Source organism: Pseudorasbora parva, chromosome 19 (assembly GCF_024679245.1).
Source record: "Pseudorasbora parva isolate DD20220531a chromosome 19, ASM2467924v1, whole genome shotgun sequence".
In the NCBI taxonomy this organism is placed as follows: Eukaryota; Metazoa; Chordata; class Actinopteri; order Cypriniformes; family Gobionidae; genus Pseudorasbora; species Pseudorasbora parva.
In genome coordinates this window covers 22,720,656-22,864,834 of record NC_090190.1, presented here as the reverse complement: position 1 = coordinate 22,864,834, position 144,179 = coordinate 22,720,656, and the positions used below count along the sequence as shown (strand labels likewise).

The following is a 144,179-nucleotide window of genomic DNA, read 5'->3' as shown; positions in this document are numbered from 1 at the left end:
CACAGTTCCCAGTCCCTGCCCTGAGCAACCAAGATCAACTTTAATTTCCAAATTTTTAGTCGCATAAATGCTATTTATTTTTAAATAGCCTTCAAAATATAATCTGCGCAGGGCTGTATTTTCGTCCCGCTCCCGCTATTCCGCACCGCACCATTCCGCTCGCGCGTAAAATTTACTCCGTGCTCACCCGCTATAAATTAGGCTATTTTATTCCCAACCTGACTGATCCAGCTAAATTTAGATTTTGTTTCCAGAATCTATCTTTTAAATATCCCTTACAGAAAGAGAGGCACTGGGGATAGGAATTGGCCGTGTAATCATTTATTTTTCTTATAGCCTATGTCAAGACCGTATAGCTAAAACAAATATCACAGAAAAATAGGCTAAATCAAATGTGATATCTGTCACTCAAAATTTAAGAAAAAATGCAAATAAACAAAAACTGCTGACTTAGATGCTAAAATAAAGTTTTTTATAGGCTATGAATGAAAGAATAAATGTTCACTGACGACGGTCACCGAAAGATCGATCCTCCAAAGGCTGAATGTATGGCCGACACAGAACAATTTAAATGGCTAGGCTATATTATTAGCTTGTTATTATTTTTTTAATGCAAGTTATTTGTAAATTAAACAAAGAAACTGCTGTCTTGTTCATTTTCGTTAACTTCAAACGTAGGCTAAATTAAAGAGAAGTGGTTGTTCTATAGCCTATTGTTTATTTTTGTAATGCACATTATAATTTGTAGCTACATTAAACACATTTATATATGTTTATAGCCTACATATATTGTCTTGTCATGTAATTTAAAATGTGTAAATGAAAATAAATTGGTCTATATATAGGTCATTGGTTGAACATGATTTAATCGTGGACAGTGGTTCCACGTGATTACACCACATTATCTTAACAACAATGGATGATGTTTAACCACCTTGAAATATTTGTGTTCATTTAACATGAACAGATAAGTTAAATCAGGTTAACATTCTTAATTTTGTCCAAAACTATTACATTTGATTATTCTGAAAATAATATAAAAAAACAAAACAAGTAATCCAGTTTAATTGATTATTTTTATTTAGTGAAATTCTATTTTTTACAAGATTGTATTGGCTATATGGTTTTGTTACATCCATGACATGCCCAAAGTAGTTGTTTTTTATTATTAAAACAACTTTAATTGTTTTTAGCAGATCCTCAGCCCAAGCACACGCTTTATACTTCACCACAATGGTAATAACCAAAAACACTAACATAACACAAACTTTTAAATAACAACAAAACAATAAAACATTAAAAAGTCTCTCCATTTTCTCATCTTGTTAGAAATGCATAAAATAGCACTTTATTTAAACATTTACTCTCAAAATTCAGCCCATTTGGAAAGCATGATGGGAAGTGAAAGTCCTGCTTGATTGGGTTACTTGATTGAAACATGTTATTTCAAAATAAAACCATCAAGTTATGTCAAAGAGTGACGGTTTTAAGTCAGTTTAACATGAATCAATTTCATTTGAACCAGAAACCTGATATAATGGTGTTAAATCAAGATGAATTGCTTTAATAAAGTTAACAGCATCATAAGTTCATTTTTTGGAATGTACATTAGCTTACCTAAAGTAGGCTTTTTACAACATGGCATCATGTCATAAAAAGTAGGCTAGATGCATCTGAGATGATGCGTTGAATAAAAATAAGTAGGCCTACTTAAAAAAAAGACTTGGACGTATATATACATGTTTAAAATATATTGTAACAGTACATTTAACATAAGAAATAAACTGTTAACTAATATTTGCAATTTGACAATATTTAACCGGCTACACATTTACAAGGGGTCCGGTCTCCCATCGTTGCAGGCTTTGAAGAATGTCAAAATCCAATAAAAAGCTCAAAAAGCTCAAAAAAGCTCAAAAAAGCTCAAAAAAAAAAAAAAAAAAAAAAAAAAATATATATATATATATATATATATATATATATATATATATATATATATATATATATATATATATATATATAATTTATTTATTTATTTATTTATTTATTTTAATTTTTTTTATTTTGTGTTATTTTTTTCTTTTTTTTTCTTTTTTAACAAATCAAAAAAAAAAAAAAAAAATCAAAAAAAAAAAAAAAAAATATATATATATATATATATATATATATATATATATATATATATATATATATATATAATTTATTTATTTATTTATTTTAATTTTTTTAATTTTGTGTTATTTTTTTCTTATTTATTTTTTTTAACAAATCAAAAACTGAAAAATTGTGCGTTGCAAAATTATTCGGCCCCGTTAAGTTAACCCTTTGTAGCGCCACCTTTTGCTGCGATTACAGCTGTAAGTTGCTTGGGGTATGTCTCTATCAGTTTTGCACATCGAGAGACTGACATTTTTGCCCATTCCTCGCAGAACAGCTCGAGCTCAGTGAGGTTGGATGGAGAGCATTTGTGAACAGCAGTTTTCAGTTCTTTCCACAGATTCTCGATTGGATTCAGGTCTGGACCTTGACTTGGCCATTATAACACCTGGATATTTTTATTTTTGAACCATTCCATTGTAGATTTTGCTTTATGTTTTGGATCATTGTCTTGTTGGAAGACAAATCTCCGTCCCAGTCTCAGGTCTTTTGCAGACTCCATCGTTTTCTTCCAGAATGGTCCTGTTTTTGGCTCCATCTATCTTCCCATGAATTTGAACCATCTTCTCTGTCCCTGCTGAAGAAAAGCAGACCCAAACCACGATGCTGACACCACCATGTTTGACAGTGGGGATGGTGTGTTCAGGGTGATGAGCTGTGTTGCTTTATGCCAAAAGTATACTGTAAAGTATACGCCAAACATAACATTTTGCATTATTGCCAAAAAGTTCAATTTTGGTTTCATCTGACCAGAGCACCTTCTTTCACATGTTTAGTGTGTCTCCCTGGTGGCTTGTGGCAAACTTTAAACAACATTTTTTTCTTCTTGCCACTCTTCCAGAAAGGCCAGATTTGTGCAGTATAAGACTGATTGTTGTCCTTTGGACAGAGTCTCCCACCTCAGCTGTAGATCTCTGCAGTTCATCCAGAGTGATCATGGGCCTCTTGGCTGCATCTCTGATCAGTCTTCTCCTTGTATGAGCTGAAAGTTTAGAGGGACGGCCAGGTCTTGGAAGATTTGCAGAGGTTTGATACTCCTTCTATTTCAATATTATCACCTGCACAGTGCTCCTTGGGATGTTTAAAGCTTGGGAAATCTTTCTGTATCCAAATCCGGCTTTAAACTTCACAACAGTATCTTGGACCTGCCTGGTGTGTTCCTTGTTCTTCATGATGCTCTCTGCGCTTTAAACGGACCTCTGAGACACAGAGCAGTGCAGGTGCATTTATACGGAGACTTGATTACACACAGGTGGATTCTATTTATCATCATTAGTCATTTAGGTCAACATTGAATCATTCAGAGATCCTCACTGAACTTCTGGAGAGAGTTTTGCACTGAAAGTAAAGGGGCCGAATAATTTTGCACGCCCAATTTTTCAGTTTTTGTTTGTTAAAAAAGTTTGAAATATCCAATACATGTCGTTCCACTTCATGATTGTGTCCCACTTGTTGATTCTTCACAAAAAATTACAGTTTCATATCATTATGTTTGAAGCCTGAAATGTGGCAAAAGGTCGCAAAGTTCAAGGGGGCCGAAAACTTTCGCAAGGCACTGTATGTAATAGTATTGCATTGTTATAGATCGTTTTACTTATGTGTACGTGTCTAAGAGAAACATACCTTTAGCATGCTGGACTCAGACACGTATGGGCTGATGAATCTCATAATATTTCGTTCTTGATCTGTGCTGTGGTCTCTCTCGACCGCTCTCGACTTGACATTTGAAGGGCGGCGCATGCACGCGTGTGTATGTGCACGTGATTCGTGCTTATATTGACCGATCTTGCAGGCTATGTGTAATATAAAAATAATAGTCCAATCATTCGCGGGTGGATGAGAAATAAATCATAGTGTCTGTTTGATAAAGACGTTTACGAGCCCTGTGATCGAGAAAATCATTCAGGTTGCAGCTTCTCCCTCAATCTCTCTTCTCCCTCTGTGATAATAATGGTGTTAAATCAAGATGAATTGCTTTAATAAAGTTAACAGCATTATAAGTTCATTTTTTGGAGTGTACATTAGCCTACCTAAAGTAGGCTTTTTACAACTAGCCTATTTATAGACCATAATATAGCCTTTACACCATTATATGTGAACACCATTATAGCCATTACACCATTATATGTGAACTGACAGGGATTTGCTCATTAAATATGCAAATCTTAACCAATCCTAATCGTGGGCATTTACTTTCAAGTCTCCAGTGCGACACGTCCATCAAATCCCAGCGTTTTGGAGAGAGCCTCAAAACCAGTGTAGAAAATAGCCTATTACTTATTAGTCATGATGCTTTTGAATGTAAAAACCACACAAATGTCATTAGTTGACCTAAGAAAATACCTCAGTAATAAAATATAAAGAAGCCAGTTCATGACACAAACAAGACCCAAACATACTAGAAACACATTAAATCAAGCAACACTTGGCTAAGTTCTAATGTATGCGATTTACAGCACGAAACAGTAAGTTGTTGTAACTCAGACATAGATTTTACTTCTATAGTTACCCACTTGCTGCCCACTATTTGCTGAGGCGGTGGATGAGTCCCGGGTGCAAGGGCCCTTTCGTCACTGCTTGCAGCTTTAATTTGTATTTATATTTTGGTAGTTGTGTAGGCTCTCACTGGAGGGACAGAACGCTCTCAGATTTCATTAAAAATATCTTTGAGAAAATGGCTACAAAAGTAACACATTTAGCCACTAGAAAAGGTGAGCTGTGTGAATGCCACCTCGGTCTGGTTCAGACATGCTAGAGGAGCCATTCAAGGCTTGTCATAATAGAGCAAAGATTCCAAACCATCAAAACTGTTAGTTCTTTTAGTTTCAAAAAACAGCTTTGATACCAAGTCATACAGCATATTATTGATCAATAGATCACACTTTACTCTCTTTGTTCTGGACATATAAACCTTTTCCACTACACATCAAACATACATACATCAATACAGCACACTTCACAGCATTCTGTGGGTTGAATTGTGCAACATCCTTATTGATTTTACAGCACATTTTATATATAGATTTTTTTTCTTATTGAACTTTCTCATTTTATTCCTTGTGAGGATTTAATGGACTTATATATGTGTAATAAAGATGTTTTTTCTAATGGTTCAATAAAACTGTTGCCATTCTATACCATTACCTTTTACTTGGATCATGGTACCACCACAGTATAATCTTGCTAAGTGTTTTTAAATGGTTAGCTGTGCATTAAGAGATAATCTTTGCATTTAGCTGTGCATTAAATAATGATTGGTTTATGTACTACAAACACTTGTGCATTAAGTTGCCAAATATGCCATATATATACGCAGTAAAAAACGTAATACAGTGAAATATTATTCTGATGTAAATCAGCTGTTCTCTATGTGCATATATAGCAAAGTGGAATTTATTCCTGTGATCAAAGCTGAATTAATCATCATTACTCCTGTCTTCAGTGTCACATGACCCTTCACTAATCATTCTCATATGAGGATCTGATTATCAGTGCACAATTATGATTATTATCAGTGTTGAAAACAGTTTTGCTGCTCATGGTGCTGCTTCATTTTTGTGGAAACCACCATACCATTCAAACATTTGTGGTAAAATTAAAAAAGAGAGAAATTAATACTTTTGTGTGTCAGACATGTATTAAATTGATCAGAAGTGATATCATGGTTTCCAAAACATTTTTAAGCAGCACAACTGTTTTCAACACTGATAATAATCATAAATGTTTCTTAATTATAAAATCCTCATATGAGAATGATTAGTGAAGGATCATGTGACACTGAAGACTGGAGTAATGATGATAAATTCAGCTTTGATCGCAGGAATAAATTGCACTACTATATATTCACATAGAAACAAAGCTGTTTTAATTTGTAATGATATTTCATAATATTACCTTTTTTAACTGTATTTTTGATTAAATAAATGCAGCCTTGGTGAGCAGAATATACTAAACATTTAAAAGCTCAATGGAGCTTTTTTCTTTGTGGAAGCTTTGATGAGCTAATAAAGTATTACGGTTTTGTACACGTGGAGTATAAGATATCAAACAGGTATATGATTTTAAAACAGTTTAACCTCAAAACAATCTTATCCCCATAATTATGTATGTGATGAAATATCATGTAACAAGAGTAAGACTTTACCATAGGTCTATCTAGCTCTGGATTATCCTGCTTATACCATGGTAATTTGCCAGCATTGACCACTTAAAGCTGTTATTTATGTTTGATATTTATGTTATTTGACTGGACAGGTAAACTTGCCGTTTTTTTTTTTAGCCAGTTATGAACGGCCGTATAGCCCATAAATTACTGAAAGGCCTTTTACAAACACTAGTAAAATTAACACATTGATCAACCTTTTGATCAACACTCCTAAATAAAAAACATTTTACAAAATGGAAAATATGGATCAACCTTTGTGAAATTCATTACACATCACTAAATATGAGAGTCCGCACTACCGTTTAATTTGACGGATAATAATAGATTTGTTTATAACGCACTTTTCATTCTGAAGAATCTCAAAGTGCAACCATGGAAAAAGGGAAAAATAATCAGTACTGCTCTCAGCTCACTGAGAAGGTGGTCCCAAAGCCGCGGTGCAGCTGAGCAGAAAGGTTGATCTCCCATGGCACGAAGCCTGGTGGTAGGGACTTGGAGAAGCAGCTGGCCTGAAGATCTAAGGCAGGTGGAGGATTTCAGACTGATGAATTCCTGTAGATATGGTGGTGAATGTCTGGTGATGCATTTATGTGTTAGCAAAAGGATTTTGTAGTCGATCCAGGATGAAACATTGAACCAGTGCAATGCGTGTAGGATGGGAGATATGTGATCATATTTACGGACTCTCATAAGGACTCTGGCAGCACTGTTCTGGATGTATTGAAGCATCTGGATATTTCTGTCAGAAATCCCACTGAAGAGTCCATTGCAGTAGTCCAGCCTGGTGGAGACAAAGGCATGGACAAGTTTCTCTGCAACTGGAAAGGTTAAAAGGGGACAGAGTTTGGAGATGTTTCGAAGGTGGTGGAAGTATGTTTTACAAATGTTCTTAATGTGGTCATTTAAGGTCAGCTGTGGGTCAAAGCGAACCCCTAGATTTGTGACTGAGGAGGAGAAAGTGATGACCTGGCCATCAAAGATTAGCTGGGATAAGGAAGAGGAGTGGATCTGATGAGGGGTGCCAACCAGTAGTGCCTCAGTTTTACTGGAGTTCAGCTGGAGGAAGTTAGCTCCCATTCATGCCTTTATCTCCTCAAGGCTCAGGGCAGTTTTGATATAAAGTTGCGTCATCAGCATAACAATGAAAAGATAGTCCATGTCTGCTGACAGGACCGATGCATGTAGAGGATGAATAAGATTTGGCCCTGACCCCTGCGGAACACCACATGAAACAGGGAGCAGCCTGGACTCCCATTCACCCAATATAACCCGCACAGTCCTGTGAGAAAGGTAGGACTGAAACCACTGCAGTGCTGCTCCAAATAGTCCAACTGTATTTAGGAGGCAGTCCAGGAGGATGGTATGGTCCACGGAGTCGAATGCCGCTGATAGGAGGAGAATGAGCAGTGATGGTGATCCTGAATCAGCTGTCATTAGAAGGTAATGTGTCACCCTAAGCAGAACTGTTTCGGTGCTGTGGGCCGTGCGAAAGCCTGATTGAAATATCTGAAATAAGTTGTTGTTTTTTAGATGGTTGTGCAGCGATGGATCATGGGTCTGAATGGTTGAAGGACTATCAATTTGCGTACCTTGTCATTTGAACTATGACCGTTGATTACACCTCTTGTGGTCTGATTGGTTGAAGGACTATCAAATTGCGTACCATGTAATTTGAACTATGCCAATTGACCGGTCTCGAGACCACTTTTTAAAGGTCTCGGTCTCGTCTCGGAATCAACTGCATTTCCGTGGTCCTGGATGAAGATGACTCAGGATTTTATCTTAAGACCGGTCAAGACCACAACTGAGGGCATATAAAGAACAGAGAACTTCACGCGTGCTCTCTCTCTCTTTAAAATAAGCACCTTCTTAGCTCTTTCTCATATTCCACATATTAATCAAAATCAAAAGTTCGGAAGACCTAATCCATGGTGAACGTTGTGGATTCAGACAATTTTTTTCCCTTGAATTATCGCTTTGTGTAAATCACGCTCAAAAAATGTTGATCTTCTCTGACCAGCTAAACAGCTGACATAAATCATACTTTAATAAATGGGAAACAAATTCTATCAAGTTTTGAAATGTTTTCTGTGTGACTAATTTTCTGTGATGTTCTAACAGCTGGGATTCACACACAATGCGTCTGCTAATGTCCGATCCACGACCAAATGACTCCTTTGAACCAAATCATTTTAATAAGAACGAATCTGTCCAACACTGAACTGAATGAATCAGTTTAATCATTTACTCAGAACACCTCAGAAATGAAAACACAAGTGTGCTTACCCAATTTAGAGTGGATAGTAAGAATAAGGTTTAATTATCCACAGTATTTCATCTTATTTGTGTTGACAAATGACAATGTGTAGCAAAAGAAATAGTCTAAAATCATTTAGTTTAGACTGGAGTGAGGTGAAAACAGAACAAAGTTGTTGTTAGCTAATGTCACATTTATGTTCTGTTCTGTCTTCACCTGTGCTCGTTTGTCACTGATTAGTTTATCTCCACCTGTGTCATATTAGTTCCCTCATCCACTCTGTGTATTTATACTCCCCATTCTGTCCTGTCCTTCGCTGGTTATTGTTGGTGTTGCTGTGACTGTTAGTATTGAATGTACACATGTCTGTAGTGAACCTTCTTTGTCCTTTTAAAGTAAAGTCTGTGAACCCTCATCTCCTGTGTTGTGCGCTTACTACTGCCACAAACCCTGACAGCTAGCTCATCATTTTATTAAATTGTATATGAAGAAAATTAGGCTATTTGTTACTTGTTAATGCTATTTCTAATATTGATATGATTATATACCCAAACAATTATTTGTAAATAATGTTAAAATGAGAAACAAAATTAAGATCAAGATACGAGATCATACATACTATGAGATATCAAAATAAGATTATAAACTGTTTGTGTGCATTTTTTGCAAATTTATTGTCAGTTATGCACATGGATAGGGTACTGTGTGTGTGTAGTTAATCAAAATAAAATGCAAGTACAGGGTTTCTTTTCCTCGCTGTCGCACAATAAAACTGCACAATAACATTTCCACAATGTAAATGAAAAATATACATGTAGAAAATAATTAGCCTAAGCAGTATACTAATGCATAGCTGTATGATAAATATTCCACCTCCTGTTATTCACATTTATTTAAGACATAATGGAATGTGTCTGAGATTAATACCTCATCGACATTAGCATTTTTACGGAACTTTGAGTTTTAAAATGGGCGGGAGCCCTCTGTCAGTGTCAGTTTGGTGTTTTTGTCCACCATAGACTGTAAACAATATGGACACGTCATCTTCAATGCCTCCCACTGACGAAAAGTTGTGTTATTTGCTTATAGGATAAAAAGATTAATTCCCATATCTGCAATACATTTTGATTATCAAAACTTCTCTCATGGTACACTTACACACCCACACATACGAGAGAAGTGCCAATCATGTATGTTCCACATTTTATCATAAGTGTGGGGACTTCCACTGGTCTTGGTCTTGTCTTGGTCTCGACCTTTTAAAGTCTTGGTCTTGTCTTGGTCTCGGTTTAGGTGGTCTTGACAACAACACTAGATGAAGGACTATTAAATTGCTTACCGTGTCATTTGAACTATGCCCATTGATCACACCTCTTGTGCAGTAGAAAATATAGAGCAGACTCCCCAGACCAATGTTCAATCTTAAAAGATTGAGATTGGTCTGGTGATAGCCAGAAAAAGGAACAGGCTATTTTTGTGAATGTGCCTTTAAATGCAAATTAGCTGCTGTGTACCGCCCCCCTCTCCACACAGTTCCTGCCTCAATCGGATACTCTGCCAAATACTAACAAGACATCTGCTTGGTTTTGATTATCATCTATATCGAGGTCACTCTCATGTATAGCATAGTTCCTATTTCATCATTAAAGTTGATTATTTTCATGTGTTTTAAACCTATTTAAGTTTAAACTTCTAATGGATCGTTTTTTGAACACACACACACACACACACACACACACAGAGACAATTGGCTGTCAGACGTCAAGTCGTGTAAGTAACTTCTCTTTCACATTTTTTGTTGTGTTTAAACTGTCAAATACACACAAGGGTCTTCAGCATTGTCACTTACACAAAAATAAATAAATAATAGCGTCAACGTGGGTGGAAAAGTGCAGATTAAGGGGCGGTAATATTTTAATATTCAGAAGGGGAGTGAAATCTGAGGGGCTTGTTTTCACGTCCTTGCAAAGAAAGTCTTACCAGAACAAAGTTGGGTTGTCCTTTCTGGGTTGGTAGATGTACCGTGGACCTGATCATAGCACTTATACAAGTGGGGGGGGGGCATTTAAAATGAATGTAAAATGTAAATTTACTCAAAGAGGACTACTGGATGCCACTTCCCTGTGAATCTTACCCCAGTAGTCTAATTTTATCTTTTGAATTCAAAATAAAAACTATAATTTTTATGCCACAAATCTTAAAACTTTAATATGTCTACAAATTCCTCATTAACACATAGACACAGAAATTGATATTCAACATAACACAGTGTCATAGATCACTATTTTCCATTGATTTTCCAATTAATTATCATCCATTTTTCTCTTCTTCTTTTAGAAACTTGCAAATACGCTTGCAAACATATTTAATGTTTGTGATGCATTAATTAGTTGGATCTCTAAGCAGTCTGATGTTTGCAGTCACTGACAGTAATTCTGTGTGGATTACGCCTGATTTACGGAGGTGGTTGAAGCTTGATAGAGGCACTTCTAAAAATGACTATTGGGAATGTATCTAAACACTCCCACCTCATGTCACATATCTGAGGATTACGACAAGAAAACTTGAGCAAGAAAGGGAGATTAATGGAGTATGAAATGATGATTAGGATGACAGTTCTGAGCGCACTCACACAGCATGTTCTGTCGTGAGTGGGCAAGATAAGGCCCATCAAAGACAAGGTGATGATCTGCGCTTCTCTTTTTCCACCCTAGTACCCTGGCATCCCCCCCCCCCTCGTCCTCTCTCGGTTCTGCCATGACGATGTGGTTCTATAAACAAGCGAAGTCCTATCTTCCCACCTGAGTGATGGGGTTCACACCTTTGTCCATCTTTTCCCATTTTTCTCATTCTCTCTTTTCATCCTCCTAAAGCACCAAATGTGAAGTCACACCTGCTGTCAGAGCCCACAGAAAGCGTCCCACAATGGCTGCCAGCACAGCAACCGCATTGATGTGGCTGCCATTGTGACAGCGCATCAACTGTAATGTCATGCTGACTCTGGCTCTGGCTCTGGCTCACATATTTGTGGAGGTCTGATCCAACAGTCTCTTTTCAAGCGTTCATCTCTAGTGTGCCGAAGACCTTCCAGAGACCTTCATAACAAAGGACGCTGTCTCGCTGCTGGCTGACTTCAACGTCTACACTGAGACATATAATGAATTCACTGTTTAAATTGCTGTGAGACTTTCAGCAAGATCAAATTCATGAAGCAATATAGAGAGAAATCTATAACTTGTCAATGAAGAAGCCGAACAACATACCCAGCAGGACTGAGAATTTGCTAAAATATTGAACTGCTATTATATTATATTAGGTGGCCTTATCTACTATGTACTAGCATTGTAATTAATCATTTGATACAATGCACTTATTGTGCACATACATACATGTTTTTACATTATACTTACTTTTTCAAAAATACCTGCATGAAAGGCTGGGCGATATGGCCCAAAAAAATTATCACAATATAATTTTCCATATCAGTCGATATAGATAAATATCACGATAAATGTAAAGTCTTTATTGCTTTAAAGTTTAAAGGCATAGTTTTGCTCCTGAGTGAAATATGTAGAAAACAGACAGTTAACTGTGGTTTTAAACTATCCTTTATTGTCAAAACATGACAAACACTTCCCAAAAAGGTGAACAATTTATTAAAACAGGTAGATTTATTTATTAAAATCTTAATTGTGGTCAGCATTTTTGTACTCTTCACTGTATATCAACAATAACATTACTTATTGTGTAAGTAGTAAAAAACTAAAAACGCAAACGGGCAAAAAAAAGGTCCATTGTGCATCTCTCTCTCTCTCTCTCTCTCTCTCTCTCGCTCTCTCTCTCTCTCTCTCTCTCTCTCTCTCTCTCTCTCTCTCTCTCTCTCTCTCTCTCTCTCTCTCTCTCTCTCTCTCTCTCTCTCTCTCACACACACACACACACACACACACACACACGTGCACCGTGCATCTCACCGACACACACACCTCAGCGACAGTGGGCTGGTCGCGAGAGGAGGGAGAGAGCAAAGTTCAGTATTTGTGGATCTCCAGTAAGGGCTGTCTAGTCTATTTTATTCCTTTTAAACATTGGATGACATTATTTCTTTTTTGATAAAGGAGATGCCGAGTTATTAATAAATCATCAAAGAATTACGATAGTGATCGTGTACAAGTCCGATGTTTTAGTGATTATAGGTTGGTAGCGTTAACGGTAGCTTGTTGTAAGTCACCCACCACAACTAACAAGGTAATAAGCCTGTGTGTGAATGAAGTTAATGTAGATTTACCGCTGTGTTGGGCTCAATGTTATATGGAAAAACTTCGAAGAAGAAGGATAATTGAATAATTAATTTCCGTGTGGTGAACCAATGATATTGATAAACAGTCCACGTAGGTCGCTGTTTTATGTCGAATGAGATCGCCAAAATATCTCCAAACCACTGAAGTTGAGGGAACTAACTTGTCAACTATATCTGTGTCCTCCGAGCTGGTCGGGAGCTCTGAGTTTTCTTCACTATCGCTCATTTTTCTCGCTCCACTTCACTCCGATCCTCCAAGCCTGTAAGTCACTGACTGTAAACAATAGCACATGCAGCACCCAGAAGCCCGGACTGCAATACGCATGCGCAGCAGTACGCATAACGCGTAAGCATTATACCGAGAATTTATCGAACTGTTGTTATCGTTTTATCGAGGAAAATTATATTGTGATAATTATTGTTATCTTTTTATCGCCCATCCCTACATGCATGTAATTACATCAGTAATTAATTTCTGTAGTTACATTTGTAGTTACACATTTGGCACTTCCCTTACACCTAACCCTAGCCTTAAACTGACCCATACCACCACACCTGTCCCTAACTTTACCTGTATCCCACCTCAGCAAAGGTGTTTTGCAATAAGATTTGAACACAGTCAGTACATTGTACTTATTTTTTGATGTAAGTACATAGTACTTAAGGCCACCTAATATAAACTGGGGCCATAAACATAATATAAAATAGTCCACATGACTCCAGTGGTTCAACCTTAATTTTATGAGATGATGAGAGTACTTTTTGCACACAAAAAACAAAAAACAAACTTTTTCCTACAATATCTTCGAATCTGTGTCAGTCTCCTACGCAATTTACATTGGCCAGCTTCTACGTCAGCATCGCACGCATGCATCGTGGTGCTCAAAGGAACAGCTTTGGCCAATGTTAAGCCGCCGTGTTGGCGTAGCTCTGACGGAATTTGGAAGCACTGGACTGCATTTACTATGTCAACAGCATAGGAGACACAGACGTGAATAAATTGTTTACAAAGTTGATATTTTTGTTTGTTTTTTTGCACACAAAAAGTATTGTTGTCGCTTCACAAAATTAAGGTTGAACCACTGGAGTCACATGGATGATTTAACAATGTCTTTCAGACCTTTCTGTACCTTGAAATTGATCATTAAATATTTCTTTCTATGGTTGGGTCTGAGAGCTCTTGGATTTAATCAAAAATATTTTCATCTGTCTTACGGGTTGGAACGACATGAGGGTGAGTAATTAATGACAGAATTTTCATTTTGGCAGCAGCTAGTGATAGATGCTATTTACACCAAGTGTGCTGAACCATTGTCATTCGTGACAGACTGAGCATTTTTTTCTAAATATACGCAATAGGTTAACCATAATGTTTTCTTCCAAACTGCTACTCTCAAACAGTAAGAATATATATTTACTAGATAGCCTAATGTTAATTTTTGTTAATGTTTTTTGTGTTTTGTTTGAATATATCAGACATTTAATATCAAGATTGATTAAATCCAGGAATTTTTCTAAGAAAAAAACAGCACACGTCATCCTTGTCATCACAGAATCTGACCAATGAGAATACATGTTTTGCTCTCGCAGTACTTTGATGGCACATGTGATCATAAAGGGGACTGCAGCGCTGATCAAAGTCAGACAAATTTTCTAACCAGAATGTATTGCTTTTGTCAGGCAGCAGCCGATCTTTGCGGCACCGCATGAACTCGAACAAGCCTGACGACACGTGGCAAGATCACATGAGTGTTCAGGGAATCACTTGACATGGACAGGAGTCACATGACAATGGCTCATTTCAAAATAAAAGTAACATGACATCATGACTTTGCGTAAACATACACGCCACGTTCTAAAGCCAAGTGCCATGTTATCTGTATGCATTTTGAGCTATCCGCGTGTATGTCTATGCCGTGTGATTTCACGTGAATGTCTGCGCCTGAAACGAACCATCATCTCAGCGAGTATATCTACACCGCGTGATTCCGCATGTATGATTCTGCGTGAATGTCTAAGCCAAAACGAAACATTATGTGTGTGTGTCCACAATGTAAATGGATTTATAAACATACTAAATTATGTTTTTTGTTTTGTTTTTTATGTAAAAATGCAGAATGTTTCTTGTAATGGTTAGGTTTAGGGGCAGGGCCAGTGTGTGTATGTGTGTGTGTGTGTGTGTGTGTGTGTGTGTGTGTGTGTGTGTGTGTGTGTGTGTGTGTGTGTGTGTGTGTGTGTGTGTGTGTGTGTGTGTGAGAGAGAGAGAGAGAGAGAGAGAGAGAGAGAGAGAGAGAGAGAGAGAGAGAGAGAGAGAGAGAGAGATGGGTAGGTTTAGGGGTAGGTAGCCTGACAAGCCAGACCCAGATCAAGATGTTTGGTCTGGAAACTCACCATTAACAGAGCTCAATCCGAGGGGGCGGGATAAACGGCTGTCTTTCAAACTCCCTCTGCACGCGATAGGATATCGCTACAACCAACTAGAGCAACGAAGGTGAAACAGAGCTTGTTGATAGATTAAACATTCGCCGTATCCGGTTGGCAAAACTCTGAACACATCTTCCCTTCTTAACAATGACTTCAGTGGCGTTCTTTGTTTCTTTCTCAGAGAAAAGCTTAACTCCAAGTCTTCCAGAGTCCTAGTCAAAGCTGATTCGAAAGACCGCCGTTCGCCAGTTTCTGTGTTTACTAGAAGCACGCAAACGCAACTCGGCCGTCGTCATTATGGCCCTGCCCACCGACTCTATAAACGATGCGATGTGGTTGGCCCGGCAAGAGTTAGGCGATTACAGCTCAGAAGGGTATTGAGAGTTGCTAGATGACACTCGCAGCAGATTAGATTTGCTGCCGCTAGGGTGCGTCTAGATTTCTAGGCTAAGGGGTAGGGGAAGTGTAGGGGAATAGAATGAAACGGCGTTGATAAACACGCTAAAAAGCGATTATGCGTCTTGATAGCGCGCCAAAATGGCATACGAATTGACGTTTCATATATATGCCATTTCATGAGATCAGTCTCATAAAAGACATAAAAAAACATGAATGTGAAACATAACCCCTGGTGCTAGTCTTTAGTGTCACGTGATCCTTAAAAATCATTCTAAAATGCTGATTTGTTATGTAAACCATTATACCTTTGTTCTAGGATTCTTTGATAAATTCAAAGTTCAACAAGCATTTATGTTAAATAGAAATAGTTTGTAACATTAGCCATGGTAAAAAAAAAAAAATAGCAGGATTTGAGCTTAAGTAGCATTGGAGATTTATAGGGGTTTTGACATGTCATCAGCCGCTTTCCCACTGTCAGGCCAGTGCAAGCCGACAGGCTGGGCTAACAGCCTTGGACCTGAAGCACCAAGGCCAAAACCATGCTGCGTTTTCCACCATCAAGCTAGAAGCTCTGCATCGCTTCACTAAAACCTGCCAGTAACACGCCTCTCTGGAACAACGTCACACAAACCCATAATTTTTTTCAAGTTTTGTCAGAAAAATAATCAGAAAGAAATTTCTGGAAACTAGTGAGATAACAAACCTGATAAAAATGGCAGCTTATTTGCATTTATGTTGTTTGTTTACTTTACACAAAATTAAAGTGGTATTTACCATTATTTCCCAAAAAGAAAGAGGACTCAAACTTATTAAATTGTGTATGTTTATTTATATAGTCACATAACAGTATGTTTACATAACATTTAGAAAGAACGATAATTTATACAAATTTTTCACCAAAAATACGACCTGAGGAGTTTAAGCACTCTCTCCGTGACAGTCCCAATACAGATATATATTCAGTCAGAGAAACAGAGGAAGCTCCTGGATAAAGTTGCTTTATTTTTGACATATGCGGAGCTACATGGGGATATCAGATATATTAATGTATCAGTCAGGTATAAAGAGACGAGATCTACAGACAGATGTGATTGTCACAGTTATGTTATGTTTTGTTCCATGGACTTCCTGTTTTCATTTGTCACATGATTCTTTGTTCTGTTTCTCACCACTTATCAGTTTCCATGGTAACCTTTATTATGAGTTAAATCTGTGTCAGCTGTGTCTTGTCAATTAACTCGTTTCTGGCCACTGCCACTTCTCCTACGTCTCCGGCCAAGATGGCTACAGCCATTATTTCAGTGGCCAAGCCTTGGATGTCAGGCTAATCGACTTCTGGATTGAACCAGCTCCTGTCTCTGTCCAGAGCCCAATAACATCAGGTGTGTTCGACATCATCTGTGGCTGGATGTAACTGATAGCTAAGAGTAGCTGCGTGCAGGTGAGGAGGAGCTACAAACGGAGACGTGAAGTCGGACACTTTCTGCTTCCCATAGTACATGAAAAGAGGTTTTACTGTTATAAAAAAACTGATATGTGAGCATTAGTGGAACTGAATGTTTTAGAATAAACACAAGTAATTGCTGTCATGCGGTGAATCCAGCTAATCTTGGAACAGTTGTGTTGTCATCAGAGCTAGTGCAGCCTGGTGCAGCCGCTCGAGTGAAACTGCCCTGGCTGTATTAGCCCGCTGCGCTCTAATTGCTCTCACAGTACTTTGATACCATACGTCACTGTCACGTGGCATCAGCGCTGTCTCAAGTCGGTCAATTTCTAACCGGCATGCATTGCTTCCAGTCAGCCACCGATCGGTCTTTGCATCCCCACATCAAGTTGAACAAGCCTTTCCCCTGTCTCCAGTCCAGAGTGCACTCCCGCCTCCCGTCTCCAGTCCAGAGTGCACTCCCGCCTCCCATCTCCAGTCCAGAGTGCACTCCCGCCTCCCGTCTCCAGTCCAGAGTGGACTCCCATCTCCCGTCTCCAGTCCAGAGTGGACTCCTGCCTCCTGTCTCCAGTTCAGAGTGGACTCCTGCCTCCCATCTCCAGTCCAGAGTGCACTCCCGCCTCCCGTCTCCAGTCCAGAGTGGATGCCCACCTCCCGTCTCCAGTCCAGAGTGGACTCCTGTCTCCAGTCCTGAGTGGACTCCTGCCTCCTGTCTCCAGTCCAGAGTGGACTCCCGCCTCCTGTCTCCAGTTCAGAGTGGACTCCTGCCTCCCATCTCCAGTCCAGAGTGCACTCCCGCCTCCCGTCTCCAGTCCAGAGTGGATGCCCACCTCCCGTCTCCAGTCCAGAGTGGACTCCTGTCTCCAGTCCTGAGTGGACTCCTGCCTCCTGTCTCCAGTCCAGAGTGGACTCCGCCTCCCATCTCCAGTCCAGAGTCCAGGGAAGACTCCAACACTGCCAGGGATCCTGGTCTCTCACCCAGATTCCCTTTCCCACCTTCTTCCATCATCCACACCTTATCCCTATTTCCGCGGCTGCTTGTCAGCCTCTCTGCTCACACTCAGACCACCATGGATCAGCCTTCCAGCTTCACGGTCCAGGGATTCTCGGTCTCTGCCTCCGTGACCTGGACTCTGCTTCTGCCGGTCACTCGGCCTTGGCTCCTGGCTCCCTCATCTCCACCGTTCCTCAGTCCACCAGTTCTGCCAGGCTTCCTCGTCTTGTCGGTTCTGCCTTGGTCGCCAGTCATCATTTTACATGGTAACCTTCATTATGAGTTAATTATGTGTCAGCCTTGTCTTGTCAATTAACTAATTTCTGTGTGCTAATTATTTCTTTTGTTTCCTTCAGTCTGTGTCCAGTCTAGTCAATGTATAGAGTGAGTGGGTGCATCTCAATCAGCTCCCTAGTTCAGTAGTCAGGGCACTGATCAGGACATAAGTAAATGGGCTGACTCCCTGATCAATGCACTGACTACTGAAATAGGGAGCTGATTGAGACGCACGCATTGTGTTGCTATACTGCTTGTATAACTCAACTGACTAACCTTGTTCATTAAACCTTTGTTTGAGAATTGTATTTACCTGTCTTCACCTTCCTTTCTGTCTATATGATTTGTCTGGTTTGTTCAGCTAAAATAATTTTTAAATGATGGAGGGAGTTCGCTTTGTTCAAAACCTGTAAAATTATGCCTTCGGAGGACACACTTAAAGGTAGGAAGGCATCAAGGCATGTCCGACTCTAATGTTAAAGGTGCACTAGAATGAAAAATTGAATTAACCTTGCCATAGTGAAATAATGAGAGTTCAGTACATGGACATCACATACTGTGAGTCTCAAAAACCATTGCCTCCTACTTCTTATGTAAAACTTGTGCATGAAAAAAACCACAGAAAAATAAGAGATTCTCAGCATAACGCCAACCGTGACACAATCGTTGGGGATCATTTATATGCATGCCCCCAACATTTGCATCTGTTCAAACATGTTCATTGTCAGGCGGAACTGACGGAGTCGAATCATCTAGACTGCAGGTAAACAAGCGACACTCGAGGGAAAGCAAAAACGGCAGCTCTTATGGAAAAATATGTCATGTTCCAGGCTGTGCAGAGGACGTGAGGACTTTTCTACCCTTCCCACAGATAAAAAATGTCAACAGTCATGGTTTATGTTTCTAATCGGATACCACAACAATTTAATTCAAGATCGTTCGTTTGTTTGGCCCATTTAAAGCAAGCTTCGCTCAGCGTCTTAAACTGAAGAAAGTGGCAGTTACAACTGTATTCCTGCAAGCAGTAAGTAGCGATTTTATCCACTTATTGAGTGACTGTTTAAACGATTTCTGATTAAATTTAAAGTTTCTTAGAGAGACAGCATTGTCTAGATAACGCAAGATGCTAGTACAGTAACAATAGGAAACTCCAAAAAAAAAAAAAAACTCCAAGTACCATAAAAAAAAATACAATTATTTTATTAGTACTCACCCTCATGTTGTTGGACACCCCTAACACCTTTGCTCATCTTCGGAACACAAATGAAGATATTTTTGTTGAAAGCTGATGGCTGAGAAAGGCTTCAAAAAGGCATTCAAAAATTGCCATTCAGTACATTTCCACTGAGCGACTCACAAGACCCATAAAAGGCACTAAAGACATCGTTACAAAGTCCATCTCACTACAGTGGCTGTACAATAATTTTACGAAGCGACGAGAATAGTTTTTGTGTGCAAAAAAAATCTAAATAATGACTTTATCCGCCAAGTTATTATCTTCCTATAGGTCTCTGACGTGAACTCACCTGGAATTGAATGGTGGAGCTGCGTCATTCTTGCACATGCGTCGAGTTCATGTCAATAACTTAGTGGATAAAGTCGTTATTTAGATTTTTGTTCGCACAATAACTATTTTCGTCGCATTGTAAAATTATTGTACAGCAACTGTAGTGAGATGGACGTTGTAATGTCGTCTTTAGTGGCTTTTGTGGGTCTTGTGAGTGGGTCAGTGGAAATGTACTGAATGCCAATGGAGGCCTTTCTGAAGCCTTTCTCAGCCATCAGCTTTCAACAAAAATATCTTCATTTGAGTTCCGAAGATGAACGAAGGTGTTACGGTTGTCCAACGACATGAGGGTGAGTAATTAATTAAGTAATTTTTTTTTTTTTGGGTGAACTAACCCTTTAATATTATTTTGAATTACAACCGTAGATACGTTGCTTACAGATCATTCACTCGATCCTTCTATCAAACGTCACCTTTTCCACCATATAAGTTAAAACGATAGTCATTTGAAAAGGCTATTCAATTTGTAAAAATATATATATTTATATTTTTGAGAACTTAAGTATGATGTTTTTGCATGCTTGTATTTCAAAGTATTTTCACAGTCACTGCGTAGCCTACATTGTGACTAACGTTATATAAACATGCAATATTGTTGACGAAAAAAGACAAGTCTAAAATCACTGGTTTTGTCTGAGGGAATGAAGAGCGTTCTTGCTTGCGGTTGCCAGATTTCAGTCATTTAAATCCCCCGATCAGAGCTGTTTTGGTCCGGTGTTTTACCTAAACATGTACATTCTGGCAACCATATGCACGCAAGCTCTCTTTTGCACGCGAATGATCTGAAAACACCAATAAACAAGTAGGCTGTATTTTAGCAATCTCCATTTGAGATGTTGTGCTTAAAGTGTCATTCAGGCGGTCTGTGATCGGTCAGGACGGTCAGGACTCACTAGCCGCTTTGCTGAACAACTGAACTGACTGCAGTGTGCTGTGAGCTGCTGCAATAAGACAATCAGAGCAGAGCTTAACATTAATATTAATGACTTCCAAATAAGGCAAAAACAGAGCATTACATCCTAGGGACAATTTATAGGGTTGTAAATGGACCTGTAAAACTATATCTGGACCATTTTTGCCCTTAAATAAGCCACTCTCTTTGTAGATCAGAGAACAATTTAACATATCGTTTCAACTCATTATATATCTCCTGAGATATCTCCTGAGATTTTTTGATATTTTGAAGGTAGCATAAATGTATCCTTTGCTGCTTTTGATATCCCACAATTCTGTGCTTTCCATTCCATGACAGTTGAAGTAGAAAAAAGATGGCATCTGAAAGTTGCATTTGCTGATCAGTTTGTGTGTAAATGTGTTTTTGACCAACATTTGAGAAATTACTAAATTAGTAATTTAAATGTAGTAATTAAATATTTGTTTAGTTCTCACTGTAGTGATTTTTACTTTTGTCCACCCAAGGACACTAAGTAAGGTAGTGATTGGTACTCACGTCACCGGTGACGTTGAGATTTTTGTATCACACATCACTTAAGGTGTGGTTATGAGTACATCAGATGACCACCTTCCCCCCTTTTAATTTGGGACACTAGTCAAGGTATTTTACCTTGTATGAGAACACTCCAAACAGGAGGCTGCCCAGTCATTTATAATGAATGTAAAGGGGGAAGAGTTGGTCAGCTGATTTATCTGAAAGATTGGTGAGATTTCTAACTTGTAGAGTCTTTTCTGTTTTATCAGCATAAGGAAGACACAATTGTAATAAAATAGATTTTATTAACAAAAGATAAACAGAACAATTAACACAACTACTAAATGAATACAATGAATGATAAAGGAATAAAGTGCGTAAAATACATAAAATAAATGTGAGTAAGTTAAGTCTGGCTATAGAAGAGTTACGTTATCTTATGGAAAGATAAACTGTTGTTTCTCTGAAATGAAGGCGAAGAACCTTATTATCTATCAAACAAATAAACTAAATATTTTTTATTAACTAGCATCAGTTATATTACTTGTAATCTAAATTACAAAATCATATACTGATAATATACAACAATGCCAAGGTCCCTAGAAAGAGGTTTGGTTAAGTGATATTTACGTTCCACGTGGTTGAGTAAGCAGTCTGATTGTGATGACTTCTTCCACTGTTTTTGCTGGGAGACAGTGCAGTGAAAAAAGGAGCTGGAATCTGTTTCCACAGATGAGATGCTGATCTCCGAGGGCACCAAAGGGTCCTAAAATCTGGAACACGCAGATGAAGCCCTGAAGTAGGTGAAGAAGGTCCTTAATCTGGAACACGCAGACGAAGGAAGCCCTCAAAGTGAAGGTTTTCTCTTCGGAGCTTAACCTTGTTGCAAATGTCTCTCTGTGTCTTCTGCCTCTTTGGACCAGACACTCAGAAGTTGGTCAATCTGCTTTGTTCTCTTTAGCATGGAGACTCGGGACGTGCTGTAGTCGTCTCGCTGGACTAAAACTCTGAACTCTGTTGGTTAATGTCTCTTTCCTCACAGGCTGGAGGCTCAGAATGTTGTCGTATCTGTTCCTGCCTCACAAGCTGTAGATTCAGATCCTCGGATCTTGTGTTGTCTCTGATTAAACCAGAGGCTCAGAACTTGGTTGCTCTGTCACAGTCTAATCCTTGGCGGATCGACTCAGAACCTGGTGAACTGTTTGTCTCTCGGGTGTGGAGACTCAGAACCTGGTTGCTCTGTCACAGTCTAATCCTCAGCGGACAGACTCAGAACCTGGTGAACTGTTTGTCTCTCGGATGTGGAGACTCAGAACCTGGTTGCTCTGTCACAGTCTAATCCTCAGCGGACAGACTCAGAACTTGATGAACTGTTTGTCACTCGCGTGGAGACTCAGAACCTGGCTCCTCTGTCACAGTCTAATCCTCGGCAGACAGACTCAGAACCTGGGCCACTGTTTGTCTCTCGGATGTGGAGACTCAAAACCTGGTTGCTCAGTCACAGTCTAATCCTCAGCGGACAGACTCAGAACTTGGTGAACTGTTTGTCACTCGCGTGGAGACTCAGAACTTGGCTGCTCTGTCACAGTCTAATCCTCGACGGACAGACTCAGAACAAGGAGTGTCTATTGAAAGGGTACCTTTATCCTTTACCAAATAGGAGGAGATTGCAATTTGGTGCTTCTCCATTCCAGTGTTGCTATTGGCTGCTGGCATCAGAGAGGGCACACAGTGTGGCCCACCCTTCTTTCCCCTGTGGAACTCATTTGCATACTGTACACAGTTAGAATTCTTTAAAGGGTCTTTAAAGTTCATCAATGGATTTCTCACTTTCCAAACCACCATCAGAATACCCTTGGCAATATACTAAACACATAGACACCAAACATGATGTAAAAAGATTGAACTGTCATGTGTTCATTACTTTGTTCATTAACAGCTGATTATGTGTAAGATGTTGCATTACAAATAGCTGTCACTGAGAATACGTATTTCTCTGAATAAGTATGAAATGGATGTGTGTAGTTTACATCAGTCTTAAGGTTTCCAAACATAGTTGTGAATGGATTTGGATGGATCAGTTTTGGTCTTTCTTTGATTCACCAACTACTGCTGAGGTCCTGAGGAATGTTTATGGCCGTCACAAACCAGGACATTAGAGATCAGTCTCTAGGTGGGTGAAGGGCAGAAACTGCATGTGGACAATGAGAAGTCCTGTCCTTCCTGGGCTTGGTACTAGAGGTCTTCTTCTTGCCCTCAAAGCGGTGTCTGGCTGTTGTCCAAGCATCTTTATCTGATGACGTTGGAAATCTTGTTTGTTCTAGTCCAACAAGATCCAATCAAAATGTAGCAAACCTTTGTCCACTGTTACGGGCAAAGAGGGGCCCGGCCATAAACTGGGCCCTGGAATGTGCTGTCCACTACATCACCAAAGCTCGCTCTATTTTGCATTAAACTGTTACGCTTCTTTAGAAGTCTTCTTTCTGTCTGAAATCAGTTTAATGAGGTGCCTTCTTGCACAAATGCTGCCTTACAAGTCATTGCATGATAAGGCAGTGAGGCAACAAGTCAGCTGTCTAGGTTTCGGACGCAGCCAGTAAAAAAAACATGACTGGTCCTGGCATGCACTTGCATGCCTGCTTTGGGCCCGACAGTGAAAACACGGATACTGAAAAGTAAGCATGACAAACAGTGTTTTAATATCCCATTCAAGTAATAAACAGATACAGAGTGAACGAACTTCAAAGAATTTGCAGGATTGCCTAGTTTTCCAATGTCAGCCATTATAAATCATAATTATGAAACATTCTTAGTGTACAATTTATGTACTATCGGTTACAATATAATGCTAAAGTCTGATATTTGGTTTTACTTTCACAGCTGGTTAAGTTTTGCCCATACAACAAATGTCATGCATCACAAGTTGCAGACAGGTTTGAAATGATGTATATGTGGAATGATATGAAGTGACAACAAACTCATAAAATGTACTTCTCATATTCATTTGTTGCTACTGTCCAGATATAATAAACGTCTGGTATTTCACAGATTTAACTCTGAGAATGAATTTGCCCTAAGTGAATTGTTACGCGAGTCTGACCACTTGAGTCAGAAACTCATTTGTCATGAACTTTGGAACTTTGTAAAAAAATACCTTTAACAGCTGTGTCTGAGTAGGCCTATATAATGTAACTGAACTGAACTATAGAAAACAGATCATATAAAAAGGGTAAAAGCTGAATATTCATTGACCACATATTTACTCTTCACCTTTAAAAAAAATCATGGCCACAAGAAATGATACATAGTTTCAGTTGCTTAAATACATATAGTAACTCTGGTAGCCATATATACAAAACATTTTATCACTTACAGCTTTGTGAATAGGTTTTAAGAGAACTTAATTAATAACTTTTATTGCCATTTAGGGGAATTCTTAGTGGTTAGATCAAATGTTTTGTGCCCAGCCAGCAATGACATGTGGGGCCCAGATGAGGGCTTCATTTGCTGCAAATGTGGGCCCCATTATGGGCTTGTATCCGGGATCCACATTGGGGTAAGCCGTGGAAGCCCAGACATACTAAAAGTGGGACGTGTAAGGGTACTGCATGGGTCTTAATTGGGCAATTCACGTCAGACCCAATTTGGCCCCACCTGCTTAAAGGGCGTTTAAAATCCATACGGCTGGCCCCTGTATGGATCCAAACGGGATCCATACGGGGGCCAGCCGTGGATGTGCAGATGCGTTTTAAGTGGGCCCTGTAAAGGTCTTATGTGGGTCTTAACTGGGTAATTCATGTCAGACTCAGATGGGCTTTAAAAGGGATCTATAAGGGTGTTATGTCGGACCTTAACCAGGCAATACATGATAGACCCATTTGGGCCCCACCTGCTTTAAGGGCGTTTAAAATGGGCTTGCACCCGGGATCCAACCATGGCTACCCAGATGGGCTTTAATTTGGGGAGCCTTTTTAAATTGGGCTCTGTAAGAGTCTTATGTGGGTCATGCTAGACCCATTGGGCCCCCACCTACCAAAAGGGGTGGGTTTGCACCCAGGAGCCAGCCGTGGATACCCAGATGGGCTTTAAAAGGGATCTATAAGGGTGTTATGTGGAATCTTAACTGGGCAATTCATGACAGACCCATTTGGGCCCCATCTGCTTAAGGGGCGTTTAAAATGGGCTTGCACCCGGGACCCACACGGGGGCCAGCCGTTGATGATCAGATGGGCTTAAAGTGGTCTCTGTCAGGATCGTATGTGGGTCCTAATTGGGCAATTCATGCAAGGCCTATCTAAGCCCAACCATGCCAAATGGTTTAAGGAAACAATCTAAAACTAAAAACGAAGATGTGAGTCCAAGATATATACAAGACACCTGACGCTTTGAACTACAAGAAATGTATTGTTAAATTGAACAACAATTTTTTTTAAACTATTTAAATGACACAACATACCAGTAAGCAAATCAAAAATATATATATTTTTTAAAAATATTTGAAAATAAACATCTCCTCAAAAAAAAAACATTAATACAAAATAAACTCATGGCGTCTGTGTGGTAGACGCTCCTTTTTCTCTTTGGGCTCTTGCAGCCCTCTCCTCTCCACGGTCATGTACGCTGGTAAAAACAATGCTTAGCAATGCTCTTTTTTGCTCCAACTTGCAACTCTTCAAATCATTCAGTCACGTAAAACACATTTCCACATGTGGTAAGCTAAAATGTTTGCGGAATGTTTTTACGGAACGTGAAAATAGAGACACCAGCCACCATATTCACATGTTTACCGGGAGCCAGAGCACCTGACATCAAAGCAAATTTAAAAGTGCTGGCTAAAGCTAATCGTAAATTCTCTAAGATTATTATTCACATCGGCACTAATGATGTTCGACTTTGCCAGTCGGAGATCACCAAAATTAACATTAAAAAGGTGTGTAAACTCGCAAGTACAATGTCAACGGCAGTCTTTTTCTTTGGTCCCCTCCCTGTTAAAAGGAGTGATGAAATAGTAAGCAGATTATCATCACTCAATGGCTGGTTGTCTAAGTGGTGTTATACCATAGGCTTTATAGACAATTGGAAAAGTTTTGAATTGCTTTTAAAACTAAAGATTGCTTTGTACATAATCTTCCTCATCAGTTCCATCTCCTTAGCATTACAGATAGCCAAGAGGAACTTGATGTTGCAACAGAAACTATTGACTCTCTCTTTACTAGCACTTTAGACATAGTTGCTCCCCTGTGCTTAAAGAAGCTCAAAGAAAATAATCCAACGCCATGGTACAAAGAGCAAACTCAGGCCCTTAAAACAGCAGTCAGAAAAATGGAGCGCAAAATCGTTCTTATTACTTACAAAGCACTAAATGGTTTAGCTCCCCAGTACTTAAGTGAGCTCTTAACTCCATCACGTCTATTGCGGTCTCAAAACTCTGGCCAGTTGATAATAACTAGAATATCTAAATCATCTGAAGGCGGTCGATCCTTTTCCTATTTAGCACCTAAACTCTGGAATTGTCTTCCTAGCATTGTTCGGGAAGCAGACATACTCTGTCAGTTTAAATCTAGACTAAAAACCATAGACAGTAAAAGAAATGGACACAGCGACCCCATTGACGTCAACGGCTAAATAATGAAGTCAACCTAGGGGCACTCACTTCCTGATGGCTGAGCGAACTGCGCAGGCTCAGACTGAGCTTGAGGACGTAGATGTGACGTGAGCCTCCTGTCGGACAGCTGTAGGTCTTCTAGTAGTTGTGGAAAGTGAAAGCTGAATCACGTTGTTTAAATATTTTCTCCCGTTGCTTTTGGCTCACTATGGGCTTCTCCCCATTCTTCCCCCTTGACTTTATCAGACTTTATGTCTCCACGTCCCCCCGACTGTCTCATAGACAGTAAAAGATTGCCTGCGAGCGTCTCCTCAGGTCTATACGGTAATTTCTCAACTGTGCGACAGAGTCGCGTTGGTTATGACGCAATCGTTAGCCTATTTTTACAAAAACAGCTTCTGCGGGTCGATAGTGTAAGATACAAGGTAACGGAGCCTTTTATGCATTGTCGTGTTTCTTTAGAAATAAACAATGGACAAATGGAGTCTTTAAACGTCTCAGATGTAAAGTTATTCACTGTCAAAGTGACTCAAAAATGAATGGGAGTCAATGGGATGCTAACAGCAGGTGATGGCTTGGTTAGCAATGGCAGCCCCTAGAGGTGGAATGCTTTCCGAGCGCTAGATTACCCCCTTGCTAAAAACGCCTCTCTTTACTATGGCATACACATAGAAAATTTTTAACTTTTATTATTCAGATAAATTGACTGATTGTTAGGCTGCATTAACTAGGTCAGCCGGAACCAGAAACACTTTCCATAACACCTGATGTACTCGTTACATCATAAAAAGAGTGGCATCCATATTCCGATCTAATATGATTTCTAACCTGTAAGGTTGCCAGAATAGTAATCATACACTGTTTGATAATAGGCCAGAGGAGAACTGGCACCCCGACTGAGTCTGGTTTCTCCCAAGGTTTATTTTTCTCCATCATGCCCTGATGGAGTTTTGGTTCCTTGCCACTGTCGCCTTTGGCTTGGCTTATTCAGTTGGGGATACTAAAATGATGATCCAAGTTATTCAACTAAATATACAAATAAAAATAATTAATTAGGTCTTATTTAATTCTATAAACCATGATACTGATCTGCCAACATTGTCGCTCTATGATAAATTAAAATAAGCTGATAACATCCCTGTTTTCTCCAGAACGACTGTACAGCCAAATCAAATTTTGTTGCAATATTGTCCTAGCCTGACAAGCCAGACCCACATCAAGGTGTTTGGTCTGGAAACTCACTATTGACAGGGCTCAGTCCGAGGGGTGGGATAAACGGTTGTCTTTCAAACTCCCTCTGCACAGTGTGCACGCAATTGGATAGTGCTACAACCAACCAGAGCAACGAAGGTGAAGCAAAGCTAGATGAAAGATTAAACGACGTATCCGGTCGGCAAAACTCAGGGAACACATCTTCCCTTCTTAAGAACGACTTCAGTGCCATTCTTTGTTCTTTTCTCAGAGAAAAGCTTAACTCCAAGTCTTCCAGAGTCGCGGTCAAAGCTGATTTTGAAAGACCACCGTTCGCCAGTTTCTGTGTTTACTAGTAGCACACAAGTGCAACTCAGCCGTCATTATGTTAAACCCCGCCTACCGACTCTATACTCGATGTGATTGGCCCGACCAGTTTTGGGGTTTTACAGCTCAGAAGTGTATTGAGAGTTACTAGGCCCGACCAGAGTTTGGGTTTTCCAGCTCAGAAGTGTATTGAGAGTTACTAGACGACACTCGCGGCAGATTAGATTTGCTGCCGCTAGGGTGTGTCTAAAATTCTAGGTTAAGATTGTCCTGTTTAACACTGTGAAGCTGCTTTGAATCAATTGTCATTGTAAAAGCATTATATAAATAAAGTTGATTGATTGTTTGAACACATGCCCACTTGGCCCATAAATAAACCATGCAGGACCTATACATGTGTTCCCAGATCAAGCATATGCCTACTCGGCCCATAAATATGTAATGCAAGACCCATATATGTGTTCCCAGATCAAACACATGTCCACTTGGCCCATAAATAATCTGTGCAGGACCCATATATGTGTTCCCAGTTCAAACCCATGCCCAATTGACTCATAAAAATTCTATGCAGGACCCCTATTTGCATTTCCAGATCAAACCCATGCCCACTTGGCCCATAAATATGCTATGCAGAACCCATATATGTGTTCTCAGTTCAAACCCATGCCCAATTGGCCCATGCCTGTCCCTTATGGGGCCCATGTAATCAGCTCATACGGGCTTCCTATGTGTGACTCATACTAAAAAACCTACATGGGACCCGCTGATTTCACCCAGCCAAAGCCCATGCCCACTCAGTAACCATGGAACCCGTACTTAACCCATCTAGGCCCTACATGTCATTGCTGGCTGGGTGAATATGGACAGAAATTGAACTTCAATCAGTTGACAAATAGTTCACTGAAGACAAAGTTCTCCACTCTTCCACAAGCCATAAAAATGATTAAGAGGATCCAATTAACATATGTTACAGAAACACTAATACTTATAGTGACCGAACATTATTATGTTCTTTACACAAATTAGATCATTTAAAGACATTATCCTTGATAGCACATTGTGCTTTATACATAAGAAACTTTCGTAAGGGTCACAGGTAAGTCATACATTCCAGAAGGACTTGTGTTCATACTTAAATTATATTGTGGACTATTAGTTCACCAACTCCCGTCTTGTGTATTTCTCTACTTAATAACTCCTAACAGTGACCACAGACTCTTCACATCTGGGCATAGCATAGTCACATGCCTCTAAAAATAATAAACAAACCCTGCAAGCACAATAAGATTAAACACAGGTTATATATTTTCCCTTCGAGGCTGAGCTTTTGTCAGGACTTCTTTGGAACAGAACAGGAAAGTGCACAGATATAAACATCTACTGATTATTTAGAGCTTCGGAGGTTGACATCACGCAGCCTAAAGTCTGCCATTTTGGCAGGCAATCAGGGGAGTGTTAGAGCAGCTGTAGAATTGGAATCTATACAATAATTTAAAACCAGACTGTTTAAACCTTACTATTTTAACATGATGGATAGTTGATGTGCGCCAGGATGCCAGAGCAGACGGGGAAAACAAATGAGAAATAATTTTATCGTAGTAAGTTGTTGAATGCCATGAATTTCAGTTTATTCTTCATTGTTAACTACTTTTGCCTCACATAACTAATTATAAAAATAAGTTCCCATTAAATATGATACTTAATCATGAACAACATATGTGTTTTTATATATAAATAACATCAAGAAAGGCTAACATCAAGAAATTATATATTTGGGGGGGGGGGGGGGGGTGAAATGCTGTTTCATGCATACTAAGCCTTTTACACTGTTAAAGACTTGGATTCCCATCCTAAACATAGACAAAGTATCTAAAACTAAGTTGGACGTTTGATGGAGTATTTCTGTGTCAAAAATACTCCTTCCGGTTTCTCACAAGTTTCGGAGAGTTTTTTTCGAGTATGGGTCCACTTGACGTCGACAGTCGGCAGAATGTCCTTTTATGGGCCATCTAGAGCGAGAGCGCAAATGCACGCCCATAAACACTGCTCTCAAGCTGCAGATCCACTCGTCCTTGCAAGACTTCTGTCGCGCGGCGCTCAACTTTATTCCTGTCGGTGACATCAAGCGACTTTATGCGGCCGCATAACGTTCCAGGAAGGCAGCACTGCATTTGAAATTAACTCTTTCCCCGCCAGCGTTTTAAAAAAAAGTTGCCAGCCACCGCCAGGGTTTTTGACAATTTTCACCAAAATTTAATAGCCCATAGAATATGTTTTTAAATGAATATCTGAGCATGCAATATATCAAAATAAAGATCTGACCCTCTTCTTTTAAACAAAAAAATCATTTTATTCTAGCTTTATGCATTCCTTTTTTATTAACACTTGAATATGGGTAGGTTTCATAAAAAAAGTAACATTTTGAACAAAAAGCTGAGAAAATCAAATTTTTGTGAAAGACTGTTTCCAGATCAGATTCAGAGCGATGATCAAACACAGATGGAGTAGATCGAGTCCATCAACACCCCTAATGCTTACACAGTCCTGTAGCTCATCCTGGTTCCACATTTCATTAAGTAACATTAGGCCGTTTTGATTCATGTGCTGTTTAATGAGGATGATCACGTTATTTTTAATATGCATATGATTACACGCGATCGCTCGTTTCACTGCGTCTTCCTCACGTGTGTTTTGATCAGGAGATTCAGTACTCATTCAGAAGATGCGCAATAGCGCCCCCTAGCGCCCGACAGTGAAAACACGGAAAGCCGAAAAATTCCGTTATTGGCCTGGAAGCGTTTTCTCACAAATAACGGAAATTTCCGTGTTTGGCGGGGAAAGAGTTAAGGATCAATAAAAATTATTTTAAAAGAAATTACATTTATTGATTTTATTTAACATGCACAACATGGACACACATGCACACAGCAGTGCACTGTTTTGAATAGGTTTGTGTTAACCGCTAACATATAACATTAATCTATTCTCGTTTCCGTCCTTAAAATGTAAACGCTTGCCTGTATGTCAGCATTATCATATACGTGTAAAGAACTGAAGGGTGCGTCTCAATCAACTCTCTGGTTAAGAAGTCAGGGACACTGCAGGACATAAGTTAGTGGGGCTGACTCCCTGATCAGTGTCCTAACTACTGAACTAGGGAGCTGATTAAGTCTGTCATGTAATGTCATGTTAATTTTACTCCTGATCGAGGGCTTCCATAAATATTTAATTTATACATAGATTTAGGCTTCAACTAAGTTTAATGTTGCAACGCAAAAATATTTAGGAGCGCATAAGTTGTCACTTAGTGCCCATTTACGTCAAAACTAGGCTAGTTTAAATTGCGCACAGCTGGTGTAACAGGTGTCCTGAGAGAAAAGCTATCCGTTCCTTTATCGATACAAATGAAAAACACCCAAGGGGCATTAAAGGGATCTGTTATGTTTAATCTATTAAGTTTTACTATGTACAAGTCTATTATCCTGACAAGCCAGACCCACATCAAGATGTTCAGTCTGGGAACTCACCACTGACAGGGCTCAATCCAAGAGGCGGGATAAACGGTTGTCTTTCATACTACATCTGCACGTAATTGGATAGCACTACAACCCACCAGAGCAATGTAAAGCGGAGCTAGTGGATAGATTAAACTTTCGCTGTATCCGGTCGGCAAAACTCAGAGCACATCTTTCCTTTTCAGTGCTGTTTTTTGTTCTTTTTTCAAATAAAAGCTTTACTCTAAGACTTCCGCCGTTCACCAGCTTCTTCGTTCATCTTTCTTTACAAGAACGACAGCACTGTGTAACAGTGGGTTCGATCTTCAGCCTTGATCAATCTATGATCAAGTAACATAATAACCCCCGTTGATCCATCATGTGGTTTTCTCTTTACCACCTCAATCTTTTAGTAGTTGAGTGTATTATAAAAGTACAAAACAGGTACGTTACAATATTGTATATGTTAATGAAATATATTTTTTACTGTAAATGTAACCTGTGCAACTCTTTCCTCATTATGTTAAGCCCGCCCACTCTGACCAGAGTTTTTTTTAGCTCGCAAGTCTATAGAGAGTTGCTAGACAACACTGGCTGCAAATTAGATTTGCTACTGCTAGGGTGCGTCTAGATTTCTAGACTACAAGTCTATGTCTTTTAAATTAAAGTGAGCAGTGAACTTTGTTTGCCTTGAAACTTATGCTGGCACCGGCTGTTCCTGCCTGCCAAAATGGCGTCGTAAACAGAATGGGTCACGTGACCTCCGGAGCTCTATACTAAACCTCTCGATGACCAAAAGCAGGGCATCAAAAAGGAACATGTTCTCCTTCTCCCCAATGCTCAAGAGGTTCAGCCACGAGAGAGTTTGCCGTGGACCGACCGGCCATCTCCTCAGTGGCACGGAGAGATAGGTCTGTGGTTCAACACAGTTGTTTCACAACCCCCTTGCCTTCATCTCCCTCAGTAGATCTGCCTGGTATGATTGCATGATTGCCATTCTGTGCAGGCATACACCAGCCCGACTTACTGAAATAAATGCCTTTCCCATGAAAGCAGTGTCGGGCCTTGTGGAATGATGCAACGAGCCCAAGTGGGTCGGCTTGACAAACGGGAAATTTCTTTCATGATCTCAACACCTCAGCTATGAAGATGGGAAAGAATGGCAGGCCCCAAAGTGTGAAGTGCTCTTGCTTTTCAATTGGCCACTCAGCCACACAAGTCACGACCTCCAATACCTCCTCATAAGCTAAGCCCTCAAAATCCCTGCCTTGATGCTTAAGACATCCACGTCCTCAGAGCCAGAAAGTCCCAGTATCGGGCTCTCGAGTGGGAGCGCTGGAGCTGGCCAATGAGGGTCAAGAAAGGGCCAAAGCCATCTCAAACTTCTATGGCAGGACCATCTGCGATCTGAGATGCCTCCAACCACAAGGGGCACAAGCCTGGCTTGTCTCCTTGAAGGGCCAGGTGGGAGTGGAAAAGGCACAACTCCTAGGCAATCCAGCCAAATCTTGTGTGTGTCCTAACCTGTAATGTATCTTGGACAGGAGGACACACATTGCTTAAACTGCCTTTCTCTGGCAATTTTTCTTCTTCTTTTTTTTCAGGGAAAAAACAACAAATAATTTGGACAATTTCACACACAGGGCCCTTGATGACCAGAAGCTAACACTTTTGTGTTCCGATTTCCCTTTGTAGCTTCCATGGTACACCATCACATGCTACGTCACAAAGCAGCGGCAATTAGAACTGGACTAGGTTCACACATGCTTCAGACGCTATCATGCAAAAGCGTTCCCTAGTCATCTTTCGATGCAGCGTGAGTTATAATATATAACTCTTATAACTCTATATAACTATATAACTCTCTCTGTATAAATCTACAAATCAGAAAAACACAATTGCCTTCCTCAGAAGAAATAAGGTATTGCAGGGTTTGCAAATTCGTCTTCTTTTTTTTATGAATCTTGATAGGACCATAGTCTGTTTCTGAAGTGCCGATGGTGATAATTATCTCAATTACAGGTGGACGCTGTTACAGAGATATTACTTAAATAAAAATACTTTCGTTGTGGCTCTGATTGGCTACTCAGTCAAATTTAAAGTCACTGTGAAATCAAAATTGATATTAGTCTTTAAGGAAGATTGCAGTATTTATTATAAATAGTTGATCCATGTGACTGGATAACTTCACTTACATGAGATTGCAAGGATAGCAAACCACAATGATCCAACGATCAAATTATTAATGGACAAAATCATGTCTTGCCTACATTCTTGCTCTGCATTTTTTCATGTTCTAGAAGCTGTTTCACACAGACATGCATCACAATAAGGAACGAAAGATTATGACAACTTCCGCTTCATGCCGACTTTTTTAACGGAAGAGGCTCATTGTTCAAAGTGAATGGTGGGATTTGAGGGATCTAGTCTTGAGTCTGGGTCTTAGGGGGGCTAATGGACTCCCCCTCTGGCAGACATATACCTGTCTGTTGGCTACATAGGAAGAATCTTAAAAACATATTTATAAACCTTTAATTCACATTGGGCAAGTTCACTTAACAGTTGCCACGTCAGTGCACATTTAAGTTGTTCTTCTCAAAGCAAACATGCCTCCTTTCGATGTGAATGGGGCTCATTAGGGACTGTTAATGCTGTATTCAGAAAACTCAGCGTAATTATGCAAAGATACCTGCTGGAAAGAATTACAGAATCATTCAGCTCATGTGAAGAAAACGGAAAAAGTCTCAGGTGTTGTTCTGGTGAAAGCCATATAATGCTACCATGTCCAGTCTTTAGAAACATACGGCCAAAGGGCACATCCTTATATTCAGAAAACATGCTGTTTACTCGTCATTTACAATAGTGCCTGGTTTGGTTGCCATGACTACACAAAATATAAAATGTGTTGCAATTACCATGTCATGCAAGTATCGTAGCCTTGAAGTCCTCCTGCAGTTTCATACTTCTGGCCAGTTTTATATTTCTTTCTCTCTTTTTCATTTTCCAACAAAAGACGGAAAGCCTTTTAGCACAACTACAAACATGAAGAGCAAAAGACGTGCGTGTAGATGAGTAATCAGAGCTTTTTATCACTTGTTTGGCGAAAGAAAAATGTTGGCTCCTGAACTTCCCGCCAGTAATTATGAATTTTTGGTGCCGTTCATGCGCACTCATTTTGTAACCATCAATCTGACCTGGCTTAGCTTAATCACTTCACAAAGAACTGAGATTTACAAGGGAAAGCTTTCACCTAGAAGAGAGACGTTCATGCCTTAAAGTCCTGAGCATCCTCAGAGTGCAACTTCAGCTGTCTCAGGGCGTTTAGATCTTGCGGCAGTGATGACGAGTGGCTCAAACAGGCCATCAGCACCAGAAACAGCAGCCGCCCATCAGAGATAGAAGAGCTGACAGCCCTGATTTAGCAGCCGCCGTATCACTGTGAGAGAGACGGGGACATGCCGATTACAGCAGTCTACTCAACTTATTTCTGCTCTTCATTAAAGCAGATGCACCCACACATAGTTTAGATTTTCATAATCACACTCACAGAAAGATGATACCCACGAAGAGGATTACTACATATTTAGTGAATTCCTCTCTCAACTGTCCCAGTGGCGCTCAAGTGCCCCCTAGTGACTATTATTTGAGTGAAGACATCATGATATTAATATTGGTATTGGCTTTGTCCCTGTCTGTTAGCATTGAGTCAATCAATATCAGTTTTTTTTTTTCAACCCTGGTCCTTCATCAGCTCATTGGAAGAAACTCCAGCATCTGAAATACATTTGTCAGATAAGCAAGTCATCTAAAATACATTGTTGGACCTGGATCTACGTATGGCGCTCAATTAATGTTTTTTTTTTTTTTCAGAATTAGCCAATTTTACATTTTGAATGGTACTGTATCATGGTTTCCAAAACTATTGTTTTCAAAATCAACTGCATATTAGAATGATTTCTGAGATCATGAGACATTGAAAATTCAGCTTTGCCAAAAGAGGAATAAATTAAAATTAAAAATAGAAAATAGTTCTAAAATATAGTGTGTGTGTGTGTGTGTGTGTGTGTGTGTGTGTGTGTGTGTGTGTGTGTGTGTGTGTGTGTGTGTGTGTGTGTGTGTGTGTGTGTGTGTGTGTGTGTGTGTGTAATAAAGGCTAGAAATACAGATAATACATAACAGAGGAGAAAATGGCATGCTTTGTCTTAGTAGGTATAATTACATTATGACAGTATGCTTGTGTAAGGCTGGAAAAACCTAGTAGATGCCGAAATGTCTAATCGCTCTGAGAAAACAAAGGAAATTAGCATCTGAACTCATTCATACAGTTAGCGTCTCTGTCCGAGACGACATCACACTGAGTGAACCATCTATGATTGACACTAATTTACATGCCTTTCCTTTCACATGAATTCCCCCAAACTCCTGCTCCCCCAAACTAGAGATCACCTGAAATGCACCAGAAATCTCTTTGTTACAATGTCAATCCTCACAATACAGTATTATATGTGCTTGATATCATTTGAAATGTCTCAGTGCGACTGGTGGGTGTGGCTTTCAGCCATTTGGCCTCTCTTCCATTCAAGTCTATAGGACTTGATTAATTCAAATTCCTATTGTGAATTCGTGTTTCCATTTGAAAGAGTTTCAAATGGTTCTGGGTATGCATCTGGTTCTGGGTATTTAAGGAAATGTTGCAAAGAGCTCAGGGCTCGATACTGTACTCAGGTCAGCCCGTAATGCTGGACGTTTTAACCCATTCAGCATAATGTAACCTTGATAAGTCAGGTATACATTTCATTCTTTACTTCAGAGTATTTGATGGATTACCTTTGAATTGATTATGTAATTGGCATTATACATTTACCTGACTGTTAATAAATTGTTACACTTTGATTGATTCTGACTTGGTCTGGAATTATTACGAACGGACATAATTTCAACAAAGGGTTAAACGGAATAATTAAATTTGTACGTAAACTATTAAATATAAATGACCAAATAACCAATTGGCATTCTAAGCTATATTCTAAATTATGATTAAATGGAGTCAGATTAAGAAGAATTGGAACAAAATCCTTTATGCACAACTGAAAAGACGAACGCGCAGCGACCTTCACCCGCCGATCTTAAGCCTCCATTGGGACGATTTGGGCGGCCTTACACTTGACAATAATACAAATATTTTTTCAGCAACAAATAACACACTAAATGCAAGTCATAACTATTTAACATTTTGGCAAAATCAAATTAATTTGAAATTTGTAAAAAAATAAATAAAATAAAAATATATATATAAAAAAAGCAAATTCATATGAAAGTCAGGTCGAATACTTAGTTGTTGCTGGTTTTTATGTATGTATAAGGTGTCAGAGTATCACACTACTAGTCTATTAACTTCATCTGTGTATCCATCAGAGAAGATCTGTTGAATTAGCCCTGTGATTGGCAAGATGACTTGTCAATCACACTCACAGAAATGTCAATCAACCAGAAAGGGCTGGACTGATTTCTATGATAAAGTCTCTGACTGATAAATGACATCAGTGTGTGAGAATGTCAAAACAAGCACCATAAAAGTATCATGAATGGGCCATTATCTCTTCTGAAGTTATATGATTAGGCGTGAGAAACATAACCAAATGTAAATTATTCACTAAAAATCTTACCCTCCTTGACCACAGCACTCAAATATGCCACTTGAACACGTTTCGTGGAAGGTTTGGTGTTGAATGCTCGACACGTGTCGTAACCATGGAGTTTTGAAAGCTGCAGCGTGCAATTTGTTAAATTATACAACTAGTGTTGACTGTTCTGGCAAAACATTTTACTTGGCAATGATTCGCAGAGAAGCAAATACTGAATCAACAGAACTGCAGCAGTGCATCTAGATGCAAAGCCTCAGCTTGAGCCCTCCTACAGCCTTTCTGGGCCCCACCTGGATGCACCATGGAGATTTTGGAGGCGTCTCTGCTCAAAAACAGAAGAATTACAAATGATCATCATTTTAACTGCAAGCACATGCTATAGTAGAAACCTGTGAATAGCACTTACTGTTAACAATAAGGTTATTTTACCTCGAATGGGACATTTAATATCATTTTACAGTAAATATTAATACATTTACAGTTCTTGGAATAAAAAAACAAACAAACTGATGTTTCATTCTCTGTGTGATACTTTATATTTGATGGATTTTTCATAGAAATAACAATTTTCTTCTTAGTTTTGTAGGGTTTTATGTTGCATTGTATGTTGTTAAATTAATGTTGATTGCATTATTTTAGTGTCATGTTTGTTATCCTGATGGTGTTTTGTGTTTGTGTCCATGATACTGGGTCCACCTTTTTTTGTTTTTACCTTAGGAAAAGCTACTTGTGATGAGCTTTGATCCATCATGTGGTTTTCTCTTTACCACATCAATCTTTTAGTAGTTGAGTGTATTATAAAAGTACAAAACAGGTATATATTGTATCAGTTAATGAAATATACTTTTTACTGCAAATGTAAGTTCTAGCAACTACTGTGTTAACACTGTAAAAAAATATTTAAAAAATAAGTTACCTGGTTGCCTAAAATTTTTGAGTTCATTGAAAAATGAAACGAACATTGGACATTGGATCTGTATAGTTCCAAGCATGCTTTGCAAGGGACTGCATTAGGAGAGTAAATTTAGGGATTAAAGTGTTATTTTATGTGTTTTCCAGTAAAGGGAAAGATGTTGTTAGTTTATGTTAGTGTTTAATCAGTTATGTTGGATATTTAGAGGAGTTAATGTAATTTTGTGGTTACCATTATGCAGAAGAGTGGTGCTTGTGTGTACGCTGTGGGCACTCATATACACATAATTGGATGGTATTCCTGTCCTCAATAAAACTGTGTGTCTAAAATTTAGTGTCTAAAAATATGCTTATTTATTAGTTGTCCACTTACACTTGTAGAGCAAAAAGTGAATTGAATAAGGTAAATTAAATTGATAAATGTATTCTATAATAAACTTTTATACATTAAAATAACATTATTAAGTAAACTGCACATAACTATTATGTAACAGTCACAAAATTCAAATGGGTTGTATTTATTTAAATACATTGTGTCAGCTTTACTTCAATTCCTTTTGTTTATGTGACTAAATTGTTATTTGTAAAAAATAAAAAATAAATACTCACTAGTTGTGTGGAACCACTTAAAGGTGCACTATGTAGTGTTTTTGCAGTAAAATATATTGTAATAAAGTTCGTAATGTGAGGAAGGAAGAGGACACGGGGGGTCGGCTGGACGGTTGATGCTTCTTTATTTATTCTCTCAATATTCAAGGCACACTCAGTAGTGTGGAGATTCTTTCAAACTCAAAACAATAGCGATCACTTCCGGGTCGGCACTTCCGGCTTCCGGTTTCTCAGTCTCTGTTCGGGCATCAACCGTCCGTCTCTCTCTCTCTCTGGTCTCTAGTTCCACTGGCGTTTTATCCCCTCTCCGCGCCCATTACTGGAACAAGATACAGGTGTTATTAATCTGCGTCCAACCCACTCACTTACCGCTCGTCCCGCGGCTCTCTCTCCCGCTGCAGACCTCGCTGAACCACGCCGCCCTTGCCACATATATAAAAAAAAAAACTAGGTCAGTGTTAAATATTTTGTTCAGTTGAGTACTTACAATATCCCAAATGTTTTTAACTATTTGTAAATTGTGAGAAAATTGCTATTTTTACCAAGGACCTGGGACGTGTCAGCATAGCGTCTGAGGGAGTCACCTGTCAATTGCATCATATCTGCGTTACCCTCGATTTTATTTGGCAGAAGCGCTTTACTCTTAGCAGTGTGAACAAGTGTCACAGCAGCACCAAGCGAACGCACAGAGTAACATCATAACCTCATTTTAAATACAATTAAATGTATCTAATATGATAAACAGAGCTGCTTTACCTTATACTCATGAGCGGAAAAGCCAAAATAGTGTGCGCGCCTGGCGACTGTGTCCCGTCCCGTCCCGTCATAATAAAAAGTCCCGGTGTTCGCAAGGTGGGTGTTTGTATAACAATCGCTCTAATGGCCATGCTCAGCTCCACAACACTCGGTCTTGCTCTGCTTCATACTACAGTAACGTTAATAATCACATCCATGAACATGATTTCTGCCCGAGTCCTATTTTCCACCGGCTGTGAGGTGAAGACCACATTTCCCAAGATGCTGCACTCAAACGTTGCGTCATCAAACTACACCTTTGTTTTGAATAGGCGCCCTCAAGTGGACGGAAAGTTGCATACTGCACCTTTAATGCTTTTTTTTGCTAAATTTGAGTCATTTTTTGAGTGCTCTTAATCTGAAATTTAACTTTACCATGTGCAAAACTTTTTTTACACATGGCAAAAGTTACACATGCCAAAACTAACTTAAATTATTTGATAAAAAATACAGTGAGTTTGTGTGTGTGTGTGTGTGTGTGTGTGTGTGTGTGTGTGTGTGTGTGTGTGTGTGTGTGTGTGTGTGTGTGTGTGTGTGTGTGTGTGTGTGTGTGTGTGTGTTTTTTTAATACAGGCCATTAAGTTTTGCTGACTGACTACTGATATTTTTCTCCGTAATGAAAGATTTCCTGTCTAACCAAAAACAAACATAACAAATATATGTTTTGAGAATTTTCCCAGAGCATTCTGTATTGTAAAAAAATATTTTCATGCTTTAATGCTTTATGTTATCGCAGCTTTTTATCTTCCATCAATTCAACTTAATAATTAATGGTCTTAGATTTTGAGTTTCGATTCATTAAAACAATTTCCTTCATTGTATTCAATCAAATGAATTATTTCAATGAACTCAAAAATGTAAGGCAACCAGGTAACTAACTCAACTTAAAACAGTTATTTGTGATCATGGGACAGACGAGAAAAAGATGTTGTTCTCGCAGCCCAAAAGCTGAGAATGATTGTGATCTAGTGTGAAACTTTGATCGAAGTCTTACATCCAGCACTAATTTAGTGGTGAACCACTGTCAGCCTGTTGGAGTTGGTGAGGGAAACGAGAGGAAGGAGAGAAAAAGGAGGACACGGAAGAGAAGACAATGCTGAATAAATTCAAAGTTTTTGATATTTTTGGACCAAAATGTATTTTCGATGCTTCAAGAGATTATAATCAACCAACTCATGTCACACATGGACTACTTTGATGATGTTTTTATTCCCTTTCTGGACGTGGACAGTAAAGTGGGCAAAGACTGCATTTGCTCTGGGACTTAAAAATAAAATATCTTAAACTGTATTCCAATGACAAACAGAGGTCTTACGGATATATGGAACGACATTAGGGTGAGTCATTAATGACATCGATTATATTTTTGGGTGAACTAACCCTTTAAGCTGCCATTTGGTCATGTTACAATGCACCCACCACATGTCACAATGTACTCCAACTATGGGGCATGTTGTCACATTTCAGTTTCATTCTTTCGGGGTAAATCAAGAAAAAAGTATACACTGTATTAATGAAACAAAACCACATAAGTGTACTAGACGTATGAAATTAATGTGGAAAAAAATAAATACTCTAAACCCCAAGTGGATTTACACAAACTGAGAGAGTCAAAGTGCTAGGTTGTGCCCCGCTATTACCCGATTCCAAATTATCAATCAAAATACAAGTTCAATAATGACAACAAATGTTGTTAATAATGTTAAATCCAGTTAATTATCTTATAGGTGACATTTTGAGCCGCTATGAAATCGGCAGTAAGCTTGGTGAGGGAGGATTTGGCGCCATGGCCTTAAGGGTTCATTTTTTTTTTACTTACAGTATCTAGTTTGCTAATTGTTTTGTTTTATTGTATCCATTTAAGTCCATTCTTAATGCATATTGTGTCCACAATTTAAGTGATATGACCTGAGTTTTTTTGTTGTTGTTGTTGATCAGGTGGCACTGAAATTATATCAACATTGTAAGTAGGCTGCGGTCTCCCTGTTTCCACATTTTTCAGTTTGAAAACATCTTATATTAATAATAATCAGACTAAAATGCTTTCTCAAACTGCCAATGACAACAAATTGTTCCATTCTGGGAAAGCTCACCCAACAATCATAAAAATAATCTTTCTTCTAGCCTGGTCATCCTACGTCTATTCCCTTGCTGGAGCGGCAGGATCAGTTCAGCTTCTAAATCATGGTCTTGGAGTGCCCCTCATCCTGCGGGGATCTGTTTGATTTCCTGCAGCACCGCGGAGGATTCCGGAGTGAGCACTTGACGCGACTTATCATGTGACAGGTAGTGCAGGCCGCCTACATGTGCTGTCACCCTGGACTGCTCCACCGTGATATCAAACTAGAGAACGTTGTTCAACAAGGAAATGCTTGAAGACTTCGGGTGCGTAGACCTCCTAAATACTTCTGCTTAAGACATTTTGGGGTATGAGTTATGCCTCAAACTTGTAGTTTGAGACTTCTTTTGACCACTTACACCTCATCCTAAACACATTTTCTTCTAACCATTCAATAATGTCTTCCCTTAGGCACACAAGCGTACTGCCCTCCTGAGTTTGACACGAGTGGCAAGTACCATGGGAAACCTACAACTGTATGGTCGCTGGGAGAGCTCATGTTCGAGTTGGTGTGCAGAGACACTCCAGACTGCAATGACTTGGACAGGATTGACGCAGGCATCTGATTTAAACCTGGATTGTCGAAAGGTAAGCTGCAATTTACCACAGCACAGAATTCTGCCATTTTAACCAGCCTTGCCTGCAGCAGAAGCCAAGGAGGCAGCTTGGTTTAAGGGAAATCATTCTCCATTACTGGATTAAACGGATAGTTAACCCAAAAATGAAAATGTTTAGCTGCTTACCCCCAGTGCATTCAAAATGTAGGTGTCTTTGTTTCTTCAGTAGACCATAAATGAAGATGCATGTGAATGGGTAACAACTCTATGAGAGTAAAAAAAAAAAAAAAGTGCTTAAACAACATGTACAAAAACCCTGCTACTCGTGACACATTGATGTCTTAAGACATGAACCGATCGGTTTCTGTGAGAAACCAAATAGTATTTATATCATTTTTGTACCTCATATCCAGACGAATCTCATCTGGTGTTCCCATCCATCATTCCTTCTGTCTGGTAAGGTCAAACTGGCGCGATCATAGATATACACTCACCTAAAGGATTATTAGGAAAACCTGTTTAATTTCTATTAATGCAATTATCTAATCAACCAATCACATGGCAGTTGCTTCGATGCATTTAGGGGTGTGGTCCTGGTCAAGACAATCTCCTGAACTCCAAACTGAATGTCAGAATGGGAAGGAAAGGTGATTTAAGCAATTCTGAGCATGGCATTGTTGTTGGTGCCAGACGAGCCGGTCTGAGTATTTCACAATCTGCTCAGTTACTGGGATTTTTTCATGCACAACCATTTCTAAGGTTTACAAAGAATTGTGTGAAGTCAAATCTCTTCTAAGTGTAATGCATTTAGAAAATAAACCTGATTTGTTTTTTTGTATGTTTCAGACTACTAAATAAGTCAGCTTTTCAGTCAGCTTAGCATCTGGCAGGCTGACATGAGTGAACTCTCCATCCCTAGCATCTTGCGTGAACCTGAGCATGGTTCCCAAAGCCTCCTAAGCTCCAGTGCTCTGTGTCAGCTCTATCCTCGTCTAAAAAATCCCTTTCAAGTTCCAAACCTAAAGTTCCTGTTATGCCAGTCAGAGCTCTTCATCTAGGCAATCATGACTTCAGGTGCACCTCCAAAAAACTTCTGCCTATAAGACATTTATTATGCCTCAAACCTGTAGTTGGGACTTCTAGTGACCAGTTACGCCATATCCTAATATACATTCTTCTTGTAGCAATCAAAAATCTATTTTCTTCAGGCACAGAACTCTACTGCCCTCCTGAGGTTGAAACCAGTAGCAAGTACAGTGGAAAACCACAAATGTATGGTCGCTGAGAGTGCTCATGTTCGAATTGGTGTGCAGAGAAGACAGGAACGATGTAGAGGAACCTGTATGTGATGGGTCTCTGGGACTGGATTCAAAAACAGAATTTTGATTTTTGGGTGAACTATCCCTTTAAGACTGTTCTTAAGACAAATATTTAAGAAGCATTCCTATTCTTGAAGAGAATGTTTTTAAAAATCATTATAAATTACTTTAAAATTAAGATAACTGCTAACTTGTTAATTAGCTCTTTTTTCTCAAGTAAAAAAACAACAACCACAACACCAATAAAAAAAATAAAAAACTTTAAATGTTTAACGGTAAGTTTGCATTCTATATAGTGAAAAAACTGTAAAATGTACAGTTTTTGGAAGTGAAAAGAAAATCATCTTATAATTTACAATGAAAAAATGTAAACTGACATTCCCAGAATGCTCTGTGATAGCTCAAATTTTCAATCTAAATTACTTTCGTCTTATTTTTTTATGTAAATTAACTAAATTTTTAAATAACTAAAAAAAAAGATAACTGCCAACTTGTCATATATCCCAAAAGGGTACGCATTTTAATTAATGTATTGGGTTTTATCAAATTTTAAACATTACAAAATTATAAAACTTGTAATTTAAACACTATATAGTATACTACAATATTTAACTAATATAAACTTGAATATTTGTCTTATTGGATGTTCCAGATGGAAATACAACAAGGAGAGAGAGCCAGAAAGGCCTCTAGAGACAGCTTTAGTGACAGAGATCGCCCATCTTGACCATGTTCTGCTTAGGCAGGCCTATAGGCTTCCCAGAAACTTCATAATTTATTTGACACATATTTTGAGAGAAAGTTTGCAGCGAATAACAAAAAGGTCCTCCCCCTTCCTGTGATACTGCAAATAATGTTTGATCTCTACGTTTCAATGCTTCTGGATAATTTCAAGATGTGTTAAGTAATACTGTGAGGATTAGTCAATCTAGTGTCATCCGAATTTTCTTGGAAAGATATTTTTTGCAATGTTTCGTCAGCTGATCAATCCAAAACACATTAAATAATAGTACAACCCACTGAAGAGTCCATGTCTATCCCTCACGTTTTTATTTCAAAGATGGCACTGCTGTGAATAATCAAATTTTCAATCAAACATCTCCAAAGTCTTTCATTTACTTCTTAAGAAGAAAAAAAAAATCTTTAAAAATATATATCTTACTGACATTATATCCTTTTTTTAATCTCATCTCACAAAAAACATTCACTCTCCCCATCTATTCCAATGTTAAGCATGCCAGGAACCAGAAATCCCCTGACAAGACTCAGTAAATGGTATAAATTAGACAAATCAATTATATAAACTTCTGTTTTACAAAGATTACGAGTAATTAATTAAAGTTGAGGGGGGAAATATTCAAGAATTATGATATCTCATTTAAATTACTTCAAACAAGCAACTAAATAATTTGCTGAGTATAGAGTGTACTGCATAAGGGTGAACATTCTGCTAAACATCTCCATTTGTGGTTTACAGAAAGTCTGAATTTAGAACGACACGAGGGTGAGGAAATAATTAGAATTTTTGCATGAACTATTTCTTTAATAAATTAACTTGCTTTGCCAAATTAACTGCAGTGCACCTCCAAATCAAGCATTTTTGCTTCTACTTTTGTTCAAAACAACTCTGAAACTGTAACAGACTTTAAAATGCACAATCCCCCATTCTACAATCACTTACAATGTAGCTCGCAGGTAAAGGAATATCCATTTTATTTTCAGTGAAGGACACATGATCCATTCACAAACATTCTTAACACCGTTCATTATACGTGCTAACACTGCGGTTCTCAACTCTGGGCCTGGGGACCCAAAGCACTGCTCTTTTGTCTCCCTTATTTACACACATGATTCAGATCATTAGCAGAGAGCTGCATGAACTGTACACAGTCTGTCAGATAAGGGAGTGCTGTGGGTCCCCAGGACCAGAGTTGAGAACCACTGTGCTAAAATATCACTAAAATTACAAAATAGATCGTCAACCCTGCTCCTGGGGACCCACTGTCCTGCAGAGTTTAGCTTCAACCCGAATCAAACACACCAGAACCAGCAAATCAAGCTCTTCAGGATCGCATGAAAATCACAAGACGGTTGTATATAAACTTTGCAGGGCAGTGGTTCTCCAGGAGCAGGGTTGAAGACCTCTGCATTAGTGCCATTTACCCTGATTTCAGAAAACACAGAGACACCGACAGTGTAAATTCTCTTTATGGGAGTGTCTTAAATATCAGAGTCTCCACCTTCAGATCGGAGAGTCATGAACTTGAAATCCGGACATGGCTACTACGTGACATTTTGGCACCAAAACAAAAGGAAAATCAAAAATAAGTGCCTAAACTTCCACACTCAAAAACAGAAAGCAAATACTGAATGTATTCCAACAAAACATCAAAACCTGTTGCTTTTCACATGTAAAAAAAGGAATACTGAATTTGCTTTTACAAATACGTGACACGGCAGGCTTGAAGAGCTGAGCTTGGCTGTGCAGGAAATGAGTAATGAAAAAACGAGACAGCTGGAAGGGCGAACACACACTCCACCTGGGACGACACAATCCCCGTCCCTGTCTGATTCGGTCTGTCAGTCTCTGAGGGCGGTTTGTGTGAGTGTGTCGATGTCTCATTTGGCTTTGCCGATGTCCTGTGTCTCTTCCTCCACCACAACAACGGGCAAATTGTGGAACTGACCATTGGCATCCAGCTGTATCTCCCCGGTCTCCTCCGTTTCGCCTTGCACCACCTCCTCGCCTCCTTCCACTACGGTTGCTCCGCCCCCAGCTTCGTCTCCCTCGAGCTGCAGTTCCATGACACTCACACTGTGGTCAGCGGCTGCCGGGTCTATTTCAATCAAGGTGGTGTTGTCCTGGTTCTCGTCCTCCTGCATGACACTGACGACGCCGTCTTGCATCACAACCGTTCCAGCGACCACCTGTCCGTCTTGGGATAGACCAGCAGTAGTCACCTTCTGCGTCAACTGGACTAGCTCGACAGGGCTCATGACTGTCCCGAGCTGCGTATGGTCCTGCATGGCAGTAGCGCCCAGCAACGTGAGCCCAGATGCAGGGTGGAGGGCAATAGCTTCGGTTTTTCCATCAGAACCTCCAGCGATTCGCGTGAAGAGCTGCGACCCTGCGGGTAGAGCATGCAGGGTGACCGTATTAGATGGCTGACCGAGGCCGGCCACTGTAAACGACTGGCCGATGGATGAAAGGGTGATGGGGGAAATGACTGTGAATTGCTGTGGCTGGAGGGTGAGAGGCTGGGCTATAGACGTGCTGAGCACGGTGGTGGAGGCGGGCCGCTGGAGGCGAGGCCGCTTGGGAGCGCGTTTGGCTGGAGGAGTGGAGGGGAGAACCAGGCTGCTGAGGACCTGTGATTGAGACGACCAGCTGAGGGACTGCTGCCTCTTCTGCTCTTCTACCTGCTGTTCCAATGCTAAGCAAACACAAGAGACGCTGTTATGTTTTAAAGAATTAAAGCAATAATCTATGTGTTACAATGATTTTATCATGGGTAACGAATGCTCTTATTGGCATCGTAAAAAGTCAGATTTGTGAAGTCAGCATGGAATGGAAATTGTGCCAACAACTTGCATTTATCCATTTTCACACAAATTATAAGATTTTTTTATTTAATAAAGATTTTCAAAGGATTCTTTGTTCAATGGTGTATGAGGCTATGCATAGACATCACTCAATACAGTGTTCCTTACAACCAGTGATCCATGGATATTGACATGCAGCAAGGAAACATGTTTTACTGATATTAATATGAGCCGGATTTCGATACATGAATATTTACCACAGTCAGTCATCACAATTTCGAGAATGAATACTGCATGTATATGTGGATGGGCCTATGTATTGAAGTGTGTATGTCCTGCTTGTCAAGAATAAAATAAAATAAAACGTTTTATTCAAACTCTGAATATATCATAGGCCTATTAATTATTTAATTATATCTCAGACAGCACGCAAAGAGCACTTATTATTCACTAAAAGCTGTCACTCATTCAATACACGTGATCTTAAAGAGTTCTGTTATATTAATTAGTGAAACTGACAACATAATAAATCTCTTATTTGCATAATGTCTACACTTTGTTAGAGAGGATTTGTACGTGTGCAGAACTCAGCACTGGACAAAAACTCGAGCGGTGAGTGGATTCTAATTTAAACACCTGTGGTTGACCATTGTGTTCGAGAAAGCAACAAATACAGATACACACTGGATCTTTTGTCAACTCTTTACTTCTAATAATATGCTATTACTACAAAGAAAAAAAACCTGATCCTAGATCAGCAGTTATGGTCAGCTTTTCCCTCTGTAAGCAATCAGTAGCAGAAGCAGCAGACGGCAGTGATTTGAGTCAGAAAATGACACGCTATTATCAAGTCCGTCTCCCTCGTTCTGGAGGAGAGCACAGGGACATGGGGTCAATGGCCAAACCTCCAAAATACATTTATTAAATCACTTAAGTAACGATGTGTTCAAAACATGATTTGCTCTATTTTGATTGTTTCCGTGGACGTCAGTGTTTTTATCCAAACAATAAAATTTTAGATAAAAGTAATCCACATGGCTCTAGGAGGGTAATAAAGACCTTCTGAAGTGAATTGGTGGGTTTTTGTTAAAAAATATATTGGTAACACTTTACAATACTAATTCAAAATTAATTAAAAACCCATAACCACAATTACATATTACTTAAAGGTGGGGTAAGTCTGATTTCAAAACCGTTTTAGAAAATGGACATGGGCCGAGTGGAATAACAAACTTGTAGCCAATCAGCAGGTAAGGGGCGTGTCTACTACTGATGGTGAGAACAGTGCTCACTCTCACTCTGTGCACGTCATTATTCAAAACACACGAGTCTCACATGACGGACATTAGCCGAGAACTAGCCTAATATATGCTGCTTGACTATGCTCGTGTGTCATGTTCGCTTGTTAGTCCATTTGTGATCGTATTGTGTCACTTCAGCGATGATAAAGACCCGTTCATTTCCACACCGTATGGAGCAACTAAATTTCCTCCCTGTGTGCTTCAAGCATCAGCTCACAAAATGTTTTCGACAAGTAAGATACTATACTCCTAATATATGTTTGCTTACTCTTTTCATGATCTATATAACCCTTATCCAGTCATAATTGTAATATGTCGTTAGCTGGACTGTCGTGCTTATAGAGTTGTTCATGAGAACAGTTTGTGTTTTTGTGATCGCTATAACTCTAATCTTGTCATAATTGTAATATGTCGTTAGTTGGACTGTCGGCTCGTGCTATAGAGTTGTTCATGAGAACAGTTTGTGATTTTGTGATCGCTATGACTCTAATCTGGTCATAATTGTAATATGTTCGTTAGCTGGACTGTCTTGCCCCTGTACTATCGAGTTGTTCACAAGAACGGTTTGTGTTTTTGTGATAGAAGGGATGACTTTTTCATTAAATATTCGACCTGGATTAGATACACAGAGATTCTGCCATAGCCGTTGATGCCTCCGGGTTTACGTATGTGTGGAGAAGCGCTATCAAAATAGGGGCGAGACCCTTTTGGGGGTAGGGGCGTGTTTGTTTTGGTGATTTGAAATACCAACAACAGTTACCAGATAGCACTTACCCCACCTTTAATCAATTAGTTAATAGTCATGTGCCTCAAACAAGTAAAGTCATAACATAATGATACCTTTAAAAATCATTAGCTAATGATGAATTAAAGCAGACAACTGGAAGTTGAAATGCATGGCTTTGACCCGTTGTGGTAATTAACACGTTAATTTAAATTATTAGTTAATATAATATTATTAAGGAATTAATACATTATGACGTATTTGTAACTAATAACAATTTAATGATTACTGAATCTTCATTAGTTGCTGATGCAGTAATCATTAATGAATGGGTTAGTTCACCATTAGTAATACATTAACTCATGATTATCTGTGCATTAGTTAAGCACGAATTAGTGCACCCGTATTGTAAAGTGTTACCAAATTATCCATATTTAACACGTTATAAAGTAAAATATCTAGCTTCCAGCTTCCAGATTCAACTTCAAAAGCGTAACTGGTGCAACGATTGATGTCAGGCGTAGTGTAAACATTTTGAAATGCGAGAGGCGTTACAAATTTATAAGTTGAATACGGAAGGCGGCCCACTGAAAGCTAGATATTTTACTTTATATGTTTTAAATATGGATTATTTTTCTTACACAAAATTGATTCATTTTGGAAGGTCTTTATGAATCCCCCAGAGCTGTATGGATTACTTTTTATAATGGATGTATGCACTTTTTTGGGCTTGAAATATTGGGCTGCCATTTACTGCCATTATAATGCTTGGATTAGCCAGGACATTTTTTAACATATAACTCAGATTGTATTCGTCTAAAAGAAGACACCTATTATGACTTGAGGGTGAGTCAACTATGGATTTTTTTTTCCTTTTGTGTGAACTATCACTTTAATTTGACTAACACAAAACACATAAACACAGAAATAATGATAATTTGCAGTTAAAAAGACTGAAGCTGTATGTGCACTCATAAAATGATTCAATTCCCAATGTGTCTTTGCTTTGGTGAGGAATATAGCCAATCACAGATATGTTTGTTGATTTCTTGAACACAATGGCCAATCACAGGTGTTGAAGTTAGAATCCACTCACCGCAAGTTTTTGTCCAGTGCTGAGTTCCGCACATGCAAATCCCTCTAACAAATTGTAGACATTATGGAAATAAGAAATTCATTGTGTGGTCAGCTTTACTGATTAATATAACGAAACTGTGAGATCGCGTTCACTTAATGAGTGACAGCTTTTAGTGATTATAAAGGGAGTGCTCTTTGTGCGCTGTCTAGCCAATAGAAAAAAAGTATTATTAGGCCTATAATATATTCAGAATTTGAATAAAACTTTTGTTTTACTTGCGTGTTCTCCTATTAACTCGTCATACAGCAGCTCTTCTGGAGGCGTGTTCCGGCAGGAAAGGGACAATAATGCGTACCAAATGTGCATACATGGCTCATCCAATTAGAATTTATAGCAGTAACTACATTAGGGTGTTTCACAAACTGCATTAAATGTTTTAAATACACTGATGGGAATGATGGAAATTTTTAAAATAAACTAAAGGTTGTTACTTGCTGGGTTTAGGAAAGTGTAACACCATACAAAAATGTAACTCACACAGGGAGACAGTTGTGTTTGTCAATAGACAAAGTATACTTCAATTATAGGAAATCACTTCAGCAAATAATTTCAATGAATAGGAACACCGTTTCAGCATGTCCAACAGACTGCACCAAAAGTCCCAGTGTGAAAATGTCCCTACTTCCCTTCGGTCTCTTCACTCACTTGTCAGTGTTCGGAGGAACTGTGTCTGCTCTGGGTCCGTCATTTGCCGTCGAACATTCACAATTTGTTTGATGGAGTCTAGCAGGTTAAAGACTTGTGCCAGGTTGCTTAGAACCGCAATCTCTGCAAGACAGGCCATGTGATGACAAGTGATCACTCATGCACACATACAAAAAAATCACAACATGTTACATTCCACTTTCACTACTGCATTTGAATAATAATAAAAACACAATCAAATAAATTGACATACTTATTGATCTCTATTTAAATGGCAGGCTACAAGTCTTTGTGGACCTAAAATAAATTCACTGCTGAATAAACTGCTTTTGTGAATAAACAAATTAATTACTTGAAAGCTTGGGCATTTTCAACACGTTTGCCATTAAACAATAATTATGGATTGATTTATTTTTGGCGTTAGAATAGTTTTATAAGAAAAGTCAGAGACAATTTTGTGACCAGTAGGATTCAGTGTACCATGTCAGTGGTATCTTTGTGGTATCTGCAAACAGCAATTGACAGTTAAACAACTCTTACAGAAAACCGATAACATCAAGGCTATAATGTGAACTTATCAAGGAACAAGTGATCTAAGTTGACCGATACACTTCCTCCAATAGAGTCCCAGAGGCGTCGAAGTTCAATTCCAGTACTCAAGAAGGCAAGAACAGAGAACGCATGAAAGTACCCGGATGTGTTCTTAATATTGAGGATGCAGTGAATGCAGAATTGAGAGAATCGAACTGTCAGAAGATGCTGCGGGCAATCTACGTACGGAATTCTGTAACTTTTAAAGGGTTAGTTCAGCCCAAAAAATTAAAATTCTGTCATTAATTACTTACCCTCATGTCGTTCGACACCCGCAAGACATCCGTTCATCTTCGGAACACAAATAAAGATATTTTTGTTGAATACCGATGGCTCAGAAAGGCCTACATTGGCCATAACGTCATTTCCTCTCTCAAGACCCATAAAGGCACTAAAGACGTTGTTACAAAGCCCATCTCACTATGGTGGCTCTACAATAATTTTATGAAGCCAAGAATAGACAAGAATAGTTTTTATGCGTAACAAATTATATAGTGATGGGCCGATTTCAAAACAAAGCTTTGAACGGTTATGAATCATGATTCAGATCGTGTCAAACTACCAAACTGCTGAAATCACATGACTTTGACGATTCTTAACGGTTTAAAGCTTTGTTTTGAAATCGGCCCATCAATGTATATGTCGTCATTTAGGTTTTTTTGCGCAACTATTCTCGTCGTTTCATAAAATTATTGTAGAGAGACACTGTAGTGAGATAGACTTTTTAACAATGTCTTAAGTGCCTTTATGGGTCTTGAGAGAGGAAATGACTTGGTGTCAATGGAGGCCTTTCTCAGCCATTGGATTTCAACAAAAATATCTTCATTTGTGTTCCGAAGATGAACGGAGGTCTTAGGGGTGTCGAACGACATGAGGGAAAGTAATTACTGACAGAATTTTTATTTTTGTGTGAACTAACCCTTTATACTTCTCATTCTCAAATATGACATTCCAGATTTAAGCTGGCAAATAAGTGACGGCTCGTAAAAAGGAACATTTGCTTGTTTGCTTTGCTTAATTTGAATTAAGTGATACCCTGAAGAAAGCCTGCAGTATTTTTATTGGCATGTTAAAAAGAATCTTCACATTGACAAATCATAGGTAAGATAATAGGCTACTCATCTTCTAAAAAAATAAATATATCAAATTATATGAAAATAATGTCTATAATAATATAAAATAGCTGTTTCAATAGGTTATGACATTTTTTTGTGATGTGATGGTCAATTTATTGTGCACTGTTTTGTACTGAAGATTTTAATGAGCTTGTTCAGGTGTGTTTGATTAGGGTTGGAGTTGAGCTGAATCCAAGAACAGGATTGGACAATCCTGGAAGAGGTCACATTCTGACATACTGACCTGCATCCTGTAGAGAGCTCTGATCAGTGCGTAGCTGAACTCCTCTTAGCAGACCCAACAGCTCTGAGCGGATATTAGGCACAACCTCCCCCATCATCCCCACCTCAGCGATACCCCTCCAGAAACTCAGCGTCTCATCTAGGGGTCACACACACATTACAATGTATTAATGTAATTAATGTATGGCACTCATGTATGGATGTGTCGTTCATGAACGATTCGTTTATTTTGAAAGAATCTTTAATATGACTCGAGAATAGGGATGTCAACGATTAATCGATGATCGATTAATTGTCGATAAGACATTTGATCGATAAGACTTATCGATCATCGATTAAGCAGGGTCATGCGCGTGCGTGAGGAAACGGGAGGAAAAATGATGCGAGCGTGCCCGAGTTCTACTTGGAACCATTTTACAGCTGGAGTTAAACCTTCATCATGACTGCAAGTCTGCATGTGCATTCGCAGCCTTTTGTTTTGTGCAAATGTAAGTTGTAATATTGTGTTTATTTTGTGCAGGCCTATCTTTAGCTGATATATCTCATAAGGATGCATTTGGTTAATAATTAATGTTAAAGGTGAGCGGTAGTAAAAGCGTGGCGGTGATCAGCTTCAGCGTGCAGCTCCAACAGCACTAATAATGACTATGATTGGGACTGTCATATTACACAACATTAATAAGAACACTATTGTAATAAAACATTGTGATTGTTAATTATTTGGGTTTATTTGCCGTGTGTTTTATTGTGTTGATCCAGGAAGAGCGCATGCACAACATGAGTCACGCATTCTGACTCGCGCAAGTAACTTAGTTCAAGTTCACTTGTGCATTCGCATCAGATTGTGCTGAAGTAATTTGTAATATTACATTTATTTTGTGACGTTATATATGTGATCAATCATATAGGATGCGTTTCTTTCAGCGAAATAAAACGCAGTAACAAATGGCTTCAGTCAGTGATGGCTACCGGTTTTCATTCAGTGCTTCGGCTTTGGCGCAAACAGAGCAATGCATAATAACGATGATTGGGACAGTCATATTATGAGAACACTATTTTAATAAATGGTTGTAAAGTCATTGGGTTTAGGTGCCGTGTTCAGAGCCTTGTTCCAGGAAGAGCGCGTCTCCCATTCTGAATATGAATATCAGCATCTCAATTCAAGTTCACTTGTCCATTCGCATTATTTTGGGAAGATATATAATTTGTAATATTTTGTTAACTTTATATAAATCTGATTAATCTCATATAGGAAGCTTTTTGTTGAGTTAAATAACGCGCTAGCAAAGTTTCAGTGTAACTTACCGGTGTTGATTCAGCGCATCGGCTTCAGCTCGCGCTGTTCAAACAGCAACGCACGACTAATAATAACTATGATTGGGACTGTCACATTACATAACATTAATGAAAACAATATATTAATAAAACGTTTTGAATTAACTGGGTTTAGGTGACGTTTCAGCACGTTGCTCTTGCAGGTGCGTCCACAAATTCTGAATAACATCTGAGGCGGCGTTCGTGTTGTATTACATGTTATATTTGGTTATTAAATAAGTAATTAAATTAAATTATAAATAACATCGACTAATTTTACAATCCCATAGCCCTTTGTTTAGATAAAAAAATCCTTCTCATTCATTTGGCGAAGAACATGGCGTTTTGAGCAGCATTGCACATAGGCCTACTGTCATGCTGTCTGCTATAAGCCACTGCTTTAGACGCATATTTCAGTATTATGGTTATCGATTAATTGATCGTTAATTTAAATGACGATCGATCATGGGAATTTGTGAAAATTGACATCCCTACTCGAGAACGACGGGTTTTCTCAGAGAGCGATTCGTTCATTGTGTTGACCGAGCATGCGCAACATCCCATATCTGTACTATGAACAGAATTAATTAGTTCATCTTTCGAGTCCGGGTTTGAGTCATTCGTTCATCAAGTCCCAGCCCCATAGACAAGGCTATCCAGTCTGTACCGGAAACAGAAATGATTAGTTCTCTTGAGTTTTCGGTCCGAGTCTCGTTCTTTTGTGATGTGACAGCCGTGTTGAATACAGAAATAGTTAATTCGCAACCTTCCTCACAAACAACTATGTAGGTTTTTTTTTTTTTAGCTACTAGGCCAATAATAATTTATTTTCCTATGAATCCTGGACACACTGGGTTGATCAGAATGGATAGGCATAATAACATTTCATTGCCCATATCTTCTGATGATTTTATAATAATACATATATTACAACATGCAGTCAATAATACGACTGTAATGTTGTATATATTGTGACTTATGAGACACTGAACCGGGAAGCGTTCATGTGACAAAAGAACGAGACTCAGAGTCAGACCCGAAGAATGACTTGAACGAGAAGACTCGAGAGAAGAACTGCTTCTGCATTCAGCCTATGGGCACTTGAACGAATGAATAGAACAAGAAGACTCAAGAGAACTATAATCTCTTCTGTTTCCGGTGACTGCATAGCCTTGCCTATATGGGGTTGGGACTTGATGAACGAATGACTCGAAGACTCAAGAGAACTAATCTTTTCTGTTTCCGGATGCATGTATTACATATGAGGGTGTCACGGCCCAGATTAGACATGATGACAAAACTAACGGCTCGAACCAGAAGTCACAAGAGGTGTACTAATCTTTCTAGGAAACAGAAGTGATTAAATGTGAAGTGATTAAAGAAAGAACGATTTGGATCGGGAGGTGAGGCAAGCTAAGCAATTAATTAATCATTTTTATTCTCAAAGTTTGGCTATGACTGCATTAGCTTATAGTTTGTTTGTTTTTTATTCCAAAAGTACTAAATGTGTTGAAAAATGTAACACGTAACATTTTAATTAGATTCTGCTTAAATGAACGAAATTAACAAAATGACTTGAAAAAAGTTTTGTTCATTTTGCTGAACGAGATTCAAAGATCCGAGTCGGTAAAATGATCCAAACTTCCCACTACTACACTCATGATGAGTGATGTTTGATGGGCAGCACTGACCACATGTCTTTCTTGAATGTTTTATTTGCTGTGTTTACCTGAGATGTCGGCTGTGTCCCTTTTCTCAGAGGCTTCTATGGTGGCTGGGCTCCACTCCACAGTACCAATCATGTCTTCTTTCTTCTCCTCTACTGTTGCCGTCTGACCTCCGTTACCCAAAGAAACATGCCCTGCAGGACACACACAATATAAATTTTAATTAAAGTTTATTTTACTGAAAATAGTGTGTGAAACATGCATTGATTATTTTTGACTAAAGCTGTGTTCAAAACCATTTCCTACCCATATTGTGCACTATATCTGGGGTCGGCCATTTTGTAGTAGTGTCCAAATTCTAAGTGAAGGACTTCATTCCCTACATTTGTTCAATTATTTATACCCACTATCCTCTCAAATCCAATGTGGAGAGGACTGAGAGAGTGCACAAAAGAGTGGGAACGAGCGAGTTTAAACTAGAGAATACTTTTCATGCCAGTTTTAGTTTTTTACCCTTTTTTATTACAATACACATACTCAAGGGGACTCGTGTCACTATAGGAACCTAAATTGAGATCCCATGAGGAAAAAAGCTTATAAATCACACAGAATGAGTTTTTTTTTTTTTATGTAAAAATGCAGAAGGTTTTGTGATGGCTAGATTTAAGTTTGGGACATACTCTGCAAAAACAAAGAAATTAGTTTGTTTTCTCGAGGTGGCAAGAACAAGAACAAAGTTCCTTCTGGCCAGGATATTTCATACTTCACGAGAAAAGCGGGTGCCAAACAACTCCGTTTCAACGCATTAACCCCGCCCATTTTAACTTTCCCATTTTTAAAAGTTCTGCTCAGGCAATGTGTTGAGAACAAGCTGTGAGAACTCCCAAACCAGGGCTGCGAGAACAAAAGTACGTCATTTTGTTCTCGGGGCCCTGGGAGAGAGAACTTTTTTCTCTGTTCTTGTGGAGTATGTAATGGCCTTTAGGAGTAGTGTTAGTAGAAAATATACAGTTTGTACAGTATAAAAACCATGTGTGTGTGTGTGTGTGTGTGTGTGTGTGTGTGTGTGTGTGTGTGTGTGTGTGTGTGTGTGTGTGTGTGTGTGTGTGTGTGTTCTAACCCTGAGCTGTGGTGGGTGTGATGAGCCCACTGCCGTCCGGTGGGAAGCGTGTGTTGTTGATCAGCAGGTCAAACTTGGTGCTGCGGCAGGTGTTTGTGCAAAGAGTGCTGTGCTGATAGAAATCCAGCTGACCCGAGTCCATCATCTTCCTACATGATATATACACAGAACTTTCAGGGGTTATGACTAATACTTAGCTGAAGAATATTTGTTGTTTATTGAAAAATCTAAAGGGGTCAAAGTGGCTGAAGTTCAATCCGTTTGAGTCGCACATTTTGGTGGAAATTATTTTATGAGGTTGTTATTGAAGAAAATGGCTGCTTATTTGACTCAACTGAGATTTCTACTGACACACTAGAGCAAATATATAAATAACTGGCTTAAAGGTGCACTGTGTAAATTTTAGCGGCATCTAGTGGTGAAGTTGTGAATTGCAACAGCCCACCGCTCACCCCTCCCTATTGAAATACACACAGGACAAAGATGTAAGTCGACTGAGACAGAAGAGAGTAGCTAGCGCCTTGCGCTCTGTAGAGCAGTTTGTCCATCAGGCTTGTGCACAATTAAGAATTGAATTGAGAATGATAAATTCAGTTCTTGAATTTGAATTGAAATTGAACTGATGTCAAAAACAGGATGTAGTAGAATTACAATTCGAATTTGAATTAAAGGAAGGAGAATTGAAATTCAAGAAAAAAATCAAAGAAATTCATATACATGTCCATCTTGCCATAGCAGCTTCATCTGCACTTGTTAAGAAAATCTTTAGTGTTGCAGGAAAGATCTTCAGAGCAGAATGCTGCAGACTCAATGATAAAACATTTGAAGAGCTATTGAGAATTAGATGCATCAGTGTTGCTCAGTGAGTTTTGCACTGGAATTAATGATATCTGCATTTTAACAACTTTGTGTTATTTTATTACTTTGAAATAAAAATAACATTGGAACAAAACTAATTAAACAACATCAATTTATTTAAATGTATCATTATTTGTATTTTAGAAGAAAATGTATGCAGGGTTGAGGAGTGACACTGTAAAAAATGATTCATGGGTCTTGTAATTTTCACAAAAACTTAAGGTGATAATCAAAAATAGTGTGTATTTTTTCTTAAGAAAATTGTGGTTGTGTTGTAAAGAAATAAAACTAAAGCCCCGTTCATACCGCCAGCGACACGCAGCGACAAAGTGACATGATCCCATTCATTTCAATGGAGCACTGGCGAAATCCAGCGACACAAGCGACAGTGACCGTTGGCGACAGAATGTGGACGTGTCAAGCGACGCGAGACATGCAACAAAAGTTCAGAAATTTCAACTTTATGCAAACGAGAAGCGATTTTCGCGAGCGACAACCAATAGGAGTGAAGTCAGTGGAGTGCATGTGATCCGTCTGCTGTACTGCTATTGCGGTGTCCGGAGGAGTTGTTGATATTAGCTTTTAGCAAGTCCCCTGTTCTTTAAGATATGTCTCTGTGTAGCCTACATACAGAGACACATTTAAAAAAATGATGCATGGAAAAATGTGTCTGGGATTGTGGGGATATAAAGTAAGTTTTGACTAAACTGCATGCAATATGGTCTACCTATTACAGTACAGTGTGTATGTATTCAAATAACTTGCTCTGTTCTGCAAAACACTAGTAATAAAAACGGTACTATTTAATGACGTTTATATGCAACTCGTAGTGGAACGCCCACTAGCGACATGAATCTCTGGCGCTGGCGACATGCAGTAACAAAATTGCTGGTGGTGTGAACGGGGCTTAAGAGATACACTTTCCTAATTTTTTTTAAGGAAATGTAATCAATTTTTAAGGCTTGAATTGAGGAACCGATTAAGCTGATAAAATTAAGGAAAATAAGATTAATTTTAAGAGAATTGGCTCAATTATGCAGTTTTATTTAGAGACACCATTGTTAGTTCCCAGCATGCTGTGCATATGGCTGGAAATGGAGATTAATATTGAAAAGAAGTGTTGTTTAATGTGTTTTTGAGTGAAGGGAAACATCTGTTAATGTATAATGTTCATTTATGTTTGACATTTGAAAGAAGTTTTGACCGTTACCATTGTGCATAAGAGTAAAGCTTGTGGTTAGGTTGTGATGTGAATAACTGCGAGTATTATGATGATGATGATGATGATGATGATGATGATGATGATGATGATGAATGTTGCTTTGTTCAATAAGCGATAACTTTGCTAAAGCTAGTGCAATAACAAGTTTGTTTCTACTTGTGCCAGCATCAAACAGACTATTAATTGAATAACGTAACTGAAAGTCAAATTTCCATTTCCATTTAATCTAATATATATATATATATAATTTTTTTTTTTTTTTTTTCAAAATCAACTTAAATTGAAAAGCACATTCCACTAATTCGAAATTAATTAATCATAAAAACTACTGAAATGTTATGTAATATTGTTACCATCATTTTTTGAAGTAGATACTATGTAATATTTTTACAGTGTAGATGCGTGTTATTTAAATTACCAAATGAATGTAATTGTTGTATTACTAAGGGAAAATGTGTAATTCAATTAGTTACTAATCATATTAAAAGGAAATTGCTTTGCATTGATAAAGTAACCCAAAACCACATTTATAATTGGTAACTTACTGTATAACAGTAAGCGATTACATTTCCAAAGTTACCTTCCTAACACTGAATGAATTTGAGATTCAACGCATTCTTTCTGTTGTGTGACTGTGGAATTTCTTTGAATTGTCATAAATTTAATTCTACTTCCTGTCATTCAAATTCAAATTCAACTTCCTGTGGGGCGAAGTCAATTCAATTCAAATTCCAATTCATGAATTGAATGGAGGCCAATTCTGAAATTCAGAATTTTGCACAAGCCTGTTGTCCAATAAGGGCTACTGTAGAAACATGACAGCACATAATGGCGACTCGCGGTGTATGTAGATAGAAACGGCTAATTCTAAGGTAATAAAAACATAATGGTTCATTATGTAAGGTCTTTATACACAACTGAAAACATAGTTATGTATATCATATTACATTAATGTCAAAAGATCCTCATAAATTTTACACACTGCACCTTTAAAACCATTTGTGGGTGTGTAAAAACTATCGTGCCCAAGACTTTTGCACAGGACTGTAAATTATATGCCATGAAAGGCTACCAATACCATAATGGGACACATAAAAACTACTAACATTGATAGTTGGGGCAGAGCTGAGATCTGACCTGAAGAGACCCAAAATGCTTATTACCTGAGCATAACCCCACCCATCCGGATCGCTCGCTTCCAGTCCTTCAAGGTGGCTTTTCCTGACATGTGCACAAACTGCTTTGGACTAATCAACTGATCCTCATACTGCAGAGAAACACAGAAAGCCAGATTAAACACATTAGCAACTGTTATGTGCAGCATTAAGGTCTACACGGCACCAACCTTCACACATTTGACATTGATTCCCGGGCAGACAAACTTCTTGAATAGAAGGATGGCTTTACTCTCGCCGCATGTAATGGGATAACCAAGCTCCAAATCCTCTCCTTCAGCAGATGCCTCATCTGAACATAACACACAAACAGTTGATTGTGGGAAAACTGTATAAGGTGTATTTAGTGACAGAAAGCGAAGCGTAATCCGCCGCTTGGAGAGGGCTGATAAATTTGAGCAGACAGACCTTAGAACAGCTAAGACGCGTTTGCAGGAAACTACAGTGAGATTACTGTCTAATAATTATGATGCGAATTAATGAATGTTTAAACTACATGACTACATTTTATGAAGAACATGTAAATAGTATTTGGCTGTGCAAAACCCACTGTCATAATGCAAAGAAAAGGCTAGTTTTGGTGCATGGTTACCTTGTGCCTCCACTGCCACAACTGCAGCATCTGTCTCACTGCTTTCATCTCCAAGCCTACACACACAAAACATCCATCTATAAAATCAAGCTGCACATGTTTACTCCCAAGAATTAAGCTGCTTTGGTCCTTTTAAAGAGACATTTGTTTCATATGACAGATATTAGGTATTATTATATGTTCGCCTCTTGCAAGCTTGTTTTTTGATATACCTAGCTACTTTATGATCCTCACACCTACCCAGCTGTGATGGGCTGCAGCTGTAGGATCATTTGAGTCTTGCTTTGGTTGTCAGGCTCCACATCCTCTTCCTCTGTGCTCTTCATCACCACCATGTCTTCCACAGACACAGTGACTTCTGTCTCCGCCATAGCCCGCGCTCTCCTTCAACACTGAGGAGTATGCAATTCCTGGTGATTAATTTTATCAGCACCGGTCAAAGGTTTGGAATAATTAAAATTTGTATTATAATAATTGAGCACCAAATCAGCATATTAGAATGATTTCTGAAGGATCATGTGACACTGAAGACTGGAGTAATGACTGCTGAAAATTCTAATTTGCCATAACAGGAATAAATTACATCTTAAAATATATTAAAATAGAAAATAGTTAATTTAAAGCAATATTTCACAATATAACAGTTTTTGCTGTATTTTAAATCAAATAAATGCAGCCATTGTGAGCGTAAGAGGTTTTCAGAGGTGGACAAAGTACACAACTCTATTACTTGAGTAAAAGTAAAAGTACTACTGGTCAAATATTACTCTGTTACAAGTGAAAGTTGTAAAAACAGATTTTTACTCAAGTAACAGTACAGAAGTATTTGTTTTCAAAAGTACTTAAGTATCAAAAGTAATTTTCCTTTTTTATGCCAATTCATTATTTTATTATTGTTGTAAAAATGCACACTGTCATCATGGTTTAAGCCAGTCAGTGATGCTCCATCTGACATACTAGCATACGACTAACTTAAACTCATTTAAATACCTGTATAAAAGTTACAAAGCTCTTTACCCAGCTGCTGTCACTTTAAGGCCGAATGCACGGATTCAATACACTGATACACCTCTGATATTCTCCCAACTTTACTCTTCTCTCTCCCGGATGTTTATATTTTTTGTATTATGTATTGTATTATAATATTTTTAATGTTTTATAAGACATGCACCAAATGTATGCCAACTAAAGTAATCTTGTTTTTTTTGTTTTTTAACTGAAACATACCTTCAAAGTATGGCTATGGGTGCACACACGTGTGCCTAAGAACAGTCTTCTTCCATTTTGCTATGAACTGATCGGTGTTCAAAAAAAGTTGGGAAAATGTATATTACCCTATAAGAGTGATTTCTGATTGTTGTCTACAACAACATTAACAAAAAACTTTTTAAATAAGGAAAAAATCATCCACCGACTTTCAGAGCTGCTACAGAAATGACTTTCAAGCTAGATAGAAATGTAGTGGAGTAAAAAGTACAATATTTGTCTTTCAAATGTAGTAAAGTAAAAGTCATAAGTTTCCAGAAAAAAATAATACTCCAGTAAAGTACAGATACTCAAAAAGTGTACTTAAGTACAGTACTCAAGTAAATGTACTTACTGTCCACCTCAGGAGATTTTCAAAATCGTGATTATTCCAAACTTTTGACCGGTAGTGTATTTTGTAATTATGTAAATAATAATAATAATAATAATAATACACATGCTATTCCATTAAACTATGTATTATGTTTCAGCAGATGTTTTGCATGATATGTCAATAATAGACATTTAAACTCAACATTGACCATATCATTTTCGTAATACATGCATGGTCTTGTTCATATTGCGCATAATACATAATTTCTTCATGTTATTCCAAAAAAGTAGTCAATCTTATACATGTTATAACATATTCCACCTCTTAAGCAACATAATAAAACGTTACACGTAAACAATAGTGACAATGAAAAATGTCAACTTATTAACACCGTTGTGGGCTTTAATGTTTAATAACATTAAACTTTTCTTTTCTTTACAGTAAAAAATCAAGGCGCCAAGAATATTGATCACTGGCAGCCTAAGGTTATAAAAATTGTGCATCCGAAATCTCTTGATAGCGATTCCGTAACTGTGTCAGAGAATCCCTTCCACAGCTATGCCAGTCACAGCAGATGCCCTTTTTACTCTTTCTCAGTCCCTAAATGGAACACCCATTAAAGGTATTGGGGTATCTCAGTGAGGGTAACTCACCTCAGACAGTAATAAACACATTAGTGCGTCATATGTAGCATTAATTCAGTATGAACAAGTGAAAGTGAACTGTGTGAAGGCCAGTCTACAATGTCTAAGTATGACCAAATAAGGAAAATGTGCTTACAAATACTTTACTCCAAGACAAAGACAGTTTAGTTAACCAAACCTAAACCAACCATTCATGATTAAAATGGCTCGAGACGAAAATGTACTTCAAGACCCCACATTTCCAAGTATTTCTCTAAGACGAACAAATATAAATCTATAAAATATATCATTTAAAACAAGTAGTTTATATTAACTAGATATACAATATCGACTTTTTATATCAACAATTTCCAATTAAAATAAGTTCGACTGTTGTCAGGATAAAGTGTGCCTTTAAATGAAAATGATTTAAAGTATTGGTTATTGATCATGTTTAATGAAAAACATTAAACGAAACGACTGCCATGCTAGTGCTATCCTATACAAGTAATACGTCCATAATACCATGATATTCGTTGAAGTACGCTGGAGAAAAATAATACCATGATATGGTATTTACTATTTTACAGCCTGAAATCGTCACTGTCCAATGGTGACACGACTAACGTTTACCATGGTAACAACAGATTCCGTCAAAATACCATTGTTAGTGACTGGTATTAAGAACCACCTGTGGTCAAACATGAATTTATCTAAACAAAAAAGTATTAGATTGTGTGTTTGTACGAGACTTCTCGTGCATTTATTATGATTTAACAGTAGCAGCAATAACAGGTAACTAACGTTATCGTATTGAGGGGAAACTGCGTTGGTTGCCATGGTGAATGTTTCTAAGCGACTGCACTTTTATAAGTGTTGTGCTCTTCGGTGGCTAAATCAGTTAGCATATTAGCTCTTCATGTTGCGCCATTTCATTCTCACTCATCTGCTGTTCGCGATGCTAACGTGCTATGCTAACACACACCTTCATTTCACAGTTTGTTTGCTTGTTTGTGGGAGAATGTGTGTTTACAAACAAACATCCCACTATCAAACACCTCAAGCGCAGCTAATTCATGAAGCGTTCGCTGGCCGTACGGGCGGACTGTATCTAAATGACGCGCTGGCGTCGCGCCGCGGTGTTCTGTTCTCATGACGTCTCCCGTGCGGCGGGACGCACACACACAAACGACAAGACGCTCCTCCGCCATTCGTGGGGGCTGCCACCCGAGCCGCGAACACTTCTAGTCGACGTCCTGTCGAAGTTCTGCGCTGCGCAGTCATGTTTAACCGTTACATTTGAGAGGTTGAAATGCGATGGACTGGCCTTACCGTTTAGATCGCGGTCGGTGTCATCCTTACATAGCGAGAGGCTTTGAGTGAACATGCGCAGTTTGTTGAACTACACTTCCTGCTCAAGCTCGTCCCTGTTCCAGCTCAAGCCATGAGAGACTTTACAGTACACACAGGAATGTTTATACTAAAACAATGGTTCATGAGATTATCAGTATCATTTAAAGTAGTTGAGTGATGTTATGGTAGTCAGTTTAAAACTAAAAAGTCACTGTATCTGTAATAGTTCTCCTGAAAAGCATTTGACCCGCTAAATACTGCTCTGCGTTTGCTTGTGTGAAGTAGCGTTAACACGACTTCAAGGAATCTACTACTGAGATAGTTAAATATTGACAATGATATTAATATAACTGTTTAAACGTTTTAATTCCATAGCCTGGAATCTACAAGCACTTGAAAGTCCATTAAATAATAATAATGTGCTCAGGTGGGCACTTATGGTAGCTACAACTTGAAAATACACCCCAATCTCCATCAAATAATCAAAAATAAGTAGCTGGAGTACCAAATGAGTATTGTGCCTTGTACACGAATAAGGTTGTAATCCCTCATAATATCATTTGATACAATAACAGTTTTTTTATTTATTTATTTTATTCCCTGCTGGAAAAAATCCACATATGACCAGGCTGGGAGATCAGCTGTCATATTAAGCTGGTTTATTTACCAGGGTTAACACTCTCCCAAATAAAACATTGTTAATAATCCAAAACAAATGTATATTAGCAAACGCTCCACACATTACGCTAACACAATTGTATATCAGTTTATCTGTTTTACTGGAAAAAAGGCAATTATTACATTGCAACGTTAGATGCTTTATCTTAACGTAAAATAAGAGATTCCTCATACTTCAATACTATTCTTATACAAGTAGAGAGTGGAGCGCCAAGAACATCGGTCATTAGCAGCTCCGAGATATAAAAATTGTGCATCCGAAATCTCTTGATAGCGATTCCGTAACTGTGTTAGAGAAACCCTTTCACAGCTATGCCAGTCACGGCAGATGCCCTTTTTGATCTGATCTGTTTTTTCCTGGACCTCACATGCTGGGAGTCATGGCGTCTCGACGAGGGTAACAATTAGCTGGCCAGTCAAAACAACGATGTTCTTTTGCTTCACAATGCCCCTTTAATTGTATAATGTATAAAAAATTGTACAAGATTATATCTATTTGTTGGTTAATACGCTAAAAATTAGCTCGAAATGTGTAGAAATGTATTCTAAAGTGAAGCATCATGGGATGGGGGCGGTAACGGTGATGATTGACAAACACTCTGGCCAATAGCATAACCTTAGATTCTTCGTCGGTGTTGTCTGATTGGCTAGTGATTAAAAACTATGTTTAAACGAGTAAAACATAATATAACTACACACAAGAAATACACTAGCTAATATTAATAGCTACAACAATATCTTCGAGGTAAAATACTGTTTATTATTATTAATTAGTTCTACTGTAAATGCGTTTCATGTGATTGAGTGGGAGAGAGTTAGCCTAGGAGAGAGTAATAAAGCTCATCTATTTCTGACCCAGGTATAAAATGCTCGAAGACTTTCTTGGTATAGAATTCAGCTGCATTATTACGTTATCCTAAAATACTGCTGGGGTTCTTCATCACTCTTTCCCATATTTCACATTCATCAAGTTTTCAGGGAGAGAACAATTCAACGGCCATCGGGCTAGGTTCCCACTTCTGAAGTCGTGATTGCAATACGCGCATGTTGTTGACTCACATGCTCACATTCGCGTGCTATCAGAAATTTGATAATTCCCATGAGGATCCTATAAACTTTTAAACAACTTGCCGAGCTCGCATTTACATTACATAACCCCATTTTAAATAAACGAAAAGTGAAATGTCCAGATCTATTGTATACCCCAGATATTTATTTTCTTGTAGCTATCAAAATTATCGTACATTTTCTCTTGGTAAAAATTTGGACATGACATGAATCTCAAGCCGTATTTACCACTGGTAAGTTTGGATATAATTTTGATACCCTGATTTCCGAGTTGCATGGGCAGACTACGAATTTCATGGCAGACACAGTGACTATTTAGCCTAGATTTTCTTTTTTTCCCTCGTTTTTTCCACAATAACCTACATGTTTTGTCTTGTCATATGATTTAATTTGACCTCTATTTGACTGAAATTTCAGATTTGTCAACAAACTTATAGCACATTGAATGTCTGTGGTTGTCGAATGGGGCACGAAATGGCTTTAATAAGATTTTCCCAATAGGCAATAATAACCTGGTGTCCTCCACTATTCCTGTTCTTTCCAACAAAGCACTTTAACACGACAATTGCTTGTAATCACGACTTTAAGAATTGGGAAGTATGGAATGATATGAAGGCAGCATTGACTTGAAAGCACATGACGAAAGTTGCAGCGACGCTTATTGTACACATTATTGCAATTTATTTTGTTACCAACAATAGTTCCACATGAAGTCAATGTTAAATCAACCATTGCACATCTCGAGCAACACAGCCACGCTCCATTCCTGAATGATTCATTGAATGTAATGATGGGGAGTTCATGAAAAAAAATTACTGCTTGTTCAAATTGCTCAGTTAAAATGAGCTAAAGCAACACAATTGTTTATACATTTTGTCCAAACTTAATTTGATTGTGTTCAATCCACTTAGTCAAATTGAAGTCAAACTTAATCTGTTTGTGTTGTCTTACATTAATGATTTGTGTAACTGAAACTGGGTGGGGCCTGTTAGTTCCTAGCATGCTTTGCATATGGCTAAATCAAGAGCGAGTAAATGTGTTTAATATAGTTTAATATTCAATTATGTTGGAATTATTAGAACAATTTAAATTATTGTGGGTTACCATTGAGGAGAAGAGTATTTGCTTAGGGCTAATCCAACCAAAGTCAAAATGGCTTTGCTGTAGGAGGTTTAATGCTTTGCTAATGAATGATGTTAATAGTTAAATTTATGTCGAGTAGCTAGTACAATATTATAATTAGTTGTGTGGCATTAAAGTATAAGACATTGAAGTGGATGAATCAAGACAGGAAGTCATATAAAATTCACTTTGAAACTACTTAACTGAGTCACTTAAAATGTTTATTCCATCACGTTGAAGTTACATAAACAAATTATGTTTGTTTAATGAAATTGATTCATGTGGGACAGATGTACACAATTAAATAATGTAAATCCAACACAATTTTTTTTCAGTGTTCCCCCAGTCTCGTTGACTTGGGTGTATTGCCTACATTGCACAAGTGCCCACTACTGGCAGAACCCTTGCAATGGGATGAATTGGAACTCCCTAGCCTAGAAATCTAGACGTACCCTAGCAACAGCAAATCCAATCTGCCCGTGAGTGTTGTCTAGCAACTCTAAATACACTTCTGAGCTATATTCGCCTAACTCTTGCCGGGCCAATCACATCGTGTATAGAGTCGGTAGGCGGGGCCATAATGACGACGGCGGAGTTACGATTGCGTGCTTCTAGTAAACACAGAAACTGGCGAACGGCGGTCTTTCGAATCAGCTTTGACCGCGACTCTGGAAGACTTGGAGTTTGGCTTTTCTCTGAGAAAAGAACAAAGAACGACACTTTAAAATAGCTTTTAACTTTGAACGTTGTAACTTGGCAGATGTTGTTTATGCTCAAACAGCAACATTGCAAACTAGCTAAAGTGAGAAAAGTGAAATGATGTTTTACCACCCCTTCAAATGACTGCGGGTTACCATTGTGGAGAAGAGTGCAGCATTAGCTTTTATTTTCAGGAATATCAGGGAATCTGAACTAAATTTGACAGAATTGTGGTGGTGTCACAATCATGGTGCTTTTTCGTATATGGATATATGTAAGTAGAGTAAGCTATTCATACATTTTACATTACATATCATGAAATCTCTTAGCCTAGAAATCTAGACGCACCCTAGCGGCAGCAAATCTAATCTGCCTGCGAGTGTCGTCTAGCAACTCTCAATACCCTTCTGAGCTGAAAATGCCAAACTCTGGTCAGGCCAATTACATCGTGTATAGAGTTGGTGGGCGGGGCTTAACATAATGACTGCAGAGTTGCGCTTGCGTGCTTCTAGTAAACACAGAATCTGGCAGATGGCGGTCTTTCGAATCAGCTTTGACCGCGACTCTGGAAGACTTGGAGTTAAGCTTTTCTCTGAGAAAAGAACAAAGAACGGCACTGAAGTCATTCTTAAGAAGGGAAGATGTGTTCGGAGTTTTGCCGACCGGATACGGCGAGAGTTTAATCTTTTAACTGGCTCTGCTTCATCTTCGTTGCTCTGGTTGGTTGTAGCGCTATCCTATCGCGTGCAGAGGGAGTTTGAAAGACAACCGTTTATCCCGCCCCTCGGATTGAGCTCTGTCAATGGTGAGTTTCCAGACCAAACACCTTGATGTGGTTCTGGCTTGTCAGGCTAGAATTCTCTAATTTTTATTTTTTGTTTTTTTTACGTTTATTACAAACTGTCGTGGAGACAATTCTCTAATTTTTAAGTAGTAGAAACTTAGATTTAACAAACTAATTCCATGCCATGTATTATTCCTGCCCTTGTTTTGATGTAAAGTAAGTAGAGGAATTTAAGCCGACTTCCAAAAACCTTGAACACCCCTAATTTAATGAATCTTTTAAACAGATGGACGTGTCTGTTATCATCCCCATTATCTTATATAGTTCACTATTTGAGGAGGCAGACATTTGTAGAGTCCGAAACCAGTGTACATTATCGAGTGCACTCATTCAATTGCTCACTCAATTTAATTAATTTATTCAGAGTACAATAGTGTCGGGAATAGTGAATAAGGCTATACCAGGGAGTGATTAGATATAGCCTATAAAAAAGTATATGTGAATTGGGATGCACCTAGGCTAATTCATGTTCCGCCATTGGTATAAAAAAGTAACCTGCAGAAAGAAAAACTGAAAAGTCCAAATTTCACAATTGTGAAATCATGTCATTATTGCATTGCTTGTCTTTTATACAAAACAACAACCTACTGCAAGAGATTATGAGAACACAGATCTTAACGCAAATTTTATTTAAACATAATGGATCTTATATATTTACCAAATCACAATGCATATTGACAGTTTACAATGCCCAGAGCTTGATGTACATTATTACTATTGGCTTTAGCATTCATTACAGTTGATTTAACATTTAAAATGTGCAATACATTTTACTCTGCTCATCCACATGACTGATAAACTACACCCTTAAAAATAAAGGTGCCAGGAAGAACCAAAAATAGGTTTTCACCGTGATGCCATAGAAGAACCATTTTGGTTCCCCAAAGAACTGTTTTGTGAAAGGTTCTTAAAAGAAAAAAAAAAAGTCTAACCATTGTATAGTCTAAATAACCTTTTTGCACAACAAAGCACCCTTTGTGCAATGGAAATGTTCTTTGTATATTAAAGGTTCTTCATTGAACCACGCTCCCTGCCCAAGAACCATTTAAAAACCTTTATTTTTAAGAGTGTAGGCATGTTCAAACGTGTTTATATGATCAGAATCAGATTATATGAGGTGAGTCAGTGAGTGGCTGGAAGTGTTAATAGTGGGTGACTATTGGAAGTCCTGATTTTATGCTTAAAATGTCCTATTGTCTATCTATAATACACAATTTTCTTTCATTTACACAAGCTATTTAACACGTTGTGATTTATTTCAATGCAACCTGTTTTCTTAAAATGAGCTGTTCTCTATTGACCACAAGGGGGCGTGTTAAAAGTATTTGGCACCACCATTTTTAAAAGATTCATGGGAAATATAAATGTCTTTTAATACAATTTATTTATCTGTGAAATAGTATGTGAAGAGCAATGTGCAGTTAAATATGCATGTGTACATATTTAATGAATGCAGTTACCATAGAAACTAGTCGTCAAATTGTGCAAAACCTTTCAGTGGCCAGAACACTGTGGCCACACATTTTGTCAATATTTGTCTATGTATACTACACACTTCTTTAAATATTATTAATGTAACAACCTCAAAACTTACTCAACTCACCAGAATTTGAAATATCATGTTCGGAAAGTGATTCATCAGGGCTTTTTACACGGCATTTGGCTATTTTCAGGTGTGAATTGTTTCGCTCTCAGCATATTAACTTCATTCTCTCATCGCCATCATTTCCCATCCAAAGTTCCCAACTTGTTTAAAATTGTTCACATTTAGCAGATTGGATAGTAGTTTTTCTTTGTGTTCTTACAATCCAATTAAACATACAATCAGTCATTGCCATGTCTCAACAAAAGCAATTTTTACAGCATGTAATATTACCACTACCAAAAAAAAAAAAAAAAAAAAAAAAAAACCTGTACAAAACCTAGTGTTTTAAATTATAATGTTGAATGATAAGAGAAATCCTTGCAAGTGTCCAGCGTTAAATGGATTGAGTTACTCATTTCACTGTAAATAAAAGTAATTCGCTCACATTTGATGTTTTTTTTCTTTCATCTGCGTAATAAAGTAGTGAAATAGAGAACAGAAACATGATTTTATTACAGCACGTGGTTCAAAAGGAACTGAATACGCCAATTTTCTTCCTAGTTTTCTCTGCATATTGTCTGCAGAAGATATAAGATTAAATAGAAGACCTTTTGGTGGCTTGGGGAAAAAATGTCATCCCTGATCTGTAAACTCAAAAGATGTGTTCAGGGTAATTGTACAATGGTGATGTTCTGCTGGCACAATTAAACCCTTCCCATACCCCACTACTAGCTCAGAATTACAAGCTGCATATAGACTGTGCGGTGTGAAAGGAGACGTTATGTTGACCTGCGGTTAAGCCACACAACCCTTTTTAGCTTCCACCTGGCCTCAGCTGACATTAAGACCATTGCACCCTGCTGCTATTTACAATAATGTGTACCATACAGAAATGTACATATGCCTTTTTTACAGTCTATGATACAAACAAACCCTGTAAAGCCATCGGCACATGATGGAGCTAGGACGCTGAGCTATACGCTGCATGGCAAATCTCTTTACAGCAGCCATAACTGAAGTCTTGCTGACATGCTGGTAAAATGAGGAGTGTCCTGTTACTGTTATGGGGGTCTTATCCATACCTCTGTCCTGATCTGAAGTAGCACATCGTTGTTGTTACTCAGAAACTATCGGCGTCAAATACAATCAATGCATGAGACATGATCCTAGTGAGAACCTCTATAGAGACAAAACTAGATTTTGAGGCCAGGGCATTGCTATACAGTTGTTTTAGAGTATGCCCACCTGCAAGTCTCTGTGATATTCTGGTCTGAAAATATGTTTTGGCTTCCTTCTAGAGTGTAAAGGTATATTCACATCAAGAACGATTACTATAATAATGTTCCCCAACTCTATCCATCGGTTTCACAAAAAAGCTTAAGCTAGACCCAGACTACAATGCATGTTTGAGCTGTTTTAACAACTTTCACTGACATATTTTAATTTAAAATGTCACTGCCATTGTTTTGGGTCAAGATGCACAGTTTTTTCTTTCTTTCTATGGCATATTTATAAAAGCTACTTACTAATGTACTTGAAACTAGGCCTTTATGTTGTTGTACACATCGGATATTTTCCCTACAGAATAACAACAAAATGAAGAACATCAGATATATTTAAAACAGGACACACAAAAGGACACATACATTTTTTTTTTTTAAATTCTCCCTATTCCAAGTCTCTGGCCTGGTTTCTGGTTTCACATACACGCTTTAGATTAAGCTATTAGGCCTTAGTTCAATTAGGACATGTAAGTAGCTTTTTTAAACATGCCTTAGAAAACATTACTAATGTGCATCTAAACTCCGTCATTCTCTCTTCGCTCTGCTAACTCTCTCTCTCACTTCACCAGCCTTCATGTAAGCTTAAGACCATGGGGGAAAGAGCCTTTTCATATAAAGCCAACAAAGCTAAGGAATGTGCTTCCTCTGGCCATCAGAAAAGCACCAACGTTGGGTCATTTTAAAAAAGTTGATTAAAACACATTTGTTTAAGACTGTTTTTTTTCTAATCATTTGTTGTACTGCTATAATTATTTTATCGTTTTTGTATTTTATTTATTGTTGTATTATTACTATTTTACTGTAGCGCTTTGGGTTTAAAGCTACACTGTGTAACTTTTTTTAGTTTATTCTTAGCTAAAAACACTTAGTTCTTTCAAAAATATATGTGTTCATTAATGTAGATTTACTTCTTTCAAGTAATAAAGTGTTCTTGTATGTTTATAATATGCCATTGAAAACACATACGGGTGAGGGGTTCGAATGCCGGTCGCCAGGTTGCCCCTCCATCTTGAAAGTACATTAGCCAAAGAGGGACATACCCGTAAATTCAAGCTTCGCCTTTCGCGTTTTAACACTCGATGGCACCGTGTCGAATGTGAAAAGGAGGATTGCCATGTTAATCTTGGACTAAATCGGCCACCATAGGAGTTAAAATGAAATCAGAATTTGGTCATATACCTTTTTACCGCTAGATGGGGGAAAATATCACAGTGTAGCTTTAAGAAAAGCACATTATAAATAAAATGTATTATTATTATTATCTTGAGACAAATTGGCACTTACATATTTTAAGACATGCCAATGTAAGTTTTGTTCAGTTAAAACAGCTCAAGCATGCATTTCAGTCTGGGAGCTTAAGCCTCGTGACAATGGTACCAAATAATCGTTTTAAATGACTTTAATTTCTTGTGAGAGATGTATAGTGTTTGTCATATTAAGTAAATATAGAGATGGGGAAAATAGAACCCCGTAAACAAAAGCGTCTGCTTCATATGAGTATTCAAATGTACTTTAAATCTTCTCCTTCAGTTTGATGAACATCATTCTGGGATCATTGAACATCAATGTGACTACCTCCTAGTGATAATAAGTCATATTTGGTCAAATAATCTGATTTATGTCATTTGTTAAATTAGTATCTAATAATATTTTTTATTCTTCCTTTTTGGATTATGAATGTGGCACACGGCCCTCCACACACAACAAGTATGGTGTGTAGTGTTATTTATTAATAGGCTTTCAACAGACTGCCACAACTGGCTTGACCCCGTTAGCCACCAGATCTGTTTGTCCACCCTCTCATCGCTGGGCATCACAGGAACTGCACTCTCTTACAATCTTACCTCACATAGGGCTTTCAAGGTTGCATGGGGGAAGGGAGGAATACAAAATACATCGACCAGTCACAGAGGTACCTGAAGGGTAGGACCTCTCCTCTTTTCTATGGAGAGGTCCAAATTTCCAAATTTCATATTACTGGGACCTATACGTCTCAGCATGGATGAAAGATCGTCACCTGCAACTCAATCTAACAAAGACAGAACTGCTCGTCTTCTCAGCCACTCCGACGATTCAGCATAATTTTACCATCCAGCTAGGCTCATCAACAAAAGCCCCGTTTCCACCGAAATTACCCGGAACAATTTGTCCCAGGAACTTTTCCCCCCAGACCTGCTGTCTGCTTTTCCATCGCGGTCTACACGAGCACAAACATTAAGATGCTAATGTTAGCATCTTAATAATCTTAAATAACTAACATTAATTAGTTTAAGTCCACAGTGACGTAGGACTGCACGTGACTTTCCAGTTCCCACTGGATTTCGTCCTCTGCATAGCCTGACGTTTCATACTCAATTCTAGTCAGAATATGAGTCTGAATGACCCTGTCCAAAATGGCACCCTAAACCCTCATGTACCCCTTTTCCACCAGAATAAACCAAGTGCTAGTTCAGAGCCCGTGCTAGTGTCAGTTCTAAGTTGGTTCGACTTGAGAGCCTTTATGAACCGGTTTGGCTTTCCACATGTAAGAGAGCCACCGCAGAGCTAGGTCTTACGTCACTGTATACGTCTCATCTTTCTCGCTAGCGTTTGAGCAATGCTAGCGAGGCAGCGGGAAATACAAACACACCAGGCTTGTTCGAGATGCATCGGCGCTGCGCAGACCGATCCGTGTATGATATCAAAATACCGCGTGAGCGATTCAAAAGCATAAGGAGTCGTTGGCGCTCGCTCTACTTTGATGTCATACGCAATCAGTCTGCACAGCGCGCGCCGATGCATCTCGAACAAGCCTTCCCTCAGTGGCTCATGGCTTTATGATCCTACATCAGCATTAAAACGCCGCAAATCCAACGCATTCGTGCAGCTCTCCATGATTTGTATAAACGGAGATTACAATCCAGCAGCTGTTAGCTTGATTAGCTGCTATTGAAAAAATGGCGGTCACAGGTTTGTGTTCATCTTGTTGATCACGGTAACGCCGCCCCCAGCCGGTGACGCAAGCGGTTCTTACTTCTAGCCCAGCAATGTTTTGGTGTTACTTAAGAACCACTTTTCCTGGCTCGGAGCTGGTGCTTTGGCTGTGGAAACACAAAGAACCGATTTAAAACTAGGCTCTGGCTCCGATTTAGCACCAGCACTGCCTTGGTGGAAAAGGGGTAATGGTGGACATCCAAACACCACATTGAAAATTCAGCATGTGTAAACCATGAGATTTGCACTGCACCACACAAATAAGATCAGGCCCTTACTAATGGAACATGCAACATAACGTCTCGCCTCGGCCCTTGTCATTTCTAGACTGAACTATCGCATTATAGGCTACTCTTCTGGCTGGACTTCCAACATGAGCAATCTTCCTAACGCTATCTGAGCAGCCAAATCCCTGACAATATTCAAGACATGGCTGAAAACTCATCTCTTCAATGAGCACGTAATGGCATCTTGCTGACTCTTAAAAATCCGGCTTTCTCTTTTAAATCCCTCTCTTTTCTTATTCAGAACAATGTTTAAATCTTTGTATTTTCAGCACTTCTTGTGTTCACCTCCTTAAGATTGATCGCTTGTCGTATTCCGTATAGTTGCTGTGGATAAAAATGTCTGCTAAATGAAAGTGTAAAATTTCAAAGTTGAGAATACAATAACTCACTAACAAACAGGAGATGTTTATATATATTGAATGTTTTGACAGATATTGGATATGTTCCTTTTTTTTTTGAACATTTTAGGTTGTTTTACAATAAGTAACTTTTTAATAAAAACACCCCAACCAAGTTTTGTCTATTGTCTCTCCATATGGGGGAACATGATTGTAAGCATTTCTGCCTACTAATTTATTTTTAAATTCAATGTTTTAGTTTGAGTTGGACACGCATAAAAATCACTTCATAAATATAACCAGCATTTGCCATATTTGATAAAATTAAGTTAAACCAACTTAATTACATTTAACCGCATGAAACTGGGGGAGAGATACCCACAGGTTGAGTACAAAGTACAAATTTGAGTACAAATACATTTTTATCGCTCATAACTGAAAAATAGTGCAGACGCCGAACAAGGATGAAATGTTACAGTTTCGAGTGCCTGTATTCGTGCTATCACACTACAAATGGAGTATACATTAAATGGCTGTGCGTTTCTGCATATGCTATTCGTGTCATAAAGTTAAGCTTAAGGCGACAAGCTAACTAATGGAGTCTCCTAAGTGACTGTTTCGAATGTTTTACTATACATAAGTAGCAATTTGTTGTACACTTGTTAGCATGTTGCTGAGCTAATGATATTGGATAGTAATAACATACATAGCACACACAAACTTTGGGTAAAATAGTCAATTTAATTAGTTTGATATTTTGTAGTATTGAATGAGATATTTATAATCAACATTTCTTTTGACTTAATCTTGGATGATACACATGATGCTGCAAAACAGTGTCTTAGAAGCAGCATAATATTGCTGTCTGTTTTTTGGAACAGTCTTTGTGTGAGGAATTAATATATGACGCACTACAATGCTGTTTAGATGGACAGGTCACTAGGTTTTAGAACAGAGCATATAAGATTATGTTGTATGCTTTTGGAGAATGAATGATACGTCAATTGATTTGAAACAATATCTATCTATCCATGAACATGAGAAAATTTAAAATATGTTGCATTGGCGATTATTTCCTGAATAATTAAAGTATTTTGGCTTTTTGCACAAAATAATGTTGAGGTTGAGCTGTAACAAAGTGGTATAAAAACAGATCAGAATTTTAATTAATCAGACGAAATTGTGTAAATTTATATTTGCAAACCCAGCGATCAGTTAGAAAGGAGGTTTAGTCTTGCCTTTTCACCCAGAAAGGATGTTTACCAGCCAACAACTGTCCTCACTGTCTCAAATTATTCTCACCTAAAGAATATAGAAAATCAAAATGGAAGTTTTGTGGCTTTCAATCCAAGTCTCTTTGCTTTGACGACATCCATACGATATGTGCACTCCTAAAGATTTTTTACTGTTACTGGGGAAATTGACTAAAAATATCGATTACATATTTGTCCAGTCAAACGCTCTCAAATGTTGTCCTCCTAATACCACCTATGAACTGACTAGCATTAGGAAATTATGGTTCACAGCACTAACATAAGCTAAAAGTCATTTGTGTCCAGCTCCATCTACCTGCTATGTCAACTATATGCCAACACAGGAAAGAAAATCATGTTGTCAAGCCATTTCAAGGTGTCTTTAAATCTGTAAGTGAACAGACAGTGTTGATTGTAATCACTAGATTTTTCTAAATTATACAACATTAATAATGTTTAAAGGGTACGGAAGAAGCCAAATTAACCATATGGCTCCAGAGGATGGAAGTACAATTATACAAACAGCTGGAAAAAAAACTAGAATGTAAAAATGTTTATCCACACGTTATCCACAAGATTGCTGCAAACGTCCGAACATGGGGTGAATTCCAACAATATGAAGCAGGGCCTGTCCATGCAAGCCTAAATATACTACACCTTTGAATGGCTTGTGCCATCAACCCCAGACAGCAACAACAAGGTAAGTGCAGCGGTCCAGGCCCTGAGGCACAGACCACGATGCGACACATTAGTGAAAGCCGAGGTGAGCGACGACCGACTGATACACAGGTGAGCAATTACAGGTGGATTGTGGAAGTCAGCAGTTGCAGCTCTTTTCTCGCTCCGCCTCCTCCTCGGCTGGATAAAGGACTTTGGCGGTGAGGCCACTCTTGACCCCATCCCAGCCGTCACGCGTGGAGATCTCGCCCATCTTCATCAGCTCATAGATGTCCCGTGTGAGCAGCTCGAAAGCACGTTCCACGTTGCTGTTGCACTTGGCTGAAGTTTCCACGTAGCGGATGCCGAGTTCGGCCGCCAGCTGCTCCGCTTCGTCCCGTGTCACCTTGCGGTCGCGGCTCAGGTCGCTCTTGTGGCCGATCAGGATGTAGACCATGTGATGAGGCAGGATGTGCTCGCTGACTTCTCGGTGCCATTCCCGAACGTGATCAAAGGTCTTCCTGTTCGTCAGGTCAAAGACTAAGAGTCCGCCGACAGAGTTGCGATAGTAGGAAGTGGTGATAGACCTGAAGGGATGAAGAAGATGATATTTACAAGGGTCCTATGATTAGATGGATGCACCAAATAATTTCCAGAGATTATTAGATCCATTTCAAGTTAAGCTCAATTGAAAAAGTAAGCATGAAACGTCACCCGTAAATCTAACTACAACCCCACTTCCACCCAAATTACCCAGAACAATTTGTCCCAGGAACTTTTTTTCCCCCAGACCTGTTGCTCTCTGTGTTTCCATTGTGGTCTTAAAGGGTTAGTTCACCCAAAAATGAAATTTATGTCATTAATGACTCACCCTAATGTTGTTCCAAACCCATAAGACCTCTGTTCATCATTGGAACACAGTTTAAGATATTTCATATTTAGTCCGACAGCGTATCTAAGTGTAGGTACACTATACTGTCCATGTCCAGAAAGCTAATAAAAACATCATCAAAATAGTCCGTATGTGACATCAGTTAGTTTATTAGAATCTCTTGAAGCATCGAAAATACATTTTGGTCCAACAATAACGAAAACTAGGACTTTATTCAGCATTGTCTTCTCTTCCGCGTTTGTTTTCAAACTTCAAATAAAGATTCAAACGGTCATGAATCGGCGTATTGATTCATGATTTTCTTGAGTCAAACTGCCAAACTGCTGAAATCACGTGACATTGGCGATCCGAATCATGAATCAATACGCTGATTCATGACCGTTTGAATCTTTGACATCCAGGTGTAGGCTACGCAATACCTGCCCTTGATAAATGCAGCGGTTGAAAACGATCGTCATTAGAATAACACGCCCCTATATATTCAAGTCTCCGCCTCTCCCACGCCCTCATTTTACGCCATGGACACACAGAAGACGGCAAAGAAACGAAACTTCTCTGACGTGAAGATCGGGCGCGTCTCAATTTTACTAGTCCACTAGTCAGGGCACTGATTAGGACATAAGTCAATGGACTGACTCCCTGAACAGTGCCCTGACTACTGAACTAGTGAGATGATTGAGACGCGCCCATCGAGCCGATCACCAGGGAAGTGGAAAAAAGCGAAATTGTTTTATTTGGGAGTTTAAAGAGTGGAATTAAAGGCACACACAAATACGAAAAACAAAATATGGACCGTAATTACGAGTAACAGTGTGGGGGTGGAGAAGTGCACTCCAGCAGTTTAAATAGCAGTTTGGATGAGAAATTATCACAATGCATTATTTTACAGAACAATGATTTTGAAATTAGCATTTAATGTCGTATCACGGCACATGTAGGTATAGGCTATTGGGGTGTACGATAGTGATGATAATGTGATGTGGAGTACCATTCACATTAATAATTGCATGACAATTTGTAAGATTCTTATTATTATTATGATTTTTATTATTAATGACGCTTATTGTTATTTAGAAGAAGAATGTCGTTATTAGTCTGAATTATTTTCAGTCCCAGTCCGTGCGCAGCTGCCGGGCCTAACCCCGAACCGTCAGGTAAAGCGCACAGGCTCGCAACTGGAGGAATACATGCCTACAAATCAAATGCTTGGTATCACACAAATTAAACATTAAAATAAGAAATAACATAAAATTAATGTTGCACAAAAATAAACACTGAAGTTTATAATTACTATGTTCTTGTTTTTTTCAGTGGATTATAATATAGGCCTAGCATATCTTTGTCAGTGCTTTTTGTGGTGTTATTGTTTTCCTGCGCATTTTCACACTAACTCAAACGTGCGTCCACCACCTCCTGAGCTGGCGTAGGATTTGAGCGTGCCGTACGCCAACGTCCATATTGGTAAATCTCAAAGTCACCGTGGGTTTGGGTGTACGCAAGGTGTACGCTGGAAATTTGGTGTACGCACTTTTGATAAATGAGGGCCAATGTGACTGGCCCGACCAGAGTTTGCCGTTTACAGCTCAGAAGTGTTAAAACGCAAAAAGCGAAGCTTGAATTTATGGGTATGTACCTCTTTGGCTAATGTACTTTCAAGATGGAGGGGCAACATGGCGACCAGCATTCAAACCCTCACCCGAATGTATTTTCAATGGCATATTATAAACTTATGAAAATACTTTCTTACTTGAAAGAAGTAAATCTACATTAATGAGCACATCTATTTTTGAAAGAACTAAGTGTTTTTAGCTAAGAATAAACTAAAAAAAAGTTACACAGTGTAGCTTTATGAGAGAGAAATTTATGAGAGCAAAAACACTATTGGAATAATTCATTACATAAGACACAAAATCATACCAGGGCTAGTATACAGCAATAAAACCGCAAAAGGGTGTACAGTGGGGCACTGAGGTTAGAAATAAATGCAATCCTTATTTATTTGTCCTTATATCATTTCACTGTGTGGCAACAGCACTGGCACACATTCAAGCAGTGCTTTTCTAGTCAATATAAATGTTGCATTTGTATTTGCTTGTTTCTAAGTGTCTGTCATATGGGCTCTGAGCCATAATCATACTAAAATTATTGCAATTATACATTTAATGCTAACAGAAAGAACGTAGAGTAGAGAACCTGATTTTTTGTGCATTCAGTGTTCCACCATTGGCCTAATACATGTGGAAATCAAATGGGAGTCTGATCATTCTGAATAGCCTACATTTAAAACAACAACAACAAAAACAAAAAAACAACAAAGAAACAACAAAAAAGGCTTTTGTGGTGGTTGATTTTTACATTTCATGAATGGTCCTTTAAAGCATTGAGGGTGGATGTTTGTGCTTCCCTGAAGGCAAGTGGTGCTTCAAAAATAGGGCGAAATGATCAGAGACATCAGGATCTGAGCCCAGTGACAGTACTAAACCAAACACTCTCATTACTGAATCCAAACAGGTGAGGCATAATATGACACTGGAACAAATCAATGAGATAAGCCTCATTCATAAACAGTCTGGTAGGCCTGTGAATGTGAACCCAGCAGGTAAATTACACAATGGCATACACATAAAGGTGAATTCATATTACAGTAAAACAAAAAATACTGATAATGGGCTTACCTAAAACATAACCCTGCAATATTGCACAACCAATGACATCGCAAAAGCATGCATGGATACTTGCCGTGATAAAATCCTAGTGATGCAGTAGGCTACGCATTCAATCCATGTAACTGTAACGTTACGTGATGGAGACATAGCCAGCAGACCGAACATAATATTAATACTAATGATTTTTGCTATTATAAATAGGGCACAAACCTGAATCTTTCTTGTCCGGCTGTATCCCACAGCTGTAGTTTGATTTTAACCCCAGGTTCGATGTCTAGTGAACGGGCGTAGAAATCCACCCCGACAGTAGGGTCTGCTACATCGGTGTATATGCCATCCGTGAACCTCTTGAGCAAAGATGATTTGCCCACCGTCGAGTCCCCCAGCAAAATGATCCTGAACTGGTATTGCCACAAAATATCCATGGCATAGTGAGTCGAGAGCTCCAGCCACAGGCTCAAAGACAAAGCAAGGAGCGCTAACGGTGTTTACATTGAGTGTATGGAACGGAGTGGAGCGGCGGGGGCGGTGAGGTGGATGTGCTGCAGTCATGTGATGCGCTCATTCTCACATCTCAAGTCGAACTAATGTGTAACTACAGCAAATGACCCGAATTACTTTCATTTGAGGACTGGAGGAAGCGGAACCTGTTTTGCGACATAAGCGTATTTCTACATATTATATCGCCTTATGCTGCTGCTCTTAGGGCGTAGGCCTAGCCAAACGCTTGCATTTATACGTTTATATAATATTCATACATATTTATGTAGCCTACTTATAAACCAATAAGCCAAGAAAAACAAGTGCGATATAATGATTTTATCACGAGTAAACAGGACGTGAAGTGGAAGGGGGTAAAGTCCCTGCAACTCAATACCTCGTGCTTGAATAAGATAGCAATATGATAAAAGCACCACTATTTAATATATGGGTGATGTGATATATATATATATATATATATATATATATATATATATATATATATATATATATATATATATATATATATATATATATATATATATATATATATATATATATATATATATATATTGCAGCCTACAACTGCATCATTTTCATATCAAATAATTTGATAGATTCATGACATGGATCACTTTATTCCTTATTCTATAAAACCTATTTAGTTTGATTTCATTTTTAGTACCTATTCATTTAAATACATCTTATGTTTTACCCCCCCCCCCCCCAAATTTCAGGTAGTGAAACTGCAAAAATGGCTAATTTATTATTTTATTATGAATTGACAAGGCAACAGTAAACATATACATCATCCCCAACTGATTCTGTGAAAAGGTTTGTAATCATGTCTCAAAGGCTGGTTAAAAAAAAAAAAAAAAACCCTGCTTATTTCAAGTAGCCTATGGGTTGGTTCAGATTCTATGCCGTACAATTATAGTGTATATATATATATATATATATATATATATATATATATATATATATATATATATATATATATATATATATATATATATATATATATATATATATATATGAGAGAGAGAGAGAGAGAGAGAGAGAGAGAGAGAGAGAGAGAGAGAGAGAGGGGGAGAGAGAGAGAGAGAGAGAGAGAGAGAGAGAGAGAGAGAGAGAGAGAGAGAGAGAGAGAGAGAGAGAGAGAGAGAGAGAGAGAGAGAGAGAGAGAGAGAGAGAGAGAGAGATTGTTCATGACTCAAACATTTGGAAAAAGATAAAATAAAAAACTTTTTTTTTCTCATCGGCCCAGATATTTCTGTGCAAATAATTCATCCCAAACAAGATAAATAATTTGCATTAAAAAAAGAAAAGAGAAGAAGAAGAAGAAGAAGAAGAAGAAGAAGAAGAAGAAGAAGAAGAAGAAGAAGAAGAAGAAGAAGAAGGAAAATCAACCGTACGCTAAATAGCCACTTGCATAAAACTGTATGCATTTTTTATGGTTAGTGATCATTATTGGCCTGGTGATCTTTTCTCGGTTCAAGCGGAGACAGCTCTGTCCATGGTGCTGAAAATAGATGTGACACTGCATGGGCAGCCGGGGGATTCATCAAGCCCAGGAACCAAACTATGCTTTATAGCTAAATAGCCTGCATTTTTTTTTAAGGAGATAAAGCGCTTTAATGGGGTTATCTTAATCATCTGACCGGTGGTATAGGCTATCCCACTAATCCGGTTCACAGAATTCTCCCGCTATGAATTCATGACATAATCTATAAACAGATGGAATGAGTATTTTATATCTACATGTCTACAAATCTACATTTTTTTTACTGCATAATTTATTTGAGCTAATTTCATGATATTCAGTCGTTGTGTAAAAGCGAGTCATTGTTAGAACACGATTTTAACCATAACAACATGCGATTAACTTGATTGCTTAGTTTTATATGCATATGTTTTTCAGTATAAATATATTTTACAATATAAACATTACGTTGGTTAAATAAAAGACACCAGTTATTAAATAGGGCAGGGCTAATAGTCGACAAAATATACAGGTACTCATTTTTATGTCACAAGCGGAAATACATATCCCATCAAGCTTTGCGACCAACCCACCTCATTCATCCAATCAGCGATAAGCCCATTCACCAATCAGCGTTCAGTTGCGCTGTATAAAAGTACGGGTCACAGTCTTCACTTCCTCTTTCGAACAGCTATCCTTTCTCTAAAGAATGGGGGTGAGTGTACTTCAATCATGACTCGTCGAAAAGTGTGTTGTAGGTTTTAATAGCTGGTTTTGTTGTTACACTGCTATTTTCTATGAGTTATTGGAGTTTGTTGTAGAGTATTTCAACGTTTAGAAGAAATCGGGATGTAACGTTATAGTGCGCAACAGCGCGGTCAGGGTTGCGCTCGAATTAACGTGGTTTTATTATTTATAATGTGTGTAAAAGTAAAATTTTGGTTTTGTGGCTGAGTCCAACGTTGCAGAGTAACGTTAGCTTACAAATCGGCGCCATTTAAGGCTATTTACCGCTAATCTTTAATAAGTAATACAACGTTACTGTTGTTATATATCTGCATATATATTGTAGTTTTGTGTCGGTCATACTGATTTTTTTCCTTTTTTGTACGTTTGCGCTCTTCCAGGTGTTCGTTAAAAGTGGAGTTTCGGTCCGCCACGAGGTTCCACCGCCATCACTACTGCAGAGGTAACATTCAACTTTAACATGGTATTATGTAACAGTTGAAGTAACTTGTACTACACGTCGGAACTTATTAAGCGGTTAAGAATGCCTATTAAGCTAAACTTGGAGTTGACTCGTGCATATGTTATGGCTATTAAATCGAGGTTCACGGCCCTGATCGAAGCCGTTCCTGTTCATCTAATAGCAGGCGCGGTCAAACAGGAGCCGATAGCAACACTTTTACCGACGGTCGCTGAACAGTTAGCCTGTAGCTGTCCCAGCAACATTAAGGAAAAGGACAACCGAAACATGGTTTTTAGTTGTCGTAAATTACGTAGCCCCACCTAACCGTTACTTTCATGCAGGTTGGAAGGTGCATAAGATGACCGTGCTCTTAGCTGGATGAAGTGTCCTGGGCTGAGGGTCTCTGTAAAAGGTTGGTTTTCTTTTTACGCTTTCGGTTTACATATTGGCTATGATGACAAACTTGCCCTCTCTGAGAGAGCAGCTCTATTATGAGAATCAAATAAACGTTCTGAGCCAGCTTTAACCGCTCAAATTGCTCCTAGTGTTTAGTCGTTTAGCTTTAATGGTTTGATTTCTTCATCAGAAGGTGCAGTGCTTCCGGTGAGAAGATGCCTATTGTGGGCCCAAGTGCTGGTAAGTTGATGGTCATTTAACCTATTTGCACGTTTTCTGATTTAATCTGTGCACTCCGTGTGCACCAGATTGTCCAATTACGTGCTATATTAATGGGGAGACTTTGACCACCTGTCTGCTGGTGTCTGTGTGGGTCACTCTACTGTCCAACATTCAGCGCTAGCTGCTTAAGTGTTCTTGCATGGTAAATTTGCTTTGTGTCTTAACTTATTTTTCTCTTAAGGTGCTGATGACCTGTGGTCATGGTGGTACAAGTGCAGGTATGTTACAACAATCACTTTAAAGTTAAATTCCTGATCGATGATGACTTGTTTTGATGGTGACTGCTGGATGAAACTTGCGGATATGGGGCTGAGATCAGTGCTTGTGAAAAACTGTCTGTGTGTTTGGTTTTGTTATAGCTCACTGTGTTTCCTTCTCTTTAAAGGCTCTGAATCGTGTTGACATGGGTCATGCAGGTATGTTGCACTCCCCTTCTGATGGTTTAATTTTAGGGCTGCACGATAAATTGAACTGCAGTGCGATTTTAATTTAACCTTTTTACTCCCTTCGGCATCAGTTAAGTGTTTGAGCTGATGTGGCTTATCACAGAATGAGGCAGACAATGCATTTTATTTTTTAGTATTTCATACAGTAAAGTATGTCAATCAGCACTGCATTTGAATATACTTTGATTGTAAAATGGCATTGCTTGAACCTGAATAATCATACCTTACTGCAGTTGTATGTATTGGCTTCATGTTTAATCAAAGCCTTTTAGCATTTAACATTAGGGATTTCCTGGAAACTATTACTTCCTGAGGCAAATGTGGAGTTTCTGCTCAAAGGAGCTCTCTGGCTTCCAGTATGAATTAAACTTCTGGATAACATGTCCCTTAAATTTGACCGTCCATGTGTTCAATGTACAGGACGTTCCTCACAGTATATGCACAAGAGGCTAATGTTTCAAATTAAAGACATGGATTTTAAGAAATTGATATTGCAAATAAAAAGCACTTATTTTTTATATATATTATAGATTTAGACCTTTGCTAATGACTTTTGTAGCCTGTCTGCATATTAAAAGGTTAAAAAAACTGCAATATTTATATATACATGCTCTAACATTGTAGCTATTACAAATTAAATAATGTAATAGTTCTGTTCAATGTCTTATCAATCAAATAGTTGTCCTAATAAAAAACAGCTATATGCTTTCATTTGTAAAGAATTTTCATTTTGAATCGCAAATGCAATTGGATCTCTTCCTGAAATCGTGCAGCCCTAGTTTATTGCTGATCAATGATGATAACATTTTTGATTGCGACTGCTGGATGAAACATTTCGGATATGGGGCTGAGATCAGTGAATTTGAACATTTTGTCTCCTGGTTTGTATGTGTTCATAGCTCACTTTTTATTTTATTTTTCCTGTTTCTCTTTTAGAGGCTCTGAGGCTTTTGTTGACATGGGTCCTGCAGGTATGTTGCTACCAGCTTTTGATGATGTACTTTAACTTCTGATCAATGATGAACACGTGTTTGTTTGCGACTGCTGGATGAAACATTTCGGATATGGGGCTGAGATCAGTGTATTTTGAACACTCTTTTGGTTTGTAGGTGTTTAAAGCTCACTGACTTTTTTTCCCCCCGGTTTCTTTCTTTAGGTGCAGAGATACTTTTGTTGAGCAGTTGGATTTTCAAGTGGCTTCATGGATGGTATAACCCTAATGGGGCGGCAGTGGCTCAGTGGTTCATGTAGATTGTCTACAAACCGAAAGGTGAACAAGTGTTGGTGTCCATGAGCAAGACACCTAACCCCAGCTGCTCCCGACGAGCTGGATGGCGCCTTACATGGCAGACACCGCTGTCGGTGTCTGAATGAGAGCCAAGATGTAAAGCGCTTTGGATGGCCATAGGGTCTGTTAAAAGCGCTATATAAATGCAGTCCATTTACCATTTAATCCTGAAGTGTAACTAGTTTAATATTTTGGCAACTGGCTTGCCTTGTTTGTTTTTGAATAAAAGCACTGTGCAGTATAATTCCTTGCTCTTGTAATCTGTTTCTCAATGAGTGGTGTGAGAATTACTCCATGGACTTCCATAACTTACTAATCCATTTATAGACACTCAAAACTCTGGTTTTTATTTTACATAAGTGATGTAATTTAGCACTACAGTGACAAGCTCTTTAAATTCCATTTATTTAATGTGAACAAGAGAAAGGGAAAGTATATAAGGGACCTTTCAAAACACTGAACCATAACACTTTAAAAAAGGCCTTGAAGCAATGGCCAAGACAAAGTATAAGCTTGTCTAGCAGTCATGCAACACCATTAACATTCATTCCTGAGCAATTGAACAGTTTAAAATCTGCAATCTCTGAATCTGGAGAACTACTGCCACTCCGGTCACTGTACGTCTCTCTGTGAACAGAAAACAACTTTCATTTGGTACAGGGTATCTGCAGGTTTTACCAAGTCAAATTTAAGACCATTATGAATAAAATTTAAGACCTATATTGCACACTTTGCATAGGAAATGCAGAATCACTAAATTACTTAACCTTCGCCGAGAAATAAATTAAAAAAAAATGACATACCCCAAATAAAAATGTCTGCAGCTTTTAAACCCTATGGTCTATATCCATAAATGTGGTCTTATTTTAAACTAGACACTTCAAATTATGTTACCCAAAAGTCATAACTCATAGTAGTATAGGGACAAATTAAAACAAGGGGAAATATGCATGTAAGTGACTCACGTTTTATTTTTTTATTATTCCCTTATGGAAAAAATATGAGATTTTAATTTTAATGCCCTGAAAATAACCTAAATATAAAACTGAATGTCTGATCATGCTTTGATTAAAATTTGAGAACGATTCTCTCAAAAATGTAGCTTCTGTAAGCTTTTATGTCAAAAAAGACTGGGCGTCCTTTCAATAAAGTCCAATTATATTAGAACATTTGTGTAATAGTAAAGAGTAGTTTTTATTCAAATAAATCTGCAATAAACTGCTAATTATAATGCATTTGCAGGCCCTGATAACTAAAACAACTATTTACAGAATTTACAAGTGTTAAAAAACTAATTTAGTTGATAAAAACAGTCTCTAATTTAGTCTGCGCGTTGTGTATGGTAAGTGTGTGTGGCAGGCAGGCACTTACACTGGCAGGCGCTGGATACTAATGAATACCTTGAAGACGACGCTAAGTAAGCATGAGGTATTCACCAATGCTTCTTACGACATCTCTTACAGAAACTACGCAAAATATTGTCTTTTGATTCGTTACTACATCCATCAATCAAATCTATGCTGGCTATGCATTGACTGGCTTATCCAACTAAGGACCGGCGAGTTTGACTGACAGATGTATCACCCAGTGACGAGCTCCCTTTCTATTTATGTGTCCTAGTCAGCTTTTGATTGAAGGAGAGAGACCTGGGAGGGTTTAATATGACCGGAACAGTCCACAGTACAGGGGAGATTGTCAAAATAATGATTATAATCGCTATTTCATTGAAAATGGACATGATTGATTACTCTTAACGCAAAGCGCTTATGCAAACAACGGAGGATTTTTAGTTTTTTCCCCTTATTTTTCGTTGTTTTGGATTAAAAGTGGGATGCATTTTGAAGAGTGGACTCTTACACAGACATGTATGCTGTTGTTTCGTGGATTCGTCCGATCTGATCTGAACGTCAGGAGATGAAAGATGAGTACCGCGTTCATTATGCTAATGTTTAAATAGCCACTGCTTTAGCATTTAATTTAACCCTTTCCTCTCTGGTGTATTTATTGCTAAAACGAGTTCAGAACATGAATCTTGAGTGTTTTAGCTTTCAAATGATGCATAGTTTGTGATAGTTGATTGAACAGCTTGTATAAAACAAAAGTAATTATAAGTAGAGACACGCCCACTTGCGTCAGACGCCCCGCCCACGAACCGGTGCGGATTAAGAAGTTAAACTTATATTATTTCATTTATTTAAATAGAACAAAGTATTAGTGAATTTATTATTCATAGCTCAATCCCACCAGGATTAGGTATGTATACATGCCATAAGCAACTGCTTAATAGAAGTAAAACGTTTTCAAGTAATTACGTAATAAAATATATACTTATAAACAAATGACAATAGGAAAAATAAATACAACAACGATTCATATCTACAAAGAGGAGCACTCCACCGTTTTTAGAAATAGGGCTTATTCAACTTCTTTAGACATTTAGATATGTGGGCAAATGCATTTGTCTCAGTGCTTGCATTGTTTTAGTTTGGCAGGGTCGCCACTAGCTTAGCTTAGCTTAAAATGCATTTCTCCACATATCTAAATGTAGCAAAGCAGCAAAGTTGAATAAGCCCCATTTCTAAAAAAGTTGGTGTTCCTTTAAGTGTAAGGGCTGTTTTCCCCGTTTGTGTTAAGCTAACGTTATATTCGTTCGCTTTCAGTTTGAGAACTTACTAATGCGCAGATCCAGAACTTACTGACACGTCCCAAACTGTTTAACTCAAATCAGGATATAGACATATGCATAATGTGTGTGTTTGATCGTTCAAGAGTAACGTTAGGCTAATGAGCATAGAAATAACACATTCAATACACTCGCGCGAGCGCTGACAGGCAGCTAACACACGCAGCCTGACATCGGAGTTCACATCACTGTTATTAACTCGTTTAGTGCAGTCGGGTATATTATACTTTTATTTGGTCATTATGCAAGATGGTAAGAAAGATTCACTATTGCGGAACTGCAAGAGCCGTCAGACCCAGCTGAAGAATAAAATCCGTTTTATGCGTCTGTGGGGGTACGATCACAAAGAGGCTTGTGCCAATAACACGAAAGCTGATTGGCTGCGATATAAGATGCGTGCTTGCCTAATTTGTAGTTGTAACAGAGCGAACAATAGTTGGTCTAGCGAAAGAAAGAACTACAAACACCACGGAACAAACACACCCGTGCACGTGCTGTGGGAGGCGAGAGCATTTCAATGAAGGTAGCGTTACATGGACGTAGGAAAATTAAGACCTGTTTAACATTATTTAAGACCTAGAACGCAATGCTTCCGCGAATTTAAGACTTTTTAAGGTCCCGCGGGGACCCTGTGTTATCATGCAAAGCTTGAAAAATAGCCACTGCTCAGGTTCCAACAGCTGTTAAAAAAATTCTGCTGCTTCAAGATGTTTTTTTTGTTTTTTTATACCAGAGATGGCACCCAGTTTTTTTTATTGATGCATCTTGGGATGACATTGGGATAAAATTGTTTAGGGAACATCATACCGTGGTGACAGCCGACAGCCTTTCTGGAGGTAACTCGGCAGCCTCCCGGCAGCTGCCAACAGCAGGCCCAAGTATGGTGGAGATGGTTTTATGGGTCTTGATGTGAATTCTGGGTGATACTGGACACCAACAAAATATGGGTGATCTGAAAAAAAAAAAAGCCAAACTGATCAACTCATCTCATGCACTTTTGTTTACAACCAAACATCTAAAAATCCTCTAAAACAATTTTTCTGTGCTGCATGCTAAACGGCTTTCAAAACGCAACAAGTTCACACATCAAAACAGTTACGATGATTTACAGAACTCCAAATTGTTCACTTGTAATGTGACCAAACCAACTGCAAAATACAAGCCAGTTCAGAGTGCCAACATTTACTTTTATCAGAGAAGAAAATTAATTCTAATCATTATGCATGCGTTTTCTGTTTCCTATGCCTGTTAAAATCAATAGAGGGAGGCACCCAGTGACCAGCTCTCAGGACCTTAAAGGGATACCTCACCGCTTTTTCCAATTAAACTATGTTATTCCCTTAACTAAGACGAGTTGGTACATACCTCTCATCTCAGTGCGTGCACTTAATCTCTCTGACGCGTAGTGACATTCTGATAGCATTTAGCTTAAAAAGGAGAACTATAATGTATGGCGGAATTGCACTTCTGAGGCCCCGTCCACATGGATCCGGGGTTTTGAAGCATGAATCCGATATTTTTCTAAACCGGGTCCCAAACCGGATAAATCTGAAAACGGTCCTCTTCCGTCTTCGTGTGTACAGCGCACAACAATATTGTTGGGCATGCGCACAACAATATTGCGTCATTTAATTATCGTATCTGCATTATTGTAAGGGTATGTTTTGGGTTGGGGTAGGTGTAGGCATTAATAAAACACATCTGTTAAGTAGCAAATTTATTTATTGTTATTTAATTGTGAGATTTTGGCTCACCTCCGACCAGTGCTATACCCCTAGCCACAACTCTTTTTCTCCGTTTTTAGTGTATTTCTGTGGCAGAATTACAGTGCCACACACTGGCCTGGCATGCAAACTACATCGTTTTTAGTCCGTTTTCTTAATCCCGTGTGGATGCAGATATTTCTTGAAACGAGGAAAAAAATGATCGGATTAGGAAAGCGCTGGTTTACCGTGGACGAGGCCTGAGAGTACTTCGACTCAGCGCAGTAAAAAGTCCCGGCTGAAACATCCTCCCTCACAGTTCTGTCAATAGGGGGGAGGGGGAGATGTGAGGGAGGATGTTTCAGCTGGGACTTTTTACTGCACAGAGTCGAAGTACTCTCAGAAGTGCTATTCCGCCATACATTATAATTCTCCTTTTTAATCCACTTAGAAAAGCAGCACGTTTTATTTTATGTCACCATACTTGATCGTTCAACTATTCGTGTAACTGTATTTAAATACGGAAAACGTGGAGGTGTTTGGTCGCTTCTAACTTGATCTCTGTTTGGTACCGGCTTAGTGGGCTAAGCTAAAAGCTATCAGAATGTCACCTCGCGTCAGAGTGATTAAGTGCACGCACTCAGACGAGAGGTATGTATCAACTCGTTTTAGTTAAGGGAATAACAGTTTAAAATGAAAGAGCGGTGAAGTTTCATGAACCCAGATGTCAGGGTTTTGAGGGTCCAAGCATCAGAATGAGACATATTGGGGTAATTTGAGTATGTGTGGAAATTTACAGGAGTGCAGAGATGCTGACCTTGGAAAGGGTTTAAAAGGCAACTCAAATGTTTAGTCTGCAGTTATCACTGCAGACATTCAGGATGGCTGTATTACTCTGACTCTTCTCTTGCAAGAAAATAAATCTTAAAGATAATGGGCCTCAATCATGAAACACAAGCAGAACAAATTTATGTGTAAATCGTTTGTGAAGCCGCTCTGACGTAAGTTTTTGGATTCACGAAAATGTTCGTATTTTCAAAATGTTAGTTGGTCAGAAAGAAATGTACACCTGCTCCCTACCACATGTAAATGGTGCGTAAAACATTTGAACGGTCTGTGTTCTAATTTAGGCAAACTGATGACATTGCATTTGACGTGGTCATACTCAATTCTAGTCAGAATATGAGTCTGAAACTGCTCTATTGGGCTGTGATTATGGGGCGTGTTTCAACCAGTGGCGGCTACTGGTCTGTCAGAGAGGGGAAGCTCATTTTTGGCCAATTGTCTTATTTATTTAAAAGTAAATTCTGCCCTACGTTCCTTTTCAAGAAAATGGTCTGTTACCCTGTGAATGAATGAACGATCTAAAAAAATATTAAACTCTGTAAAACTGAAACAAGGAATGTGGTGTATAATTGTGTGAAATGCATGATGAAAATCAAGCAATTTCGCCAAGCAAATATCAAAGAAATAGGTTGCAGCAGTTTTTATTTCGACTGAACTTGAGAAATCCGCGATGGGACTGAGCGCGAATAGCTTCAGTGATTCCTTATAGTACAGAATCGCTGTCAGTCAAAAGGAGATGCAGACCCTCCAATCATCACGCAGAAGCTCAGCGTCCGGGCCAGCCCACTCCCCATTCACTCCCAGAGACGCTGAGCGTCCGTGGGCGGGACATAATCGCAGCGTTTATCCAATGACCGTCTAGTTTCGAAGCGCTGAAAAAGCACGTTCAAAGCAGCCCCACTGAAGTCAATGGACGCTGGGCTTCAATAGGGAAATGCACTGTGACGCTGCGGGAATGTATGAGAAGGAAATCGAGTCAGCCGACCTGCTATATGTAACTGATTCTGAACGAACTCGTCTTTGAGATGAACGTTTTCTAACGCATTTTTAGTCAATACAATGTTAATATAATAGTACATATTTGAACATTCATTTTGTGACATTATAAGGGAAGCCGAGCTTCCCTTGCAGTCTTAAAGAAATCGCCACTGGTTTCAAATGAACCAGGATAGACATCAATTGGATAGACCTACAACCAATAAGAGCAACGAAGTGACGCATTGTCAAATGTCAACAGAGTTCAACTGCACTGTGTTGCAAAGTCGGCGTTTTTTTTCCGGGGGTTGTTTTCTATGTCCGCGGGTTGAAGCGACTTATTGTGATATATAGACCCATGAGTATGAATTTTAGCAGGCAACCTTGCCAAAATAACACACATTTTACCCCCCCAAACACCATTTTTGCGTCTGTATGCGTGATGTACTTTATCTGAATTAAATACAAACTCATCTCTCGATTTTGCTCACATTCCAGACCTGCAGCGGTTACTCCTCTGTGTACTGTTATAAATTTTACTGTATAAAATTTGTTTTAAAGCAACCTACTTCAGTGTATCCAATATGTGATGGATATTGGATACATCACGCTTACACTGAGGATTTGAAGTTGTGACCAACGGGTGCGGGTGGATGGTTTGTTTTTAACAGCTGATTCGCTGACTCTCTACTCTTGTTCTTATTTCAAGTTACCGTTACCTTCCAGTCCAATATTTTTTGCTTCTTAAAAAAGCCACACAGCATTCAGAAGACAGTAAAAGCTTATGTCATGCCTGAGCTGAAGCTGAAACATGAAAGTTAAGTTGCACAACATAAATACAATGTTTAGGCATTATTGTTATTTTTATTACTATTACTTTGGTTTATTGGTTGTAGGTTTAATTTTAGACTGAACTATGGTTACCTTTTTAAAGTAATTTTAAATAGATTTTTATAATATAGCAATTGAATGCATTAAAATTGGTTATTTTCACAGTTATTAATGCATGTCATTTCAGCAATAAAGCTTTTCTAAAAAGAAAACAAATTAGATGTTAATTTTAAGATACCTGTCGTATTTTTCTTATATATTTAGTATATATTTTGCTCTTTAATAAAGAAAAAAGTAATTATCTGATTACTCAATTAATCGATGGAATAATCGGTAGAATACTCGATTACTAAAAGAATCAATATCTACAGCCCTAAAATGATGACAGAATTGTCATTTTTGGGTTAATAACCCTTTAACGTTCACGCCGCCATTTTTTTTTTAAAACACTAAATCTAAAAATTCTAACCAAAACATTTCAAATCCTCTTGGCATATTGAAGCGGTTGTCTTGCGTTCTTTAACATACCATCCAGCTCTATGACCTCCATTCTCTCTCCCTCCACATCCTGACCCACAAAATGGAAGCCCTTGTCCTCAAAATGCTGCTTTAGCTCTGGGTTCACCTGCTCAGACAGAAGGAATCATACTGGGTTAATGTATGCTACTAAACCTAAGGACAATACAAATTGACCTTTATTAGTTTTAATTAAAGGGTTGTTTACATTAAAGGGTTATTTCACCCCAAAATTACAATTCAGTCATTAAATACTTACCCTCATGTCATTCGACACCCGTAAGACCTTTGTTCATCTTCGGAACACAAATGTAGTTATTTTTGTTGAAATCCGATGGCTCAGAAAGGCCTCCATTGGCAGCAGTGACATTTCTTCTCTCAAGACCCATAAAAAGCACTAAAGACGTCGTTATACAGTCCATCTCACTACATTGGTTCTGCAATCATTTTATAAAGCGACGAGAATACTTTTTATGCAAAAAAAACAAAACAAAAAACAAACTAAACTAAATAACTTAATTTTAACAAGTTCTTGTCTTCCTTCTGGACCTCTGATGTAAACTCAGGAAGCACCAAGATGCATGCGTGAGAAAATAGAGCCACTCACTGTAGTGAGATACTTTAGTGCCTTTTATGGGTCTTGAGAGAGGAAATGACATTGCTGCCAATGGAGGCCTTTCTGAGCCATCGGATTTCAACAAAAATATCTTCATTTGTGTTACAAAGATGACCAAAGGTCTTACAGGTGTCGAACAACATGAGGGTGAGTAATTACTGACAGATTGTTAATTTGTGGGTGAACTAACCTTTAAGTTTCCTCAATCAGAATCAGGGTTTCATTCACTGAGCGGTTTGTAAGACCGGAGACATAAATAAACCCATGTTTAAATTATGTAAAATGTTAATATTCACATCACGGCACTGCTTCTGGTATTTTTCAATCCGATTGAGAAAATAGTCAAATTCAAGTGTATTGTAAAAAAAAAAAAAAAAAAAAAAACATTGCATAGAGCATCTAACGTACTAAAGAAAAGGAAGGACTGAAATTATAAAAAAAATGGTCAGATAAATATTGAAATGTTCAATTCCAGATTAATTCATACCACCAGCAAAATCATGACAGATTTTTGAGCATACTCCCACAGTCCTATAGTCACTGTTATATTGTACATGTACAACCATCCTTTTTTAAAGTACAGATTATGTACCTCAAAGCGATGCCTGTGTCTTTCCTCTACATAATCTACGTCTCCATAAAGTTTTCCTGTGAGACAGATATCAACAACATCATGCATTTAAACAAGTTATCTTTTAAATCATCAGTATGGTATTACAGTTATTGAAATGCACTTACTAAGTATGCCGTTTTTGTTTTTGAAAATAGTTCGCCTTTTCCCTAACCGCATAGTTCCCCCCATTTGCCCTGGATTGTGCTCTGGCATGTCAATAACCTGTGAGATGACAAAAACATTATTATACAGTTATATCTGCTCTATTGCTTTTGATCCAGAATGAATCAGAAATTCCCATTTAAACTCACCACAGGATGTTTTGTTTCTGGGTCAAATTCTGTGGAGTTAGCATCTAGGTAAAACAAAAGAGTCACATTATTTAACATGGCTTGGTTAATTGAGTCACGTGTACAACATTGTTTCACGAAGGAAGAACTTGCCTGTCCAATCCAACATGTTCCTAGCAAATTCACACACAGCTAGCTGCATCCCCAAACACACACCTGAATGATGAATAGTACAGACGTGTTACATTCACAGCCACTTCCACCACATTGGAGTTTAAACTCATTTTAAAGAGGTCCTACCCAGGAAAGGCTTCTTCTGTTTCCTAGCCCAGTTGATGGCTTGAATCTTGCCCTCCGTCCCTCGTACTCCAAAACCTCCCGGTACTAAAATACCACTGATGATGAGAGATATGAGAGATAGCAGCAATAATATTAACAAAACAACATCAGGATAACTGGCAAAAATCAAGATCTTGACATGTTTTCTGAATTTTCCTCAATAAAAGAACATTATTAAGGGGTTTACGTTATCTTACTAAGCAATGGATGTTATTAAAGTAAATGGAGTCATTGTATTTGGAAGCATTACTTACTCCGCGCTGCAGAGTTTCTGCCAGGCCTCATGGTACTTCACAGGCTCGTCCTGTAATGTACTGGCCTCCAAATCTGCAGAGTCAACATACTAGAGACCGAAGCAAAAAGAAGAGAAAGATTCATTGAAACAACTTTATATTTAGAATTTAAAGTGAACTAATCTTTAAAAGGTAAAAGTAGACGATTACCCATCCGTTTCATCTGCTAAACCAATTGCAATAGGCCATGTTAAAGGTTTTACCCACCTTAACCTCTAGTTTGTGGCTGATGGCGAGGGCGGAGTGCTCCAAGGCTTTGATCACAGAGGCATATGAGTCTGAGAACTTGGTGTATTTCCCCACCAGAGCAATGGAGCATTGCTCTAATAGCCTGTCCGATCTACCATACAAACACATACAACATTGAAGGCCTACATGATCCATTATAGCTCAATATAATTTATAAACAGAGTTTTAAATGCAATCTAACCTGTCTGACATCTCTTTCCACTTTGCAAGCATCTTTCTGGGTCTGGTTTCAATGGGAAGGTCCAGTCTGCGACAAAAGTAATCCACAACACCCTGGTTTTCTAAGAGCAGTGGCACTCTGTAGATGGACGATACATCGTGTACGCAGATCACCTATGAAAAAAAACCAAATGAGATTATTGGGTTTCATTCACCAAGCGTACATGCGCACAACTTTATGCACGAAATGTGTGTGCAAATGTTTTCACAAACAAATCATGAATCATCAATAGCTTTCCTACTAAAATAAATACTGAATTTATTGAAAAACATGGGAACCACAAACCGTGCATAAACTCACACACTCAAAATATTTAGGTTTTTTCCCTAGATGAGAGCATAAAATGTTGCGGAAAGTGATAAAAGGAAAGATTGTGCAGAAAGCCCATATATGGACATGGTTTGGGTAAGTTATCCAAATTACTAACTTCAAGTACTTAGGAGTTTCCTCTGTATGTTCTACTGCACAAGAGGCGTGTTCAATGGGCATAGTTCAAATGATACAGTACACAATTGGATAGTCCTTCAACCAATCAGAGCACAAGAGGCGTGATACATGGGCAATGACCCATCGCTTCTCTATCCATCATCATGTTAAACCCAGCCAATAGTGCGCCAGGTTGATAAGCTAGTCTGTGATTGGTTCCCGCAAAAGTGTAACAAGCATTAGAAATTAATGTACAGGTTTCCAGGCTGAGATGCCGGGCGAAATCAAATCGCCAGCAGATCAGGCTGGGTTTACCCAGTAATGCATATGCACGTTGCTGATAAGGCAGAAATGTTCTGTGCTTATAAACTCAAATAATCCACACAATTATTAGTGAATGAGACGCATTGTCCTTGAGACATATTTTAAATAAGTTTCAACCAAAAGAAGCGTTTTACACTTTTTTCCAACATGGATTTAACAACTGTTATGATATTATACCAACAGCTAGTGTCGGTATAATGTTAGCTGTTGGTAACGTAAAAGAAGCTCAATGGTGGTTTTCAGTTCTGTGTGTTCCAGACTAACCTGTAGGGGTGGGCGATATCTCGATATTTAAAATATATTGAGATATTTTTTCAACTCGATATGGATTTGGACATATCGTATATAGGGTTAGGTTAGGGGTTAGGGTGAGGGTTATTGTTTATTGGTTAGGGTTGAAACCGATATATTGTTTATATTTAATTCTGATTCCGCCACTTTGCTTGTTTGCCTTCCCTGTGCTGTGCTCGGCCCCGCTCGCGCACCTCCCGCCTCTTGCTTTTGTTCCCCCTCCCCTCGCGTGTTGTCTCATTGAACACGGCTGCTTCCGCAACCAGGTGAGGATTAGTTATCATGTTGACAAGCGCGCACGTTGTTCAGGACTCAGTTTAGAGACCATGTTTTCCTTCTAACACAACTGCTTGCTAAAATTCATAAAGAAATAGTAATGTTCATAGTTCAAATTCACCCACAGTCAGGTGATTGACACTATTGGTACAAGACGCACTCTCAGTCGCAATCATGCCAGTTTATGATTTGTGTCTAACTGATCGCATGGTTTTCGGTTAAAATGTCAAAATGATCGCATATCATTTGAAAACATTTAAAAAGTATTGCAATATCATTACTATTATTATTTTGTCAGCTTCATCACGGGATTATGATGAATAGGTCTATTCATGTTTTAACCAAGAGGGAAAAACGCGACATCCCGGGTGTCCTGAGACACGCGGTGCTCTTCTGTAAGTTGTACTGTATCATATCATATAGCCTACCTTCTGACATTCATATTTCGTTCTGTAACTGGAAAAGAAGTGAAATTCAGCTCATGTGTAGCATACATGATCCGCATGATGAGTTTGAATTTTGATACAAATTTAACAGGAAATGGTGTTATGACAAAATCAGTTTATTTATATCTCAGTCATGCCCCCATCTTTCTGCAAAATGCTTACTGTTTACTTTAAGTGTAAAAAAAGGGAGTCTTTGATTCATCTTTTGAAAGCATGAAATAAATGAAAAGAAGGCAATATTATTTATTTTCTTTTACAGTTAAATTATTATTATTTATGTAATCTGGGAGTTTTTTTTTTTATGTCGCAAAAGCACTGTTCCTACATGAACTGACTACCTCTTTGCACTTCAATAAAAAAAAAAAAAAAAAAAATGTAGTATTATAGTATTTGGCATATTTGTTTTTGCTGTAGTTTTTAGGGGGTTATTTTTCCTGTAAAGATATCGATATATATATCGTATATCGAGATATAGCAAAATATATCGAGATATATTTTTTGCTCCATATCGCCCAGCCCTACTAACCTGTTCAGGTTCCACATGACAGAACATGGATATCTTCTCTTTAACGGAGGTTTCAAGAGGAGTGGTACATCGGCACATTATCTGCAACAGCAAGAATACAAGAACACTCAAAAATCTCATAAAAGTTCTAAATTCATTCATTGCAGGTAAAGAAATAAATAAATCATCAAGCTAGTCACAATTTTGAACATACTACACGTGCTCTATGACACTTGACTCACCAGGTCAGGTGACAGTCCAAGGCCTCTGAGTTCTCTCACACTGTTCTGAGTGGGTTTTGTCTTCTGCTCTCCTGTAGCGCTGGGCTGGACATCATGATCGAGACTCACATTACCAGGGCATGCGTACATGTACTGTGATACAGTCTATAATGAACTGTTCTATGCGTGCTGACGTCAGTGCACACAACTCCTTACCTGTGGTATCAGACTGACGTGAATGTTACAGAAATTCTCTCTCTTTACTTTAAACTGGAACTGTCTGAAGGCCTCGACGAAAGGCATGCTCTCTATGTCTCCGACCGTACCTCCCAACTGCAAAAAAGACGTACAAAACTTCAGACATCAGAAACCTGTTAAACTTTAAAGGTACCGTTCTTCGCGATTCCATCTTTCAAACTTTAGTTTGTGTGTAATGTTGCTGTTAGAGCATAAATAATACGTGTAAAATTATAAAGCTCAAAGTTCAATGCCAAGCGAGATATTTTATTTAACAGAAGTTCCCTTTCAAAGCCTACAGTGAACGGCCGGTTTGGACTACAGCAGAAGTGCAGGGATGTAATGACGTCACTAGAACCGTTTGTTGACTAACCCTCCGCCCACAAGAACACACAAAAAAGGGGGCGTGGTCTTGTTGCTCTCCCACGTGGAGAAGAGCGCGCATTCAGCGCTTGCATCTCCCCGTTATGTTAAGAGGCGGGACCTTTCCGGGCAAAGTGCGCTAAGCTGCTGTCCAATCACAACACGGGAAGCGCTGGCCCAATCAGAACTCGTTACATATTTCTGAAGGAGGGACTTCATAGAACAAGGAAATCATCAGGACGTTTTTAGGACAGAGGAAACAGCGCTGTACAGATAAGTAAATTGTGTGAAAAATACTGTTTTTTTTACACGCGAAACATGAACTCATGTTATTGCACACTGTAAACATAATCAAAGCTTCGAAAACACCCAAAGAATGGGACCTTTAAATATTTACTTTCTCTTTACTCACCTCAATGACGCAAACCTGGGGCTCAACATCATCCTCATCTACAGGAACTTTAGCTTGACGCATCACCCACTCCTGAATAGCATCAGTTATGTGTGGCACCACTGGAACAAATTTATATATATAATGAAACATATGGAGACATACACAGTATGTTTAAAGCCAATTTAGACGACTGCTCTAGAAACGTTAAGATCTATAGACAGCATGCGACCTGCTGTTGATTGCCACAGAAAATAGTTTTGACTTAAAACTGCACTTACAATGAAAGTCTATGGGTCAAAGCATGCCCAAGTAGTCACAAGACTTAAAGAGTTACTTCAGTGATTTCGCATTAAGCTTTGCATTAATAGAAACCCAGTAGTATATGCAAATTATCGCACTCCCTCCCCCTCATATCCCCGAGACCAGAGAATTACACCTTTTATTTCTTTCGCTCGTCTTCTCTTCCGTGTTTGTTTTCAATCTGCGTTCGCGACTGCGCAGTGACGCTGCTGACGTGTTATCTGGTGTGCGTAAGCTTTGTTTATAGTCTGAGGGAGACTGCGCAGTCGCGAAGGCGGATTTAAAACAAACCCGGAAGAGAAGACAATGCTTAATAAAGTCATAGTTTTTGTTATTTTTGGACCAAAATGTATTTTTGACACTTCAAAGAATTCCAACTAACCAACATTAATATAACACCTCCGACTCACCCTGCACAGTTTTGCCCAGGTAATCTCCTCTGCGCTCTTTGTTGATGACAGACTGGTAGATTTTTCCTGTGGTCAGGTTGTTGTCTTTGGTAAGCCTGATGTCCAGAAAACGTTCATAGTTGCCCAGATCCAAATCAACCTCTCCCCCATCATCCAAAACAAACACCTCACCTACAAAAAACCCCCAAAAAACATCATATTTATATACAGACCAAGGAGCTCTGATCAGCATTCATATAAATACACATACTTTATAATGTTTAAAGCTCAAGATGCATTTTTCAATTTTCTGAAGAAGGTTTATGAGGCCAATTACTGTGTGGCTCCTAAGATTTTAAGCAATTTCTTAGCATGCTGTTGCCAGGAATGTTCCAAGTGTTTGGTTACTGTCCACCCCAAAGTCCCAAAGACAGATCAGGTCCCACAATAATTATGTAATACGCAGCATGTACTCATTTCTGTCAATCCACATGAATTCGATCCGATTTCAGACTCTGTATTGTTTCTATGTTCCCTAAACACAATGGCCCTCATTTATCAAAAGTGCGTACACCAAATTTCCAGCGTACACCTTGCATACACCCAAACCCACGGTGACTTTGAGATTTACCAATATGGACGTTGGCGTACGGCACGCTCAAACCCTACGCCAGCTCAGGAGGTGGTGTACTCACGTTTTGAGTTAGTGCGAAAACGCACAGAAAAAGTATTCCTAACACCACAAAACGCACTGACAAAGATGTGCTATATTATGACCCACTGTAAAAAACAACAACAACAACATAGTAATTATAAACTTCTGTGTTTATTTTTGTGCAACATAGACTTCAATGTTTAATTTGTGTGACTATATCAAAGCATTTGATTTGTAGGCATATGTATTCCTCCAGTTGCGAGCCTGTGCGCTTTATCTGACGGTTCAGGGTTAGGACCGGCAGCTGCGCAGGGACTGGGACTGAAAATAATTCAGACTGACAAAATAATAAAAAAATACCTTCTTCTTTTATTAAATAATAAAACAAATAATAACGGCATTCTTCTTCTAAATAACAATAAGCGTCATTAATATTAAAATCTCAATAATAGTAAAAAGAATACAAATTGTCATGCAATTATTAATATGAATGAATGGTAGGCTACTCCACATCACATCATCATCATATCGTACACCCCAATACATGTGCCGTGATATGAAATTAAATGCTAATTGTTTCAAAACATGTTCTGTAAAATAATGCATTGTGATAATTTCTCATCCAAACAGCTATTTAAACTGCTGGAGTGCGCTTCTCAACCCCCACACTATTAACAGTACTTTTTTGGGTCCATATTTTGTTTTTGTGGGTGCCTTTAATTCCACTCTTTAAACTCCCAAATAAAACAATTTCGTGTTTTTCCACTTCCCTGGTGATGGTCTCGATCAGGCGCATCTCAATCATCTCACTAGTTCAGTAGTCAGGGCCAGGGAGTCAGCCCGTTGACTTATATCCTAATCAGTGCCCTGACTAGTGGACTAGTAAGATGATTGAGACGCGCCCGATCTCCACGTCGGAGAAGTTTCGCTTCTTTGCCGTCTTCTGTGTGTCCATGGCGTAAAATGAGGGCGTGGGGGATGCGGAAACTTGAATATATAGGGGCGTGTTATTCTAATGACGATCATTTTCAGCTGCGGCATTTATCAAGGGCAAGTATTGCGTACACCTGGATGTCAGAGGTGCGCACAACTTCATAAATCTGGCGGTAAGAGGAGTGTAAGCATAATCTTACACCAACATATACACCCGTTTCTACGCAAGATTGATAAATGAGGGCCAATGTGACTCACATACTATCTCCAAGAGCATTTCATCTATTCCCGCACAAAAATTAAGAGTGTGCAGAAAAAAAAGAATGTAACCCAAGTTACCACAACCAAAACTGACAAATCTATTAGATATCAAAAAGTATTTTATTTAAGTAAATATTCACTTCTGTACTGCCTAGTTTGTAAATGTAAAACATTAATAAATGTACATAAACATTAGTAAGACATATAAGCATATGCGTAACGACAGTGCTTATATTTGCCAGGTATTTTTTAATCCAACTGAGAAAGCAGATTAGTTTAGGCTAGAAATTTCCTGTTAAACTGATTTTAAGATCTACACCATCCCTTTCAATCAGTGCCAACTCATTCGGACAGATTTAGGTGTTTAAATTAAGGTTTTCAGGTCAATTGAGTCATCAATCCAAGCTGATTATTTAGTTCTATGTTATAATTGCTTATGCATAGGGTCAATTTCTTGTGCAAAATATCTAATCACTACTCAAAACAAAACAAAACACTTAACAAGCTGCACGCTTAGAAAAAATTATGTCTGTGGTAAGAAAAACTTAAGATGCTTGCATGCCTTTATGGAAAGTTTAAATTATGTATTGTCAGGATTTGTATATCAACTGACATGACTTGTATGTACTGTATCATTTAACTTTAAAATGGTTTTAAAGGTGGAAGTAGCTTCTATGATGAGTTGTGCAAGATTACCGTGCTCATACGGCGAGAAGGTTCCTGCGTCTATGTTGATATACGGGTCGATCTTGATGGCTGTGACATGCAGGCCGCAGGACTTTAGAATCGTGCCGACACTGCTGGCTATAATGCCTTTCCCAATGCCTGAGATCACACCGCCCGTCACCAGAATGTACTTCATACTGGCAATCATACGCTGGATAAATGAAAAGAAATTATATGATTAATCTGACAAGAGATAATATTTGCATTCATAAAACCAGTCTGCACAAGTTAAAGAATTGATTTTGTTTCTCGTTCAACAAAAAAATCTCAATTGTTTAATGAAGATCAATTTCTAAGTGTAATCTTATCTTACATATCCAAACTCCAACTCATGAGCAAGCACTTCCTAGTGATGAGACAAACAATATCAATTCTCAAAAGAAACAAACAGGCCTTAGTTTGAAACTCTCTGACTAGATAGTAAATCAGTGATCTATGAGTCAAGACATTTACAACATTGCATGTACACTAATAAATCTACTTCTAAAGGTTTCAAATGTATCATGTGTTACCATGGCATGATTCATTGCAACAAATACATTTACAGCTGGCCATTTACTGGTACACGAGGAAGATTTGGATCCCATTCCTGACAAAATGTTAATAATATTGTATTATGGCACCATGACAACCATATGTTTCCGCCAACAATCCAGAGTTACTTACTATAGTCACTGCTACTGAAATAGAACAGAGGACCAATATACCAAAAGCTTTCTGGATCTTTCGATTTTGTTGTTTTGTTAATTCATTATGTGATGTTTGTCATACCAAGTTAAGAAACAACAGTAACTGGTAGTAACTTAGTAAAATTATGGATCTCTAAAATGTATAAAAGGTAAGTTAGGCAATTTAGATTCGACTATAAATCACAAATCATATTTCATACATGCTAATGTTGTCAAAAGTACCGACCACGATACCAAATCGGTACTGAAATTTAAAACATCTGACACTGAGCGCTGTTGAGTGGAATCATAAACACCTCTGACTGGCCATTGTGCTCACGTGCTCATCAAATATGCCTGTGCTGTGACTGGCTACTACGATCAACGCTTCACAAACATGCTGTAAAAATACATAAACGGTCATGTCCCAAATGGCACCCTAAACCCTCACAGTCTTCCTCTGAGTCCGCACTTTCCCAACGTAATGCTGCTTGGTAGAAGTCCTCTGCGTACTTGCGTAGCTCGCAAACTTATGGGCTCAGCTGAAGTGTTCATCGAGCCACATAGCAGCCGCAAAGTGGTGCTCATGAGCACCCTTCTTTAAGCTTAAAGTGTTATTTTACCCATAAATTAAATTTATGAAATTTAAAATGAAAAATGAAACCTGGTTCGGTTGAAACACGCCCCATAATTACAGCCCAATGGAGCAGTTTCAGACTCATATTCTGACTAGAATTGAGTATGACCACATCAGGCTAGCAACGCTAGTAAATTGCTTGGAATTCAGACAGTTAACATGATCATTGAGGGACTGATTAACTAATTGAGGAGATAGCAATACATGAAATGCCTAACTCTGGTCTAGTAGATGTACCTAGTAGTAGTAGTAGATGGTCTACTACCATATATCTATTTGGGTTTTTTTTTAACCAATTTTTAAATGAGCCTCAGCCTACCATTGAGTAGTTATTTTAGGCTATATTAGGTTATGGAAGATGGTCTATTTCCCTGTTATCTAACTAAAAAGGCTATGATCGTTTTCTGCTGCTCGGAATCGGATAGCACAGATGTGAGCTTTTGACGGTCAAAAGAATATTGCACTGTAGAATTGCGCTACTCAGCTAGGCATTCACTCAAACTAATTCACTTAAACTTTTAATCTAATGCCCATCCCTATTCCTAACCGTTTGAATCTTTGTCGGTTTAAGGATTATCCAGTTGCGTACAGTTATTCAAATAATGTCAGTTGATTACACCCCGTGTGCAGTACAAAATACAGAGCAGACTCCCCAGACCAATGTTCAATTTTGGTGATGAAAGAAACCAGTGTACACACAAATCATCCATCAGCAGTACCCTACAACTAAATGTAGCTTTTCCTATTTTTTTCCATTTACATTCGATCAGTAGCCTATGTGACATAAGTTCTGTCTTGGCAGCCTGGTACAAATTGTGGTTTTGGTCTATACAGCTAATATTGCTCTTCATGACAACTGTGAGGGGGGTGGGGGGAGGTTTACAACTAATTAATTTACCTTATATAACCTTAAAGTTCTGCATTAATGGCATGGCCACTTTGATTGACAGGTGGATACCCATTTATCCTGTCTGTTAGTCATTGCGTCACCTCAGCTCCGCCCACATCCTGCCCATTTTCCGTTATCCGGGCGGGATGCGCGATCCCAAGATGGCAGCGGCCACCTCGTCTCTACTTTGCGCTTCAAAACTGCTCTTCAGACTCCTATGGGTGACGTCAGTGGCACTATGTTCTTTTTTGTTTTTCTTTTTTATTTACAGTCTATGCTAAATGTACACAGGTGATGATATTTATTTTAGTACACTTCACCAAAAACCACACTACAAAATTATCATGTAAAACTCAGTAAACCTTGATATTACCTTGATATAAGGCTACTTGTGGCATGAGAAAAAAATGCACACATACACAACTAAATGAACAATCTCTTAAAGGGGGGGTGAAATGCTGTTTCATGCATACTGATCTTTTTACACTGTTAAAGACTTGGATTCCCATACTAAACATGGACAAAGTTTCAAAAGTTAAGGTGGACGTTTGATGGGAGTATTTCTTTGTCAAAAATACTACTTCCGGTTAGTCATAAGTTTCGGCAAGTTTTTTGCGATCATGCGTCCCCTTGACGTTAATGGGGGCGGAATTTCCTTGTATGGGCCTTACGGACAATTCTACCGGAAGAGCGTGAGAGAGAGAGAGGGAGAGAGCGAAAGCAACAGGCTACGCCCATCAAAGCGCTGGCTTGTAGGATGTGCTGCATAGGTGATGTGCACAATTACAATGTCACCAAAAAAGTGCGTTTTTGGTTGCCAGACCAAGACAGTCCTCCACAGATTCCCCAAAAACCCCGCGGTAAGGCAACAGTGGATGGAATTTGCTTTTCCGGATCAGCAACTGAGTTGCGCGAATATTTATATCTGTTCGCTGCATTTCGGTGCCGACTGTTTCATAAACAAGGCCCAGCTCGACGCCGGATTTTCCTATCGCCTAATGCTGAAGGATGGAGCAGTCCCAACGATAAAGGTCCCAACTTTAGAACCGCAGGCTGTGAGTAAGACTGCTTCAAATGTCTGTGTTTTTGCCTATGCTCATCAAGTAGCCCAAACATGATCACGTATAGTTAATTGATCAATGGAGCATGCGATGTGTAGTGCGTGTACATTTGTTTATCTGGCCACTATATGTGTAACTTTATGTTTGTGTATTGTAAAAGCACTCCAAACAACAATACACAAAGAGGGGGGAAATATGTTGAACTAAATAAGCGCGCTTCTTCATTCAAATGCGCTACTATTCCGTGTCTTTCTATGTAAACACTAACTCAGCCTGCCGCTTAATAACGTTACAATTGTCTACACAAACCACGCGTAAACACACACACACACGTGCACAACTGCACTTCCCACATGTACACCTTCAAAGACAAAAATACAACGATATAATTCAAGTATAAATATGTAAATAACACAAGCCACTAAGCATATTATATAGTTAGTGTATAACTTGTACCACATAGAGACGTCCTGCTCTAGTCGTTTTTGCTGCTGCTCCTGTTCAACTTCAGCCTCTGGGTCTGATTCCGGGTCATAGATGTAGGGCTGTATCTGATTAAAAGCCATATTTTTATTTTGAATAAAGTTTTTTTTCCCGCTGTTAGGGATGACACAGCTTTACGACGCACTCGACTCAACACAATAGCAGCAGCGCGCACACGTCATTATTTAGCTCCGCTCACACGACACGCCCCCACCCGCTCGGCTTTTTTCGGAAAGACTCGGAACAGCGCATCTTTCTTATATAATTATAAAAAAAATAAAGACTTTTCGGAGATATGCAGGATGCAATGCTACTCTATAGGTACTCAAGATTGACATGACACTGACTGAAACAGTGTTTCACCCCCCCTTTAAATATTTCCTAATTTCACTAAACCTTAGTTTCATGAATTATTATTATTAAACATGGATATTTATTTAAAAGGGTTTATTTCTGCTTTTGTAGACTCATTTTGTAAATATAACCACCTAATTTGCATTTGCAAACACCTCGTGCTCGGCTAGATTCGCCTACAACAAAAAATGCGCTGGCCAGGCGAAATGGAATTTTGCGCAACCAACGCGCACGACCGCCCACTCCGTGTTGACGTCATTTTTTGCCGCGCGAATCCTCGCTCTTGTGCGAACCGTCTGCGGGCGCGTCGAATATAAACAAGGCTTAAACAGGCTTCAGGCTACAACCCAAATTATTATCACTAGGTAAAACAAGTTGGGATAAATAACAAGTTCGTATCATTGTATTATGTAGTTTGTATACTGTGTTGTGTTGTCTGTCAGGTATGATCCATAAACTTCGCTTTCCAAAATAAAGCTAAGAAACGAACAACTTACCAGATGATTTGAAGATGCGATGTTTGAATACTTGGTGTAAAATAACTCGACTGGCCTGACGCGACAGATCTAAAATGATCTCTACACGTTGTTGTAAAGCGATAATAAACGTGTTCACAACATGCACGCGCAGTTGTGCTCATCAACATGTGCTTTGCTGCTTTTTTGTCCCCCTGTTCTTCTTCTTGTATGTTTTAATGGCGGTTGAAAATCCAACTCATGGTGTATTACCGCCACCATCTGGACTGGAGTGTGAAGCATCAACTGGGATTTAAAAAGAATGTTAGGCCTTTATCATTTAAATTATGCTATCCAATCCTGTTTTTTTTTTTTTTTTTTTTTAAGATAACCAAGTATTTTTCTCTCTATTCTTCATTCTCCTGATGCACAACTTAATTGATTTGATAAATTGACTAAACCTATATCTTTCAATTTATTAATAAACTCTTCTTTCCCTGATAAATGCTACACAATGCAAAAGTACATGTTCAATAGTCTCTGCCTCACTAGGCTACATGATGTACGCAATTCAGTTTGGTGTTTCCCTAACAATGATTGATTTAAACCAGAATATCTGATTCGGAGTTGTGAAATAATGATATCTTGTATCAAAACACTTATTCCCCAACTCATTTTTGAATATTGTAAAGATGTCTGCCCTTTATTTCCCTGTCCTCACACTTCTTGACACTTTTTATTCATGTTCTTTAATTCTTTCTTTTAATTTAATTTCTACTTTTTTTTGCACTTCAATGCCTGTTTTGCCAACTATTTAATTCCTCCCACATGCACTCATATGAACCTCAGGAGTATACCCATTTTCTGTATTCTTAACATATTTATTAGTATTTCATATATTAATTCTGTTCTAGTTGTTGACTAACCAGTTAGTAAACTATTTAATGCTGACAGAAATTCTAAACAAATACCTTGGCTTAACATCCTCCACCCAATGAATCGCCAATAAAATTGCTATCAACTCAGTTGTAAAAACAGATGCAAAAGTAGTTATTCTTTTCTGAATGTTGACCTGGAATCTCTGAATATATGCTGCCGCTGTCTATCCTGTCGTAGGATCCTTTGACCCATCTGTATATGGAGCATTGAGGAGTTTCCCAATACTATTTTACAACAACCTCCTTAGGCATGGATTTTTCATTCTTAATCTTATATTGAAGAAAATAATTAACTTGAGGGTTAGGTATAGCAAACAAGGAGGAATATTTGGTATTACAATAGAAGGACTAACTGGAATTTCATTAATACCCAAAGTCAAAGCATCTTTGTTTGCTGTCCAACCAAAACTAGTAATACTATCATTTCCATATTCCCAGCACTCTTTTGATATTTTTTGACTGGATTTGTCTCTAAATGCCCTTTAATATTAATCCAATAATTAATTAATAATTTAAATGTATATGTATGGGCATTTATCCTGTCTCAACCTGTAACACTTCTATAGGATATGTTCTAAAAGCCCCACAACATATTCTTAATGATTGTGCCTGAATAGTTTCAACTTTCTTAATCAAGGATTTCGATGCCGATCCATAAATAATACATTCATAATCGATTACTGACCTGATCAATGCACAATATATTCTTTGTATGACTTTCGAATATAGCTCCCCATTCCATTCCTGACAAATATATTAATACTTTTTTTTGTGGCATTTTTCTAACAATTTCTGTATATGTATTACAATTCTAGAAATCTAGAATCCATCCATCCATCCCCCTAAATACCTAATAACTTTAACTTGTTCCAGAACCTGAACTTTTATTTCAGGGATTTTACTTCTCTTCCCAAAACAGATTAGTTGGGTTTTGATAGTCTAAAACTCCATTTGTTGGCCCATTTCTCCTGTTTGAATGACTTGTGTTATATGATATATTTCTTCCCCTCTTCCATATCGCTCCATCATCAGCATAAAGAGATCTTCTTATATCTATTTTGACATTTTGAAATGCATCATTTTTCATGATATTAAACATTATTGGACTGCACATACTTCCTTGTGGAGTACCATTATCTATTTAATAAACATGATGATCCAACCCTTACCTGAACTGTTCTATTAAGCAAAAAATCTTTTACCAAGTTAAACATTCTTCATTCTATCCCTAATTGTTCTAACATTATAGCCCTTCCAAAGCATTTCATAAGCTTTTTCAATGTCGAAAAATATGCCTATTACCACCTTAATGACTTGAGCATTTATAATATATCTGTCTCTAATGCAGCATTTGCTTTGTAATTAATGTCCAATAATTTGTTGAATTTACTTTAAAAACAAATATAATCTGAACTATTTGCATGCTAATGCATTTGTTACTCAGAAAACCCAAGTAAACATTACTTGACTGATTTGAGTAACATTTTGCCCAACAACAACAACAACAACAACAACAACAAAAAAACGGTGGCCGGGCAAAAGTTTGAGGCGGGGCAATTCTTAATAGACTTTTCACTAATTTCCTCCACTTCTACAGTCATCGTTCTTCTTAGTTGCATTCACTCATTTTCCAGTCATCTTGATTGTTATTGACAATACAACTAAATACTTTGGGAGAGTGTCACATAAGCTGACTTCATAAATGTATGTTGATTTCCTAAAATTTCTCACCATTATGGTGATCAGTGTTCCCTATGGCTGGGAACTTTTAACTTAATTTATATTACTGTAAGTCTCTTCCTATTGATGATGCGCTGCATCACAAAATCAAAGTTATCTGATTTGTATATATATATATATATATATATATATATATATATATATATATATATATATATATACACACACACGTATATACTTATACGCATATATTTAAAAAAATGAATGCCAATTAAAGATCAAGTAACATTTTATTGCTAACACTTATGACAAGCTTTTAATTTTGTTGATTTAATGCCTCTATATTTGTGACAATATCTAACAATTCACCATGCTTGAGTCACACATCGACTTTAACATTCAGCATGGAAAACCCAACAATAGCCTGGATGCCAGTCGAACTTAGCCCCGCCCACAACATTTTTAGGTCGGGCAGTTCGGTCTGGCCTCGAACCATAGAGGAGTAATTATCTCCGAACAGAAACTGTTCGGACCAATGAAATCATCAGGGTGGGCTTTAGACGATGACGGACAGATGATAAACAGTAACGTAATCATGCACGTCATCAAAGGGGCTTGGATTATATTTGTTCGAATCCTAAACGGAGAGATGGTTTGTATATGCATTCACCTTCACAATTTCTCTCAGAAATGATGATCATGTTGGGTAAGTACTCTGTGTATCATTAAATTGTGAGAGCGACCACATTTTAAGGCAACCAGGTAACTTTTTTTCTAAATAATTTTTTACTGTGTGGATATTCTGACACCGTGTTCAATACATTGCTTATATTACCTTACCCATTGTGATCAGCATTACCACTTCCCTATAAAGTATTATAGGTGTAGCCCATATGGAATTTTATTAATACACATATAGAAATACAGGCTGCTAGAATGTGTGCTCATACACACTAACTTGCATACCTGCTCATCTTTTGACTATTTTATGATTGGGTATTGAAAGGGGGATTCTGAAATCCACTGCCGTTTCAATATAATTATATTCTATCTTCCTATATTATTATAATGATTATTTCCAGTTATGATTTTGCTTTATGTTTCTTGTTTTCTAAAGTGTCTTTCATTTAATTTATCATATTTTATTCCTTTTATATTTTCTTTTACTGAAACACTAAAGAGTCAAGATGAATATTGCCTGTACTATTGTCTGTACCTCTCATTGAAAGAAAGTATGTTTTGGTTAGAACTGGAGCCTAATCAGCTCCAACCTTGGACAGACTGCGTATCTGTGTCATGGGCGTCGGAAGCAAATAAAAAGTGGGTGGGTCAGTAGCGGCTAAGGCAAAAAATTGTAGGTGGGGAAATTGTTTTTGTGGGGGGTCTGGGGGTTCTCCCCCATAAAAAAAAAAAAAAAAATTCATAGATGTGATTTCCTGCATTATGGTGCGTTTGAGGCCATATCCCTTTCCTATACCAAAAAAGACCTCAAACCAGTCAATACCAATAGTCTAATAAAAAGACTATTCATTTAACTGCCATAGAAATCAACAGTTTCACAGATAATGATAATGAACAAGTTGCATGTTTTTTATGCTCCGTGTCCAGATAGAAAAAGGGCCGTTTACTAAACGATTGATTGAAGTCTCAATTGAGGCACACCCATCAAAACCCAGCATTCAGAAGACAGCCTCAAAACCGGTGTAGAAAATAGCCTATTACTTGATGATGTTTTTGAATGTAAAAACCACATAAACCACATTAGTTGACCTCAGACAACAGTATAAAAAAATAAAAAAGCCAGTTCATGACACCTTTAATAATTTGTACTCGTTGTGAATACCCAGACTACAAGAGGTAATTAGGTGGGTGATTTTTTTTGGGATCACTTTTACTCAGGACATTCTAGCTGGCAACATAGGATTCCATTTATTATGCTAAGCTAAGCTAGCGGCCACCTGAAATATGATGTTCAAACTTTTGTACAAAAAGGAGGAAACATCTGAGACAAAGTTGATACTTCACTGGAGTTCAAAACAAAGGCATAGTTTGATGACGCCAAGTTTGAGCGCAGCATCTTGGGACATGTGGTCTTCACCTCATAGCTGGTGGAAAATAGGATTCAGGCAGAAATCATGTTCATGGATGCGGTTATTAATGTTACTGTAGTATGAAGCATAGCAGGACCGAGTGTTGTGGAGCTGAGTAAGGCTGCTGGAGCGATTGTTACACAAACACGCCTCGCAAGCAAATGGACTTTTATTATGAAGGGACGGGACAGCCGCGGGGCACCCGCCCCTTTCCCGCTTTTCTGGTCACAAGTATGAGGTAATGCAAGCGTTTCTGCAAAATAAAATCGGAAAACAAGGGTAAAGCAGACATGATGCAATTGACCGGCGACGCTATGCTCAGATGTCCCGGCTCCTTGGTTAAAATAGCAATTTTCTCACAATTTACAAATACTTGGAAACATTAGGGATATTGTAAGAACTCAACTGAACAAAATATTTAACACTGACCTAGTGGTTTTTTTATATTTTACTGCTAAAATACTACATAATGCACCTTTAAGCTTTCGGCATGGGACCAAGGAGCCTGCCGGTTCTGAGTATGTGCAAATGATGTTTTAATGTGAAGTTTTGGAGTAGATAAAGAGACTTGTATATCTGTCTGCCTGCTATGTCCTGCGGTGCAGCTCCTCACGGTGGTACACAAGTCAGGGTGGCGGCCAGTCGTTTCGAGCGCTCACCCCGACCTGTGACACAACACAACAAAAACAAACCATACATGTGACAATTATAGTAAGAGAGAAATTCTTGATAAGTAAATAGATAATTGATTAAATAATTGGCTAACCTGATTGATCCCATTCTTAAACCGGTTTTCAAAAAATAAGGATGTTTATAGTAAATATTATTATTATCCCAAAGGAAGTAGGCTAATTGGTTGGAGAAAATTTGTTTGAAAATCATAGAGCATGCTAATAGTGCTAATAGAATTACCAGTATCAGTATTCTAGCTTGATAGTGAGTACTAAAATACATCTTATTTGTTTATATTCATACTAATAAAGATAATAAAGATTTTTTTTTTTACATGTGATTCTGACATGTTACTACATGCATTCTGCTCCTCTCAGGTAAATAATGCGTCTTCCAGCTGAGTGGTTGGTGAGGCGCGTTCATGTATTTTGGGGGCGTGGCTTTGGAAAGAGCCCAGAAGGGAGAAGGTGGAGTGAATGGAAATAATGAGCTGTCTTTAAAGGTGGGGTAAGTGCTATCTGGTAACCATTGTTGATATTCCAAATCACCAAAAAAAACACGCCACTACCCCCAAAAAAGTGTCTTGGGCCTATGTTGATAGCTCTGCCCCAGTAACCCAGGCAACAACTACGGCAGAATCTGTGTGTAACTAATCCAGGTCGATTATTCAATGAAAAAGTCACCCCTTTCATCACAAATACACAAACCGTTCTCATGAACAACTCGATAGAACACGAGCCGACAATCAAGCTAGCGACATATTACAATTATGACAAGATTAACGTTATAGCGATCACAAAACACAAACAGTTCTCATGAACAACTCGACAGTAACCTTACACAAGCTCGATAGTCCAGCTAACGACATATTACAATTATGACAAGATTAGAGTTATAGCGATCACAAAAACAGAAAACAGTTCTCATGAACAACTCGATAGAATACGAGCCGACAGTCCAACTAACGAACATATTACAATTATGACAAGATTAGAGTTATAGCGATCACAAAACACGAACAGTTCTCATGAACAACTCGATAACGTTAGTTTACAAGCTCGATAGTCCAGCTAACGACATTTTACAATTATGACCGGATGGGTTATATAGATGAAAAGAGGAAACAAACATATATTAGGAGTATATTATCTTACCTGTTGGACACATTTTGTGAGCTGACACTTGAAACCTTGAAACACTGAGGGGTTTTTGATGCTCCATACGTTGCAAATGGACAAACAAGCAAACATGACACACGCAAGCAAAAGCCAGCATATAGTTCTTTCTTGGCTAATGTTCGTCCTTTGTGACTCGTGTGTTTTGAATAATGACGCGCACTGAGCCTCTCTTCTCACCATCATTAGTAGACACGCCCCTTGCCTGCGTATTGGCTACAAGTTTGTTATTCCACTAGGCCAGAGTCCTAGCCTAGAAATCTAGACGCACCCTAGCGGCAGCAAATCTAATCTGCCGCGAGTGTCGTCTAGCAACTCTCAATACCCTTCTGAGCTGTAAAGGCCAAACTGGACAACTGTGGCAGCTGGGCCAATCACATTGGCCCTCATTTATCAATCTTGCGTAGAAACTGGTGTATATGTTGGCGTAAGATTATGCTTACACTCCTCTCACCGCCTGATTTATGAAACTGTGCGCACCTCTGCAATCCAGGTGTACGCAATACTTTCCCTTGATAAATGCGGCGGCTGAAAACGATCGTCATTAGAATAACACGCCCCTATATATTCAAGTCTCCGCCTCTCCGACGCCCTCATTTTACGCCATGGATACACAGAAGACGGCAAAGAAGCGAAACTTCTCCGACGTGGAGATCGGGCGCGCTCAATCATCTCACTAGTCCACTAGTCAGGGCACTAATTAGGACATAAGTCAATGGGCTGACTCCCTGATCAGTGCTCTGACTACTGAATTAGAGAGATGATTGAGACGCGTCCATCGAGACCATCACCAGGGAAGTGAAAAAAAACAAAAACGAAATTGTTTTATTTGGGAGTTTAAAGAGTGGGAATAAAGGCACAGACAAAAACAAAATATGGACCCAAATTACGAGTACTCTTAATAATGTGGAGGTTGAGAAGCGCACTCCAGCAGTTTAAAGCTGTTTGGATGATAAATTACAATGCATTATTTTACAGCACGTTTTGAAAAAATTAGCAATTTCGTATCACGGCACATGTATTGGGGTGTACAATAGTGATGATGATGTGATGTGGAGTACTACCATTCATTCACAATAATATTTACATGACAATTTGTAAGATTATTATTATTATTATTATTTTTATGATTATTATTCTTAATGACGCTTGTTATTCAGAAGAAGAATGTCGTTTTTATTGATTTTATTCTTATTTAAAAGAAGGTGGTCATTTTTATTATTTTGTCAGTCTGAATTATTTTAGTCCCAGTCCGTGCGCAGCTGCCGGGCCAGGCGGGCCTGAAACGTCAGATAAAGCGCACAGGCTCGCGACTGGAGGAATACACATGCCTACGAATCAAATGCTTTGGTAAAGTCACACAAATTAAACATTGATGTTCATGTTACACAAAAATAAACACTGAATGTTGTTGTTGTGGTTTTTAACAGTGGGTCATAATATAGCATATCTTGTCAGTGCGTTTTGTGATGTTATGACTTGTTTTTCTGCGCATTTTCACACTAACTCAAACGTGCGTACACCACCTCCTGAGCTGGCGTAGGATTTGAGCGTGCCGTACGACAACGTCCATATTGATAAATCTCAAAGTCACCGTGGGTTTGGGTGTACGCAAGGTGTACGCTGGAAATTTGGTGTACGCACTTTTGATAAATGAGGGCCATTGTGTATAGAGTCGGTGGGCGGGGCCATAATGACGACAGCCAAGTTGCATTTGCGTGCTTCTAGTAACACAGAAACTGGCAAACGGTGGTCTTTCGAAACAGCTTTGACCACGACTCTGGAAGACTTGGAGTTAAGCTTTTCTCTGAGAAAAGAACAAAAAAACGGTACTTAAAGGGTTACTTCAGCGATTAGCATATGGCTTTGTATCAGTAAAAACCCTGGAGTATATTCAAATGATCGTGCTCCCCCCTCTTATATCCCCCTGAGACAAGAGATTTATGCATTTTATTTCTGGAAATTTTACTTTCGTGACGCAAATTGACGATATTTGCATCATCTTTGGAATGTTTGTCCAGAGGCTAAAGACTACAGCCAGCAGAGGGAGCCATTTCCACATGTTTTCAACTCACGCATGGGGAATGGGAGATCACACTTACAGCACAGCTCAACTACAGGCATTAATTTAAATGGATGCTGAGCAATGTAAGTGTTTTAATTTCTCAAATTAATTTCTATGAAAGTAAGATTCCAAAGGCATGAACTGAAAACGCGTTGTGAATGTATGCCGCGAGTGTGATCGCGATTACCTCAGCTCTCATCACGAGAGCTCATCAGCTCATTTATAACGTTAAATGTAATCTGACTCCTAATCTGAGTTAGTGCTGTGAGACTCACGCGGCAAATCGATCGTTATATTGAACAGACACGTTCAGTATTTAATTGTACTTTCTGAACTCAGTCACTGTAATCCAGTAGCGGTGGCTTTGGGAATGGCCTCACAGGGCAGCGAAGCATTCTGGGAATTGTAGTCTTTCATCCCCATGAGACCAAAATACATTTTCTGTCTTTTCTCAGTCTAGAAAGCACCAAATTCAAAAATAATTTCACATTTCTACTACATTAATGACCCAGTTTAAATACAGATTCATCTTCCCAGCGCTGAAGTACCCCTTTCAGTCATTCTTAAGAAGGGAAGATGTGTTCAGAGTTTTGCAGACCGGATACGGCGAATCTATCAACAAGCTCTGTTTCACCTTCGTTGCTCTGGTTGGTTGTAGCGCTATCCTATCGCGTGCAGAGGGAGTTTGAAAGACAACCGTTTATCCCGCCCCTCGGATTGAGCCCTGTCAATGGTGAGTTTCCAGACCAAACATCTTGATGTATTATTTTGAGGTTAACTAATTTCCAATCCAAATTCAGTTTTAATTATAGTTTGAATGTGACTAAATATTGTCAAATTAAAAGTACAAAAATGATTTGCTGCAAATTTGTAGTTTGTGTTTTTTTACAGTCAATGGTTTTGCTGGACACCGATTTGTCCTCACTGCAGAACAAGAGATCAAGTGGGGCGAGGATATATTTGTGTAAAGCATTGATGTAAATTTCAGTTATATCAAACAGGATAAGTAGTGAGACCACGAGCAGACAAGATAATATAACACAGCAACTATGACAAAAACAACTAATGAAACCCTAAACATTCGCAGTATTCCTACGAGTCTGCACTTTCGTGACATAACACTGTGTAACCTTTGATTGTGGAGCTCGCTTCAGTGCAGGCTCAGCAAAAGTGTGCATTAAGGACGCATATCAGCCGCAAAAGGAGGGCGCACACGAGCACTCTTCTTTGACACCCTATGGTCTTGTGGACTTTACAGGCTGCATCCAAAATCTTAAAGGGGTGAGGAATTGAGGAATCAACTTTCCCTTGAACTTTTGATATATAAAAGTTCATGGCAATATAAGAATATCCTCTAAGGCCCCATTTACACTGCATGGTTCAAGTGACCCAATTCCGATTTTTTTCTCTCATGTGGCACAGATTGGATATGACGTGAACATGTAAGCAGCTAAAAAACGCATGAATTCTGATATCCTCAGATCAGATTCAGGCCTCACTCATATGTGGGAATATAATCTGGTATGATTCAGATGCGTGCATTAGCGTCTGCCATCTAAGCGGTCAAATCGGATCGTCCCCAGTAAATGCGAGTCTTACGTCATTTAAAAAAGGACGGAGGCGAATGATTTCAACTCAGGTGGACACAAACTGCCAGTGTTGCCAAGTCCGCGGTTTTAATGCGGATTTGGGCTATTTAACAGTTTTGAGTTGCAATTGGGCGGGTTTTGTTGTGAAAACCTGGCAGTTCCGTCAAGGGCACTCCTCTTTTTCTCGACCTTAAGAGAGAAATGTTTTGCTGACCTTTAAAGATGTGTGGACTGTGGAACTGTGCAGACAGCAAAACATTGTGCAATCATTTTGTCTGCGTTTTACTTCCTTTCACAGGTTAGGAACGTCTTTTTTTGCCAGTGTACAGTGTAAATGCAAATATCAGATACGGGTCGCTTTTGAAAAGATGATGTAAGCGGGTCGTCAAAAAAATCGGATGTAGTCACCAAATCGGAATTGTGCATCATGACCTGCAGTGTAAATTCAGCCTAAGTTTCAGAGCTGAAAACGTCCTTGTTAGTCAAAGAAAAGCATTTATAGACACCAGGCTCAGCAAAGGTCCTGTGCTTCTACTGACGTCAGTGCGCGACGAAACACCGCCTCTTCCACACTTCTAATCTATTAGCCCCGCCCACCGACTCATGGAGGGCTTGTGCTAGCTAGTCAACAACAATAAACATAGCAATATATTCATCCTTCTGATCCTAATATTAGGATTGAATGGTTGAACTTTATTTTTAATGAAGTTCCAGCTCATGTGGGGAAGACATATTCACTTCCGTTCCCTGCGGGATCGTTTGTAAACAAATCTCCGCTCGATGCTGGATTTGGATCCGACAGGAATGGTGCAACACGTGAGTAAAACGTGTTTTTATATGTAATAGTATTGCATTGTTATAGATTGTTTTGCTTATGTGTATGTGCAGAAACATACATTTCACACGCTGGACACGTATGGGCAAGGGCTATGAAGGTATGTTTGGTGTGAAACAACTGAACACGTGTGAGGGTCAAATTTGTATCTGTAGAGCATATCCACACATGTGTATCAATAAATTTGAAGTCACAGAAAAAAAATATTTTAGGAGTTGTAAACTTGTAGAATTTTTTTCTCTCTTACAAACACAACACAACAGTTACACCTTTACACATTCTTCACTGCAGGTGCACAAATCCTCTTCTACGAATCACACATGAACAAACTCATACGCTCACATTTTTGCTACAGTTGCTGCCGTGCATATGGTGCAAAACGCAGTCACACACCCATATCAGAAATGTGAAGTCACGGACAAATTTTGCAAATACACCGAGAAATGTGGAGCAAAAGTGAGTTGTGCATCTGAGAGGCAGCGGCAGGCAGTGTGCAGAGAGCAGAGACTCTCGGCCAATCAGAAGAGCTTGTTTGCACGGAGCCCCGCTCCCATCGGTACGTGGTGGTGGTGATAGATAGACAGACAGACAGACAGACAGACAGACAGACAGACAGACAGACAGACAGACAGACAGACAGATAGATAGATAGATAGATAGATAGATAGATAGATAGATAGATAGATAGATAGATAGATAGATAGATAGATAGATAGATAGATAGATAGATAGATAGATAGATAGATAGACGTTTCAAACAGCTCAGTATGTTAAAGGGTTACTTCAGCGATTAGCATATGGCTTTGTATTAGAAACCCTGGAGTATATTCAAATAAATTAGCTTTCCCCCCTCATGGATATTATTCCCTGAGACAAGAGATTTATGCATTTTATTTCTGGAAAAAAATCCTCCTATGATGCAAATTGACGATATTTGCATCAAAGGAGGAATTTTTGGCCAAAGGCTAAAGACTACAGCCAGCAGAGGGCGCCATTTCCGCGCATGGGGGATCGGAGATTACACTCAGAGCTCAGCTCGCAGCTACAGGCACTCATTTAAACAGAGAAATGGTGAGCAACTTTTAAAGTCTTTTAACTTCGCAAATTAATTTCTATCAAAGTTAAGCTTGCAAAGGCATGAACTGAAACACGCCAGACTGAACTCGCGTTGTGAATGTATGCCGCGAGTGTAGTCGCGATTACCTCCGCTCTCATCACGAGAGCTCATCTCACTCCTGCAGTTAGTGCTCAGTGCTGTGATACTCGCACGGTGAGTCACTCATTATATTAAACAGACACGTTCAGTTTTTAATTGTAGTGTCTTCTCCAACTCAGTCACAGTTTTATTTTGAACTTGGACATAACTAGGACAGAAAGTGGCCTACAGTCAGTGCTTAGTTCAACGAGTTCGGTAAAATTGCAACAACAGATTCAGATTCTCCTGGCAGATATCTCCACCTATACCCTTGATTATTTGAGGGAACAGCCATTTGTAGTGGTGTCCGAAACCATAGTGAACGTTATCGAGTGCACTCATTCAATCCCAAAATGCACTGCTATAACGTTTTTGCAACCGTCGTACGCTCGCTCGACTCCTAAAAAATACCCACAATGCACAGTGAGATCGCGCCACACGTCAAATGAATTTCCCGTGTCTCGCCAGCAGGTAGCATCCACAGCAGAATCATCAGAACTTTTACTGTCTCTAATAATAAGTGTTAGGACGTGGTGAATTAAACACGTTAGACATACACTTTATTTCCATTTATATAATATTGTCTTCATTTTTATTGAAAATAAATACCTTTCCAATCTGATATGTGATGGGAAAAGCGAGTTCAGTAAAAGGCAAATTTGAACCCCGGAGAGATAGCCTACCTCAAATCTTTCTACCATGCGTTTTACCCCTACACTAGCCAACTGTTTATAATTTTGGGTTTTCCGTAAATTTGTCTGCTTCATCTAGACGTTTGGTAAACAAGGCAATATATTTGTACTTAATGTAAATGGAATCCAAGTTACTCCAGTAAAAAATTGTCTGTGACATGCATCACCCACATTTTTGCTTATGATGCCCATGCAATACTAAATAGTATTCGAAAATAGAATAAGTATGTCTCAAATCATAGTATGTTGAAAACAATATTCCAAAGATACCCGGATGGTTTACTATTTCCGGTCCAAATTCGCAGTATGGATCGATGTACACTATAACGGCTGATATTGCCCACAACCCATTGCGAATTGGACGGTGATTCGATTAGAACTACAAACGCGGATAAAAAGCATTAAAAACTACAAACATGACGGAGTCCGACGGTTAAGTAGAGAAGTTAAGATAAAGGGGTTTGAGTGACTAACTATCAATATTTAACCTGACAAAAATATATTTATTCAGTGTTGTCCACATTATATTTCACCTGCAGCAGCATTGTGAACTTTTGTAACGTTTGGCCATTAACTATTAAATGCATCATTATATTTAAACTGCAAACACATGAGGAGAGTCTCTGCATTAAAGACCCACAAATGGCAGATCAACGTATGGCTATTTCTCACCGATACGGTAAGAGATTAAACTGAATGTGGAGGATTTGAACTGTGATGAATCTGACGATGATTGACAGGGCAGTTAAACGGTGACGGGATGCACGTAACTAAGCGACAGAGTCTGTTAAAGATGGTGAAGTAGTATGTCCCGAAACTTGCATACTTTTCTGCTACACACTCAAAAGTATATAATTTTTTTCACAAAAAGAGTACATACTTTTAGGACGTAGTATAAGTAGGCGAATTGGGATGCAGCATGAGAGCGATTCAAAAGCATAAGGAGTCGTTTGCTCTCGAAACGCTCTCGCTGTATTTAGGAGCCGATTTGTCCGCGCAGCGCTGGTGCATCGAACAAGCCTCTTCCTCCATTGCTTGTACTACATCGGCTGTACATTCATTATTGCGGTGCATTGTGGGATTGAATTAGTGCACTCAAAAACGTCCACTATGGTTTCGGACACCACTAAAAATGGCTGTCCCCTCAAATAGTGCCCTATTTAAGGGTATAGGGGGCGATTTCGAACACAGCCATAGACAACAAACTACAGCCCAATTTTCCCTAAAAACGAGCCGAGAGACAAATAAGGGACCATCAGCAAAGTGCAAAACCCAAAAAGCGGGTTCCCTTATCGAGGGAACTTCCCACTGCGTCGAAACGCTTTGGGGATGCTCCCTAAGCATCAGCGAATCTGAAGCCTGAATAAACACTAGTCCAATCCGATTGGTCGTGCGTGATGACGTCATTGTGACGGCGTACCCGGAAGTATAAAAGGGGAGCCGGCGCATAATGGCGGCAGTTATTGCTCTTCAGCATAGCGCTCTCTGTTTGGTCTGTCTATTTACTGTTGTCTGTCCAGTTGCGAGTGTGTGTGTGAGTGAATACTTTTATAGTAAAGTATGGAAGGAAAGAGCGGATTTAGACAGTGTGTGCATCCGTGTCCCCGCTTCATCTCGGGATCGGATACACACCTGTTATGTGTGCAGTGTCTGGGTGTGCAGCACGCTCGGGCGGCTCTCGAGGGAGCCGCCTGTGAGCACTGTGAGCGGCTGACACTCAGGCTGCTCCGCTCTAGGCTGGCCGTGTTCGATGAGACCGGCCAGCCTCGTGAGCCCCATGGTTCTGGACCCGCGGTCGCTGAGGCGTCACGGCGTCGCAGATCATGGGGCTCACAGCGGGATCTGTCCGAGGGCTTTGGGACTGCTGCGGCACTTTCCCAATCCTCCTCGGACAGTTCCGATGATCTTCCTCCCCGTGTGGAAGCCCGCTTTGCGGCTTCTTCCCCCGGGGCGGAGGGTCCGATGCTCGTTCTCTCCGGTTCCGAGGAGCCGGAGGGCGCGGGCATCGGGGCGGGGGATGAGGTTTTTCCATCGCCTCATCCGCCCGCCCAGGAGGAATTGGTCGAGGTGTTGACCCGGGCTGTGGCTAAACTCAACATTGAGTGGCCACAGGAGGAACAGGAAGTTCGGCCACCCAGTAGGCTGGATGACCGGTTCCTCGCACACCGGGTCCAAACACCGCGCCGGGGTTTGCCTTTTTTCCCCGATCTGCACACCGAGGTGTGTAGATCGTGGAGGAGGCCCTATTCCTCGCGTGTCTCTAATCCCCCACTGTTGGACTATTCCAACGTTCTGGGGGCACGCGAGGCGGGCTATGGGGCGATGCCGCGGGTGGAGGATGCTCTCGCGAGCTATCTTTCGCCCGAATCGGCATCGTCCCTTAAAACCCCGGTGCTGCCCACCAAACCCTGTCGGGACACCTCAGGGCTGGTGGGCAAGGCTTATATGGCGGCTGGGCGGGCTGGTAGTGCGCTGCACACTCTGTCGATCTTGCAGGCCTACCAGGCTGACCTTCTAAAAGAGCTGGATGAGGGCGAGGGTCCCTCTCCGGAGGATGTACTGGAACTCAGGAAGGTCGCAGATTTGTCTCTCCGTGTTACCAAGGAGACGGCCCGTGCCATCGGCCGCTCCATGGCAGCTATGGTGACAACGGAGAGACATCTCTGGCTGAATCTGTCGGGGATAAAGGAGAAGGACAGATCCTTCCTCCTGGACTCCCCGATCTCGCCTTCTGGCCTGTTTGGGGACGCGGTTAACTCCGTCGTCTCCAGACACCAGGAGGCGAAGAGACAGTCAGCGGCCTTCCAGCAGTACCTCCCTCGCCGCTCTAAGCCCGGGAAGGCTGGCCCTAGCGGGCAGCCTCAGCCGCCGACCAGCTCCTCCTCGCATCGTCAGATGCAAAAAGAGAGCGTCGCCTCTAGAGCCCCTCCTCCGGGAGCTTGGCAACAGAGGCGGCGCGCTCAACAGCAGCCTTCCGCTCCGAAGGGCGATCTGAGGAACGTCCTTCAGGCGCGAAAGGCTGCCGCAAAGAAGTCCTAGCCTCGGCAGGACTTCTCAGGGTGGTCCCTCCCGCGAGGGGGCAACCGAGGTTGCTTCCTTCGCGGCGCCCTGGGGAAATCGATGGGGTAATCCCGCCGTCTACGACGCTTCGGGCCACATCGATTTCCCGCGAACGCACGCTGCTCCAGCCGCCTCTGGAAAGACCTGCGGCTGGGCAGCTGGCGCGTCCGCACACAGAGACTCGTTCCCAACCACTTCCTGCCGGGCAACCGCTTCAGGGGGTCGGGGACGAGGCTCGTGTAACACCCGACGCCAGCCTCGAGAGGCTGGTTCCCTTAGTAGATTATCTCGGCGCATGGAAATGCCTTCCGAGTGTATCCACATGGGTCCTGCGCATTGTAGAAAATGGGTACAGACTGCAGTTCGGTCGGCCTCCCCCTGGGTTCAGGGGGGTGACCTGGACTACAGTGGTACCAGAGCGGGGTCGGGTAATGGAACTAGAAGTAAAGACCTTACTGGCAAAGGGGGCCATAGAACATGTTCCTCCGCCAGAGAGGGAGTCCGGCTTCTACAGCCGGTACTTTATAGTTCCCAAAAAGGATGGAGGGTTGCGTCCGATTATAGATCTAAGGGATTTGAATCGGTCTCTAAGGAGGTCAGATTCAAAATGCTCACTATCCCCATGATCGTGAGTCAGATCCAGTCCCAGGACTGGTTCGTCACGATAGATCTGAAGGACGCATACTTTCATATCTCCATCCTTCCATGTCACAGGAAGTTCCTGAGGTTCGCTTTCGGGGGCGAAGCGTACCAATATCGAGTTCTTCCCTTCGGCCTAGCCCTCTCCCCACGCACATTCACAAAGTGCATGGATGCAGCCCTGGCTCCTATGAGGCTTCAGGGCATCCGTGTACTGAATTATATCGACGACTGGCTCATACTGGCCCAGTCGTACGAGATGGCGGTTCGGCATCGAGATGTCGTTCTAGCCCACATAAAGTGCTTGGGGCTGAGACTCAACACGAACAAGAGTGTGTTGACGCCGTCCCAGAGGACTACGTTCCTAGGGGTGGTATGGGATTCGACGACGATGCGGGCACAATTGTCTCCCGCGCGCGTCGAGACCATACTGGCGATGGTCTCAGGAATAAGGCTAGGCCACACCATCACTGTGAAGCACTTTCAGAGAGTGCTGGGGCACATGGCAGCAGCGTCCAACGTGATACCGTTCGGCCTGCTACACATGAGACCCCTCCAGTGGTGGTTGAAAACCAAGGGGTTTTCCCCCAGAGGGAATCCTTTTCGTATGATCAGGGTAACGCGCAGATGCCTTCGTTCCCTAGTCATATGGAAGAAACCTTGGTTTCTGTCCCAGGGACCAGTGTTGGGAGCGTCCTGTTGCCGGAAATCCGTTTCAACAGACGCCTCCCTCACTGGTTGGGGCGCGGTCATGGACGGCCGCTTTGCGAGGGGCCCATGGGAGGGCCGTCATTCCTCCTGGCACATAAATTGCCTGGAGATGATGGCGGTCTACAAAGCTCTCAGGAGCTTTTTCCCGGACCTCCGCGGCCAACATGTCCTGGTGCGGACAGACAATACGGCTGTCGTAGCGTACCTCAATCGCCAGGGAGGGGTAAGATCGCGCCCTCTGTGCAGATTGGCGCATCTAATCCTCCTGTGGTCCCAGGGGAAACTGTTGTCCATCAGGGCAATGTATGTCCCGGGGGTTCAAAATCAGGGAGCAGACATCCTGTCGAGGCAGGGGCTGAGGCCCGGGGAGTGGCGGCTCCACCCCGAAGTGGTGGAGGCCATATGCGAGAGGTTCGGCCCAGTGGAAGTGGATCTGTTTGCGTCTCGAGAGACGTCCCACTGTCCACTGTGGTTCTCCCTCACGCATCCAGCCCCGTTGGGGTTGGATGCCATGGTGCAGACGTGGCCGAGGCTGCGTCTGTACGCATTTCCCCCGATTGCTCTGCTCCCGGGAGTCCTGGAGAGGGTCCGTCGGCAGGGGGTCAGTCTACTTCTGGTAGCACCCCGTTGGCCGACGCGAGTTTGGTTCTCGGATATCATAGCCCTGCTGGCAGGTCATCCATGGCAGATTCCTCTGAGGAGGGATCTCCTGTCTCAGGCGGCGGGGACGATTTTCCACCCCCGGCCGGAGATATGGAACCTTTGGGTTTGGCCCCTGAGGGGGCCAGGTACCTAGGGGCTGGCCTGTCGGCAGAGGTGGTAGAGACCTTACTCAGCTCCAGGGCTCCGTCCACAAGGAGACTGTACAGCCTCAAGTGGAATGTATTTTCTACTTGGTGCAGGAGGCGTGAGGAGGACCCAGTTAACTGCCCAGTGGCTTCAGTGCTGGAGTTCCTCCAAGATCGCTTCTCTGCGGGCCTAACCCCGTCCACACTCAAGGTGTACGTGGCTGCCATTGCGGCTTTCCACACTCCTCTGGGTGATGGGCCTTTGGGTAGGCACCAGCTGGTTGTACAGTTCCTCCGTGGGGCTCGGAGGATGAGGCCTGTGGCTCGGTCCAGAGTTCCAACCTGGGACCTGGCAGTGGTTCTCGAGGGATTGGCTGAGGCCCCCTTCGAGCCACTAGAGTCAGCAGAACCTAAGAATCTGACCCTTAAGGTGGCCTTTCTACTCGCCATTACCTCTCTAAGGAGAGTAGGGGATCTCCAGGCCTTGGCAGTAACGCCGACTTGCCTGGAGTTTGCCCCGGGTGGAGTAAAGGCCTTCTTGCACCCTAGGCCGGGCTATGTGCCCAAGGTCCCATCAAGGGTGGTCAGGTCTTTGGTTCTGCAGGCATTTCATCCTCCGCCTCACGTGACGGCGGAAGAGGGGAGGCTTCACCTACTCTGCCCGGTCAGGGCACTCAGGGTGTATCTGGCGAAGTCCGCACAGTGGAGGAGATCGCAACAATTGTTGGTGTGTTTTGGCTCACCCAAGAAGGGGTTGCCTGCGTCTACCCAGACTATCAGTAACTGGATAGTCCAGGCAATAACCATGGCTTACCAGGTGCGCAGTTTGCCTTCACCTGTAGCCGTGAGGGCACATTCCACCAGAGGCATGGCCTCTTCGGTGGCCCTCCTTTCTGGGGTCCCCCTGCAGGATATCTGCGAGGCGGCGGGGTGGGCTACTCCACACACTTTTATCAGGTTTTATAGCCTGGATCTCCCTGCGACGCCTGGCGCGAGGGTGCTCCAACCCTAGTTGTGCCCGGTTTCCGGCTTCACACTAGGACAGGCGCTACCCTCGGTGTGGCCTAGTGGGTACTCGTTCCCCAAAGCGTTTCGACGCAGTGGGAAGTTCCCTCGATAAGGGAACGGCTCGGGTTATGTATATAACCCTTGTTCCCTGAGAGGGAACGAGCACTGCGTCGTACCGCCACACCTCGGCACGCCTGGAGCGCATGCTTCAGAGCAAGAACTGCCGCCATTATGCGCCGGCTCCCCTTTTATACTTCCGGGTACGCCGTCACAATGACGTCATCACGCACGACCAATCGGATTGGACTAGTGTTTATTCAGGCTTCAGATTCGCTGATGCTTAGGGAGCATCCCCAAAGCGTTTCGACGCAGTGCTCGTTCCCTCTCAGGGAACAAGGGTTATATACATAACCCGAGCCGTTTTCATACCATCAAACATTACCGCCACCTGCTGAATTAGATTGTGGTGCATTAAATAGGTAGGAACAAATATTCTAAATTCTTTATTAAACCATGTATTCTTTTGATAAATAATTAAATGCATGTAAATTCTACATGTTTTAAATAATAATAATAGCCTACATTTTTTTTTATTTAAAACTGATAGACTAAATTTATGGTAGGAGTTCTTTGTTAATCCACAAACTCATTTGCGGACTCGTCGTATCCTTTGAGGATAATGAATCTGCTCACCTTTCACAGAAATGGACCCAATTGATTTGGATTTGCTTTCACATGTTGAATAATGGGACAGATAGATTGATCGTAAGCCTCACCAGTGGAGAAATAAGCTGACCAAACATCAGCATTGATTCAATGTTTGTCTTTTCAACACTAAAAAGCATGGAATTAGCCTATCAACATTGATCCATTATTATTTAGCATTGAATTTTCGACATTGGTCCAATATGTTTTTACCATCGAATGTTCCATCTATTTTTGTGCTTAACGCTTTTTGGGTTTTGCACTTGCACTATCTGTCTATCTGTCTATCTACATTTACATTACATTAACATTTATGCATTTAGCAGACGCTTTTATCCAAAGCGACGTACAACTCAGGAGTACAGGAAGTGCTCCGTCAAGAAGAGGCAAAGAAATGCAAAAAGTGCCCTATAATACCAAGATTTGTATACTACTCAGAGTAGCAAAAAAACAGAAAAAGGGAAGAAGAAAAGAGAAATGGAGGAGGAAGAATTTTTTTTTTTTTTTTTTTTAATGTTAAGATTAAGTGCTCATGGAAGAGTTTTTACCTGTCTTTTGAATGAAGCGAATGATTCTGTCATGCGTATGGAGGACGGAGGATCGTTCCACCAACCAGGACCAATGAATGAAAATGTTCTGGAGAGGGATTTCATGCCTCTCTGTGATGGTACCACAAGCCTTTGCTCGTTAGCTGAGCGAAGGCTTCTGGTGGGGGTGTAGACTCGTTAGCTGAGCGAAGGCTTCTGGTGGGGGTGTAGACTCGTTAGCTGAGCGAAGGCTTCTGGTGGGGGTGTAGACTTGTTAGCTGAGCGAAGGATTCTGGTGGTGGTGTAGACTCGTTAGCTGAGCGAAGGCTTCTGGTGGGGGTGTGGACTCGTTAGCTGAGCGAAGGATTCTGGTGGTGGTGTAGACTCGTTAGCTGAGCGAAGGATTCTGGTGGGGGTGTAGACTCGTTAGCTGAGCGAAGGCTTCTGGTGGTGGTGTAGACTCGTTAGCTGAGCGAAGGCTTCTGGTGGTGGTGTAGACTCGTTAGCTAAGCGAAGGGTTCTGGTGGGGGTATAGACTCGTTAGCCGAGCGAAGGCTTCTGGTGGGGGTGTAGACTCGTTAGCTGAGCGAAGGCTTCTGGTGGGGGTGTAGACTCGTTAGCTGAGCGAAGGCTTCTGGTGGGGGTGTAGACTCGTTAGCTGAGCGAAGGCTTCTGGTGGTGGTGTGGACTCGTTAGCTGAGCGAAGGCTTCTGGTGGGGGTGTGGACTCGTTAGCTGAGCGAAGGATTCTGGTGGTGGTGTAGACTCGTTAGCTGAGCGAAGGCTTCTGGTGGGGGTGTGGACTCGTTAGCTGAGCGAAGGCTTCTGGTGGTGGTTGGGACTCGTTAGCTGAGCGAAGGCTTCTGGTGGGGGTGTAGACTCGTTAGCTGAGCGAAGGCTTCTGGTGGGGGTGTAGACTCGTTAGCTGAGCGAAGGATTCTGGTGTTGGTGTAGACTCGTTAGCTGAGCGAAGCCTTCTGGTGGTGGTGTAGACTCGTTAGCTAAGCGAAGGCTTCTGGTGGGGGTGTAGACTCGTAGAAGTGGGTCGAAGTATGCGGGTGCTGAGCTTGTGGAAGATCCATAAGCAAGAGTTAGAGCTTTAAATTTGATGCGGGCAGTGAGTGGTAGCCAATGCAGAGAGATGAAAAGAGGTGTTCCATGAGCCATTTTGGGCTCATTGAATACAAGACGTGCCGCAGCATTCTGGATCATTTGCAGCAGTTTGATTGCACAAGATGGAAGTCCAGCCAGAAGCGCATTGCAATAGTCAAGTCTAGAAATTACCAGGGCTTGGACAAGAAGCTGTGTTGCATGCTCTGTAAGGAACGGTCTGATTTTCCTGATGTTGTGCAACGCAAACCTGCATGACCGAGCTGTCTTTGAGATGTGGTCTTTGAAGGACAGCTGGTGATCAAAGATTACTCCAAGATTTCTGACCGACCCTGAAAGGGGTAATCAAAAGCCCTGTTTCCACCACAGGAACTTTACCCAGGAACCAGGAACTTTGGGTGGTACTCGGTGTGTTTAGACCGCAGGAACCAGGGTCTAAATGAAGTTCCGGGTAAATATTTCCCCCTCCAAACGGCCTTGCTCGCGAGGTAGTACTTTTTCAAAGTTCAGGAACTTTCGAGGGCGGGACTTGGGCGCTGAACATGCTGATTGGTTGAGCTCAGGCAGCATTTTATTTCAACTCGACATTTTTAAAAGTCTTTTGCGAGGTTCGGTCTACGTTCAGTAATAATCAGTCTTACACGCTGCACTCATGTTGACAAGAGAGGAAAGTTAATTTTTCTGAGGGGTTAACTTTTTATTTCGTAAGTTATGAAGATGTTGGAGTAATGACACAGCGTATATTGCCCCAGGCAGTTTTTACTTTAACTGCGCCTGACAGAAGAATTGTTTTTTTCTCAGATGATTATTTAAACAAATAAATAGCTTATAATATAATACTGTATTAGTCCTGGTGGCCGTTAAGAGTTGCTATGGCTTCAGTTAACACAGCTGCTGGAGAAAACAGCTGACATTTTTGATGTGGCAGACAAACTGCTTATGTGACAAAATGATTGCGATTGAAAGTCATCACATGCAAACACCAGATCGGTTTAGATAACGTCTCATGTAAACAGTCCACTAAATCTTTCAATCAGTACACACAAAAATGATTACTGTCCGTTAGGGCTGTCATTTTTGAAAAAATCTAATTCGAACGGAATTAAAATATCAAGCAATGCATTCGAATATATTCAATTATCTACAACGCCGTCATCTCCAGCAGCTGGAATGTGTTTACGGATGCCATAGCAAATCTCAATGGCCACCAGGACTTATACGGTTTTATAAAAGCTATTCATTTGTTGTAAAGTGTAATAATCATCTCAGAAAAAATAAATTCTAATGTCAGGCGCAGTTGAAGTAGTTAATGATTGTTTGCTTAAATAGGCGTAGGGACAGTGTCATTATGCCAACATTATCTTCATAACTTCTTATGAAATAAAAAGTTTATCCCTCAGAAAAATGTGTTTTCCTCTCTTGTCATGCTTGGTGCATGAGCGCGACATGTGCTCTTCAGTGGTGAAGGCGTGGGCTGTGTACATCACATAAGGACGCACACAAAAGTAATCCGGTCAGGTCATTTATATGGTGAAATGTTTCGTTTGATCGATTCATGAAAAGGTTTATCCACCCATCTCAAAACGATTACAATTTCATTCAGTTTGGGCATTTTTATTACGATTGAGGTGTTTATATGGAGCATTTTCCTTCAGATTGGACTTTTAAACTGATTACAGTGCTCCATGTAAACGCACCGACAGTAAAAAAATTGCGCTACATGGCACTTTAAAAACCGGATAGTTAGTTCGATTACGGATATTTCACGTCATCTTCGAATGCATATTCGAATATCGAATAGGGCTTGGGCGCCGCGTTGCATTCTGGGACGTCGCGGCCATGTTGATGGCCTCGCGAATGTAAACATACAGCAAGTCGAATGACGAGAAGCAGAGCTGGGAGAAAGAAAAAACATGTTAAAATCCTGAAAGGGATGTGGAATTTACCGGGATACGTTAAATAGGGAAGGCAGGGACCGCTATAGAGACAAAATCGTAACTATTAAAGTTTTGGATCCACATGAATTTCCAAAGAAAGAGCGGAGCACCGACGACGACGAAAACTTTATTTTGTTGGTCCCCAACAGACATTCTACTGACTATAAGTAACTTTGCAACTACAATTCAACTTATTCTACTAACCTGAACCCCACATATAACCATAACCTACCAGTCTACTAACAGTACAGTTAATACTCTAATTAGTGTTAGTGGACATGCTGTTGAAAACGTACATAGTTAGTAGAATGTTTAAAGTGGACTATCGAAATAAAGTCTAACCGAAACGTATATATTAATTTTATTATTTTTATAATATAAGAAATTGCTCTGCCTCCGTTTTTATTTGTTATTGCAATGTTATTGTTTACTTTATTTATAATTTGCACTTCCTCCATTTTCTGTCTTTTGTTGTTATTTTATAGATACCTATTTATTTGCTTATATAGTATTGAAAGAATTTTTTTTTTTTAAAGTGTATTTATTATTGTTATATAAAGTGCACTCCGTTATAAAAAGTGCAACAACTTGCACTCAGTTTTCTGTGTTCATTTTTTATTTGTAACCTTTTACCTTGAAGCATTCCACATTTCTGTGTTCTCAGGTTGCACTACTTGCAAATAAACACTAAAAAACATCTGATTGTGTGACAATTCTTGCTTTTTGCACATCGTACTGTTATTACTTCTTGTCCGTGGTTGCGCCTCAAAGCATGAAAGCGGTGGAAAGTTAATCCATTTTCGACATTTCCCATATGGTGATTATGTGTTGCGCTGTTACACCCCAAAATGCAGCAACGGTTTACCATTGTTGAAATAACACCAAAATAATCAAATTAAGACACACGACTGAGAGGGAGTACGTCTGTAAACAGTGCCATGACGCCCAAGCCCTATAAAAAGCGACAGCCCTTGTCCGTCACTGGCTTGGAGGAGCAGTCGCGCGCAGTCCTACATCACCAGACTAATTTGCCTAATCTTCTCGGAACTTTATCGCGGTCGAAACGCAGACAGCTGCAGGTCTGGGGGGGGGGAGAAAAGTTCCTGTAAAAAAGTTCCTGGTACAAATTGTTCCGGGTAATTTTGGTGGAAACGGGGCTAAAGATGAACCTAGCTGGATGGTAAAATCGTGTTGTATGGTTGGATTAGCAGGGAAAACGAGCAGCTCAGTCTTTGCTAAATTGAGTTGCAGGTGATGTTTTTTCATCCATTCCAAGATGTCCACCAGACAGCTTGAGATTCGTGCCGCTACTGTCGGATCATCTGGTTGAAATGAGAGGTAGAGCTGTGTGTCATCAGTATAGCAATGATATGAGGGGCCATGTGCCTGAATGATGGGTCCCAGTGATGCAGTGTAAATGGAGAAGAGGAGAGGTCCAAGCACTGAGCCCTGAGGAACCCTCGTGGTCAGTCGATGTGTTTTGGTTACCTCTCCTCTCCAGGCAACCTTAAAAGACCTACCTGTGAGAATGGACTCAAACCAGTTGAGTGGAGTCCCTGTGATGCTCAGTGATGAGAGGGTGGACAGAAGAATCTGATGATTCACAGTGTCAAAGGCAGCAGATAGATCAAGGAGGACGAGGACTGATGATTTGGATGCAGCTTTTGCCATCCGCAGGGCTTCAGTAACTGACAATAATGCCATCTCAGTTCAGTGGCCCTTTTTGAAACCTGTTGATTAGACTGTGAGAGGAAAGATGAGACCTGATTCAAAACAACTCTTTCAAGGGTTTTCGCTATGAATGGTAGGAGAGAAACAGGTCTGTAAATAAAATTATGAATAGGAAAAATAAGTGCAAAATCGAATTGTATCTTCCTTCTAGTAATTAATACACTAAGCAGTACAGCAAATACAGTGTATTTCAAAAACACTTACTTGCAATTCGAGCTCCTTCACTGACCGACGCGCTTCTCCTAATGACCAACTAACCTGCTCTAAATATACAGTCCGCCCTTATAATTATCCCAAAGTTTAATCAGCGCAACAGGCTGCCAATGACTCAAATTGAAACCAAACTATGACTCACTACCTGTGCTAAAAGCCACCAATTATTATTTGATAACAGCTGACAATTGCGTACAGTGCAATGCCGGCACTTCAAACTGCCATGGTTAAAATGCAATTGCAAATAGCTCACGTAATAAAATTATGAATAGGAAAAAATAAGTGCAAATTCGAAATGTATCTTCCTTCTAGTAATAATGCACTAAGCAGTACAGCAAATATTTCAAAAACACTTACTTGCGATTTGAGCTACTTCACTGACTGACGCGTTTCTCTATCTATCTATCTATCTATCTATCTATCTATCTATCTATCTATCTATCTATCTATCTATCTATCTATCTATCTATCTATCTATCTATCTATCTATCTATCTATCTATCTATCTATCTATCTATCTATCTATCTATCTATCTATCTATCTATCTATCTATCTGTCTGTCTGTCTGTCTGTCTGTCTGTCTGTCTGTCTGTCTGTCTGTCTGTCTGTCTGTCTGTCTATCACCACCACCACGTACCGTACCGCTCCGTGCAAACAAGCTCTTCTGATTGGCAGAAGATCGAATTAATTTCACTTATACATATGATGGGAAAACTGGCCAAATAAGTTCCTGAACATGACAAATGATAGGGATACTCTGAGCCTCAAAAACAGCTCTGATGGTATATGCTGTGTCCAAAAACTGCCTTATCAGGCAATGACTTTATAGGCAGCAATTTGTGCATTAAGACACCTCACAAAACTGATTTCGGACAGACTTTTGAGGCAGCATAAGACTTTAATTACGACAGGAAAGTAGACCGAGCTTTTGTGAAAACTAAGCAAATACTGAATTTCTAAAATAGTAATTTCTTGCAAGAAATTACATCCTAAGTGGAAAACGGTGGCCAAAAATGTACATTTACACACAAATTGACCACCAACTGCCACAATCTTTATTTTATTTTTTAGCTCTACTGTCACAGAATGTAAAACGCAGGATTGTAGGATATCAAAGGCAGCGAAGGACATCTATGCTGCCTTAAAAAAAATCGATCAGATGAAGGTATCTCAGGATACAGGAAGTGAAGCTAACATTGGATTCGGACATGCCTTGATGCCTTCCTACCTTGGAATGCATCCTGCGAAGGCAGTATTTTACAAGTTTTAGACACATCCATAGTGTGGATTTAGTGTGCATTAAATATAGCTACTGTCCTTTGGTTTCAGACCTGGGACAGTCTTATCCCCTTAGTCAAGTCAAGTCAAGTGCCATTTAAAGATTAAGTCAGGATTAGACCTTAGTTCAATTAGGATATTTAATCTTTTATAATTGTGTGCCTTCAGAAAAACATTACTAGTGCATTGTGAGACATAACAATGGCACTGACATATTATAAGATATGTCAGTGCAAGTTGCTTTCAGTTAAAACAGCTCAAGCATGCATTTTAGTCTGGGACTAGCTGAAGCCTTGTCTGCAAAACTGGGGGTTAAAATAACCTACACCCTTAAAAATAAAGGTGCCAGGAAGAACCAAAAATGAGTCATCACAGTGATGCTATAGAATAACCATTTTTGGTTCCCCAAATAACTGTTTTGTGAAAGGTTCTTTAAAGAACCATTTGTTTCTAACCATTTTATAGTCTAAAGAACCTTTGTGCACTACAAAAACATTTTGTGCAATGGAAAGGTTCTTTGGATATTAAAGGTTCTCCATTGAACTTTACACCCTGCCAAAGAACAATAGGAACCTTTATTTTTAAGAGTGTAACTGCATAACTGTGCTCACAATTTCATAAATGGATATGTGGCTGTGTTCATCATCAAGCTTAATAGTACACATCTGGGCTGCGTGTCCCAAATGCATTGTAAGCCTAAGTTGATCGTATACTGGTGGCAATAGTTATACAATCAATTTAGGCTTATGATGCTTTGGGGAAAACACAGCCCTGGCTAAAGCATGCGATTTTCAAACTATCTCCATCACTAACTCCATCTGTCTCTCTGGGCTATGGGACAGGATAGCAAGACTCACCCCCATGTTGAAAAATGTCTGATGCGTGGATTGAGAAAAGCAAGCAATAAAACACCATACTAAGGTGAAGTGTCATGCTTTGGATGTTTTTCTTCAGACTTGGGCTTTGGTAAAAGTAGAGGGAATCATGAATACCAGTCAAGTAGAGTAGTCTGGAGTACTGCAGATTTTGGCACAGAAACTACTGGCATATAGGGATGAAAACCACACATCAAAAAACAAAACAAAAAAACTAATCAAAAATTCCTTCAGCAAAGATATATTAATGTTTTGCAATAGCCCAGTCATTGTCCTGAAGAGTCCAAACCTGAATCCTATAGGAAATCTGTGGGAGGACCAGAAGAGATTCCCTCACAATGTAACGGATGTGTAACGCTCTATGGTTCCAAGTTTATTGTTTTTTACTAAAATGTTTTACTTTGGTTGTCAGTGGCATTACACAAGCTTCTTTTTCTTTCTTTCTTTCTTTCTTTCTTTCTTTCTTTCTTTCTTTCTTTCTTTCTTTCTTTCTTTCTTTCTTTCTTTCTGTCTTTCTTTCTTTCTTTCTATAAAACATGTTGGTTTAATTTTTTTATAATCGCAAAAAAACAGATGAAAAAAGGAAAGGTATTGGTAACCCATACACGGAACTTGTCTTCTGCATTTTCTGCCCTTCCAAATCACAGCGATTGGGGTTTAGGTGCCTTATTAAAGGGGACACCAATCATTTCCTGCTGGCATTGAGAATCGAACCTCCAACCTTTGGGTTACCAGTCTAACCATTAGGTGCGTAGCGTTTTTATACCCACTGTAGCTTCTGTATCACCTCTGCAGTGGAAAGATGGATTTTGTTGAAGCTATTTTCATTTCATTGGTAAATCTTTGTTTGTTTATTCTTATGAATTTGTTGATTTTAAATATATTAATACAAGCATGACACACACTCAGCATTTCACTGTTTATGGCATGTTAATTTAACAGTTTTACTGTCAATTTGGTCATTTTTTATTGCTGCGTTAATAAAGTTGTTGAATTGCTGATTGCTAAGCTTAATTAAAATGCAAAGCAATGCAGTACTGTGTGATAAATGTATCACTGCATTGTATATTTTATGCTTACTATTTATTTTTTACGCATATGCGGTAAACAAAACTAATATTTCACGGAATCCACAGACACTCTCTCAATCTAAGAGTCTGCAGTTTTTGCCTAAACCAGCAGATGTCGACTAAACCTCAAAATTGTCAACCTAAACTGTACCTTTTATTGGCTCAGAATGTTGGACTTTGGTGAATGTTGTAATTTCTATAATTCAATCTTTTATTACCTCAATCTTCTCTTTAGTTTTATCAAGTAATAAGAACTATAAAGTTTGATTTAGGGATTAGAACTTTAAATGTGGCCTTTTCCCCCATATCACTGATGATGTAATCCTGTTTTCCAGTGTTAATAGGCAGGTGGCAGTGTTCCCCATATTATTTCACAACCACCCTATCTACACCACTGACCTTGAAACGTGCTGCCTGCACAGTACTCATATTCATAAACTAATTTAACCCCAAACCATAAGGTTTGCCTTGACATCTAAACACATCTTAATGTCACTTTTGTTTCAATAGCGGGAGTAACAATAACTATTCAGTGTATATAGTTAGAGAAAAAAGTCAACACTGCTCAATGTTGTTTTACGCTTATTTTGCTTACCCCACTGGCAGATTATTTTAAGCAAAAACTCTCTTCATTTTGAGTTATTTTTCCCCAAAACAAGATAATTACTTTTGCTTGTCTACTAAATACTTTTTGCCCTAAAATTTTTTAGATTTTTGGACTAGAAACAAGACATCAATACAAAATGGTGAAAATATATATATTTTTGCAGTGAACATTTCAAGTTAAAACCAATCAATAATGGTTCTTCAAGACACGGTAAGGGAGTCTGTTTGGCTGGATTTCAATGGATGGGAGAAAAATAGCTCGAAGTAAACCTAAAAAACAAATTTTTATTCCATAATGTGAACTATGTTAAAAAGAAACGTAGTAATACAAAAACTAATTTACAATATATATATATATATATATATATATATATATATATATATATATATATATATATATATATATATATATATATATTAAAGTCAATATCATATCAAAACTTTGCTTTCTTAATAAATATTTTTGGTCTGAATGTGCACTATATATATATATATATATATATATATATATATATATATATAGTGCACATTCAGACCAAAAATATTTATTAAGAAAGCAAAGTTTTGATATGATATTGACTTTAATCCACTACTGCTTAAACACACAGATCCTAACACAGTGAGTGATATCAATAGAGGACAAAGCCAGATCATCTTCTGTCATATGTAATGGTGTAAGTGAACTCAACCTACTATTACAGAGCTAATTTTCTCAGTAGCCCATGCAGAGGACACATTGTCCTCTTTAACCCCCATCAGATGGTTCACTTATTTATACAGGCTCTGATCTCCTGCTGCAATGTAGAGAGCTGCTCTTGTGGAGGTGGAAGTCAAATGCAGAGAAATACAGGGGGCAGAGATAAATGCTTAATTTAAGACTGACACATGAACACTGGGGTTGGGGTCTTAACTGTAGATGTGGGGAATGGTCACCTAACACACTCAGATCTGAACAGTCAGTGTAAGCGATAAGACTCTTTTAGCTCATCTCCGACAACAAGGCAGATTTAATTATCTCCCCCCCTCCCCCCTTGTGGTTCAAGCCTTTCTGTACCAGCAGCTCTCTCTAGTCATTTCCTCTAATTAAAACTCAACCAGAAGAACCATATTTGGAGAGGTACAGTTAGACAGATCTGCCACACTACATCAGTCATGCACATATAATGTCATTATACTCCAAAACCTATTGAGCTTGACAGCCTTTTAAGGGGTCATGAACTGGCTTTTTATTATTATTAATATATGTTTTTTTATGGATTAAAATTATAATTTTTTAATTATTTTATACTGTTGTCTGAGGTAAACGTATGATGTTTGCATGGTTTTCACATTCAATACCATCATAATGAATGAGTAATAGGCTATTTTCTACACTGGTTTTGAGGCTGTCTCCTGAACGCTCGGTTTTGATGGGCTCGGTTCCTTCCAAGCACTGTAGACTTGGAAGGAAATGCCCTCGGCGAGGATTTTGATAAGATGTGCATATTTAATAAGCTTCTGCTCCCCTGTCATTTTACATGAGGAATTGTTTTAAAAGTGGCAACCGGAATGATTCTCTCGATCAAAGGACTGGTAAACATCTTTATCAAACGACACAATGATTTATCTCTCATCCACCCACTGAATGCACGCACACACACACACACACACACACACACACACACACACACACACACACACACACACACACACACACACACACACACACACACACACACACACACACACACACACACACACACACACACACACACACACACACACACACACACACACACACACACACACACACACACAAACACACACACACACAAACACACACACACACACACACACACACACACACACACACACACACACACACACACACACACACACACACACACACACACACACACACACACACACACACACACACACCAAGAGAGTGCACAACACAGATCAAGAAATTAATGTTATTTCACTGTTTAAGATTTACATGTAACTATTTAACATTCAAAAATTGGTAACACCTCTCCAAATCATTGAATTCAGGTGTTCCAATCCTTCCATGGGCACTTGTGTATAAAATCAAACACGGTGGCATACAGACTGCTTACAAAAGAATGGGTTACTTTTAGGAGCTCAGTGTATTCAAGTGTGGTACCGTGATAGGTTGCCACCTGCAATAAGTCAATTTGTGAAATTTCCTCATTTGTAAATATTCCACAATCAACTCTTAGTGGTATTATAACAAAGGGGTAGCAATTGGGACAACAGTAACTCAGCCACAAAGTGGTAGGCCATGTAAAACCATAGAGCGGGGTCAGCGCATGCTGAGGCACACAGTGCGCAGAAGTATCAACAGACCTCCAAACTTTGTGTGGCCTTCAGATTAGGTCAAGAACGAATGTGTAGAGAGCTTCATGGAATGGGTCTCAATGGCCGAGCAGCTGCATTTAAGCCTTATTGCAAATTCCATCAATCCCACGGTGCCTGCCATGGCACAGCCTCGTCACATCATGGCCGCCATGCCAGAGCCTCTTCACGTCATAACCACCACACAAAATCAAGTGGTCTCTGCTTATCCTTTCCTAGGAGTTCCGGATTTCTTACTACCTTCTACTGCATTGCTGTTGATGAGGGTTGCCATCATGTGTGCGTGGGCCGTATACACTTCCCCCAAAGGTGGTGGTGAATGGTCCCGAGGCAGCGGTGACAGCCACAGCTTCCCTTGAGGCAGTGTCCGCTGGTGAAAACCCTTTACCTGCCTGGCCCACCGTTGCTCCATGATTCAGTCCTGCCATTGCTCAGTGGTCCTGGCCTTCCACTGTTTAAAGGTCCAGGTCCTCCTTCGTATAGGGCATGGCTATTCAAATCTTACCCTGGAGGGCCAATGCGCTGCAGAGTTTATCTCCAACCCTAATCAAACACACCTGAATATGCTAATCAATGTCTTCAGGATCAATAGAAAATCACAGGTGGGTGTGTTTGATCAGGGTTGGAGCTAAACTCTGCAGCACATTGGCCCTCCAGGGCAAGATTTGAATAGCCCTGGTATAGGGTATCTGGAGCCACCCTTTTGAGGGAAGAATATGTTACGTGTATGATATGAATATGATATGTACGAGAGAATATGATACCCCCCCCCCCTTTCTGTGTGTTCACTTGGTTTTTCTGTGTGAAACTTACTTCCTGCTTGTGACATGGTTCTTTGCCTTAAGTGATCTTGTCACGTGCTTCCCTTGGTTCCCATGTGTTTTCTCATTGGTTGTTCAGGATGTGTGCTTCTCTGTTCTGTTTTGTGATTGGTTCATTGTTTGATTGTTCACAGGTGTTCCTTGTTGAGTGATTAGTCCTTTTGTATAAAGAGCCCTCATGTCTAGCTTTGTTCACTGAAACCTCTGTTGGTGAATTTTATGTTAACCATGGGAACAAACTAGCAGAACAAACTCGTAAGAGAGAAATCGTAACAGTGAGCAGAATGAAAACAAAACCAATACAGAATGACATTTTTAATGGAAGTCCACTAAAAGCAAGTATAAAGAACCCAAGTGCAGTTTATTTAAATCCCAATGACACTAAACACAGCAACCCCGGGAGGAGTTGTAGTCCACCACCTCGGGGGAAGTGTATGCATCCCACACACCAGCCTATTCTCACATAAATGCGTATAAATAGTACGAGTGTGCAATGTCGTGAAATGTATATGCCAAAACTCATTTTGGCGTGTCTATGGCACGCTGTTTTTCGCGTGCATATGATACGCATTTTATGGCGTATTATACATACGAACCCCCCACCCCACCACCCTAAACCTACCCAAGCGCGTGTCATATATACGCCATAAAGAGCGTATCATATGCACGTGAAAAACAGCGTATCATATGCACGCCAAAATGAGTTTTGCCGTATACATTCTACGACATTGCACACTCGTACTATTTATACGCATTTATGTGTGATCGGGTTGCACACACACACTTGAACTCATGTTCAAGTTTAAGTTTAGTTTGTCAAACCAAGTCAAGCCTTTGTTAATTTGTCTTCATTGGGATTTAAATAAACTGTGCATGGATTCTTTATACTCACCTTTAGTGGACTTCCATTTTAAATTGAATTCTGTTTGAATTTTGGATTTTACTGCAGCGGACACCACTGTCCCAGAGGGAGATGCAGATGTGTGTGTAGCCCAAAAACACAAGATGGCGGTTGCCATCATTGACAACACTGATGACCTCCCGGATCACTGAACCTGGGACCACGGGACTTATCTTACGGTTCCTTTTTTGTGTGTCATTTTGGACTTTTATGTTTAGTCTAATGCTGACTTCACGTGCTAACGGAAATTTACTATCGTAAATACAAGTTTCCTTGGTAAAAATTGCATATGAATGCCTCACCCATTTCAAAATTTAAATGCGATAAGCTCGTAATCACAACTTCATAAGTGGGAATTAGCAAATTTCCGAAAGCATGTGAAGGTCGCATAAGCCTCTGTTTTGTAGTACTTTTGTATTTAGGCTCCATTCATTATTCCCTGATTGTTTCCAAGTCCCGATTGTCTTTTTTAATTTACCCCATGTGTATATAAGAGATCTCCTTGCTTTACTTAGTTTTGTTTCTTGTATTGCTTGGTTTCATGAGGTTGTTTTTGTATCTAATTTTTACTACAATAAACATACAAATCCAAACATGCATTTGGATTCATCTCACCCTTGTTTCTGAGATCAACATCATGACAATTGCATCATTAGCTTAGTAACCTGCAAATGTCAAACTCCATTGGAATCAAGTCACCTTGGTGTGCACAGTGCCAAATTCAAGAAGTTAAAGTAAAATTGGCAAGAACACAACTCATTTGTCCACAAATTCCCTGCTGTTATAAAGCTGATATTTTCTGATTTGTGAAACTTAAAGCATGTGAAACTTGGTAAGTAACAATGTATAGTGAATAATATGAGTGAAAGTCAAGCTTTTGTAGAGTTAGCAGTCACATGGTTTTTTACTGTCAGGAACTGTTGAGAAATCCAATAAACAAAAACAAAGAATAATAATAATAATAATAATAAATAATAATAATTAATAAAAATACTGTGTTGGGAAAATATTGTTTTTAGTGTTGGGAAATCCAATTCTTATGGCAAATCTATTCTTATAAATGGCACTAACATTTTAAATTAGCCTTTTCTAAAAACACTTGACTTGTTGTGGGAAAGAGTTCCAGGTTAATTTTATAACATAAAAATCTGGCATGCTCCAAAACAAGTCAGTTTACTTGCCGGTTGCCTTGGTAACATTTCTAAGTAACTATATTCCTGTCATGAAAGTACAATTCCTATCTACTTGAATGTGGAAAGACCAAAGGTTAATTACACAAACAATAGTATCCTATTTCTTCTTCTTTTTTGCTTTGTTAACTTAAATGAGGCAAAAATGTAGCATATTTTAGTGTTGTAAGGATTTCACTCAAATGCATCATTGATCTTTGCATTGTTTGCCTTTAGTACTTATTATTGCTCAGAATTATTGCTTTCTTGCCTACACTCCATCGCTGTCATGTATCTCATTATGTAGAACCGATGACATTTGAACAGGCATCCTACACTGTGAGATATCTCCATGTTCTCTGGGCAGTCTTCTCCTTCACTCAGACATCAGCTAATTGCATTTGCGCTTTCTTTCTCTCACACAGCGATTTAGAGACAGCTGGTGCTTTTCCTGGAGCTTAGATACTGAGAAACACGAATCGGTCTCTCCCTCCTCTCCGTTCTCTCGCAGGTTAAATACCGCTATTATGATTCTCTCATTGGTCTTTCATACACAAATGTGTCGTTCCAAGTGAGAAATAACTGTGAAGACAAGAACATTGATTTTGCTTATCTCAATGGTGAATTAAGTTTAGAGAATTCACACATTTGTAATCCCTGCCATTCACATAAAGCCAATAACACTGTGTGCGAATATACGGATACAGCTTACAGCATGACCTGTTTTAGTAATTGCTGTCACTATGTAGGCCCTCTCTGGCTTCTGTCTGTCAGCAGAAACATATAAAAGGAATATGTCTCTAGTCAGGGCTGGACTGGTAATCTGGCCAACGCACTTTGGGGCCGGTAGTTTTTTTTTTTGGTGCCACTGACAACATGCAGTGACAGCGGCCCATTGGTTTGTCTTCTGAATTAACAGGCCAAAGCGAGAGAGACCTCCCCTCCATATTAGTTGCTTTTTTCTATTTATTTATAATTTGAGCGCATGGAACTGCAAAAGGCGAATTATCCACACAGCACAGCCGCTGACGAACGTACTCTGCGTTCAAATGCTGCTCTATACGGCACTTTGACTCCGAATTTTGTTTTATACAATCGCATGATATGAAAACATTACAGGTTCTGTGTTGAATCAGCTGAAAACAGCCACGAGCATGTGACGAGGTAAAGTGGAAAACGGCAATACACACAAACGTTTCACTTTAGCAGAACCACAATTTACCTTGCAGCTAACAGCGAAGAAATATGGTGTTTTGGAAGAAACATTTATTTAAAATGTTGCTATATTAGGCTGTTTTCGTATTTTCTACAGGTGTTTATTTTATTTTTTTACTTACAAATATAATAGTTTATATAGGCTATGTTTCATATATTTTAGAAGCCATATAGCCATATAATGAGGAGCAAGGTTTTTACAGTCTATGTTTTTTACCCTGTGACTACCATGATCTACAAAACTGGCCTACAGTTAAACTACAGTCTATAAAACAGCTTTAAAGTCCGGATCCCATGAATTAAGGACAAAACTTTTTTTTCCTCTTTAAGTTTTATTAACTTTTTTTAATAGATTTAATGACAT

The 144,179-nt window shown here is 39.4% G+C and overlaps 3 protein-coding genes, 2 long non-coding RNA genes and 5 other non-coding genes across 11 annotated transcripts; 5 read left to right on the top strand and 5 right to left on the bottom strand.

The window, feature by feature from the left end:
• Positions 1-45,678: 45,678 nt before the first annotated feature.
• Positions 45,679-64,866, bottom strand: gmeb1 (glucocorticoid modulatory element binding protein 1). Of its 2 annotated transcripts, none has more exons than XM_067425679.1 (10): positions 64,765-64,866; positions 61,471-61,622; positions 61,231-61,286; positions 60,809-60,930; positions 60,627-60,730; positions 57,384-57,532; positions 56,326-56,457; positions 53,284-53,421; positions 51,334-51,456; positions 45,679-47,416 (listed from the first exon to the last, which is right to left on the bottom strand). In XM_067425679.1, exons 2-10 carry the CDS (start codon positions 61,599-61,601, stop codon positions 46,602-46,604), a joined length of 1,770 nt encoding a protein of 589 aa, XP_067281780.1. In that variant the 5' UTR covers positions 61,602-61,622; positions 64,765-64,866; the 3' UTR covers positions 45,679-46,601. The 2 variants fall into 2 exon arrangements, with proteins under 2 accessions (XP_067281780.1, XP_067281781.1); XM_067425680.1 differs by lacking the exon at positions 64,765-64,866 and adding an exon at positions 64,418-64,437.
• On the bottom strand, positions 63,259-63,394 carry LOC137048587 (U11 spliceosomal RNA). Its single transcript, XR_010899471.1, has one exon. It is a non-coding gene; the product is annotated as a U11 spliceosomal RNA (small nuclear RNA).
• An 800-nt stretch (positions 64,867-65,666) lies between the features above and the next one.
• LOC137048586 (U11 spliceosomal RNA) lies at positions 65,667-65,802 on the bottom strand. The gene has a single exon (XR_010899470.1). It is a non-coding gene; the product is annotated as a U11 spliceosomal RNA (small nuclear RNA).
• A 4,006-nt stretch (positions 65,803-69,808) lies between these two features.
• Positions 69,809-81,748, bottom strand: rab42a (RAB42, member RAS oncogene family a). The gene is made up of 2 exons (XM_067425008.1): positions 81,341-81,748; positions 69,809-78,159 (listed from the first exon to the last, which is right to left on the bottom strand). Exons 1-2 carry the CDS (start codon positions 81,553-81,555, stop codon positions 77,733-77,735), a joined length of 642 nt encoding a protein of 213 aa, XP_067281109.1. The 5' UTR covers positions 81,556-81,748; the 3' UTR covers positions 69,809-77,732.
• A 2,004-nt stretch (positions 81,749-83,752) lies between these two features.
• Positions 83,753-84,673, top strand: LOC137047500 (uncharacterized). The gene is made up of 3 exons (XR_010899204.1): positions 83,753-83,808; positions 84,221-84,282; positions 84,624-84,673. It is a non-coding gene; the product is annotated as an uncharacterized lncRNA (long non-coding RNA).
• LOC137048566 (small nucleolar RNA SNORA16B/SNORA16A family) lies at positions 84,426-84,562 on the top strand. The gene has a single exon (XR_010899452.1). It is a non-coding gene; the product is annotated as a small nucleolar RNA SNORA16B/SNORA16A family (small nucleolar RNA).
• Positions 84,674-84,696: 23 nt separating the features above from the next.
• LOC137047499 (uncharacterized) lies at positions 84,697-86,938 on the top strand. The gene is made up of 4 exons (XR_010899203.1): positions 84,697-85,178; positions 85,346-85,376; positions 86,343-86,377; positions 86,563-86,938. It is a non-coding gene; the product is annotated as an uncharacterized lncRNA (long non-coding RNA).
• On the top strand, positions 84,727-84,803 carry LOC137048565 (small nucleolar RNA SNORD103/SNORD85). Its single transcript, XR_010899451.1, has one exon. It is a non-coding gene; the product is annotated as a small nucleolar RNA SNORD103/SNORD85 (small nucleolar RNA).
• Positions 85,211-85,281, top strand: LOC137048589 (small nucleolar RNA SNORD99). Its single transcript, XR_010899473.1, has one exon. It is a non-coding gene; the product is annotated as a small nucleolar RNA SNORD99 (small nucleolar RNA).
• Positions 86,939-87,081: 143 nt separating the features above from the next.
• ctps1a (CTP synthase 1a) lies at positions 87,082-108,382 on the bottom strand. Its single transcript, XM_067425231.1, is given in 19 exon segments — positions 87,082-87,265; positions 87,267-87,321; positions 90,185-90,329; positions 94,261-94,357; positions 95,457-95,512; positions 95,603-95,699; positions 95,789-95,832; positions 95,921-95,983; positions 96,068-96,162; positions 96,361-96,449; positions 96,607-96,739; positions 96,830-96,981; positions 99,158-99,238; positions 99,379-99,462; positions 99,574-99,690; positions 100,370-100,470; positions 101,062-101,232; positions 103,586-103,766; positions 108,205-108,382. Coding segments are annotated over 18 exon segments (1,785 nt in total). The 5' UTR covers positions 103,764-103,766; positions 108,205-108,382; the 3' UTR covers positions 87,082-87,238.
• Positions 108,383-144,179: the final 35,797 nt, after the last annotated feature.

What these genes read in the sequence shown, in the direction of transcription:
- gmeb1 (XM_067425679.1), bottom strand. Translation starts at nt 61,601, where the DNA reads ATGGCGGAGACAGAAGTCACTGTGTCTGTGGAAGACATGGTGGTGATG. An exon ending in CTGCAGCCCATCACAGCTGG is followed by an intron (nt 61,287 to 61,470) that starts GTAGGTGTGAGG and finishes TTGTGTGTGTAG; the next exon opens with GCTTGGAGATGAAAGCAGTG. An exon ending in ATGGGTGGGGTTATGCTCAG is followed by an intron (nt 57,533 to 60,626) that starts GTAATAAGCATT and finishes TATATCATGTAG; the next exon opens with GAAGATGATGGACTCGGGTC.
- rab42a (XM_067425008.1), bottom strand. Translation starts at nt 81,555, where the DNA reads ATGGATATTTTGTGGCAATACCAGTTCAGGATCATTTTGCTGGGGGAC. An exon ending in GCCGGACAAGAAAGATTCAG is followed by an intron (nt 78,160 to 81,340) that starts GTTTGTGCCCTA and finishes TCATCCCTTCAG; the next exon opens with GTCTATCACCACTTCCTACT.